At 42.5% G+C, this 144179-nt stretch overlaps 2 long non-coding RNA genes across 4 annotated transcripts, besides 2 other annotated features; both read right to left on the bottom strand.

Annotated features, from left to right (window-relative positions):
* Positions 1-38870: 38870 nt before the first annotated feature.
* Positions 38871-61684, bottom strand: LOC124903006 (uncharacterized). Its single transcript, XR_007063439.1, has 2 exons — positions 56549-61684; positions 38871-40755 (listed from the first exon to the last, which is right to left on the bottom strand). It is a non-coding gene; the product is annotated as an uncharacterized LOC124903006 (long non-coding RNA).
* Positions 55830-56609: an enhancer, noted in NCBI's record as "H3K27ac-H3K4me1 hESC enhancer chr12:105955477-105956256 (GRCh37/hg19 assembly coordinates)". NCBI's record gives its function as "activates a minimal SCP1, AML or CMV promoter by ChIP-STARR-seq in naive H9 embryonic stem cells {active_cell/tissue: H9 hESC(naive)}" and the evidence as "EXISTENCE:reporter gene assay evidence [ECO:0000049][PMID:30033119]".
* A 6588-nt stretch (positions 61685-68272) lies between the features above and the next one.
* Positions 68273-128606, bottom strand: LOC105369958 (uncharacterized). 3 transcript variants are annotated; one of them, XR_001749300.2, is made up of 7 exons: positions 125879-128606; positions 108431-108539; positions 106726-106820; positions 104533-104652; positions 72749-72966; positions 68687-68732; positions 68273-68591 (listed from the first exon to the last, which is right to left on the bottom strand). It is a non-coding gene; the product is annotated as an uncharacterized LOC105369958 (long non-coding RNA). The 3 variants fall into 3 exon arrangements; XR_007063438.1 differs by having other exon boundaries at positions 106726-108539; XR_945305.2 differs by lacking the exons at positions 108431-108539; positions 125879-128606 and having other exon boundaries at positions 72749-72969; positions 106726-107867.
* Positions 113683-113977: an enhancer, noted in NCBI's record as "tiled region #9585; HepG2 Activating non-DNase unmatched - State 13:Ctcf". NCBI's record gives its function as "activates a minimal TATA promoter and a strong SV40 promoter by Sharpr-MPRA in HepG2 cells {active_cell/tissue: HepG2}" and the evidence as "EXISTENCE:reporter gene assay evidence [ECO:0000049][PMID:27701403]".
* Positions 128607-144179: the final 15573 nt, after the last annotated feature.

Raw genomic sequence — 144179 nt, 5'->3', positions numbered from 1 at the left:
TAATTTAAAGACATTGCTTATGTATAGTGACCTTTTGTCATTTCCTATTTCTCATTCAATGGTTATCAAAACTCCAGCAACTACTTAAATTAGGCTTGAAAGATATGCAGGAATCAACCAATCAAAGAGGAGAGAAAATCATATTCTGGCGTATCTCAGGGAAGGTCTTTGGGTAACAGCTAGAGGCAACGAGAAGAAAGGAAAGTTGAAAGAGCTGAAAAGAGCTCTATAAGGCTAGCATGGAGTGTGCTATGGAGGGAGAGGGCAACAGAAGAAGTTGGAGATGTGGACAGCAGTCCAATAAGGTGAAGCTATATGTGTGTGTGTGTGTGTGTGTGTGTGTGTGTGTGTGTGTGTGTGTGTATTAGACAGAGTTTTCTTCTTGTTGCCCAAGCTGGAGTGCAATGGAGTGGTCTCGGCCCACTGCAACCTCCACCTCCTGGGTTCAAGCAATTCTCCTGCCTCAGCCTCCCGAGTAGCTGGGATTACAGGCACCCACCACCACACCTGGCTAATTTTTTTTTGGTATTTTTAGTAGAGACAGGGTTTCCCCATGTTGGCCAGGCTGGTCTCGAACTCCTGACCTCAGGTGATCCGCCCACCTCAGCCTCCCAAAGTGCTGGGATTCCAGGCGTAAGCCACCGCACCTGGCCAGGAGGGGCTTTAAAAAGCCATGTTAAATTCAGGAAAACTGAGGTCGAAGGCGTACCAAGAAACTTGCTCATGGTTACAGAGCAAACTAGGCAGAGAGCTAGCCTGGGCTCCCACCTTTCCAAGTTTTAAACCAAAACCTGCCACTTGACTTCTTGAAGATAGGAGTAAGCGCAGCAATTTCCGCAAATGAGAATGACAGGCCAGGGACCTGTGCCCAAGCCCGTGTCATTGACTAAGCACAAACAGTAGGCAAGAACGTGATGGTCCTTATTACCCATCTGGGACTGTCTGAGCTAATTAATCATAGTGACAGCTCCTTGGTGTGAGTCAGAAGGATTCTTTCTTTTTGCGAATGCTGCTAGTTTAACCTGCTTCAGGCAAGACTTTGCTTTACAGCAGCAGGATGAAGCCTTGTTGAAAATGATGAATGTCTTTTGGAGAAAAATAACATTTTGATAAAGACCCTTCCCGTCAGCCTCATCAGGTTAGAGGAGAATGGTTTTCCTTGTGTGTTTTCACAGTCATCTTACAAGAAAGCCAGGTTTATCTCTGGGCTCCAAATCAACTAAGCTACAGAGGCCTTTTATGATTACAAATCAAATAAATAACCTGTCTTTGTCTCTGGCTTTTCATGAGAAATTATGGCTGAAGCTGCCACTTAGATTTCAGCTTTCTTCGAAGGCCTGTGTGTATCTCATTATTCCAGTTGCTGACTCTGACAGCCCCTGAAGATCATGATTTGGGCTTAAGCTACAAGCAGGCCCAAAAAACAGACGTTATAAGAGGTTTGGAGGCTTTTTGCTTCAAGTTATTATTTTATCCTTGCTTTTTGGCATTAGATTTGACCTTTTTTCCAATCATATAATTCTCCATTTTCTTCTTTGGAAAACGCTTCAGCAGGAAGAGGAAGAAGAGGGAAAACAAAGAAAAGAAATGGAAGGAGGGAGAAAGGACAAAAAGTGACTTCTGAAAAGCATTTGAAAACCTATTCATGGGAGGAAGAGAAATTTCTCTTTTGGTTGTGTACTGATGAGGTGCCCTCACCCCAGATTTGTCATGAATTCCCCTAAGTGGAGGCAGGGTGGGAAGAGTGGCCAGGAAGAAAGCCCAGTGGGGCATGTCCTATAAGAGCCAAAGTCGGCAGAGAGCAAGCCTCACCTCCAGCTGAGAGGGACCTCAACTCCAGGGGATCTCATGGCTTTGTAATTCCACTGGCCATTGCTGGAAATGCAGATTCCATGGTGAGGGGAAAAAAAAACAGATGTCAGAAGCCAGGGTATGGGTTAGGGTTCTGCAAGTCAGCCAGGAAAATAAGGATAAAATGGTAGACTGAAACTAAGAAAGGAACTGACTTAGAAGCAGGGACTGCTAGCTTTTGTTTGCCTGCACGAGAGACTTAGCAGGACATATGTATACTCACAAGCATATACGTAGGCACACACATGCCTGCATGCTACAAACACACGTGCACATACACACACAGTAATACACATAGTGCCTAAAACCAGCAGCAAACCAATCAATACCATGATTAAAGATTGGATTGAGCCTGCCTTTAACTGTATCAGCCTGCTTTCCTGCTTCTGTTTACTAATAATTCATTTATATTGTAGAATATCACTATTAGTTACTATTGTGGCACCCAGATGCATGGTAGCAAAAAAAGAAATAGGGTCTTATGAAAGTGCACATTCTTTATTCCAGGAATTCCACTTTCAATAATTTGTACTAAGAATGTAACTGAATGTATCCACAGATATATCTATGAGTGTTAATTGCAAAGTGATTTATAATAGAAATATCCTAAATAGCCAACAATACAGGATTGTCTAAATCATCTTACATCATAAAAATCAAATCTTATGGGGCTACTACAGATTACATTATTGGAGAGCATTCATTTCAGCAGTCAAGAAATACTTATTTGGCACCAACAATGTACAAAATATGATAAAGCAAAGTGGGGGGCAATTGATAAAATTATGGCCATAATATGCTTGCTTTTTTCTTTTCTTTCCTTTTCTTTTTTTTTCTGAGGTGGAGTCTCGCTCTGTTGCCCAGGCTGGAGTGCAGTGGTGTGATCTCGGCTCACCACAACCTCTGCCTCCCAGGTTCAAGCAATTCTCCTGCCTCAGCCTCCCTAGTAGCTGGGACTACAGGCGTACACCACCATATCCAGCTAATTTTTGTGTTTTTAGTAGAGATGGGGTTTCACTGTGTTGACCAGGCTATTCTCAAACTCCTGACCTCGTGATCTGCCCACCTCGGCCTCCCAAAGTGCTGGGATTACAGGCGTGAGCCACTGAGCCCAGCCGCATTTTTCTTTAAAATTTATAAATACACACAAAATGTCTAAAAGACAGACACTAAAATGTTAGCCAACATTAGATTGGTGGGCTTATAGATCATTTTGATATTTTATTTTTGTTTATAATGAACATATATAAACTATGTAAATGGAAAAAAGTAATACAATTTTTTAATGCAAAGCCAATTTGTTTTTACCCATACACAATAGAATTGATTTTGACATGTGAAATACCCCTAACATTACCATTAACTTTTAGTTAAATAATAAGGTTTTGCATTTAGAAGTTTTCGCTAACCCAAATAACAGCTAACAACAAATATTTTAGCCATTAATAGATATTGATCAACTGATGAATTTTATTCTGAATGTCACATAAACACCAGGTCTTCCCCAAAACTGTATCAGTAAGGCAAACCAAGCTCCAGTCAAGCTCAAATTCAAGTTTAGGGAGCCCTTCCTTTTCACTAGACAACATCCCAACATTGTCACAGCCTGGACTTAGGGGTTCTGCAGGGACAGCCTGCTATGTGTATTGCTAAATTCCTAGAAGGTTCTTCCCCATAGGACTCATGTCGATAGTTTCCAAGGCAGAATCTCTGCCAGGTGTGGAAAGTACCAGGTAATAAGCTTAGCTAATCCTAGGGATATTTTGATCTCTCTGCAATTGGGATCACATCTAAGTTATCCAGGGGAAGGTCAAAGAACTCATAACCTATAGGTCCCATGGTCTTTTTCCTTAAATAGGTCCTCTGAGGAAAGATGGGAAGATGGGGATCACTTCTCCCAGGGAAAAGAGGAGAGAGGGAAGGTTTAATAACACTGCGTGGCCCACATGCTATTAAGGCATAAAGGGATTAGTCAGCATCAGTTTTGAGTTTCCACCTTCCTTAGTTACTCCTTCAACATTATATGCATTTCAAACTCTCCCCTAGCTTTGAAGGTGGGAAGGAGGATAACTGTTTGACTCTCCTGCAAAACTCCTCAAAATGCTATGAAAAAGTGTTAATGATATAATACATGATCCAATCACCTCCTTCTGAGTGCCTCCCTGGACACATGGGGATTATGGGGATTATAATTCAAGATGAGATTTGGGTGGGGACACAGCCAAATCATATCAATAAGGAATCAAGTAGTCAAATTCTCAGAGGCAGAAAGTGGAATGGTAGTTTCCTGGAGCTGGAGAGCGAGCAAGCAATGGGGTGTTATTGTTTAATCAGTACAGACTTTCGGTTTTAAACAATGAAAAGTTCTCCAGATGGATAGTGGTGATGGTTGCACAACAAGGGGAATGTAGTTAAAGCCACTGAACTGTACATTAAAAAATGGTTAAGATGGTAAATTTTGTGATGTATATTTTACCACAATTTTCAAAAATAAAAATTAGTTAATTAATCGATTTTTTAAAAAGGAAAAATATAAGCAGAGTCACCAAATTTGATTGGAAAGGGGCTCAAGGGAGGTCTATTTGAAGAGGTGACATTTAAGCTGAGGCTTGAGAGTCTGCAGGATCTCCCAGATGAAGAGTATGAGGGAGGCTTTTCCGAGCAGAAGGAACAGCACACCCAAGGGCCCTGGGGCAGAAGGGATCCTGGGGAACCTAGTGAGTGAGGGGAGCATGACACAGGGTGAGGTCATGCAGGGCTTCATGGACCCTGGAAAGGAGCCTGGGATTTATTTTAAAAGCTTCGGGAAGCCACAGATGGATATTGAGCAGGACTGTGACACGATTTGGCAAGATTTGCTTTATTTTTAAAATCTCCACACACCCGCCCTGGGATAGTGGTGTGGAGAGGGCAAGTTAGAAGGCAATCACCCCAGTGTGAATGTAGATGATGTCATGTTTGAGCTGAGGAAACTAAGGTTCAGAGAGGTTGAGTACTTCACCTGGGGTCACACAGCACACAGCTCTCAGAATTCAGAACCAAGGTCTGTGCTTCCAAAGCCCGTGTTCCTTACAATTTGTAAATTAAAAAAAAATAATAAAGAAAGAAAGAAAAGAAATTAGAATACACTGATATATTAGTTAATTTTTGCACTGCTATAAAGAAATATCCCAGACTGGGAAATTTATAAAGGAAAGAGCTTTAATTGACTCACAGTTCCACGTGGCTGGGGAGGCCTCAGGAAACTTATAATCATGGCCAAATGGGAAGCAGGCACCTTTATCACAAGGCAGCAGGAGAGAGAGGAAGGCATGGGAAACTGCCATTTATAAAACGATTACATCTCGTGAGAACTCACTATCATGAGAACAGCATAAGGGGAACTTCCCCCATGATCCAATCATCTCCCTCCCTCCACAGGCAGGGATTACAGGTCCCTCCCTCAATACATGGGGATTATAATTTGAGATGAGATTTGAGTGGGGACACACAGCCAAACCACATCAACAGGAAAGAAGTTACCTCATAGTTCAGATCCTTTTAAGAGAGAGATGCACCATACCATTGTTCTGCTCTTCTGGATGTGACACCAAACAATTTGACGATAAAAGGGGTAGAGAAGGGAGATTGACACACAGAGATGAGACAGCAGAAAACAAGAGAATTAGAAGGGGAAAAGGAGACAAAGGAGCATTCCCAGGGATCCTGAAACACTCCTGTGGCCTGGATGTTTCCTAAGCCAGATATCAACACCCTTTCTTCCCCAACCTGAGGTGTGATCAGCCAGTGAAGAGTTGAGGGTCAGAAGGCCAGAGGGTGACCAAGTAGCAATTTGAGGCTATGAATGTGATGAAGCAAACTTAGTAGGAGTTCTGGGGCCCATTGCAGCTTCTCTGAGGAGGACAGCAAGCACCAGGGCAAGCTTCTCAAACTCATGGGGCCCTCAGGGTGATGAGGCCTTGCTAGTTTTTGGAAGATGAGAATGGGAATAACAAAAAGGATTAATGAGCATGTTTCTTAACAAAGAAAATCCCTGGCAGTGTTGAGTCCCCTTCTCCTGGGATTAGGCCCCATTTTTATATTAACTGGTACCAACAAACACAGAGCAAAACCTCTACCAGCTCAAACCTACCAGTCAAAAACCCTCAGTCACTGATCTTGGGTGCAATCCTCTACATGGAGGAGAAAAGGCAAATCTCAATCCTTAAAAAAAAAAAAAAAAAAAGTTTCTCTTAGGGATTTATCTCAAACAAACTTTGTGTGGTGATTCTACATGGAGGAGAAAAGACAAATCCCAATCCTTTTTAAAAAAAAAAAGTTTCTGTTAGGGATTTATCTCAAACAAGCTTTGTGTGGTGGTTCAGGCCTATAATCCTAGCATTTCCGGAGGCTGAAGCAGGAGGATCTTTTGAGGCCAGGAGTTTGAGACCAACCAGGACAACAAAGCAAGACCCTGGATCAAAAAGAAATAAAAAGAATTTACCCAAAATAACTTTCAGGATTTCAAAGACTCTAGCTAAAGCTACAACACAGAATCAGAGAAGGTTACAGTTGAAAGGGACTCTTAAAATGCTTCTTGTACAACCCCATCATTTTAGAGGCAAGGAGTTGCAGTGTTGGGATAGGACCTGACTTGCCCAAGGTCACATGATTTCTTACTGGCCAAACTAAGAATAGAATCCAAGCTTCTTTACTCACAGTCCAGTGCTCCTTCTAAATATACTTTCTATCCTGTTCCATTCCACATCTGCATTTGACCCATAGTCCTGCAAAACAGCAAAAACATCCCAGCTCCACACTGCACAAAATATTATCTCTGCTGCTTTTCTCAGCTCTCCTGAGAGGTAGGGGGCCAATAATACAGGGTTTTGTCCTCATTTGTCTTGGTAAGTGTTCTACACGCAGTGCCTAACACGTACTGGGCCACAGGGGATGGAGGTTGAGTTAATAAAAATAGCTGCCCTTTGTACACTGCTGACTCCATGCCAAACTCTGGAAACTGAGGGCTTGACGTGTGCTATTTTATTATTACTACTAATTGTAAAGCTTTGAGGTGGGCCCTGATATCATCCTTACTTCACAAATGGAGAAACTGAGGCTGAGAGGCATTTGGTGACCTACTGGGGTCATAGATCTCTTCTCCCAAGTCCGAGGATTTGAGTTCACAAAATCAGACTCCAGAATCTACTTTCTTCACGCTATACAATTCTCTCTCTCTCTCTCTCTTTCTTTCCCTCTCTCTCTCTTTCCATCTCTCTTCCTTTTGTTTGGGCAAATGAACAAATGTCCATTTGACAAATGAAAACCAGAGAACTGAAGGCACTTGCCCAAGGTCACACAGCAAGGAAGCCATGTCAGTGAGGCCCCTGAGCCAGTCCTTCTGCTCCAGGTCTAGTGTCCCTCCTTCCATCCCCAGAAATCTGCTTAATCTTAGCTTCTCCACGAAGAACTTGGTTGCATTATGTGTCATATAGTTGTTAAAGGAGGAACACAGAATGATCTAACTTAGAAAGGAAGGTGATGATTGCAATGCCATGAGCTCCGGCTCTGCAGTAAGGTGTGCCTGGCTGAACCCTGGATGCTTCAAATTCAGTTCAGTGACTTTGAGGTTTTTAACCTTCCTGTGCTTCAGTCATTTCATCAATAAAATGAGAAAAGTATTACCTCTCTCAAAGAACTTCAGTACGATCTGGAATTTGCTGGCTGTGATTTATTAGTGTACTTAATACCTGCCCCACCCCCTGTAGACACCCCATTATCTGAGAGTCAGTAAATAACATGGTGTGGATAGTCAGTCATATAACATGATGTTTATCAGCACAAACGTGACATTGCCACGTCCACGCTGAATAATTTACATGTTTCTACCTTAGGTTTCTGTGATGGTTCATACTGAGTGTCAACCTGATTGAATGATGCAAAGTATTGATCCTGGGTGTGTCTGTGAGGGTGTTGCTAAAGGAGATTAACATTTGAGTGAATAGGCTGGGACGGTACACCCACCCTTAATCTGGGTGGGCACAATCTAATCAGCTGCCAGCACAGCCATAATAAAAAGCAGGCAGAAGAATGTAAAAAGACTAGGCTGGCTTAGCCTCCCAGCCTACATTTTTCTCCCATGCTGGATGCTTCCTGCCCTTGAACATGGGACTCCAAGTTCTTTAGCTCTGGGACTCAGACTGGGTTCCTTGCTCCTTAGCTTGCAGATGGCCTATTGTGGGATCTTGTGATCGTGTGAATTAATACTACTTAATAAACACCCATATATGTTGTGTGTGTGTGTATGTGTGTGTGTGTGTGTGTGTGTGTGTGTGATGGTTAATACTGAGTGTCAACTTGATTGGATTGAAGGGTACAAAGTATTGATCCTGGGTGTGTCTGTGAGGGTGTTGCCAAAGGAAATTAACATTTGAATCAGTGGGCTGGGAAAGGCAGACCCACCCTTAATTTGGTGGGTCTGCCTAATAAGCTGCCAGCGCAACTAGAATGTAAGTAGGCAGAAATATGTGAAAAGGCGAGACTGGCCTAGCCTCCCAGTCTACCTCTTTCTCCCATGCTGGTTGCTTCCTGCCCTCAAACATTGGACTCTAAGTTCTTCAGTTTTGAGACTTGGACTGGCTATCCTTGCTCCTCAAGCTTGCAGACAGACTATTGTGGGACATTGTGATTGTGTAAGTTAGTACTTAATAAACTCCCCTTTGGCCGGGCGCGGTGGCTCACGCCGTAATCCCAGCACTTTGGGAGGCTGAGGCAGGCGGATCACGAGGTCAGGAGATTGAGACCATCCTGGCTAACATGGTGAAATCCCGTCTCTACTAAAAATACAAAAAATTAGCCGGACATGGTGGCAGGCGCCTGTAGTCCCAGCTACTAGGGAGGCTGAGGCAGGAGAATGGCGTGAACCTGGGAGGCGGAACTTGCAGTGAGCCGAGATCGCACCACTGCACTCCAGCCTGGGCGACAGAGCAAGACTCCATAAAAAAACAAAAAAAACAACTTTCCCTTTATATCTATCTATCCTATTAGTTCTGTCCCCCTAGGGAAAGCTGATTGAAACACATTTTGGTACCAGGAATGGTTCTAGAGGAATAGAATATTAAAGGTGGAGTTCTTTCATTGGTTTTGGGGTTTCTGGAGTTGGCTGCTTAAAATGATTAGAACCAAAAATGCTAAGACTCTACTTCTAATAGTACGGAGAACACTAATAGTCCTTGGCATGAACTGTTTAGAGAGTTATGCAAAATAAATGCATTTGACACTTCTGATTCATCGCTTGTGAGAGGCAAGGAGCTTAGTGACTCTATACATAATACCTTTGACCATATGTAGAGAACCAAGGAACATAATGAAGCTGATAGGTTGCTCCTAAGTTCAGTGGACAAAGTGACGAAAGAAAATGATGAACTCAGGGATTCCATCTACTGGCTTCAGAAGCAGATACTGAGCCTCAAATCTGCTAAGATTGCCCTAAGTGAGCATCTTATCTCCTGTAGAAAAACAGCTGAAATTGTGGAAAAACAGACACAAGCTCTTATCACGTGAGTGGCTGACCTGCAATGAAAGGTGCATGCACAGCCTCACCAGGTGTCTACTGTTAAAGTGAGGGCATTGATTGGAAAAGAATGAGACCCTGCAACATGAATGGGGACGTGTGGAAGGACCCTGATGAAGCTGAGGACACTGAGTTTGTTAACTCTGATGAATCTTTTTTGCCAGAAGAAACAGCTTCCCCATCCCCAGTAGTGGCAACATCCCCTCCCGGAACTGTACTGCCATTAGCCTTTCCACATTTATCATAGGAGATAAACCCTGAGCTGCCAGAGGCAACAGTGATGGCCTCCCCTGAGGCAGTTGCCAGGGAAGATATAGTTGATTCTCCTCAGGAGCCACCCCCAACACCCCTGTTTGCTTCTAGACCTATAATTAGGCTAAAGTCACTGCGGACCCCTAGAGGTGAGGATGAGAGTGTGACCCATGAGGAGGTGCCCTACATTCAAAAAGAACTGCTTGAGTTTTCTAATTTATATACACAGAAATTTGGAGAACAGGTGTGGGAATGTATACTAAGGGTGTGGGATAATGGTGGAAGGAACATAGAGTTGGATCAGGCTGAATTTGTTGATTTGGGCCCACTAAGTAGGGACTCTGCATTTAATGTTGCAGCTCAGGGAGTTAAAAAAGGTTCTAATCATTTATTTGCTTGGTTAGTTGAAATATGGATTACAAGATGACCCACTGTGAGCGAGCTGGAAATGCCTGATCTTTCTTGGTTTAATGTAGAGGAAGGGATCCAAAGGCTTAGGGAGATTGGGATGGTGGAGTGGATTAGTCACTTTAGACTTACTCATCCCAGCTGGGAGGGTCCAGAACATATGCCCTTGATCAATGCCTTGTGAAACAGATTGGTGAGGGCGGCACCTGCATCTTTGAAGAGCCCTGTAATTGCTCTTCTCTGTATGTCAGATCTAACAGTGGGAACGGCAGTTACTCAACTACAGAATTTAAATACAATGGGAATAATTAGATCCCGAGGTGGCAGGAGCCAAGTGGTGGCACTCAACTGTCAAAGGCAAGGTGGGTGTAGCTACCGTAATGGACAGCAGAATCAAAGTGGCAATCAGAATAGTCTAACTCGTGTAGAGCTCTGGCATTTGGCTAATTAATCATGGTGTTCCTAGAAGTGAAATTGATAGGAAGCCTACTGCATTCCTACTTAATTTATACAGGCAGAAAACTTCTAGGCTGAATGAACTAAAGACTAATTTTAATTATAAAAATAGAGAATCGCAGCCCCTCAATCAATTTCCAGACTTGAGCCAGTTTACAGACCCAGAACTTCTTGAATGAAGGGGAGGCTGGGTCCCCTTGAGGAAGGACCTCACTACATTACTGACAATTTATGCAGTAAATCTTTCTCCCATCCTTCCCCAACGAGACCCCCAGCCTTTTACCAGGGTAACTGGGCACTGGGGAAAGGGAAATGATCCGACATTTTGGGATCTACTGGATACTGCCTCTGAGCTGACGTTCCAGGGGACACAAAACATCATTGTGGTCATTCAATTAAAAAAGGGGGCTTATGGAGGCCAGGTAATTAATGGAGTTTTAGCTCAGGTCTGATATACAGTGGGTCCTCAGACTCATCCCATGGTCATTTCCCCAGTGCCAGAATGCATAACTGGCATAGACATACTTAGCAGTTGGCATAACCCCCACATTGGCTCCCTGACTGGTAGGGTGAGGCCTATCATGGTGGAAAAGGCCAAATGGAAGCCATTAGAGCTGACTCTACCTAGAAAAATAGTAAATCAAAAACAATATCACATCCCTGGAGGGATTGCGGAGATTAGTGCCACCACCAAGGACTTGAAGGATGTAGGGGTGGCGATTCCCACCACATCCCCATTCAACTCTCCCATTTGGCCTGTGCAAAAGACAGATGGATCTTGAAGAATGACAGTGGATTATTGTAAGCTTAACCAAGTGGTGACTCCAGTTGCAGCTGCTGTACCAGATGTGGTTTCATTGCTTGAGCAAAATAACACATCTCCTGGTACCTGGTATGTAGCCACTGACTTGGCAAATGCCCTTTTCTTCATTCCTGCCCATAAGGCCTACCAGAAGCAATTTGCCTTCAGCTGGCAAGGCCAGCAATATACCTTTACTGTCCTACCTCAGGGGTATATCAACTTCCTGGCTTTGTGTCATAATCTTATTTGGAAAGAACTTGATTGCATTTCTCTTCCACAAGATATCACACTGGTCCATTACATTGACGACATTATGCTGATTGGATTCAATGAGCAAGAAGTAGCAAACCAATGGACTTATTGGTGAGACATTTGTATGCCAGATGATGGAAAATAAATCCAACTAAAAGTCAGGGACCTTCTACCTCAGTAAAATTTCTAGGGGTCCAATGGTGTGGGGCCAGTTGAGATATTCCTTCTAAGGTGAAGGATAAGCTGCTGCATTTGGCCCCTCCTACAACCAAGAAAGAGACACAACACCTAGTGGGTCTGTCGGAATTTTGGAGGCAATACATTCTTCATTTGGATGTGTTACTCTGGCCCATTTATCGAGTGACCCAAAAGGCTGCCAGTTTTGAGTGGGGTCCAGAATAGGAGAAGGCTCTGCAACAGGTTCAGGCTGCTGTGCAAGCTGCTCTGCCACTTGGGCCACATGACCCAGCAGATCCAATGGTGCTTGAGGTGTCAGTGGCAGATAGGGATGCTGTTTGGAGCCTTGGGCAGGCTCCCATAGGTGAATCACAGCAGAGGCCTATAAGATTTTGGAGCAAGGCCCTGCCATCTTCTGCAGATAACTACTCTCTTTTTGAGAGACAGCTCTTGGCCTGTTACTGGGCTTTGGTGGAAATTGGACATTTGACAATGGGTCATCAAGTCACCACGTGACCTGAACTGCCTGTCACGAACTGGGTGCTTTCTGACTCATCTAGCCATAAAGTGGGTTGTGCACAGCAGCATTTCATCATCAAGTGGAACTGGCATATACGAGATCGGGTTCAAGCAGGCCCTGAAGGTACAAGTAAGTTACATGAGGAAGTGGCTCAAATGCCCATGTCTCCACTCCTGCCACCCTGCCTTCTCTCCCCAAGCCTGCACCAAAGGCCTCATGAGGAGTTTCCTATAATCAGTTGACAGAGGAAGAGAAGACTAGGGCCTGGTTCACAGATGGTTCTGCACAATATGCTGTCACCACCGGAAGGTGGACAGCTGCAGCACTATAGCCCCTTTCCAGAACATTCCTGAAGGACAGCAGTGACGGGAAATCTACCCAGTGGCAGAACTTCCAGCAGTGCACCTGGTTGTACACTTTGCATGGAAGGAGAAATGGCCAGATGTGCAATTATACACGGATTCATGGGCTGTAGCCAATGGTTTGTCTGGATGATCAGGGACTTGGAGAAGCATGATTGGAAAATTGGTGACAAAGAAACTTGGGGAAAAGGTATGTGGGTGGACTTTTCTGAGTGGTCAAAAACTGTGAAGACATTTGTATCCCATGTGAGTGCTCACCAATTGGTGACCTCATCAGAGGAGGATTTTAATAATCAAGTGGATAGGATAACCCGTTCTGTGGACACCACTCAGCCTCTTTCCCCAGCCTCCCCTGTCATCGCCCAATGGGCCCATGAATAAAGTGGCCATGGTGGCAGGGTTGGAGGTTACACATGGGCTCAGCAACATGGACTTCTACTCACCAAGGCTGAGCTAGCTACGGTTCAGGGACTTGAAGAAACATGATTGGAAAATTGGTGACAAAGAAATTTGGGGAAGTGGTGTGTGGATTGACCTCTCTGAGTAGTCACAAACTGTGACAATATTTGTATCCAATGTGAGTGCTCCCCAATGGGTGACCTCAGCAGAGGAGGATTTTAATAATCAAGTAAATAGGATGATCTGTTTTGTGGACACCACTCAGCCTCTTTTCCCAGCCACCCCTGTCATCACCAGGCCACCCCTGTCATTGGCCAATGGGCCCATGAACAAAGTGGTCATGGTGGCAGAACAGAGGATATGCATGGGGTGAGCAACATTGATTCTCACTCACCAAGGTTGACCTGGCTACAGCCACTGCTGAGTGCCCAATTTGCCAGCAGCAGAGACCAACACTGAGCCCTCGATATGGCACCATTCCTAGGGGTGATCAGCCAGCTACCTGGTGGCAGGTTGATTATATTGGACCTCTTCCATCATGAAAAGGGCAGAGGTTTGTTCTCACTGGAATAGACACTTACTTCGGATATGGGTTTGCCTATCCTGCACACAATGCTTCTGCCAAGACTACTATCCATGGACTCACAGAATGCCTTATCCACCATTATGGTATTCCACACAGCATTGCCTCTGACCAAGGTACTCACTTTACAGCTAAAGAAGTGCAGCAGTGGGCTCATGCTCATGGAATTCACTGGTCTTACCACGTTCCCCATTGTCCTGAAGCAGCTGGATTGACAGAACGGTGGAATGGCCTTTTGAAGTCATGATTACAATGCCAAATAGGTGATAACACTTTGCAGAGCTGGGGCAAAGTTCTCCAAAAGGCCATTTATGCTCTGAATCAGCATCCAATATATGGTACTGTTTCTCCCATAGCCAGGATTCACGGGTCCAGGAATCAAGGAGTGGAAGTGGAAGTGGCACCACTCACCATCATCCCTAATGATCCACTACCAAACTTTTACTTCCTGTTCCCGCGACATTAAGTTCTGCTGGCCTAGAGGTCCTAGTTCCAGAGGGAGGAACGCTGCCGCCAGGAGACACAACAATGATTCCATTAAACTGGAAGTTATGATTGCCACCAGGACACTTTGGGTGCCTCCTACCTTTAAGTCAACAGACTAAGAAGGGAGTTACAGTGTTGGTTGTGGTGATTGACCCAGACTATCAAGATGAAATCAGTCTATGACTCCACAACAAGGGTAAGGAAGAGTATGCATGGAATACAGGAGATTCATTAGGGCATCTCTTAGTATCACCATGCCATGTGGTTAAGGTCAATGGGAAACTACAACAGCCCAATCCAGGCAGGACTACAAATGGCCCAGACCCTTCAGGAATGAAGGTCTCCACCAGGAAAAAAAAAAATCATGACCTGCTGAGGTGCTTGCTGAAGGCAAAGGATATACAGAATGGGTAGTAGAAGAAGGTAGTCATCAATACCAGCTACAACCATGTGATCAGCTGCAGAAATGAGGACTGCAATTGTCGTGAGTATTTTCTCCTTCTTCTGTTAAAAACATGTTTGTGGATGTATACACTTGTACTAAGAAAATGTCTTCATTTTATTTCTTTTCTCCTTTATCATGGGACATAAGATTTTTTGACTTCACATCAGCATTTAAGTATTGTTAACTTTATGTGATAGTATTTGGATTGGGGATTGGTGCTTTTCTGGTTTTGAGAAAGATAGTTGTATTATGTTAGGTGTAATTATGACCTTATTATTGTCTTTATTTGAAGATCATGTATGATCTCAGGAGATGTGTATGGGTTCAAGTTGATAAGGGGTGGACTTGTGATGGTTAATACTGAGTGTCAACTTGACTGGATTGAAGGATACAAAATACTGATCCTGGGTGTGTCCGTGAGGATGTTGCCAAAGGAGATTAACATTTGAGTCAGTGGGCTGGGAAAGGCAGATAGATCCACCTGTAATTTGGGTGGGCACAATCTAATCAGGGGCTAGCAAGGCTAGAATATAAGCAGGCAGAATAATTTGAAAAGCAAGACTGGCCTAGCCTCCCAGCCTACATCTTTCTTTCATGCTGGATGCTTTCTGCCCCCAAACATTGGACTTCTAATTCTTCAGTTCTGAGACTCAGACTGGCTCTCCTTGCTCCTCAAGCTTTCAGACAGCCTGTTGTGGTAGCTTGTGATCATATAAGTTAATACTTAATAAACTCATATATATATTTCCTATTAGTTCTGTCCCTTTAGGGAACCCTGACTAATGCAATATATCTATCCTATTAGTTCTTTCCCTCTAGAGAACCCTAACTATTACAGTTTCCTTGTCTATATGTAGGGATAACAATACCATCTACCTCCTGGGGTTGATGTGAAGACTAAATGAATTTTTACATGAGAGACACTTAGAGCAGTGACTGGCATGTGCTACCTATGTGTTAGCCATCAGTTATACTTCATCCATATAGATGGAAGCCTCAGTTTATGGCTATGAAGATATAAAGTTTTACATTTTAATTTTATATATACCTAGTGTATTAGTTCGTTTTCCTGCTGCTGATAAAGACATACCTGAGACTGAGTAATTTATAAAGAAAAAGAGGTTTAATGAACTCACAGTTTCACGTGGTGGGGAGGCCTCACAATCATGGTGGAAGGTGAATGGCACTTCTTACATTGGCAGCAGGCAAGAGAGAGAATGAGAACCAAGCAAAGGGGTTTCCCCTTAGAAACCACCAGATCTGGTGAGACTAACTCACTACCAAGAGAACAGTGTGGAGGAAACCGCCCCCATGATTCAATTATCTCCCACCGAGTCCCTCCCACAACATGTGGGAATTACGGGAACTACAATTCAAGATGAGATTTGAATGGGGACAAAGCCAAACCATATCACCCAGGAAAGAGAAGCTTGCTGGAAGTAAGGAGGGAGAATGTGATGGAAAAGGAAATGTCAAAGCTAGATGACCTCCTTCACAATTCAGGTCCTTTAGCCTGGTTGGGCACCTAATGGGGAAAAAAGATGGAGTGGAAGCTGATGAGGATTTAGTGAGATGCTGAGCACAAGAAAAGCTGCTTTGGGGGCCCAGCGGCAAAGTGGGATATAGAGTTGTGAGGACTCCTTGACTCTATAAATATGACCCAGCTCTCTCCTGGGAGCAGCTGGAAGTGGGCCTGACACAAACAATGGTGGTATTAGCAGTACGAGAGGAAGGAGAATTTTCCTAATACCTAAGCAGGCACTGGCCAAAGGAAAGGCGAGCTGAAGCAGAAGCCAAGTCGCAGAGTGATGCTTTCTGGTGACTGCGGCCACTGGGCTGGCTTGGGAGCTACCAGAGATACTGCAGAACTCAGGGAAGGAGCATTGAGCTTCAGCCCTGCTGTTAGGCAGGGGAAGGTTGTGGGGATGGTAGACATTTGGGCTGCAATTGTGGATGTGGAGATATGACACACAAAAGTACACTGATGTCAGAGTCCCTGACACAACATAGATGCCCTGAAAAAAACAGGAAGGCCAGGAAAATTTTACACAAGGAGGTGAGAAAGTATTTCTGATTAGTCCTGAATCATAAAAGACAAAATTGATCACGATCACGTACTCTGGGTCACTGAGGTTGTGCTGTCTATATAGGAGAGAGAGATTCATTCATTTGGGGTTGGGGGAAACCAAGGAAGATATACTATTTTGTTTCTGTAATCCAAGTTGACACACTGAACATTTTCAAGCTTTTCAAGAAAAGTTGGAATTCAGCAAGGGCATTTTGACAGCACTGAAATTTATGTCTGGCTGGAATGAGATAGTACTCCACATTTTTAAACAGTTTTGGTCAGAGGAGAAAAATGTAAAATTGGTCCCTAGCTAATGAGGCCCTGATCTTCCTTTTATGGCTCTCTAGTATGCAATTAAGGTTAGCTTCATGTAAACTGCCAGTGCGCTCAGACTTTTAACAGCCTTATGTATGTCAGGAAGGAAAATAAATAGTCCCCTGTTTGTGCTTTATGTGGGGAAATTATTGAGATAAACAGCTTGGGCCTGGCAGGTGTGACTTCTTTCAGCTTAACGTGATGGATTTGCCAGTGGAAGCTAGGCTGATAGCACCAAACTGTTGATAGAGGAAAAACATGGTAAAGATTCTGACAGTTATATAAGCACCAGAGCTAGGCATGGTCTGACTTGTAGCTGTGAGATTCTCAGATTTTCAGTGTCTGAGTATGGAAGAAACTAGAATGCTGAGATAGAGGAGACTCATTCTGCAGGAATAGGTCAAATCCTAGAGCTCTGGAGGAATTTAGAGATAAGGAAGTGAGTCCTAGAAAGGGCTAAAGGCTACCCAGCTATTCAGAATTGGACCCAAGGTCTCCAGAACCCATGCTGTTCCCACTATTCTAAACAGCTTCCAAGCACCTTGACAAATCATGCATTGATGAATTCAGTCTTGGAGACCTGGGTTTGGCCCCTGGTTTGGCCACCATCCCCTTGCTCTGGTCACCCCTTCTATTACCTCCACTATAATCCATATTCTTCACCACCTCTAGCATTTCCTAAAATGCAGTTCTGAGCATGCCTCACACCCTGTCCCCTATTTAAAACCCTTTGATGACCCTCTCTGCTATCAGAATAAAATTTTTAGTATTGCTTAAAAGGACCTTCCAAAGCCTGGTCTGTGCTTACTTATCCATCTCCATTCATAATCTCCAATTCCCTCTCACCTAAACTCTATGCTCTGGTCATTCTGAACTATTTGCTCTTTCCCTAAATGTAGAATAGCCACATAAAACACAGGATCCAGCTTAACTGTATGGACTGTTTGGGTCATATTCATCCTAAAGCATTATTTGGGATTAAAATTAAATAAATTTAAATTAGTCAAATTTAAATTTATTTAATTTTAATCCCAAATAATATTTTAGAATGAATAAATTAATCCTAAAATATTAATAAATAAACAAAATTTAAATGTGACTATATATATATAGAGAGAGAGAGAGAGAGAGAGAGATGGGTCTTGCCCTGTCACCCAGGCTGGAGTGCAGCGGGACGATCCTGACTCACTGCAACCTCTGCCTCCCAGGCTCAAGTAATTCTCATGCCTCAGCCTCCCGAGTAGCTGGGATTACAGGTACGTGCCACCATGCCAGGCTAATATTTTTTTTTTTTTTTGTATTTTCCGTAGAGATAGGGTTTCGCCATGTTGGCCAAGCTGGTCTCAAACTTGACCTCGAGCAATCTGCCTGCCTCAGCCTCCCAAAGTGCTGCGATTACAGGCATGAGCCACTGCACCCAACTATTTTTATTGGTTAAATGTGGCGTAAATCTGGCAACGTTCAAATTGGGCCTGGCTTTTCCTCACCTCTGGGACTTTTTTAAAATGTGCCATCCTTTAGCTGGAACACCAAGCCTCTCTCTCATTGCTTAGCTAACTCATTGAGTCAGAGACTCTAAAGCTTCATTTTCACCTTCCACAGAATGCAGTTATTGCTGGCATGTGACTACCAAGTCAGCAACTATATTTCCAAGCCTTTTGCATCCAGGTGGGCCATGTGACTAGATGTCCCCAGTAGAATGTGAGTGTAAATATGCAGCCACTCATGGGCATAGTGGTTAAGAGGCAGGTGTGCCTACTCTGCCCTATTTTTCCATCCACCAACTGGAAGTAAAGGACTTCCAGGTCCTAGGAGATGATGGAGCTACAAGATGGATGGAGCCTGGGTCCCCAAATCATTGTGAGGAAGGCCACCCACCAAACACATTGGCAGTCCCATGAATGAGAAGTAAACTTCAGTCATGTCAGTGAAATGCGGGGATGTGGGGATTTGTTTGTTACAGCAGCTAGCATTACCTTAGCTAATATACCCATTCTTTGGGTCTGAGTTTTGATATCCCTTCCTCATAGAGGGCACCCCAAACTGGGTTAGTAGCTCCTCTTATGTGCTCTCAACCCTCCCATTCTTATTCCTCCAGTAACACCCACCATGCTGTATTGTGATCAGCTCTTTGCTTGTCTATTTACTTTTTCTGCAGGACAAAAATGTTCCTTGGAGTTTGGTATTATGATTGTGTTGGCTATGGCTATATCTGCAAAGCATAGTACTAATGAACGAATGAATGAATGAATGAGTGGAGCCTTTCCAATTCTTTGAGTCTGTATCCTTATCTTTAAAATTGAGAGGACAGACAAAATGATCTCTAAGATCTCTCCCAAATCTATGATTCAGGAGTCTATAAATATAACTGAAATGGATACCTATTGTTCTGTGTTCCCAGAAACCCCTTTTCCTTGGGAGAAATCTTATTCCATTCCATGTGGTTCTGATGGACTGGGAATCACTGCAATTCATGCACCCCACACTGTCCCATCTTTTATCACCGCAAAGGTGGGCAGGTCACCCAGGCTGGACTATAAAGTTTTACCTTCCTTCAACAGCGATTGGTCAGGGACAGGACCCAATCCAAATTTTTCTCTGAATTTGTATATATATATATGTATTTTCCCTGAAAACACACACACACACACACACACACACACATATATGTAAGTGTGTGTGCATATATATATATATAAAATCTGGGAAAAAAATTTGGATTGGGTCCTGTCTCTGACCAATCACTGTTAAAGGAAGGTGGAACCCTACATACATACATAAATTAAATATATGTCTAATTTATACACACATACATAAATTTATATATGTATATATATGAATATGTATGTATATACATACATATACAAAACAGACTTCAATTTTGTCCACTGGGGTTCCTATAGGCCTCTCAGTGGCAATCTGCCCCATTATTAGAAAAAGAGTATCTACAAAGTGAAGCTAACACATAAGAGAAATCAGAGCCAAGAGACAATGATAAAAATCCATCCTCAATAATATTTTCTAAGTTTCTGGATCTAGCTGTTCCTGAAGCCAGACACCTCCGGACTTCTTCATTATGTGAGTCAGTAAACTCTAATTGAGGCTTGAGCCAAATCTTAGATTCTGCCCCTTACATCAAAAAAATTGCTGACTAATGTTTAAACGTTGTGTTTAAAATAAAATATTCCAGGGACTACACACTGTTTTGCACATAGTAGGTTTAAAACAAAATTTACTGAACTGATAATGAGAAAACAGTAGATAAAATGGGTACGTTAATATTTAATACAAAACATAAAACATGTGCCTACCTCATTGGCGATGAAAGTGAATGAACTTAGGAATATTTTTCAAATTCGGTTTTGTGCTGCAAGGGCAAGCCTAGAGAACAGTTACATCATATAATTTTTAAAATTTGGAGAGCCCTTGTCAGAGGTCACTTGTCCTTTTCTCATTTTCACACAGTACGGAAGGAAGATACGGGTTTGTTTTTTTTTTTAAGTTTTGTTTCAGGTTCAGGGGGTCCATGTGCAGGTTTGTTATATAGGTAAACTTGTGTCACATGTCACAGGGGTTTGGTGTACAGATTATTTCATCACTCAGGAACTAAGCATAGTACCTAAAAGTTATTTTTCCTGATCCTCTCCCTCCTCCTCCGCTCCTCCCTCAAGGAGACCCCCGTGTCTGTTGTTCCCCTCTTTGTACCCACTGGTTCTCATATTTAGCTCCCACTTATAAGTGAGAACATGAGGTATTTGGTTTTCTGCATTAGTTTGCTAAGGATAATGACCTCCAGCTCCATCCATGTTCCTTCAAAGGACATCATCTCATTCTTTTTTATGGCTGCATAATATTGAATGGTATATATGTACCACATTTTCTTTATCCATTCTTCTGTTGATGGGCATTTAGGTTGATTCCATATCTTTGCTATTGTGAATAGTGCTGCCATAAACATATGTGTGCATATTTCTTTACGGTAGAATGATTTGTTTCTTTGTGTATATACCCAGTAATGAGATTGCTGGATCAAATGGTAGCCCTGGTTTTAGTTCTTTGAGGAATCACCACACTGCTTTCCACAATAGCTGAACTAATTTTCACTCCCACCAGCAGTGTACAAGGGTTCCCTTTTCTCTGCAACTTCACCAGCGTCTGTTATTCTTTGATATTTTAGTAACAGCCATTCAGACCTGTGTGACATGGTATCTCATTGCGGTTTTCATTTGCATTTCTCTAATGATTAATGACATTGAGTAGTTTTTCATATGCTTGTTGGCTGCATGTATGTCTTCTTTTGAAAAGTGTCTGTTGATGTCCCAGAAGAAGTATAGATTTTTAACAAAATTTGACTGATGATTACAGAAACCAAGTTGGGGCAGCTGCCAGTTGCACAACAACATCCACCTCCTGTCCTGCATAGCCATCTAATTAGGGAGTGGAAATACCCTACCCAAGCTTGAGCAATCAGATCCTATCTACCTGGAACTTGAAGCTTAAATGGAGAGACACAGACTGAAAGTTGGGAGCACTGGGTCACATTAAGAGCCTGTTCCAGCAAGAAGGACGTTGAACTTCTGCTTCTCCATTTCAGGGACTGTTCCCGCCTTTCTGATTCTTATTGTCTATTTATCCTTCCAATCCTATGGGCTTCCCTGCATATTTTTCCAGAATGTTTTTCTTCAGTTAGGCAGCACTGGGTTTTGTTGTTGACAATTAAAGAAACTTCACTGATTCCGATGGGGTACAGGGAGACGACAGTGTGAAGTGGAGATTAGATATTGTTGCCCTGGGGTTCATCAGCCACGCCCATCCCCCAGCATTTCCCCTCCTCTGTGCTCTGCCATGTTGAGGACCAGCCCACCTCCACCATCAGCAGTGCCTACAATTGAAGCCCCCAACTCCCCTCTGACACATAATACTTCCCAGAGTTGCCACTATTTTGCATTGTTATGTAGAATAGTTTAGCTAGTCTGTTGAGCTTCTCTCTGTCTCAAACTTCCCACTCCAGAACAGGATTTTGACTTGACCTCTGCATACTCTGACATTTTGTGTTTTTCTCAAAACAAAAGACCAACATTCCTCCAGGGATGAGTTCTGCTTTTACTCTGACAGAAAAACTGTTGGCAGCTTTAAAATATCAGTTAGTTTCTGCTTCTAGCCCTGAAGATTTCAGACATATTGGAAGTCAGACCCCCAGTCCCTTGTCATAGAAATACCCACGTGCCTTGCTTGTTTAAAACACCATATTGCACCAAGAGAGGTGCACCTGGGCTTCCTGCTTCCTCATTTTCTTACAAACTTGTTTCCCTCCCTTGAGAATTGGGTACCTCCTTTGATGCTTCTGGCTTCTCCTACAGGTTACATGACTTAGTACATAATCATGTCCTTTTGTTTCTCTCCAAGCTCTTTCAGCAATTCAGACCCAGGGAGAGAATCCAGAGTAGAAAGGCTTCTCTCTCTCTCCAGACTCCCCCCAGGCATCTGGCGTTCCTCACACAGCTGAGGTGGACTGGTGGCATGGTGACAGGCAAGTGGGAAACAGGCCACCATTCAGGTGGTCTGCTGCTCGTGATCCACTGTGGGCTGAGGAGTGAAGCATCAAGCAATCCCGGCTGTCCAGCAAGAAGGCTGACACGTCTCCAGGAGAGAAAGGAGAGGCAGTCCTCCCCAGAGGGCAGGCAGTGAGCCTCACCCTCTTCCCATGGCATCACACAGCTCAACTGCTGCCAAGGAGGAGCGACTGTCTTTCTGCACCAAGTAGGTCACATTGAGTTGCCCAACAAAATGCCAGAAGGCTGTGTCTATGCCTGCTGGACAGTCATCGTGGCAGAGGGGCCAATCATCTGCAAATGAGGAGTCTCACTTTGGCATTCTGGGGGGTGGAAAAGAAAAGGAGCCAATGATGGCTTATTGGCTGCCAGACTGTGCCATAAAGCAATAGTGCAGAAGAGGTCCAAGATGGCAGCTCATCTGCCGACCAAATGCTTGGAAATTATTTCATAGTTTGGAAGAAGATCTTGAGCTCCAGGTGAGCTCAAGATTTTATTTCAGTGGCCCAAACAGTTGCACTTTCCTGACTGTTAATGGAGATGGGTGGACTGGATCTTGGAATCATAGAATATTAGAGAATGAATGAGCCACTGAAGTAGCTCCCTCATACCATGGATGGGCAAACAGAGGCTGATTCATGTAGTCAACATGTGTTTATTGAGACTTGCTATGTACCAGGTGAAGTGGTAGGTGCTAGGCATAAAATGGTGAGCAAAAGCATCCACAGCCCCTCACCTCAAGGAGCTTACAGTGCAGTGGAACAAAGAAGGAGATATTTATTGGATAATAACATGTATAAATATTTAACGCAAACAAATGACTTCTGTAAAGAGGGACACTGTGTACTAAGGACGTATTTAAGACACGCCTGACATGGTCATGGCATCCCTATAAGGAAGTCCTCTCAGATCTAAGACTTCAAGACGGAATAGGACTTACCTAGATGAAGGGGTGCTTGAAGACAGGGAGAGGCAGAGAGAGAGAGAGCATGTGCAAAGGGCCTGAGTCAAGAGAGGGCAGGGGATGTTCAGGAAAGTACAAGCACCCAGGGGGGTAAGGGACTGGACTAGAGAGAGGTAAGCAGGGGGTAAAGCTAGATGGGACCAGAGAGGGAGGCAAGAGGCCTGTGCAGACAGAGTTTTGAAAGGTTAGTGTGGTCCACAGAATTCTAAGGTGAGACACAAGATTCCTACACCCTGCAATCTCCTCTCTTTGAGTATGAGCAGGTGGGACCTGGGAATATCATGGAAAATCAATCCTGAAGTTGTGATATACTAAATGGCAAAAGAGTTTCTGAAGGTAGTTGTCATTGATTTAATCAGAATAAAGATTTTGCTTTAATCTTTTTTAAGGTATCAGGTAGGACTGACCTGATCAGGTGAGCCCTTAAAAAAGACGAGAAGCAGCAGCAGACACTCTCTGCTGGCCTGGAAGAAAGGAAATGACCATGGCGTGGACTGCCTATGGAGAGGACCATGCAGCTGAGTCCTGAGGGCAGCCTATAGGAGCTGAAATTGACCCCTAGGCAGGAGCCAACAAGTAAACAGGGACCTCTGCCTTACAACCACCACAAATGAATTCTGCCAAATGCCTCAATAAGTTTGGAAGAAGATCCTGAGCTCCAGGTGAGACCCCTACAGCCCCAGCCAACGTGTTGATTTCAGCCTTGTGAGGTCCCAAGCACCCTAAGCAGAGAACCCAACTACCCCAAGCCCAGACATTTAACCCAGAAGAAACTCGAGATAACTAATAGATGTTGTTTTAAGTCCCTAAGTTTGCAGTAATTTGTTGTGCAGTGATAAAAACTAATACAGCCATTTAAATATTTTGGTATTTATTTTTAGAGGATTAGGAAGTCCCTGGAGAATTTTAAGGAGGATCCAGGAGGGAGTAACATAATCACATTGGATTTCTGAAATCCTGAGGCTGTCATATGTAGGATGAATAGGAAAGGTGCACAGGAGGAAGGCAGAGTCCAGTAAGGAGGTCAGAGTTGATGGTGCTTCTGACAGTAGGGATGGAGTTGGTCAAGAGAGTGGTAGACAGAAAAAATGTTCAGGCAGTAACCAAAGAAAACTCTCAGATCCTTACCTTTTGGAGATATATTTGGAAATGTTTGCTTCAAGATAATCCAGACAGTGGGTAAGAGTATAGATGGAACAAAATTTGTCATGCTTTAATAATCGCTCAGGCTGAGCAGCAAGTATACCATGTTTATTATACTTTTATCTCTATTTTGTGGGTATACAAATATATTGATTTTTAGGTAAAATGTATACACAGTGAAATACACAGATTTTAAGAATTCATTATGACAAATTTTGACAAAAACATATACTTACATGACCCACACTCTCTGATATGGTTTGGCTCTGTGTCCCAACCCAAATCTCATCACAAACTGTAATCCCCATATGTCAAGGGAGGAACCTGGTGGGAGGTGATTGGATCATGGAGGCGGTTTCCTCCCATGCTGTTCTCGTGATAGTGAGTGAATTCTCATGAGATCTGATGGTTTTATAAGTGGCAGTTTCCCCTGCTCTTCTCTCACCTGCCAACATGTTTGACGTGCCTGCTTTCCTTTCCACCTTGATTGTAAGTTTCCTGAGGCCTCCCCAGCCATGCAGAACTGTGAGTCAATTAAACCTCTTTCCTTTATAAATTACCCAGTCTCATGTATTTCTTTACAACAGTGTGAAAATGGACTAATACACCCTCTGTCAAGATAGAGCAGTTCCATCACCCAAGAAAGTTTCCTCCACCCCTTACCAGCCAATCTCAGGCCCCCATCCAGGGTCAACTACTGTTGTTCTGATTTCTGTTGTTGTAGATTAGTGTTTGCCTATTCTAGAACTTCATATAAATGGAATCACACATGTTCTTTCTTGTGTCCCGCTTCTTTCACTCAGTGTAATGCTTTCATGATTTATCTATGCTGTTGTATCTATTAGTAGTTAATTCCTTATTATTGCTAAGTAGTATTCCATTGTATGGCTATCTTAGGTCGTTTAAATATTATCCTATTGATGGAAAGACATATGGATCATTTCCCTATTTTAACAATTATGAATAAATCTGCTATGAAATATGCTTGCGTGAGTCTTTTTGAGTACATATGTTTTAATGTCTCTAGGATGGACTTTCTGGGTAATAAGTAAAGGCATGTTTAATTTTATAAGAAACTTCCATACAGGTTTCCAAAGTGGTGGTACCTTTTTAAACTTTCACCAACAATTTATAAGAGTTCTAGTTGTTCCACATCTCATTTGTATTCAGTGCTGTTGACCCTTTGTGTGCAGGGAAGGGAGGCTGGCTTGTTGATGCCAGCTGTCCATTTGCCTGGAAGTTAATAATGTTGAACTTTCTTTTCTATGTCTATTGGTGATATGAACGTCTTTTTTAGAAAGTACCTATTCAATTCTTTTGCTATTTTTAATGAGGTTCACTGTCCAATGGAGTTGTAACAGTCCTTTAAATATGGGCACAAGATATGGGCATATCTCCTTGTCAGAGATATGTATGGAGAATATTTTATTACAGTCTGAACTTTACCTATTCAATTTTTATAATGATGTCTTTTAATAAGCAGGCTTTAAAAAATAATAAAATTCAATTCAATTGTTTATTTTTGCTTTAGAGTTATTTTTTTCTGTGTCCGCAAGGAGGCCAAGATATTCTCCTATATTTTCTTATAGCGTCATAGTTTTAGCCTTTATTTTTAAGGTTTGTGTATGGTGTAAAGTAAGAGTTGAGTTTCCCTTTTTTATATACATTTATGCAGCTGTGATACATCAGGTGCTACAGTGGTAACCAGAGGGGCCGTTGGGCCAAAGAAAAATATTTTGTTTTGTTTTTGTTTTTATGGTGGTTGTTCAAATGATAGAGATCTCGGTATATTTAAATGACAGTGGGAAGGATTCAGTAGAGGCAGAGAAGGTGAACCCATAGGAGATCAACACATATGGCTCCTGAGGATGGAGGAAGGGCCAGGACACAGAATGTAGGAAGGAAGCATGGCCTGAGATGAGAGGGATCACCTCCTCATGCAAGTGTGAAGAGAGAGCTGAAGGTTTGCAACAGTCACTGTAAAAAATGGAAGGATCCCTATGCAGTTGTTAAGTATGAATTCACAATGATGTTCCTCTGCCTTATTGCATCACTGTTTTTTGTTTTGTTTTGTTTTGTTTTGTTTTGTTTCCTAGCAGTACACACAGTCACTTGAATTTGAAATCAAATGTTTGGATTCATCCAGGGTCTAGGTGAGATGAAAAGTAGAGGGGCAAAGAGTTATGGAAATCATGCACTGAGGTGCGTACACTGGCTCGAGTTGTCTATCAGTGAGGAATGACCATTGGGTGTATGTAAAAGAAGCCAGAAGTAAAAGGGGGCTAAACAACTATGAAAAATGTAAAACCATCAATGTCCTTCTTTACCTTGGTTTCTGTCTTACATGAAAGAAGCTGGAAGTAGACAATGCAAGATGAGTTTGTCACCAAGAACCCAGGTTCATCTTTCTCTTTCACTGTTCCTTGTGTACAGTTTCCAGTCATAAAGTCAATTTGCCACCCAAGATGGCTGCTGGAACTCCAGCCAGCACATCCACGTTGCAGGCAAGAAGTAGTAAAAACAGGAGAAAGGCTGTAAAGGGCACATGCCTGCTGTCTGACAAACTTTTAAAGGGCTGATCTCCTGCAAACCCTACCCAACAACTTCCTGTTACATTTTTGGCTACCCCTACATACAAAGAGGCTGGGGAGTTTAGCTTTTTAACTAAGCACGTTGCCTCCCAGAATAAAATCTGGAGTTTATAATCACAGGAAGAGGGCAATCATAAATGTTGGGTAGGCAAATTACAATTTCTGCAACTGGAGAGAAATTTAAAAATGGTGGAGGTGAATTGGGAGAACATAAAGGATTCAGTGGACTGTAAATATCAATGAAGACCAGGAACATGAAGGATAGGAAGGGAGTTGTTGTGTAATAAAGTTAGAAGGATAGGAGGCTGCTGTAAGAGAGAAGGACTATGAATCATTAGCCCATAAATTAGAGAAGATTCAAGCAATAACTAGATCATGACTGTGAACCCGGGATTTCACAGCACAGGTGGAGTGGAAAAGAAAGTCAGTGGAAGTTAGATGATCAAAGAACTGAAATAATTCCAGGCAAGTCAGGACTTGAGAAGGAAAGAGCAGTAAACAAGGTGTCAATGTGTTTAGGGAATGTCCAAGAGACCAGTAGCTGGCAAAAATGAAGAGGAAGCTGATTTACTTAGGAGGAATGTAACTTAAAGGGTCAAGATTTTTACCAGCCCACCTCCAGACCTGGCAGTATGTGAGAGATTTAAGAATAAAGAAACTTCACTTAAGAGGGCTACAAAGAAGCACGTCTTCCGGGGCAGGAAGTGGATGGTTGTGGAGCTCAAAATAGTAATTGAATATAAAGGGAAGTCAGATTTTGTAGATGTTCCTAGAGGGCAGGGTTCAAGGGACTGGGAGGTATAGAGGCAGAGGACTGCTGCAGATGCAAAGAAATACAAGGCACCCTGTGATTAAACTATGGAGGAGCTCACCGACAGAAGGTGGAGAGAGGCTGAAACTTTGGGAACCAACTGAAAACAAGGATGAAAGTTCAAGTTAAATTTGGTCTCTTTTAGCAGGGTAGGCCCTTGGTTAAATGGCCAGATAACTTGGCTGACTCTGCCAAGAGAGGTTGTGAGCTGCCCCAGGTCTCAAAGTCATATGTGGCAAATTGGAGGCTGTCCCCCGGTCTCCTGATTCTCAGCTCTAAAACACGATCCCACAGTCACAACCTAAGAAAAAGGGAAACGCTCCTCTCATGGGTCTTCTTTCATTCATGTATGTGTTCCAGGGGCCACCACTGTCATTGTGTCCTAGTTGGAGGACATGCCATAAAGTTATGCCCCAGGACAGTGATGGGTCCGTCATTTCCTCCTTCATATGTAGAGCACTTTGCAGAATAGCAAACTAGCAGGAGGCAGGCTTGTCTTCTCTTAACATAGACTTCTTCAGGAAGATTCTTTCTAGGAATTAGGGTCAGGAAAAAAAAATCCTTCCATCTTTGCTTTCATTAAACTATGAAAAATGTAAAACCATCAATGTCCTTCTTTTCCTTGGTTTCCAGGAAATGTAGACTTAAAACTAAAAACCTAATTGTCGCAGGTTCTTGAAATGAAGAACTTAGGTATATCTCTCTTAAGTAATTTCGAACATCTCTTTGTTAAAATGATCCTGTTTTATGAGCTTTAATACTATCAACCACACTTCAAATTCTCTTTCAATAACAAATAAGACATACATTTTATTGCTCAGAATTCAAGAAATTGTTAAATAAGATTACAAAGGCTGGGCGCAGTGGCTCATGCCTGTAATCCCGGCACTTTGGGAGGCCGAGGTGGGCGGATCACCTGAGGTCAGGAGTTCGAGATCAGCCTGACCAACATGTTGGAACCCGATCTCTACGAAAAATACAAAAATTAACCAGGCATGGTGGCAGGCACCGGTAATCCTAGCTACTCAGGCAGGAGAATCGCTTGTACGCAGAGGCAGAGGTTACAGTGAGCTGAGATCATGCCACTGCACTCCAGCCTGGGCAACAAGAGCAAAACTCCCTCTCAAAAAAAAAAAATGAGTAAATAAATAAGATTACATAAAGAGCTCTCAGAAATCAATAGGAAAAATTGAGCATAGTAACAGAAAAAGTATGACAAAGATAAAAATAGGCAATTCAAAGAGGAAAAACAAATGGCAAATAAACATAAAGATATTCAAATGAACAATAAAAAAGAGATACAGATTTTAAAAAATAATAGGTGGTTGCACATACCCATCAGACTATGAAAGATTAGCAAGACTGACAAAACTTAATTTTGGACAAGGTGTTGGGAAAGGGGTAGTCTCATGAGCTCTGGAAAGAGCATGCATCAGTAAGCACTTTCTGAAGGGCAGATATTAAGTGTCAAAACTTTTAATGTATTTTTTGACACTGAAATTCCCCATTTCAGAATGTATTCTATGAAAATCATTACACGAACACATAAGAACATATGTTCGTCACACAGTGTTTTAGACCAGGGAAAGTTATAAACAATCTAAGTGTCCATCTCACTGGTAAAAAAGAATACTATGTAGTCATCCAAGTGCTTATGAAGTTCTACATTAACACAGGAAAATGTTCACAGAAAATTATTGAGTGAAGCAGCAATTACAGAGCATAATGTATACCATGTTCTCACTTATGTAAATGTATATATCTTTAAATAGGACTATTTGCATATTCACCAGATTCCTGAAGTTCTGGGTGATAGAATTTGTGATTTCTTCTTTATAATTTTTCACGATTTCTGTATTTTTCTTAATAATGGCCAGGAATATATTTTGTAATCAAATGGAAAAAAAAAAACAATTTTATTTTGGAGTGAGGGCACATACGTGCCAGTGAGCGAGAGGAATGACCCACACAGGGAGCGTGGCTGGAATGTCATTCTCAGCAAGGGAAGCCCTTTCAGTTAATGGTGCATGGACCTTGCCATGCATGCTAATGGGAGATTGGCCAGATCCTGAACCTGCCTCCTCTCCAGCTTCACTCACCTCTGCCCTGGTGAGTCTGAGCCTGAGACTCATCATTTTGTGAAACAGGATTTTAGCAACTTGCCTCAAATCATGGAAGTAAAAGGTGAAGAACACCTGAATTTGAATGCAGGTAGCTGAGTCCGGAGGCTCTGCATAACTGCTCCTCTAAACAACATTGACTTTGCCCAGGAGAGCTGAGCCGCAAGCCTTAGTTTTCTCCCTCAACGTCTTATTACAAATTTGTATCCCAGCTCCTGAAGACTTTGCTGCAGCCCTTTCTTTATTACCAGACATTTGCTTTAGATCGGTGCCATCCAATACAGTAGCCACTAACCCCATGTGGCTGTTTAAATTGAAATTAACCAAAATTAAATTTTAAAACTCAATGTTTCAGCTGCAATAGCCACTTTTCAAGCACTCAATACCACACAGAGCTAGTGGCTTCTATAAGAGGCAACACAAACATAAAATATTTCCATCATCACAGAAAGTTCTGAGCTCTGGGAGGTCAGGAATGGTGTCTAGCTCACCACTCTGTTCTCAGCAGCTGGTTGAGTGTCTGATACCCAACAGACCCTCACTGAAAGAGTAAGAAATTAATGATTCCATCCATCAACTCCAAGCACGTTGATGCTAGGTGGGAAAGGCATTTAGCAGGAGCTAACTTTTAAGCCAAGTCCCAAAGGTAATTATATAAATGGGTGGGTAAAGAGAAGGGTAGAGCATTCCGGATGGGGAAAAGACATTGATTTAGTGAGAAATGTGAAGGGACTTGGCACCGCCGAGCTATTGTTCTCAAGCTCTTTTCTTGCTGCCAATTAGAAATCATCCTAGGCGGTGTTTTCTTATCAGGCTTCCTCCAGTGTGCACACAACCTGATTTGGTATTGTAAGGTCTGCTCTGACTAACTGGGCTCTTGGCAGTTCAACAGTCAGGCAGTTTTAGATTTTTTAAAATTTTGTTTTGTTTCATTATTAAGTTTTGATTGGAGCTGAAAGCATATACCCCAAAGAACTACAAGAAGTTTTCCAAGAGACCTTTAATCCAAATGCCCATTAGTTCAAATGTTCATATAATCATTATCAAAATGGGTGTCCCTTAAATGGCCCTGGGGTGTAGAGGAGGCAGCTGAATTCTGTACAGGAGCTTTGTTCAATCCCCTGGCACGAGATTCCAAGCCAGTTACTTCAGGAGGCATAAAAGCAGAGTTGGTCACAAACTAGTTCTAAGAATCATCCTTTTTTCTTCCCCCAAGTTTAATATTGACCTAGACTACATGCGGTTGAAACCCAGCTTTGCCACCTATTAGCTGTGTAACATCTCTAAGCCTTTATTTCCTTTTCTGTAAAATGAAAATAATAGACATGTTAGAAGTATTAAGTAAGCTAATGCTTATAAAGTGCTGTGATGGTTAATTTTATATGTCAACTTGACTGGGCCCCAGGGTGCCCAGATATTTGCTTAGACATTGTTCTGGGTATATCTGTGAGGGGGCTCCTGGATGAGATGAACATTTGAATTGGCAGACTGAGTAAAGCAGACTGTCCCCTGCAACGTGGATGGGTCTCATCCAATCCATTGAAGGCCTGAATAGAGCAAAAAGGCGAAAAAGGGAGAATTCTCTCTCTCTGCCTATCTTCAAGCTGGGACATCAGCCTTTTCCTGCCTTGAGATTCAGACTCAGCCTAACACTTAGACCATTAGCTCTTTGGATGCTTGGACTTAAACTCAGACTGGAACTCACACCATCAATTGAACCTGGTTCTCAGGTCTTTGGCCTCAGACTGGAACTATACCGTAGGCTCTCCAGGGTCTCCAGCTGGCTGACTGCAGATCTTGGGACTTAGTCTTCATAACCACATGAGCCAATTCATCTATCTATCTATCTATCTATCTAATCTCTATCTATCTCCTCTTAGGTCTGTTTCTCTGGGGAACTCTGACTGATAACAAGTTCTTAGTACAATGCCAAGTACATAGTAAGCACTATATAGGAATTTATTGAATACATAATACATAACAAAAATGTATATGTTTTTGCCATATTTTCAAATACATTTCTGCAATTGACAAGTGTTATTAAGGATGAAAGTCATAATTATAATTATTACATTAACTATTTTTTATTAAGCTCCTAATAAACACTAATCTTTACAACAATCCAGAAATGCCTCTCTATTACTCCATCCTCTACCTCACTTCTATCTTGATCCAAACCACCATCACTCCATGCCTGCACTAGTTCAGTAGCCACTTATCTGATCCCCTGGTGTCCACTCTGACCTCCCATAGGGTATCAGGGGTGTCTTTTAAAATAGTAAATCAGAGCTCATCATCTCCATATCCAAAACCTGCCAGTGACTACCCATCTAATAGAGTGGCCGAGCTGGATTCAATTTTGTCATAAGTAAGAATTTAAGATGATCACTATATCCAAAACACTATGTGTCTTATGCTATTATTTTCCCTTTACCAGAGTGAGTAAATTGAGGTTCAGGGAGAATACGTTGCTTATCAAAGGCTGCTCAGTAAGTTAGTGACGGGGCAAGGATTTGAGCTCTGTCTGTCTAAATCCATAATTGTTGTTCTCAATCACAGTGATGAATGGATGGCATGTAATTAAAGAGTGCAAGGACCCCACACCACAGGTGTTCTCCACCCATTTCCAGGCCGGGAAGTTTGGGAAGGGTCAATGTTAACCTCTTGATCACCTTTCCCCTGTCACAGACAGGAGAAAGGATATGGGGTGTTCTCTCTGGTCACAGGCTCCAGCTCCTTGGATGGCAATGAGACTCAGTCCCCACAGAGCTTTCCTGTAGGCTTCCCTGTGCACCTCCTGCCTGCCTCCTTCCATGGCTCAGCTTAACTTTCCCATTGCCCTGTCTTTGTACTCCTTCCCCAGAATGTTCCTAGCCTTGACACAAAAGAAATGCCTAAGCCACAGCAAACATCCATCTGAAATATCTGACATTCCGTGTCCAGTAACATAGCAGGAGGAACTCTGATACACAGACACCCTACTGATTCTGTGTTTATGTTGTCCTTTGAGACAGACTAGCTGGGTAATAAAATGATCCCAACCTCCAGTGTATGATTTCTACCATTTGGATGCCCGTTTCACGTTAATCAGTAATCAACTTTTCAGTCTAATATTATGTATTCTTCATTCCTGATTATTACGAATAACTTAATTCAACTATTTTCATGGTTCATGTATGTATTTTATTTTATATTTAAATATTTTTAGATTCATATATAGTCTTATGTATTGTATATATCATATGATTACATGTCTATGACTGCAACTTAGTTACTAGCTAAATGCTGACAACTCCCAAATTTATACCTCCATTCCAGACATTGCTCCTAAGTTCCAGACCCATATATCCAGCAAGCCACTCAACATCCCACTTTCATGTCTCCCAGACATAAAAGTTCAGCAAGTCCAAAACTAACTCATGATCTCCCTTCCAGAGCCTGTTTGTCTTCCCATGCTCAGTAAATGTCAGCCACCCTCCCACCAGGTGTTCAAGCTAAAAACCGAGATGCCATCCTTGGCACCACCTTAGCATGCATTCCCAAATCCTGACTACCTTGCCTCTTAAACTCATTCAATTATCAGTCTACTCATTTAACAATTATTTATTTTGCAGCGTTGTATTAAAAATGAATGATATAATGGTAAACAAGATAGACATGTCCTTGTCTCTCAGAGCTCATAGTCATAAATCACAACAGCACATTTTGGTGAATGAATGAAGAGAGTTTTACACAGGATTGAGACTTCATATAGTTTCATTAATGGGCAATCACATATTCTGTGTTAGATCTCATCATGGACCATCTATAAAGAGGTAAAGTATAGTGTCTAAAGGCATGAACTTTAAAATCAGAATTATCTGATCAATAAGTTGATATGCTTTTATTACACACCTATTACATGCTAAGCACTTCGTAGGCATTAGGAATTCGGCTAACAATAAGCAAAGTCTTTGCACCCCCAGCATCTTGGAACACTTTCCTGGGTTTGAGAAACTCCCCATCTTGATGGACTGACAAATTTATTCCCTCTAAGGAAGACATAAGCTTACTTCCTCAAAGTCCCTTGCAGCTAAGTTGCAGGCATGTAATCTGGGCTCAGCCTATCAGAAGCCTCCATAAACTATTTGACGCAAGGAAAGTGGTATCAGGAACAATTTGTTTAAACAAGTGTGGTAACAGCTACATCCATCTCTCAGAGGCAGTAGTAGGAGATGTTTTAGCATAAGTGACCTAGTGGTTACCTTAGGAGTATAAGGTGTTGAACTAATTCAGTGATTCAGCCGGTGACTTGGTGAGCATTTCATGTTTGGTTCACCAGGGTCACTCAATATCTTTTATAAAATTTCTTATTTGTTTCCACTAACCAATATTGGGTTCTGTTGTTTGTAACTAAGAATCCAAGGTGATACACCTAGGTTGAATCTCAGGCCTTCAATATATTAGCTGGATGTTTCTGGGTAAATTATTTAACTTCTTTCACCCTCAGTTTCCTCATCTGCAAAATGAAAAATATTCAGTGCAATAACTCATGGGCTTGTTGGGAAGGTTGGTGGGGGTTTTCATTAGAATTTTCCAGCCTTGATGTCTCAATATGCTCTTCTTAAATAACTGTCATTCTAAGAATTCAAGGAATGGATTTTTGTTTCTCTCCCTTCTTTGGTTCCTTCTACCTTTTCCTGGGCAGAATCTTCTGGAGCTTCCAGTCAATTCATGCAACTTTGAGAATTAGAACCAGGCCTCCTGTAAAGAAGGTAGGATTCAGAGGAGTCAGGCAGACCTGGGTGTAATCCTTGATCTGCCACCTCCCAGCTGTATAAGCTCAGGTGAATCGCTCAGCATTGCATTGCACATTTTAATTGCAGAATGTGATTTTCCATGTCCCTGCACACATCACCAAATTCCGGAAAATGAACCCCTTGTAATGTAAGTGCTATTGTTTGCCAGTGGTTTATCGGATAGCAGGGGAAAATAGCCATGCTGTCATACCATCAGCTCCTTTGACTCAGCATTTAACAGTTTGCCGTGTTTCTATATCATTTGATATTCACAACAACCTGGACTGAGCTGTGCAGAATCGCTGTCCTAATTGCCACTTCACAGAAGAAATTGACAGTCAGAGAAGTTGAGTCCAAGTCAGTACTTTTTCTGCTATACCCAAGTTTTAGGGGTGAACAGGACATTTCAATTATATATTTTGTCTTCTGGACTCAAAATGATATTTAAAAGACAATCAATTGGCCAAGTCTGGTAGCTCATCCCTATAATCCTAGCACTTTCGGAGGCCAAGGTGAGGAATTATTTGAGCCCAGGAGTTTGAGACAAGCCTAGGCAACATGGGAAACCCCCTCTCTACCAAAAAAGATACAAAAATTAGTCAGATGTGGTGGTGCGCACCTGTAGTCCCAGCTACTGGGAAGCTGAGGTGGGAGGATCGCTTCAGCCATCGGGGTGAGCTGAGATTATGCCACTGCACTCCTGGGCGACAAAGCAAGACTTCATCTCAAAAATAAATAAATAAATAAAATAAAACTAACCAATGTTAAAAATAAATAAAGGAATAAAATACAATACACTAAAGCTGCTAGTTTTCTAGTATATTCGATGTTAATCTTTTGAACACCTTCCTGCTTTTGGAGGAACTCCCTATTAGGTGATCTGACTATGAAAACCAAAGAGGACTCTCCCTGCTCCCTGGTTGCTGAACATGGGCACACAATCTAAGAACAGTCAACAGGGTATTCCAACTCAAGTCTGTGGCGATTAAGCAAGCAATCCAATGACACAGAGGAAATTAGGACTTTAACTCAAATGGCAGCAAGTTCACTCCTAGAAGCCTGAGGGTCCAGTGGTGGCAGCAGTGGTGACATAGTGGCAGCCTGCTAGCAAGCACCTTCTGCTGGGGGTCTTCAGCTGTGGCCTAACTCCCTGGGATACATGCATTTCCTGAGCTGGTTCTCTGGTCTTCCATCAATTTTGGAAGCTACTCAGTATCTTTTCAATACGTGCATTTTCTTGTTACAGTATGTTCCTTGCATGCCATAACCCTAAGTGGTACCCCCAGGGAAGCAACCACATGACCTACTGAGATGTTCTCTCTAATGCATCTGGCCTCAGAGTAGGATTTATGGGAAGACTGGTCTGACTTGAGCTCCCTCCAACCTCCAAAGTCTGGAAGACTTTTTTTGTTTTGCTTTGTTTTTTGAGATGGAGCCTTACTCTGTCACCCAGGCTGGAGTGCAGTAGCACAATCTCGGCTCACTGCAACCAGGCTCACTTCCCGGGCTCAAGCAATTCTTCTGCTCAGCCTCTCGAGTAGCTGGGAATACAGGTGCCCACTACCACACCCTGCTAATTTTTGTATTTTTAGTAGAGATGGGCTTTTGCCATGTTGGCCAGGCTGTTCTCGAACTCCCAACCTCAAGTGATCCACCCACCTTGGCCTCCCAAAGTGCTGGGATTACAGGAGTAAGCCACCGTGCCCGGCCTGTAAGACTGAGTCGCAAAGGTGCTTTGAGTCACCTACAGGATAGACCCACATACCAAGGATCACAAAGACAATGGGCCAGCCAGCCTCCTGTGTCCTGCGGACCTATGTCCTGTGTTTACACTGTCAATTCTACCACCACATACAGACAATCTCAATACACATACAATTCATGACAAACCAGAGCCAGTCTAGTAAAAGAATGCCTGAAAGAGCACCGTGAGAGAGCATTTTCAAAATGTTTGTAGTGAGCAGCTACCACTAAGAAGGAAGTGGGCATGGGCTCAGAGCAAAAGAAAGACAAATTCATTAGAAAGCCCGGTGTAGGCTGTTTAAGAGCTTCCTCGTGCAGAGCAGACACTTTGTGATGTCTATAATTTCAGAGTGTTCAGATAAGTCCTGTTATTTATCAAAAGGAAGAGGCCCATAAAACTGCAATTAGGCTATGACGGAATCTTCCCAAACTATTAAAGCCTACCTCCCGTGGGTCTCGCAAGCACACTTCACACATTGAATGGCTTTCAAAGCAGTTTCATAAGCTCACTATTATCATCTTTGTGTTTATTTTATAGATGAGGAAACTGAAACTCAAAGAGGTTAAGTGACTTGCCCAGGGTCACACAGGTATTAAGTGGCAGAACTGGGAATTGAGCCCAGGTCCGCCTGGCTCCAAAAGCCACATTCTTTCCACTAACCCACGGTGCTGTTTTCCTTCCCAAGGCAATTGTCAAGGCAATTGTCAAGATCCTTTGCCAAGAAGTGCTAACAACTCATGTCTGACAGTGGATGAACAGGAAGTCTCTCAGTGGCCTAGTGACATGTGGGAGTGGCAGACCATGAGATGTGAGTGTGTAGGGATGGGCCAGGCTGTCAGAGAGGCCAGGTGATTTCTGGCTTGGTTGTTTTTCTCTGGAAAAAGTCTTGGTGGGGTCATTAATTCAGGAAGTGTGAGGAAGAGAGAGAGGAGCATGGGGTAAGGCTAGGAAGAAGGCAAGGGGAGAGAGAGAGGTTTTGCCCTCATACATAACCTCCTTCCTCTCCTGAATGGAGGTTGCAGGCTCCAAATCTGAAAGAGCAGCTCCCCTCTGGAAAAGCCCCTTCAAAAGCCCCTCACAGCCCCAGCTTTCCCCGACCTCTGAGGCTCTCCTGCAGTGCCTGTCCTGGCAGACACCCTTCCTCATGCCTGTTCCTTGGCTGGACCAGAACCTCTTTGGGGTTGTATTAGGCAACATAGCTAGACATCACTTGGGCTAAGAGGTAGGAAATGGAATAACTTTGAGCCTTGAACAGGGTGTCCTTGGAGATGATTTTATTAACGTGTGACTTGCTTCAATTCAGAGCCCTCTGAGGGCACAGTCTACCCTGCCTGCCAGCAGCCCAGACAGAATGCCTGAAGGAACAGAGGTTTCAATGAAAAGTGCAGCCTCTTGAAGCAAGGACAGAGCTGTCCTTACAAAGGACTGATCTCCCCTGAAGGGACGGCCACATCCCACACTGATTATGAGTTGACTATGATGAAAACACGGGGAACATTCGAGGGACAAGTTTGCCCCACTCTAGATAGTCATTGTGATGAGGGAGCAATAACACACCGGGCCACTTGTCCAACCTCTTAGCACTCCCTGAGGAGACAGAGTGAGCCACCTGGCTGGTAAACAAGAGCCAGTCGTCTATCTTTCTTTAATGGGTGGTGCTGACCCATCAAAGATCTCGAGGAGGGAGACTTGGCCTCTCTTCCTCCATCCTTCCCTACCTGGAGAAGTGTGTGGCTTTGCAGATTCCAATTTGCCCTCAGGTTGGTTGCTCCAAGGTCCAGTCTCAGTGCTGGAAGTCAATAAGCCCCTGTGGGTTCTCACTCCAAGTCCTTGCTCCAGTCATACAGATGAGGATTGGGCCCCATTTTCCTCACTCCTTTGTCTTGGTTCAGAATCAGAAGGGAAAGAGGCAATATTGATTTGTGTCTTCTCAAAATCCCAGTTATAAAAAGTGGTAGCTCTTATTGTTAGTATCATCATCATCATGCTTCTGAGGCAAATCGATGAACAACGAAAACTTAGGATTTTCATCTCTGTTGGTTTAGTCAGAGATGTTCCAATGGGTTTGGGCCATAATCCTGAAAGAATTCCTAATGCCACGATCCCAAATGTTGAAATCCCAAAAGACCAAAATCCCTAAAGTCTAAAATCTTGAAAATTATAATCCTGAAAGATAAAAATCTTGAAAATACAATTCTGGAAAAAATAATTTAAAAAAAAACTCTTTAGAATACATTTATTTACATTTTTAAAAGAGGATTTATTTGAGAAACATACAAGAACATGACAGAATACTTTATAATTTACTTTATGCAATTAAAATAGCCAATAATAGAATACATATTTTTGGAGCACAAACACTTAAGTGTGCTTAGGACAGTCACAAGGGTATAATAGTTACAAGCAGACAAGCCAGATTTATAGGGAAACAGGTCAAAAAGTGAATTGTATAAACACATATCACTATCGTTGGTAATTGTGTGCACCCAGCTTTATAATTGCAGTCACTGAAATATCATGATGGACAACCTAAGTCATTTGACAAGATAGTTAAAAAACCTCAGTGGGTCATCACCACAGCACAGGCAAGTTACCCAAAGAGCTGAGTTCTAGAATTTTACCTTTCACAAGTGCAAATGTACAAAAAGGACATCTCTCATTTATTGAGGAAGTTTCCACATTTTTACGTACACATATAATGCTTACGCACAAAGCCAACATTGTGATAATGCACCTTCATGGAGTCAAATCTTCAAAAAAAAATACATAAAATGAATTAGAACTCTTTAAAAAGCCTTTACACAATCTATACCTCCAGTATTGAAAATGATGCAAAGATGAAATATATAACATAGCAAATTGTAAAAGATAACACTGATAATTTTAAGTAGTGGTGGAAAAAAACTTTAAAAAAGAAAGAAAAGAAAAAACTAAAACAAAACAAAAAAGAAGCTTTGACATGAAAAAGTGTATTACAAGGACAGATTATGGGCAATTGCACGGAGACAGTCCATAAGAGCTGCCCAACTTTTACAATCATTAACTATGTTTTGAAGTCTTGCATCGAGATGAATAGCTACTTTTTTTTCTTTTAGGGCACGGCTCCCCATGGAGAATATGTTCACTTTCATTTTCTACATGGCACTGCTGTTTTTGAAATTCTTCTGTGATTTAATAGACCCCAACACGACGAGCATTCCCTATTCGATTTTTCCATCTTCTGTGCCGTGTTTCTATGTCACTTTGGGCACCCAGGTACCTATTTGGAATGCACTCATCTACAGGCCACATATTTGGCAGAAACAATACTGGTGATCAAACAGCACCATTGTTGCATAAGTGTCTTCTTATCCTATCATATACACAATTATTTTTGAGCCAGTCAGTAATGGCTGGCTTCTTCAGGTAAATGTAGCATTCATTCATTCAAAGCTCCTGGAATTTCATTAGATGGAAAGGATGCTAACGCAGACAAATGATGCATCTTTAAACCGAAGATTTTATCATTGCCATACTTCATGGCCAATCCATTATCAAGGTACAATAACCTTGGTAATTGTGTCAAGACAATAATAAGGTAATAGTTCCAGCTAACTTGATGGAACTAACATGATACAACTATCCTGTGTACAACCAAAAATGCATTAATCCCTCCTCCAGAATTTGGCTTTCAAATTTTCAATATTAGGGATTTTAATCTTTTGGGATTGTGATTTTCTGGATTTTAGATGTTAGGGCATTTAGACTCTAGAAATTGTGATCTTTAGCAATTATGCCTTTTGGGATTATAATTGGCATGAGTCCCAACACCACTGCAAATGGCCTCAAGATCAGCACCTGCTTCCCCTCCCCAACTCCTCACCATCCCTCACCCCTAAACACTCCATCCATCACTCCACACCACATATCTTCCGGGCTTCTTAGCGTATAAACTCTTCCTTCAGAAGCGGGGTACTGAGGTCACTTACAATACAGCAACAGGCTGTCATAAACAATGTTGAAATCTTCATTGTCCCACTGTCTGGGGCCAGGTCCTTGTTAGGTCGGTTTTGCAAAAGTCTGCCAAGTATCCAAGTGTCTAGCAGGAGGAAGGGGCTTACTCACTCTCTTGCAGACATTTCTACCTATCAAAGCCAGAGAACAATATGGCTATAGAGTCGTCACAAGGTATACGAGACTGTGTCTGTGTGAATATAGAAAAGTGAATATGTGTCTGCACAAGCCCAAATGTCTGCATCTGTCATGCCCATCTCTTTGACAACCCCCATGTGTCTCAGTTTCCAACTAAGGATCAACTGCTGGGTTTTTGTGAATTAGCAAGGAACCAGAGGGAAGAAATGATTGCCACAGAATGCCTATTAGCAAGGGACTTGGAGGGACAATCTGGTGAAGGGGGTTAGGGGGCTTGAGAATGTGTTTGCCTAATACTTCAGAAATCATTAAGGAAGAGGGCCAGGCACAGTGGCTCATGCCTGTAATCCCAGCACTTTGGGAGGCTGAGGCAGGTAGATCACTTGAGGCCAGGAGTTCAAGACCAGCCTGGCCAACATGGGGAAACCCTGTCTCTAGTAAAAATACGAAAGTTAAAATTAGCCAGGCATCATGGCAGGCACCTGTAGTCCCAGCTACTTGGGAGGCTGAGTCAGGAGAATGGCATGAACCCAGAAGGTGGAGCTTGCAGTGAGTGGAGATCACGCCACTGCACTCCAGCCTGGGCAACACAGCAAGACTCCATCTCAAAAAAAAAAAAAAAAACTACAAAAGTTAGCTGGGCATGGGGGTGCACACCTATAGTCCAGTTACACAGAAGGCTGAGGCACAAGAATTGCTTGAACCCGGGAGGCAGAGGTTGCAGTGAGCTGAGATCATGCCACTGCATTCCAGCCTGGGAGACAGAGCGAGAATTTGGGATTCTAGAGATTTTGGGGCAATCTAAAGCTTCCTAATGCCACATTGGCCCTTGGCACTGCCATGGCCTGGGAGACACTTTCGAGGGTCATTGCACACTGTCACTCCTAAAGTTTGCCTGTGTAAATGTGACGCACCATCCTCACTTGCTCCTTATAATTGGGTGCATCTCTGTGCTTTTTGCCATCTCTCAACTCCTAACATTTTCTTCATGCCATTCCTATAGATCTTAGATATGGGTGAGACTTTCAAGAGCAGGGATGGGTCTTGAGTCACCTCCGTAACCCAGCACCCAGCAGAGCCTGGCACAGGGTAGAAGCTCAGGAAATGCTGGGTATGGAAGAGATACATTTGGCTGTCTAGAGTGTACAGATTCTCTCCTAATTAACAACAACACACCATTTTAGACCCTCCCCAGAGGCTCTACAGTGAATCATCTGATAGTTCCTGTTGAAAGCTTGGCTAAACTATTAATGCTCCACAGAGGGGGAAAAAACAAACAAATATCTTATCAGGGTTTCTCAAGCATTTCCACCCTAAGAGGAGAGGAGGTGAAATCGTGTTCAATACAGGAGTTTCCAGACATAGCCTAAAGCATTCCCTACCCCACTACCCCACAGAATCACCACTTAAAGAGCTGACATCTCATTTCACCCTTGACTTTGTTGAGAGACGATAAAACAACCAGTAATACATGGAATGTTTGGATATTAAAAGAAATCACTGGTATTGTGGACATCATCCATTATGATGTCCAGTGCCCCCTTTTCTTTTGCTATAGGCAAACTCATAAAGAGATTAAGTGAATCCACATGGTCTGGAATGGAAGGAAGACCCTACATGCTTAGCCCAGCAGAAGTCAAGGAGGCCCCTGTTGTTCTCAAAGCCAGGGAGCATGGCCAGAAAACAGACAAGGGCAATACATGATCTGTGCAGCTGCAGAAACAGGTAAGAAGACCACCAACCCAGAGAAAGGAAAGAGGGCTTCCTGGAGAAAGTGACAACTAAGCTGAGAACATGAAGATTATATAGGAGTTCACTGAAGCAGGAAGCGGGGAGTATTAAAAAGTCTCGCACAGAGGAAATAGCATGGGAAAAGGCGAGAATGAGCATTACCTGTTTGGAAAAGAGGAAAGTAGTTCATTAGGTCTGAAACACAGAATATAAGGGGGGAGGGATGAAGGATGAGGAACGTTGAAAAAGTTTTTAGCCAAAAGCAACAAGATGACATTGAAGGGCTTCAATAGGGGAAATACTTAGCTAGATAGACATTTTCAAGATACTTCTCTGGCAACAATGTGGATAACAGATGGTGGGTGGGGCAGAGGGGATTTGGAGAGACCTAGGAAGACACTGTTCCTGTACTGGAGATGAGGTTGTAGTGGCTATGATGGTAGAGAGGGGATAAAGAGACGCAGATGGATCTGAAAGATATTTTAGAGGTAGAATGAGTAGGACTTGGTTGGGTGTGGGATTGAGAGGAAGGAGTCAAGGCCAGCTCCCAGCTTGTGATATTGGCAACAATACATTCACTGGGCCATGATTTACTATGGGCTGGGTCCCCATGCACTCTCTCAAGGACAGGACTTACACAGGGCTCTTCCTACACAGTGGGCCAAGCCTAATCTATCTCATCAGCTCTGTTTCAGTTCTCACATATCTGCCACTGGATGGATAAACAAATGGGCTTCTTTTGCAGATCTCTATTGGCTTTGTGGGAGGAGGTGATAGAAACCTGCTTAGGCTCCCAGGTCTGTCTTATACCCCAGGACAGCTAGCCAGAAAACCCTGCAAATGGTGGCAGAAATGGGGGCCAGTATGGAGAAGAAGGGGATGTGAGGTGCTTGTCCAACTATCACTAGAGTAGCATTTTGTTTCCATTCAGTGCTTAACCCTGGGGAATCAGGATCTCTCCATGGGGAATCCAAGAGGCACGAAGGAGTGAATGATGAAGACCAGGTTCCTAAGCCTTATTCTAAGCTCTTGTCTTTGTAACTCTAACATTGGCACATGGTAAACTCTAACATGAGCACATTGCCGGAATAAGCAATGAAGAAGGAAAGGTAAATACCCTTAAGCCACAGCAGAAAGATCTTCCCCAGTTTTCCCACTCAATCCTAAGAAGGGTTCCTACCCAGGGCCATTTTGAGCAGAATCCCTCTTGCAGCCTCCCAGAGAAAGTTCTAATTACACGGCTCCCTGGCTTCTATCTCTACAGAAGAATTCCTGATGAAGCCCTCAGGACTACATTCCTTGGATCCAATCCAAGCTCTTAGGAAAACTGGCACTTGGGGCAACCACTTAAAACTAGGAAGGCTGAGGGAGAAGTAGGTGGAAAGAAGGAGCACTGATTTGGAAGCCGACTACTGTGCCACACAACCCCAGCAGGCACTGTCTACACTGTATCTGTGTGAGAATAGCCCTTGGGTGTTGTGCGGTAGCCCAGGTGGAGAGTCAAGCAACCTGGTCCCACCTCTGAATGTTTAACCTGACTGCATCATTCCCCACACACACCACAAAACCTCAAGCCTTGCATTTATGACTCCAGCATACTTGATTCCTTTCACAGATTCCATATACCACCAATGTCCCATGCCTAAAACAATACACTGCTTCCCGGGCTTGAATTCACAACACGTATGTGATGTGTAATGAGAGGAAAAGTCCATAAGGAAAAAACAAATGTCAAAACTAAAGAGCCCAGGTAGTTTAATACCTAGGTGATGGGTTGACAGGGGCAGCAAACCACCATGGCACACATTTACCTATGTAACAAACTTGCACATCCTGCACATGTGCCCCAGAACTTAAAAAATAAATAAATAAAAATAAAATAAAATAAAATAAAAAAACTAAAGAACCCAGGCTTGACAAAGAAGCCAGAGAAAACCAGTGCAATGGCTGAGGGGATTTCCTGAAATACAAATGCACTCTGCTCTCCACCACATAGTCATAAACTCTGCCAGACCCAGGGCTTGGATGGCTCATCCCATCCCTCCCATAGTTAATGACTGTGTCCTCTGCTGAGTCTGCCAGGCCCCTACATGGCTCCTCCACTCCCCCGACCAGCGCTCCTTAATGACAAGCCCAGGCATCCTGGGCCCCTTTCCAGCCAGAGGGCTGCATTGTTGACATTTATCTTTGGACCACTCAATGACACGATTATAGCAGAAACAAAGAAAGCATACTTGTAGTAAACTTTGAACCAAAAAGGAGAAATTATTAAAAAGTTGGGTTTCTCTCCAGTGGCCTTAGCAGAAAGAAGCAAAAAGAAGGCGATATTTACGCATGGGCTTCAGTATATTTAATTCCCTCCCTGCCATCTCGCGGCTATGGACTTAATGGTGTCTCCCACAAAATTCATACATTGAATCCCTAACCTCCAATGCATTGGTATCTGAAGATGGGGACTTTGGGAGGTGATTAGGTCATGATGGTTGAGCATAAGAGACTTGAGAGAGATTATTTCTCTCTCAACACTGCATGAGGACGTAAGAGGAAGGCAGCATCTTTAAGCCAGGAAGCAAGCCCTCAACAGACACCAAATTTACCAGCACCTTGATCTTGGACTTCCCAACCTCCAGAACTGTGAGAAATAAATGTTTGGTTTTTTTTAAGCCATGCAGTCTATGGTATTTTGTTAAAGCAGCCCAAACTAACTATGACTCCCAACTCAGCCTGCTGGCCATGGACATGATGACTCTCCCCATCCCCCAGACTCCCAGGAGTTCCCTCATGCAGCCCCTATCTGAAGGACTCTAAGGCAAGAGAATTTTGAGACAAGTGGTAGGGGAATTAAATAAAAAGATAATCCAAGAAGAAAGGCTGGAGTGAAGCTGTTGCATAGCTTGTAGGTGCTGGTTAACAAGATTGGGCACCAATAGGTGTTATCTCCCCAGCAGAATGTTCACTCTGAGAAAAAAAGAACCATTCACTGTCTCATTCTCTGTAAAAACCCCAGTGCCCTGGTCAGTGTCTGGCACTATTTGTCAAATGAATAAATAAACGAGTGAATGAATCTCTTTCGGTCTCTATTGCAACCTTATAGAGGGTTGTTATACAGACTTGACAGATGAGAACACTGAGATTCTAGACGTCAGATAAATCCCAGGCAGAAAGTTGCAGACCTTGGACACAGATCTGACTCTATAGACACATAGGGAAGATGCAGATCATTGTCAATGTAATTCCATGAACTAGATCCATCAAAAAGAAAGCTCTTTTTCTTCAAAATGCTCAGGACACTTTGAGCTTGCTTTGTTTAGATTTTACTTCAAATATCTACTGTATTATATTTATAGCAATGTGAATCTCTTACTCTCTTTTTTGTCCCGTCATTTTACATGAGGTGTAGCACACTGATAGTATTTATTACACTTTACTGCAATAATTTTCTAACGCCTCATTAGACCATGAATTTTTATCTCAACATCTCCAGCACCTAGTAAAGTCCACTGCATGGATGGATGGATGGATGGATGAATACGTAAAACATCTTGCATTTTAAAATACTTTCATTTTCATTATCTCATGTAATCTTCATGTTATTTGAATTACTATTATTATTAACATTAAGTACACAAAATCCACTTAGAGGAAGAACAGTCTTTTGCAGGAAAATGCTTTGAGGTACTTGAGATAGTTGAGAATCACAAGAGCAGGAATGTTGATGCAGACGGCTTTAGGAAGGGGAAACTTTGCTACCTTGGGCAAGAGGCAAGGGGATGAATTTTCTGAGATCGGTGAAGAGTAGAGAAAATAGAGGATAAAGTAAGAGGATGCACAGATAGAGAAGGACTTAGACTTGATAAGGTGAGGAGACAGTGAGACTCTTCACGGTGGAGTGGAAAAAGGATATTTTATAGATGGTCTAATACCTTCTATCCTTCTGAAGCTGATCAAATGTCTGCCTTGTAAACCTCTCATCTCTCTTTCTCTTGACAAAACCAAGTGCCAAAAAAAGGCACTTTTGTCAATTCTACTAACCTTACCCTTGCTTCTTTACAAGTAGAACTCTCAAAAGGAACTGGGCTTCATGTGGGTTGACATGGTACAGAGCAGAGACTGCATTTGGAAACTGGAGAAGATTCATATATTTGGAGTATGTTTATGGGCTTTGGAAGGAGAGGGGATAGGTCTGAACTTCTTTTCCCACTATCTCACTGAAATGGAGGCCCTATTATCCATCTATTGTATACTCTGTGAAGAAACTGAGGCCTGGAGAGATTAAGTGCCTCGCCCAAGGTCACACAATTGGCAGTTGACAGAAATAGAACATAATTAAATTCAGGATACTTGACTTTAAATTCCTTGCTTCACTTGCATCTTGAGGCAATTTCACAAAGATTACTGTCACCATCAAAGGGGTGGGACATGAAGCTGGAATTATATTCAGGGAGCTTGTATTTTAGACAACATGAGCCAAGATTCAGCTCCCTGTTCTCCCTCATCACAGCAGACCCAGTTGCAGCTTTCCTGACTTCTATCTATAGACCCTGGAGAAAAGCAGTAAAATTCTGAGCCCACAGTCCCCTCAGTACAAGGGGAATGTGTCCCCAGAGCCCTCTAATGCCAGCTCTAACCTCAAAGAAATGCGAAGAAGGGGATGCCGGAAGGCTTGTTTGTGGCTTTGCAGACTATTCCCCAAGCGGGCCCAGAGTATGGCCAGTTGAGCAAACTTGGCAAACAGAGGCCTTCATTACATGTGTCAGAGGCACTCACACACATAGGCTTTATTAGGGACAGGCCCTGGGTGAGAGCAGGCCGGGATAGCATAGGAGAGTGTTTACCCACCTGTCTACCCATCCTCTCCACACCTGGGGCTCACACTAGCCAGGGCACAGGCCATGCTCAAGGAAGTGGCCAAGCAACTGCAGACATCCAGACTGCCTTCTGTCTAGCCCAGTCGTTACCATGTAAGAACTGGCTGGCTAGGCCTCAGGAGATGAGCTGCTAAAATTCTGCCCAGACTCCGCCAGGGCCTTCCCAATGCTCCTCCAGCTCCAACAGCACGCATAGTAGGTGTAGTGCTCAGCAAGTTCTTTGAAAGACTGATGAATGAATGAATCTATTTGGCTCCAACATGGAGTGATTTAGGAATTCTCATTCCTCCCATCCTATCCTCTTTCTCCAGCAGGTGTCTGAAATGAAGTGACTCCTCATTAAGATTTAAATATCTCTTAACTGGGGAAACACTAAAAAAAAATTTTTAAAAGAAGTAACTTACAACTGGAATGTCATTTAATCTTTATTAAGGACCTACTGTATGCCAAGTTATATATACCATCTCTAATTCTCACTGTAGCCCTACAAAATGGTTTTCGTAAATGTAGTCAAAAAGAATCAGATTAAAGTTAACTTGGGAGGAAAGTATTTAAACCTATGGGCTCAAAACCCATGCTTGGTCCACTATATTGTGTAGTATTTAAGGGAAGATTTGATGTGGGCCAAGAAAAGGAGAATCTTTGTTTGCTACAGGCTTACAAGGTGACAGGGACCCCACCTAGAAGGGGAAAAGATGAAGAGCTAGACTCCAAGGCACTCTTCACTTTCGAAGTATTTGTTGAGAGTTCAGGGAGCCCTTGAACTTACGGAAAACTGCATCTTTATTTCTACTAACTCTAACTGAAGAGTAGTCAATTATGATGTGGACCACAAACCACAATAGCATAAGCAGTTCCTGTGATGTTGCATGAATAGAAACCATAGATTTTTTTTTTATCACTTTACAGTTGGCAGAGCATCTCAAAATATCATTTGGACTCATTGCAACATTGAAAGTGTAGTAGTTATTAGCCAGGCGCAGTGGCACATGCCTGTAATCCTAGCACTTTGGGAGGCCATGGCAAGCAGCTTATTTGTGCCCAGGAGTTTGAGACCATCTTGGGCAACATGATGAAATCTCACCTCTACAAAAAATACAAAAATTAGCCAGGCATGGTGGCATGTGTGTACAGTTCCAGCTACTCAGGAGGTTGAGGCAGGAGGATCACTTGAGCCTGGAAAGCAGGGGCTGCAGTGAGCTGAGATAGCACCACTATACCCTAGCCTGGGCAACAGAGCAAGACCCTGTCTCAAAAAAAAAAGAAAAGAAAAAAAGAAAGTATAGTAGTTATTAGACCAACTGCTAATTCTTGTTATGTTAATATAAGAAACACCTATAGTACTGTATCCAAAAGTTGGAGTTTTTAATGTTCTTATTGCTGTGTTTCTATATAATGAATTTTTCTTTGTAATCCTATGTATTTTTTAGGATTTGTATTCTATTCTAAGAAGGGTCTCTGGGCTGCAACAAACTGCCAAAGTACCCATGCATGAAAAAGCTAAGAACCTTTGGTTTAGAAGTCAAAGGTAATGGCTTGTCTATTTTACAATTTTACCTAACCCCCTACAATCTATGTTTTATTAAATGAAGTCTTTGGCCATTGATTAATTACCTGGGAGGCTTGTTCAAATACAGTTGTCCAGGTCCCACATCCAAATTACAAAAGTAGAATCTTGGGATTGGAACCTGGGAATCTTTCTTCATCTGGCTCCCAGTAAAGGTGTCCCATATGGTGCCCCTGAGTGGAAGTAGCCTCCTGGGCAGCGTGGCTTGGAGTGGACTGGACCCCCTTGGCCAGGTGGAACAACCTGCACAGCTTCACCTGGGGACTCTGATCCTTCAGGCGATTTCCAATGCTCTCTAAAGCTTCTCAATGAAGGAGAAGAGGATTAAAATTAAGGTAGAAACTGGCAGGACTTATTTTCTGGTCATAACCCTGTGGACCAAAACAGGATTTGGTCCAGACAGGTTAAAGTGAAAAAAAAAAAAAAAAAAAAAAAAACGGTACAAATCAGCAGATGGTGATGAAAGTGATCCCTAGCTCCCCTCATTGCTCATTAACATAAGACACTCCCACAGTTTACAAATGCCATAGCAATGACCCAGAAGTTATTGCCCCTTTCAGAGAAAGTTCTAAATAGTTTCCCTTAACTTGCATATAATTAAAAGTGGGTTTAAGTGAGTATAAATACAGTTGCCAAGAGCCCATTTGTCTTTTATTGTTGTTGTTTGTTTGTTTGTTTGTTTTTGAGATGGAGTCTCACTCTGTCACCCAGGCTGGAGTGCAGTGGCAGGATCTTGCCTCACTGCAACCTCCACCTCCTGAGTTCAAGCTATTCTCCTGCCTCAGCCTCCCAAGTAGCTAGGATTATAGGTGCCCGTCACCACACCTGGCTAATTTTTTGTATTTTTAGTAGAGACAGGGTTTCACCATGTTGGTCAGGTTGGTCTCAAACTCCTGACCTCAAGTGATCCTCCTGCCTCAACCTCCCAAATTGCTGGGATTACAGGTATGGGCCACCACACCTGGCCCCTCAAGACCCCATTTGTTGCCAACTCTGGGTGCACTGCCTATGAGTTAGCCCTGGTCTGTAGGGAGGAGTACTGTTTAATCAAAAGAACCCTCTCAGACAAAGTCCCAATTTTGGAGCTCACCTGCCCTGTATCGTCATCACTGATTTGGGTTTTTGAGTTCTAGTTACTTATAACTGTGGTAACAAATTATCACAAACTAAGATGGCTTAAAACAATAGGAATTTTCCCCTCACAGTTCTGGAGACCAGAAGTCCAAAATCAAAATGTCAGCAGTATTGGATCCTTCCAGTGGCTCTAAGGAGAGCTTCCATGCTTCTCTCCTATCTTCTAGAGGTCACTGGCAATCCTTGGGATGCCTTAGCTAGCAAATGCATCCCTACAATCTCTGTGTGCATCTTCACACGATGTTCTTCCCTATGTGGCTCTATGTGTGTCCAAATTTCCCTCTTTTTATAAGGACACCCATCATAACGGATTTGGGACCCACATTAATCCAGTATGACCTCAACTTCACCTGGTTACATCTGCAAAGACTCTATTTCCAAATAAAGTCACTTTCATAGGTTCCAGGTGCACACAAATTTTGGGTAAACACTATTCAACCCAGAATAGTATGCATCGCTGACCTCCATCCCATCCCCAGGAAAGAACTATTAGAGAAGTAAAGCATTGGTTCTCAAAATGTGGTGCCTGCAGCAGCCTCACCTGGGAACTTGTTAGAAATGCTAATGATCAGGAATCTAGTATCAGAATTTTGGAGGTGGAGCCCAGTGATATGCATTTTAACAAGTCCTCCAGAAAATTCTCATGCCTATTCAAATTTGAGAACCTTGAAAATATGGGCGATCTTCCCTTCCAGTCGAATCGTCCATTCATTCAACAAACGTAGAGGAGAGTGCATCAGCTGCTGGGAATGCAGCCAGGTTCAAGTCACAGTCTTTACCTACTCAGAACTTAAACTCCAGTGGAAAGATCAGAGCACAAGGATTCATATGTCCCTGGCAGTAATCCTTTGTGACCCACAAAAATGGCAATTTCACATGGCTTGCCCTAAACAAAGCACAAGGTTTCCAGGTGCACCACGGAAGTCTCCCAGAGAATGTGCTCACATGTCCTGAGATTGAAGAATGACTCAGGAAAGGCTCAATGAACAACTGAGGGAGGGAAATCCAGAAGAGGAAACCACACATGCAAACACTAGGATGTGTGGGAACCAGAGCCCAGGCTTCCACAGGCTCTGTAAATCCAGGCTGACCTTACCCTGGCTTCTGCCTTTGCCATGACTACTTCATAGTCACCTTAGTCTCATCTAGGGGAAGTTGCATCTAGACACCAAGATAGTGAAGCCCCCAAGCAGGTTCTGCCATAGTTATGATGTATCCTCTTAGTCCATGAGCACTGAGCTGACCTCTCCATCAGGCAGGTGGGCACAGTGCGTAGGGGCTCCCTTTCAGGGGCGCATGAAAATGTTCTCATTTCCTTAAAATCCAAAGGAAAGACAAATGAACTGATGAAGTTGAATAAAATGTTTTAATTTTATTTTTCAGAAAAAAAATGAAATGTTTAAGGCCCCCCAAAATCCATTAAATTATTTTCATATGCTTTTATGGAGGAAGGCGCCCATGAAGACAAATGCACCTCAAACTTACGGAAGTCATGATGTGGCTGTGAACAAGAAAGCTTCTGAACAGTTTGGGTGAGAGGCCAGGGTCCCTTGGGTCAGCTTCTGGGACTTCATGAATACTCAGCACAAAGGGTGGGGGGCCCCAAGAGATCCCTTCGTCCCAAGGCTTCCAAGGGTCTCCACCAACTAGATGTTCCAGCCCAATCTCTCCCATGCTCCCATGGGTCTCCTGGATACTTCTTTCCCACTGGAAATGGAGGAGGCAGCCATCAAAGAAGAAAGGTAGAGACAGGAGCAGAAAGAAGGGGTTCTGAAACCCTGAGGGTGGGGGGTTTCTGAGAAAGAGTCAGTCACCAGCAGCTTGAGAAGTGGGAAGGGAGCCTTGAAAAGTCCCCTAAACCTGAACAGAGTCCAAGCTCTGCCTCATGGGCACTGTGTCACCTGAGCAAGGTACTCCACTGCCCCAAAGCTCAGTCTTCTGTAAAATGCTGTGACTTCTCTGTTATCACCAAACACTTCTCATTAGGTATTAAATAAACTTCACCCAACTATTTATTGTGAGAATTCCGTGAGATATCACTAGTGCACATAGCTCAGGTCAAGTGCATAGTAGGTACACAGAAAGTAGGTACACAGAAAGAGTTCATTTCCTCTTCCATTGTCAATCTATATCAAGAGAATGTCACTTGGTTGCCTTCACCTTTTTATTTCAGAGGTATAGGAAGGCCCCTGAGCCTAAAGATTATCTTACTTTTTACTAAGCAGCACTTTGCCTGATATCAGCTATGTTTCTCCACTTATCATGATTAATATGGAATAGGCTCTCAGTAAAGACTGTCTCCCTTCTCCCTGCCACCACTGCAAGGTAGCAAAGTAAGGTGACCTCAAGCTATCCTTCAAGCTGACAAAAATTTCTGCCTCCAGTTTTATGAGGCCTCTGGAACAAATGGTTTTTGGCCTGTGAGCTCTGTGATTCAGGAACTTCATGTAGTTTCATAACTTGACATTGCAAATCAGACCATATCTCTGTCCCCCTCACCCCTGCCCAAGTTTTAAACTCACCAAACTTCTCATTCGCCCTAAAAAAGAATTTGAAATGTTGCCAGTCTAGGACACTCAACTGTCTTTCCTCGTCATCCCCCATCCCTACTGCTTGCTCCCACCACTGTAGCCACATCAGCCACTGATTGTTCAAGCTTGTCTTGGGCTTTTGCATGCCTGCATGGAATGCTCTTTTCCCTACTGTCCTCTGCCTCCCTGATTCAAGCCACTTGAGTCTTTTCTCAACTGTTGTTTCCTTAAACAGATCTTCTCTGACCTTCTCCCACCCATCCCCTCAACACACAAGGGTCATTCTCTATATCCTCACCACCATCACCTCCCATTTCACATACATGATGAAATAAGGGTATACTTGATGATGTGATTGCAAATCAAATCAGAGTATCCTAAATATGAGAGCGCAGCGACTTCTCTGTGCATCATTCACCAGTACTTAATATGCATCATAAATAGAGATCGCTCTCTTTTAATAGCAGGTCAGCTGAGTTCTTCCTGCAAATTCTTCGGTCCTTTTCATAAAGTTCCAGGTGGAAGAATTCCTTCAGGTATCAGGATATAGGCCTATACATACCACAAGGATATACTGGGTGCTGTTCTTTTTCTCATTTTCACTTCATACACTTTCCCTGGTCAATTTGAGCATCTCTAGCCTTGAGAAGAGATGGGACTGAGAAAACAAAAACCAGGCGATGTGTAACTTTTTTTATTTCCAAAATAGTTTCTTGAGATTCAAAAAGGAAGGTGTTAGGGCAGAAAAGTGCAGAGTTTAAGCTATAGCCATAAAAAACTGGAAAGAGCATGGGAGGAAAGACAAGCTCATTCCTGTGTCACCTGGCCTGACAGGGGAACAACTAGACCAGAGGTATGACGTTACAGGAGATGGGAATTGGGTGAGGAGCACTGGAATGAAGAGGGCCAAAGCTGGCTTAAATAGGGAGAGTGGGGAAGCCATAGGAATCTGCTGGTCAGTGCCTGGAAGGCTTCCAACCATATAAATGCAGGTTATAGTCTACCCCATATAAATGAGCACTCCAAGTCAACTGGGTAAAGAAGCCAGCTTAGCTATATATATCTATATATCACCTGCGACTTGCTCATAGATCATACAGAAGAAAGTCATCTGCTGTGACTTGAGATTTATCTAAGCCCCATCAAACTCTTCTTGTAGCATACCCCCATTTTCTCAGTGACCTGAGACACTTATAAACCTCACAGAAACCAAGGGTAGGATGGGAGAGAAAGCCCCCGAAATGGGCCCTAATAAAGGCTGGGCAATGGGGAAATACACTCTTGTTAAAACGTAGAAAATGTTCAAGTCACCCTATCTATTATAGTCAAGATTTTGGTATCCAGAGTGAGCAATACCAAATCTGCAGTCCTCCTGGTTACATCTTGACACCACTGAGTCACACACTGCACATGCCCAAGATGCATGCATGGGTCTACTATGGACATGCAACGTGAAGGCCAGTTGGCCTGGGCTGGTAAAGGAAGCTTGGTCTTCTCAGCCTCTCTGAAATCTCCGCCTTTTACAACTATCCAGTTAACCAAGTATTTTTGGATGCCTACTGGGTGCCCAGTTGCTGAGGATACAGAGATAAGCAAACTACAGCCCCTGTCCTCAAGGGTGGAGAAGCTATAGGCAACTTCACAGAGCTCACAGTCCTCCACAAATAGCCATGTTTTGAGAGCCAACTCCAGGTCGGGCTCCATGCTAAGTGCCTGACATGGGACATATCACTTAATCCTTAAAATATTCCAGTGAGAAACTGAGCCTCAGAGTGTGTCAGTAATTTGCTCAAGGTCACGCAGCTGGAGTGATGATAAGCTTATGGAGAAGTGGTTCGACCTCTTCTTGCCAGAGGAGATATAAAGAATTAAAAAGTCATTTTCTCCTTTTCTGAACCAATAGCCAAGGAAAACATTTAATATAACTTCTGTTTTTGTTTGATTGATTTGGTTTGGTGCTTTTCTTTCTTTTCTTGTCTTTGTTTCTTTTTCTTTCTCTCAGGAGAGGGGAGGTGGCTCTCACCTGTAAGGTGAAGTGTGGTGAGGTGCAGTGTCTCACCTGTAATCCCAGGACTTTGGGAGGCTGAGGTGGGAGGACCACTGGAGGCCAGGAGTTTGAGACAAGCCTGGGCAACAGAGTGAGACCCCATCTCTTAAAAAAAAATAAATTAGCCAGGCGTGGTGGCACGTGCCTATAGTCCCAGCTACCCAGGAGGCTGAGGTGAGCGGATCGCTTGAGCCCAGGAGGTTGAGGCTGCAGTGAACCAAGAATGCACCACTGCATTCCAGCGTGGGCAACAGAGCAAGACCCTGTCCTCAAATAAAAAATAAATAATACATAATTTAAAAAAAGAAAGACAGAGGAGAGGTGACTCAAACTGAGATGTTATGTGTTTTCCTTGAGATTGGGGAAGAAACCGTGGTTTAAAAGTCTCTGATAGTGGAGACCTACGGCACCAGATAGTGGATAATGAAGCTTGGGCCTAGGGATAACACAAGGTCACAAGCTGTGGGAGCCTCTTCCCAGACCCCCTGGCCCAGGGTTGGGATAGAGGAAGATGAGGAGCCCCTTCAAAATGGTACTTTGCAGGCAATGAGCAATTATTTCTTCATAGTGGACCCAAGGCCAGGAAGGTGCCTTTAGATCTTGCTGAATTACCTAATTCCCAGGGCTTCCTTATGCCCCCAAAAAAGAAAGAAAGAACCCCTCACTGCCCCCCCTGCCCCATCAAAAAAGACATAACTAAGAATGGGTTGCCTGCCAGCCCTGGCAGGTGGAGAACGAAGCCAGATTTATTTGCTTTAGAAAAATAAAGAAAACGTGACGCTGCTCACACCCAAGTGTCTCAGAGCAAATCCGCACAGGTTCCAGCTGGTGCTGGGAATTTCATGCACCCAACCTCCCTCAAAAGAACACAGGGCTTCGTGGGCCTCTGCCCCATTAAAGAACGACTCTTTCCCCACTAAAACCATCACTTCTGGCTCGGCATTGATGAAGGCACAACGCAGCTGGCGAAAGTACAATAATTAACTCGAGCGCTCCTGAAAGACGATCACAATAATTTATATTTCTCCACCGCCCTCCATCCCCCTACGAGCTTTCCAGATTTTATGGCCATGACTCACCTCCGCTACCGCTGTGGGGCAGCTCCAAGGGAGCGGGCTCACTCACACCACACCGCAGTTTAGGCAGAATATTAAAAAAAAAAAAAAAAAAAACCAGCTAATTACAAGTGAAATGCTCCCTGTCACAAGCAGGCCAGCTGACTTCATGCCTGGGCGGCAGAACGCAGAACTGCGATAAAACTCCCAAGTTGGTCCTTATATTTTTTAAAAGTCAGATTGCTCAGCCATGATCTCACAGCCCTGCACCCCAGCCAGTGGCCCTGAGCCAGTCTTTGAAATATGACCTCAGACAAGGCTGGTGACGGAGTGGCCCTTTCTGGCAGGGTTCATCTTAAGTCAGTTTTCCTATAAGGCCTCGTCCTTCTTGGGCTGCCTGAGAAGGCCCGTGTGCCCCCTCCATACTCCCCAGCACCAAATACTTGCTTGACCCAATGGCGAGGCCACCTACAGTCTGATGGCAGTGCCACACTTTCTCCCGGCAATCCACCCTTCTCTCTACTCCTGCACATTTCTGTCTGTACTAGACACTTGGCTCTTATCCACACTCACTCCTGTAGTGTGATTCAACTCCATTCAATCAGCAAATGTCTACTTGCAGGCATGATAGCATCGTGGCTGAGAACACAGCATTTGAATTAAGAAATAATATGGCTTTGTATTCCACATCTCTCCATTACTAGCTGCATGAACGTGGGCAAGTAATTTAATCTGAGCCTCATTTTCTCATTTGTAAAGAGAAGGAAAATGACATGTACCCCACGTGGCTCTTGATGTAGGAATCAATGCATGACACAATGGTGAAGGCCACAAATTGTAGATTACACCCTACCAGCAACAATGACGGTCTTCTGGGTGGAGTGGACATTCATGCAGGAATCCTTTACATTTCAAAGCAGTGCTCTGGTTCAGTGATCCAGATGACTAATGTTTTCTGATGCTTCCAGGCTTTAGGGTCCTGAAATTCCTTTGGAAGACATTCTGGGGACTCTTTCGTATCTGTACATGACCAAAATGTTCCATGAAGATAATGTAAGAAAGAAGAGAGAGTCCTAGCATCAGCTCATACTCTCAAATTATATCATTTTCCTTTGGGAGTTAATAGAGAGGGCACTGCAATCCAGCTTCCCAGATTCTCCCAGTTCAGCCTTACTTGATGTATAAGAACTCAGGAGTCTGCCTGGTATGGAAGACTGACCAAGCACTAGATTTGCAGCCAGGAACTCTGGATTTAAGTCCCAGCTCTGCCACTTTCTAACTGTGCGATCTTCAGGAAGTCATTCACCCTCTGTGAGTCCCATTTTCTTTCTCTGTATACAAAGTCTCTCATCCATGCTCACTGTGAGGATCATATATAAAAATGGGAGAAAGAGCACGTTATGTAATACTAAGTAGGAGAAACAAACTGTCTGGTAGCACGTACTCCCCTGCAAAGAAATCACCACCTGCCTCAGTATCTCTATTTAAATCAACAATTGCTGTGCTAGGCATCGAACCAGAGGAACTAAAAGGAAGGATTTTAGCATTCTTCCCCAAGAATCTCTCAGACAGGATGAGAAATCTATCCCAGATGCCATCTGGGTTCCCCCAAGCCACTCTGCAAAAGAAATGGCATTGAACTCATCAGAAACTACACTCGTCACCTTTCATGGGAACCAAGGCATCTCCACAGTCCCTGCAGGCAGCTGACAGGTGGGCTCTTCATGTTTCTTTGGCCCACCCACTCCTAGGTCACCTGGGATGCCACCGACCCATGAGTCAATGTTTTCTCTGGTTCTACAGAAATTCTTCTTGCTTCAAGAATTTTATCTTTACTGAAGATTTGGAGAATCCCAGGAAGAAGGAACATTAAGCGGGACACATCATATTTTGCCATCTCCCTGGTTGCTCCTCCATCCCCTGCCACTCAAGTGCAACCACAGACACCCACTTGGGTTGTGTCAGGTGTCCTCATCTCAGCTCTACCGGACTCAGCATCTGCTGCTGGAGAGAACTCACATTCTCGACAAACATGGCTGACATTCTCATGTCAGGGTCTAAAAAAGTAAAGCTCCCTCAGTAATATCACAAAAAAAATCAAGAACTCCTAGAGTATCAATCTGAATGTAAGTATCATGCAAAAGGTGTAAGATCAGGGGTACAAATTGCAGAGGTGATATCGAGTTCCCAGCTGATTGTGGCATCAGGGACTACCTCTTAACTGGGTGTTGAAGAGCAGGGCAAATCCAGCATCCTCAACAGCAGGAACAGCATGAGCAAAAGCTCAGAGGCAGGGAGACACCAGATACGTTCAGGGAGCAGTGAGTGGACAAGCTGGCTGCTGCCTGGCAGATGGAAGCTACGAAGGTAGAGAGGGCCAGTAGCAGAGAGCTCAAAATGCCAGCAAAAGGGGTCCGCACTATTTTCTCCTAGAGTCCTTCTATTTTTCAGCTGGATCTCTGAGTATGCCAGATGGAGTGTGAAGAGGAGAAGCAGGAGTCAGAGATACCGATGAGGAAGTTACACCAACCACCCCAAAATGCAAAGTAAGGACCTAGAACTGGAAGCGGGGCAGGAGTAAAGGAAAGAAAATGATGGGAGTTGGAGAAAACAAAACACAGGACCTGGGAGACCTGGCTTCTGAGTAGAGGAATAGGATAAGAAAAAGGAAAAGCAAAGGCAAACCTGGGGTTTCAAGCCTAAGTAGGGAGAGAAATGCGGACATTGGGAAGGTATCAGTTTGAGGAGAGAAAAGATGAATCCTGATATGTGGCAGTAGGAAGGCTGGAGAGAACCTTTCTCCCACATCCTCTGCTGACTCCTAAAGGCCTATGCTCAGGACCTTGATCAAGACCAAAACCAGTGGCCAAGACTCCCTTGAAGCTGACCAGGTGGCCAGGGCCATGGGTCCAATGCGCCTTGTGGATCCCCTGAGGCTGATCCTGGCTTTCTCACTAATCAGTACTTAGTCCATCACCCTCTTGTCATAGAAGATGGATCATCCCATTCTGTCCTCCACAACCCTTTGGAGTGGGCATTCTCACCTTCCTTGCCTTTCCCGGAAGGGAGGTGAGACTATGAAAGTCGAGACTCAGCGTAGGTCACACACCAGCAAGCAGCAGCCAGCTCAAACGCAGGCCCTGGGAGACCGCATTCACACCACTGCACACAAAGCACACAATGGGTGAAGTCCAAGGGCAAAAGGAGTGAAACCTGAGGCTGGTCCAGAGTTGAAAATCCTGAGTGTAATTGCTGTCCAGAAATCATGAAGTTTGTGTTGATTTCTTATGATGCTTAGATAAGGCTCTGGACCAGGCTCCTTGGAAGAAGCAAAGAAGTATTAGTGGAGATCTCTGCCCACGAAGCACTTGCAACTTCACAGGGCAGATGAGACTCACAGAAACAAACACTAGCATGATAAGTACATGATTCTCTTGTTTTATTTTCTTCATATCACCTATCACTAGCCTAATGTGCCCAATTTAGCTGTTTGTATGTTTATTGTGTCTTTCCCCATTGGGAACAAATGGCAGCTATTTGCTAATAAATCCCCAATGTCCGGAAAAGTACCCAACCCCTAAAAATCATGCATACCCAAATCCTTGTCTCAGGCTCTGCATCCAGGCAACCAGATCTAAACCAGACTCCAATGCCAAGTCAGCCAAGGGATCTGCCCCATCAATGTCCAGACCTCAATCTCAGGTCGTGCCAATTCAGGGTGAGAAAAAAAGTCCCACGTGCTGAGAGAAGCAGGAGAGACCAGTGGGCATTTAGGAAATATTTGTTGAATGAATGACAAGGAGTTGGGTCAGGCAGGAAAGTGGAAGAGAAGCTGATAGAAGCAAAAGACAACTGTGGGCTAAGACTTCCCAGAGAGGAGGGGTAGGAAGAATTTGATAGCCAAGAAGTGAGAGGTAGAGTAAAGGTGGCCTCTGGGAGGAGAGCACCACTTCACTTCTCCTTTTCTCTATCCATTCCCTACCAAGACTGCACTCAATCCCTTCTCATCCACCCTATTCCACCCACAAAGGGGAGAAACGCTTATGATAGATGAGATGGAGCATTCACTGGGCATGTCTAAAAGGCCAGGAATAAATAATGCATGTCTCTTCAACTCTCTTGCTTCCATAGTTGCTGGGGCCTAAAGACATGCTCTCCTGCATCTCTGGGCTATTGGTTTTCTTATGAACCTGGAGCCCAGCTCCATCAGAGAAGGTCATCTTTCTTTCTGTTTGACACTCTCCATCCCATTTTGATATACTTTTTTTCTTGAGCCTGCCAAGAGGCACAAGCCTGTGACTCTCTCCACCAGAGGAGCTCCAGCAAATCTGGATCAAGTAGTATAGAACAGCACTGTGGCAAGCGTCTGCTGCTGTAGTCTCTCCTGCTTCTCTCAGTGCATGGGATCTTTCCTCACCCTGCAGTGGCAAGACCTGAGACTGAGGTCTGGACATTGATGGGCAGATCCCTTGGCTGACTTGGCATTGGAGTCCGGTTTAGATCTGGTTCCCTGAATGCAGAGCCTGAGACAAGGATGTGGGTATGCATGATTTATTGTGGAAGTGAGGAAAGCAGGACAGGAAAGGGAGGAACTAGGCCAAAATGTGGTCCCAGCTGGGATCCAGCTTAAGCCTTATCCCACAGGGAGCTCCGGGGCATGGCTTGTATGGTCTGGTTTGCATGGCTTATATGACATGGCAAAGTTGGTCTGACTTTGAAACAAGGGGTGTCCTCTCATATCTCCTATTGGTTAGTCATTGGATGCAGGCTGCAGGGGACAGTTGTGAGGGGCATGTATGTTTCCAGTGAAGTGTCTCCTATTGCTGAAGAAGTCCTGTGGGTGAAATCTCTAGAGAAGGCAGGAGCTGTGAGTTTTTAGTAGGCCCCACTCAGAGCAGCAGGAGTGTGGGGGCACCGGCCCAGTAACAGGGTCTGGGTGGGGATGTCACCAGCATCCTCCCCAGACTCCTTCAGGGCCACTTAGCTTAAGAAAAGGAAATCTCCGTGAGATAGAGCCTGGATGTGCTGTAGTTTGCAGGACGGTTTGGAGTTAGGTCTCAGCTAATAATTCAAGGTTGCTTTGTCTTGTTTTGTTCCATAGACATTTATGTCCATAGAGACCTCTCCTGGATGCACTCAAATACACGTGGACCCTTGAACTGACGCGCTTAGTCTCATCCCCACCTTTGGCATCATTAGAAGCACCTCCTTTTGACATCACTTCTCTGAGAGATAATCCTGAAGAAGATAAAAGGACAAATATGTTCTCTACTGTTTATGAAATCCATTTTCATAAGACTGGAGTAGAAGTTGAATGGACTAGACAGGTTTTTCTCTGGGAGCCTTTTCCAGAATAGATCCTAAGCATAGGCGCATGTGGAGACCTCAATTACAATGAAAGAAAAGATGTACCAAATATTTTCCTTTGGGGAGGTTGATTTTTAAGTGAAAACTCCTTAACCTTTCAGCTAAACTCCATAAATTGATTGCAAATGCCCCATTCAAAAAAACACAAAAACCTATGGAGGGAACTGGCACATATTTCTATCCCCAGTATGCCGTTTCAGCCACCCTGTCAGGTCATGTTGGTCCAAATAAGGAGGAAAAAAAATGCAGCATCTTTGAAAAGAAAGCTGAGAAGGCGAAGGTGGCCTGGGAAAAAAAGGCTGAGGTAGAGGAAGGAAATGGGGGATAATTACAAATGACAGGAGTTTCCAAAGAAAGAGATTAAGATAGCAGAATTCTGTACAGGAGTGGGTGGGACACAGGGGCAAGGGAGAGGTGGGGAAGCCGAGGTGGCATGTGGGGAGTAGGAAGCGGGTACCTGGAGAAGGGAAGGGGTCCTGACCTGGAGGGAGGGAAGTCTGATAAAGATTATGCTGCCACTCCAGGGGTTCAAACGTAAATTGCAGGTTGGTGTAGAGAGCAAATGAGGCCACGTGGTGGCTCATGCCTGTAATCCCGGCATTTTGGGAGGCCGAGGTGTGCAGATCACTTGAGGTCAGGAGTTCGAGACCAACCTGGGCAATACGGTGAAACTCCATCTCTACTAAAAATACAAAAATTAGCCAGGCATGGTGGTGGGCACCCATAATCCCAGCTACTTGGGAGGCTGAGGCATGAGAATTGCTTGAACCCGGGAGGTGGAGGTTGTGGTGAGCCAAGATCATGCTACTGCACTCCAGCCTGGGTGACAGAGTGAGACCCTGTCTCAAAAAAAAAAAAAAAAAAAGAGCAAGTAAGGGAAAAGGGCATCTCAGAGGCTCTGATTTTTGTGTAATGCCTGGTGGTGAGAGAGATGCCTGGAAATATGGTGGCCAGATGCACGGGAGATGGGGACATTCCCACAGGGAGACGGGGAGCTGAAGACAGCTTCAGTCGCTGCGCTCTTCCCTGACCCCTAATCTGTGAGTCAGATTTCTAGCTCAGGCAGAGACGGGTTGATCCCTCTCCCATGGAGTGGGTTGTCTAAGTGCTCCCCTGGCCACCTGTGTTTAGGCCAGTGGCCATCTGGGAAGCATTCAGAGCCTTGAGGCCACTGAGAAATCTAGAATGCAAATCAGAGACCAAGCAAAGGGGATGGTTGTGGACAAGCAGCCCCCTGGCTCTTGCCCCCAGCAAGCCCTGACGCTGGGCTCCTGGGAGAGCAAGACTAGCTCCAAGGTCCACCTGCTGGAGCACTGCTTGGCCTGGCCCAGCCGGGCAGGGCAGAACATTCTAGGGAAAAATCCTCAGGGTCAGCCTCTGAACTGAGGGAAAGATGGGCCGGCTGCCAAACCTAGCAATCCTGCACACAGATTTCCCCCATGCGGCCAGACTTCTAGACACATTATCCTCTAGTTCACCTCATTCATTTATTCATTTATTCATTTACTTCATTATTCATTCAACAAATAGAGCAGAGTCTGCTGCACAACTCAGGCTCTGGAGTCAGGCAAAGCTGTGTTTGCACTGTAGCTGTACCACTTCCTAGCTGTGTGTCCTTGGACAATTACGCAACCTCTGTGTCTCAGTTTTCTCACCTGTTGCAGAGACACAATCATAAAATTATCTCAATGTGTTGTTGTGAAGATTAAATGAGGTAGGGGATTCTGCTCAGAACCTGAGCAAGTAAATACTTTGTAAATGATCACTTTTGTTCTTATTATTGTCATTACTGTTATTATTAGTAATATTATCATTAATTTTCAAAAGTGTGAAGGTAGAGGATGCTTCTTCCCCACTCATGACGATTTCTTCTATGTGGGAGAGGTCCCACTTCACTCCTGGTTTCTCTCTGTCCCCTGACTTACTCCCCCCAGGGAAGAAGTGGTTTTCTTATTCTGATAAATCTGGAAGGAGAAACTGGGTATGTGCAGCCCAGCCGCGTCTTTTCTCTTTCCCTTGGGAGTGAGGCTGCTATCAAGGAGTACGTTCTGCTGCCCCTCCATACACGTCCCACAAAGGCCTGTCCAGAGCTGCTGTGATTGGGAGGTAATATTTTTAGGTTGGGTATTCGATATCAAGAAATCTACCAATGCACAGATATAAGCTCCATTTTCCAGCACCCACTTTATCAGTAACAAAACGGATGCTCCATTTCCGTCTCCATCTGCCAAGTCTTTTGTTTTACTTTACGAACAGTTCAGAATTCTAGTGAAAAAAAATAGGTGCTATTTATTGGGTACCCTCTCAAATCCCAACAATTGTAAATAATGACATGCATACAAACAGCAGAGATTTGACCACCTGGGTTCAATGAGACAGTTCAAAGGAAGAATTGAATTCAAATCCACAGATTTTTTTTTCTTCTCTTGAATCCCACCAGGATCCTCATAAACATTCCAAATGCTTGATGATCCTGTGATTTCTAACAGAAATTTATAGTTTCATTATGTAAAAGACAAAAAAAGGGCTCCTTGCCCACTTACTCTTCTTGACCTGTGCCCCTCCCTGGAGCCAAGGTTAGCAGTTTTCATGAGTACTGCTTACTTTTTGTTTAGGTCATCCTTTCCTATTGAATTCCAGATCCTTATCCAGGCCCTCATGCAGGAAAGGGCTTCTTTTATGTGGGTTTTTGTTTTTTTTAATGGGCTTCAAGGGCTGAGCTACCTTTGGTAAACTACGTCTTTGGCTCCCTGGTGATCACGAAAAGTTTCATTCGTGTAGGCTGACTCTTGTTTGGAAATGGTGATTGCATGAAGCAGAGAGATTCTGAGATTAGGGGGGCTAGAGCATTCCAGCTCAATAAATCAATCCCTTTTTAATTGTGTCCCTGTCAGCCAACATTCTTCCAGAGACAAGAGGGAAGGGAGCTTGTTAGCAGAGTGATTCCTCACTCCCCTTTGTATGCTGATCTCATTGTAAATTAGATGGAGCAGCAGCAAGGAGAGCTGTGTTGCACCTCCCAGGTCTGTCCCAGTCACAAGAAAGAAGCCACTGGATCGTCAATATGCTTGACACAAACTCGGAACTTTTGAGAAATTTCAACCTGAGTGTCCATCTTTGCATAGAAAACTAAGTTCTAACCCCATTTGGTGAAACTGACCGCCTCACCCTGCATATTTCTAATCGCTTTAAGTTAAAGATCATTAAATCATCGGTTACATTTTCCAAGTTTCCTCCAAAAGTTGTTAAACAATTCAGTTTCTATTAGGCGTCTAAACTTACCTTTCCTCATTGATGTTCATAGCTCTGTTGTTCTAGAAACGGGCTGGGCTGACAGTAGATTTACCCTCACAAGATGAATGAAATCCCATGTTATTCACAAAACCCAGACATCTGGGCAGTGTTTGTCTTTAAATGTGAATGATCTAGAACCTTCATCTGCTCCTCAAATTTTAACATATATGGAAATCCCTGGGAATCCTGTGACCACGTAGATTCTAATTCAAGATTTCTTAGTGAGGGGCCCAACAGTCCGCATTCCTCACAAGCCCTCAGGTGATGCCAGTGCTGCCAGTCCATGGACGAGACTTTGAGTAGTAAGGATCTAGAATCCACTTATACTTTCACCTGAATAATGTTCAAAATCTGTAACACTGTCTCCTTTGTCTGGGCTCTGTAGTCTCACAGATCTGGACAAGTTACTTAAACCCCATAAGCCTACTTTCTTCATCTGTATCTCATGAGACAATGCATGAAAGTACTTATAATAGTGCCTCGCACAGAGTAGGCACTTAGCAAATGGTACTGTTTAACAGCATCAGAATCAGTATCACCTAGATCAGGGGAAGCTGCAGCCTGCAGCCACATCTGTCCTGCCACCTGTCTTTAGAAATCATTTTATCAGAACACGGCCATGCTCACTGATTTCCACATTGTCTCTGGCCATTTTTGCACTACAACGGCAGAGTTGAGAAGCTGCAACAGGGACCTCATGGAGCCCACAGCCTAACATACTTGCTACCTGGCCTCTTACAGAAAAAGTTTGCCAACCTTTGATCTATATCACTTATTCAACATGAAAATAACTATGGAGCACCTATTGTGTACTGGGCCCTGGAGATAATAAAAAATTCCTTCCCCTGAAAGATCTCAGCATCTAATAAATATTTAATTAATCCATGTGATATCCCCAACACACTCTTGCCTCCAGGCACCCATCTTTAAAATGAAGATCATTACAACACCCATTTCAGAGTGTTGCCACGTGGGCTTATTGAGTTAATGAATGTTAAATTCTTAGGATATTACCTAGAACATATTAACTGTTCAATATTAGCCTTTATTATCATTATCCTTATAGGTGTTTTCATGCAAATTTTATACCCACAAAAGAGGTTTATTACTGCTCTTAATAGATGTAGAAATTGTTAGCAGGCAGAATCTTGTTCTTATTAATCTGAAGCTGCCCCATGTAGTCAGACTACAGATACCTCCCCAGATACCTCCCCAGATACCTCAGTCCTCTCTGACAGTCTGGCTCAGGACAGTCCTTAAGTTCAATACAGTAATAATAAAAAAAGATCACCAGTAACTAATGCTTTCTGAGAGGCAGGTACAGGCACATGTGGAATATATTATTACAATAAATCGCAAGCTATGAGGTAGGCAACTGCTGTTTTCTGCACACACAGATACGGAAACAAAGCCTTCTATAGTCCTTGTAACACAGCTGATGAGTGATAGAGCCAGGATTTGAACCTAGTTGTATGTTAAGAATGGTCTTACTTCAAGACCCACAACACAACCCTTGTACTCTGCTGCAAACATCAGAAAGTGAGTGGGCTGGCAATAAACATCTAAGGTATCCTTGCAAATGGCAGGTATTATTCCAATGCTGAGCAACAAATTTCACACCCACATGAATTGGCAAAAACCTTCCCAGGCCTTTGGTTTGTTGGCAGCAGATAAGGCAGTCACACAATTGCATTGGCATCTGCTGCCAGGAGTGCAAACCAGAAACCAAAGGCAAAGAATGGTCAAAGCTATTCAACAGATGGAGTGGCCTGAGGTAAGAAGCACAGGCTTTGGGGTTTTAATCCTGGTTTGATGAACATACCTTTACCTAAAGCCTTAGTATTGGGCCTGGCCCTGGCCCTGTAAACCCACAGTGAGTGGTAGCTGTGCACATTTTATATAAGGTTATATGATGGGGAGCTTTGAAATCAGAGACCAGGGTTCAAACCCCAGCTCCAGTCATTACTAGCTGTGGTTCCTTGAAGCAAGTTCTTACAAAAGGGGACTCAATTCCTTTTCTGGACAATGTGGCCCATGACAGTGCCAACTTTGTAGAATCATTGTGAAGATCAGTTGACATAAGGAATGTCACATGTGTAGCAGGTACAGTACCACCAAGTAAGCCAACAATAAGTATCATTTGTTTTTGTGTTTATGACCCCACCCCAGTCCCAGGGTCTGGTAGGTCTCTACTAAATGTTACTTCCTTTCCCTTCTGTTTTTCCTGATATAAACCTGACTGCAGACATATCCAACAAGTCCTCCCAACCTTAAATCAACCCTTCACATATTTTTAATGAATTGCTTCCTCAAGCTCAAATTTATGGAAAGAGAAAGTAGATTTCTTCTAAGAGTAAGTAGATTTAAAATATGTCATTGCATGTAACATAAGTGCTTGGATCATCTTTTCTCCATTGACTTCCATATTCATTCAGACATGCTCTACTTTCATTGCTGATTGATCTGTATCCAGCCAGCAAATCTTTTTTGAGCACCTACTATGTGCCCAGTACTGTTGTCAGTGCCAAGATACAGAATCAAATAAGGCAGATAGCAGGCCACTCCCATGAAAGTGATGTTCTAATGGGAAGAGACAGACAAAAAGCACGTGAAGAAGGAGATCATGTAACTTCTTACTTTGCTCTAAAGCAAATAAAGCAGGATTGTGTGAAAGCACTGTGGGTAAGAGGGGAATCAGCTTCAGATTGTGTGGTCATGGAGACACTGAATAATGGGAGAGACAAGGCAGGCAAAGGTGGGAAAGAATATTCCAGGTAAGCAGAATGGCCAGTGCAAAGAGTGCAGAGTGGAGAAGAACCTGGCCTTTCCAGAAACATACAGACATCCAGGTGGCCAGAGCAGAGGAGGAGATTCGGCTGGGCGGGCTGAAAAGTGAGGGGCAGAAGCCTGGTCAAAGAAATTCACATGAGCTACGAGAAGGAGCATGAATCTCTTCCAGGAGTAATGAGAAGCCACTTGAAGGTTTAAAGTAGGGAAGGAATGTGATCTGATTTTACTTTTAGGGCAATCACTTTGGTTGTATGTGGAGAATCAGCTGGAAGAGGCTGAACAGAAGCAGAGAGACCAGTTAGAAGGCCACTAACTGGTCTCACTGCAGGCAAGAGGAGATGGTGACATGGACAATGGCAACAGATAGAAGCAGGCAGATTCTGGATATATGTTCCAAGTTGAGCTGACTTGCCTAGTTGAATGAGATTAAAGAGAGAAAGATAATCTTTCACTGGCAGTAGGCCTTAATGTTTCTACCAATCAGCCATTTGATCAAGACTTTGATCTGGCCCATGACAGCATCTGTTAACTCTGATCTTGACCTGAGTTAAGGGCCTTAGTAAAACCAGTTTTAAGTGCTCAGTGGTCACTTTAGCAGGAGTGGCATAAAGGGTAACTACTTATATCTGGAGATATTTATGGACACCAGTGCATCTAAATGCCACTCGACAGGTGCCAGTCAAGACTCCTGGTTGCTTCTTCATACTGAGAAGCCTGTCCCGCCGAGGGCAGCTCTTTCTGCCACTGATACAACAGAAAGAGCAAAAAGTTGGAGCCCAGAGGGTCCTGAGTTTTCACCTGAGGACTCCTCACCTGGCAGCTACAGGATTGTCGTCCAGGTGCTTAATTTCACTGAGCCCCAGGTTCCGATCTATAAAGCAGGGACCTCCAGAGGTAATGAACGGATCCCACCCAGCACATCATTATTGCTGTGTAAACTCTCACAACATCTCACATCTTTGCTCTTAGTAACCAGTGGTTTGGTTTGCTTTCCTGCATTTTCTCAGAGCTGCCACTCCCTGAGGCAGGTTTTGCTCAGTACGATAAGTGTCCTAGCCACCACATCCCTCCCACTTGACTTGCTGTGTTAGTCTGGGTCCTCCAACAAGCAGTCATTAAGGCAGGATTAAATGTGTGATGATTTTATTAGGGAAAATCCCTGTGAGAGAAAATTGGAAGAGAACCTTGTAAGGCTGGGAGTTGTCAGATCACATTGCAGGTCTGGCCTTGAGTGAATGGGAGAAGGAAGAAGGGTGAGTAGAAATGTTCTAGAGTTCCAAGCTATCTAAGAAGATTCTGGCAAGGTCATCTGAGTTCTCAAGGCAAAGTCGACCATCAGAGGAGGCTCGTGTCTTATGACTACTCTGCATTCTCTCCACCAGCCCTTCCTCTCTTCATGTCCTTCCTGTCCAACACAGACCCTGTATTAGTCCATTCTCACACTGCTATAAGGACAAACCAGAGATTGGGTAATTTATAAAGGAAAGAGATTGAATTGACTTACAGTTGCACATGGCTGGGGAGGCCTTAGGAAACTTACAATCGTGGCAGAAGTGGAAGCAAACATGTCCTTCTTCACATGGCAGCTGGGAAAAGAAGAATGAATATCCAGTGAATGGGGAAGCCCCTTGTAAAAACATCAGATCTCATGAGAACCAACTCACTATCACGAGAACAGGATGGGGGAAACCACCCCCATGATTCAATTATCTCCACCTGGTCCCTCCAACAACACGTGGGGATTCTGGGAACTACAATTCAAGATGAGATTTGGATGGGGACATAGCCAAACCATATCAGACCCCATGGTCCATCACTGGACTCAGGCACTGGCTGGAAGCTGTTTTTGTGAGGCACAACTTTGGCACAAAAACTATGACGAATTTCAGAGCCCAGCAGCAGAGCCCTCAGTCAATGACACACTATGCAATCAGGGATCTGTGAGGAGCATTCTCATTGATGTCATGCTTGCTGCATCCAAAACTGAGGACTTTACTGGTTCAAAAAAAATTGAAGAAATCATCCCGTAGATAACAGTGTTAGGGAGCTGTAAAATGCCAGACATCGCACCATGTTCCCATCCTCTAAGACCCTTCTCTTGAGGGCCCAACTCCCTCTCTACAGTGGCTTCTCTCCTACACTTTCAGAGTTTACAAGGAGCTTTTGTTCTTCTCTCACAGCTTGGTCCATAAAGTGGGAACTGCCTCAAACACTGTGGGTCACTCAGACAGCCATTCTCTTCACCTCCTCTCTTGTGCCTCCTCAGGGCAGGAGTGGTGACCTAATGCCATGGTGATCCGGGCAGAGCCTTTCATCCACTGAGCTGCATTAACCAGGGGTGGATCTCCGCATGAAGAGGCAGGCCTGGAGGCCACCACTCCCCTGCAATGGATGAGGCGTGGGGCAGGGCAGTTTCCTCCAGGATGCTGCTGATGGGGCAAGACTGGCTTTGCAGATTTAACTCACCTCATAAGGGATGAATCTAGGCACTAGATTTGGAGGAGCAGAAGTAGAAAGTCCAATTTGAGCTTCTGTTTTAAGCCCTATTCTCCAGTCCAACTCTGGGTAATAAATGTGGAATCTGAACCCTTATTTATCACTCATTTCTATTTCTCAGATTGATTAGACTCAATTGGAAGAAAGAAGTATGATCAACTGGCACCTGTGGCACCTCAAATCTCAATGATGTCACACCTGAGATACTTGGATTATTGACCAAGGATAGTTTCTGTTGACACCACTGTTTGTGTGGTGGGATGCATCAACACTTCTTGAGCCTCTTCTCTAGTCTCAACTCCAAGTGGCTTTCCAAGTGGGCCTTTTTCATCTATGGTCATGATTACGCTCTGTCAGCCTTTTGCACCACTTGCAGTCACTTGCTTGCCCCTCCCCTGCAAGCTTACAGCCTTAGAAATGCTGGGAAGAAAAAGGTTCCAGCAGATCCCGCTTTCTTCTTCTCAGCCACATACAGGCTCCTCCCACAGTACGGTTAGGCATTCACACACAAGAACCGTAGTTATTAGTTTGTAAAGTTTCCACCCTATCAGGGAGATCATCCTACAGCCCTCTGGTTCATGGAAGATTTGGCACATGGTGCTGAGTCCTTCCTCCCCTAAGTGTTGCCACCATCCTAGGTGACTATTACATGCACGAGGATAAACCACTACACCTTTTGACCTTGGTCTTTACCTCCATGCATTCCTGTCCCAATCATGCATTCCTGTGGCCACTCCTGGACCTGACTTCAGGAAGCACATCTCCACCTCTGAAGTCTTAAAATCAGACATCTTACTTTTTCCCCAAAGCCTCACATTTCAGAAGGTATTCATAAGTGGGGCAGAGACCCCTTGAATGATAACTTCCTGGGGTGTTCCTTAAATATGCCTATCCTAGACCCCACCTCAGACTTACTGAGTTAGACTCACTAAAGAGATACTCAGAAATATGCCTTGTTAGCAAGCCCCTAGATGATGCTTATGCCTGGTTGAGTTTGAGAACTACCATCTGTCAGTTCAGCCAGGTGGGGTGTTACCCTCACCACGCCTGTCCCTCAAATGCACAGAACCCTCACGTCCTTGACTCCTCTGCTTCCTCTCTACCAGCTCCTCCTCGCTTCACTTTCTTCCTGTCCAACAAAGACACCATGGTCCATCACTTTATCCCTCTTAGCAATTTCAATTTCCTGGCCTAACTGGGCTAGCTTTATCCAGCAAAACCCCAGGCCTTGGACAATCCAACTACTCACCTTTTCCATCAGGGCTCATTGACTCACTTATCCTTTCAGTAAAATTTTGCTCAATGCCCAAAGTATTCCAGTCATTATATAAAGTAATAGAGCAGTTTTGTTTTGTTCTTTAACTCATGATCATTTACCATTGAGGAGTTCATGGTTGAGTTGGGGAGAGCCACAAAATGATCATTTTGATATATTGTGCTAAGTTCAGGAATAGAAGTAAGTCCAGGGCACTGGGTTGGAGAGGTGCAGCAAGATCAGGAAAGCCCTCTTGGAGATGTCTCAGAAGAGTCTTAAAGAAATGATGGAAAGGAGGTAGACAGACAAAGAGGAGGGGGTGCATTCCAGTAACAGGTCAGTGTGGGCAAAGGCAGGATGTAAGAACAGCATAGCAGGTATGAGACATGAAAAGCAAGTCAGTACTGCTGAAGCGTGAAGTTCATGGCATGGAGAGGGGAGAATATTTTCCAAACAAAAACTCAGGATATATGACCCCAATGAGGTGAAATGTTCCAAATTAGGAATGTCTCAGAAAATACCAGAGATGATGTCACCAATATACTGGGTAGTTAGGGCTCAATCTGCCACCTCCTCTACATAATCCTGCCACTACAGACCCTCAACTCCCTACTAGAATACACCAAACAATAAAACCCACTGTGCAAGATTCTGGGAGACCCTTTTCATGTCAATCCCAGTGTTGTTATAACAGTGAAAGATAAAAATATCAACAGGGGATTGGTTAAATTTACTGCGGTATGTTCAATTACATCATGTGTCATCATATTAGACTTCATTTGCTAACAATAACATGAGAAAATCCTCACTTAAAATTATTTTAAATAAAGCAAGTATTTTCATATGTTAGGAGTGAACTCTACTTAAAAAAATAAATCTATGTATATCAGATAATATAATATCATCGTAGAACATATAAATGGAAATAATTGTTAGGTTCCCATTTTTTTCTAGTTCCACTCTATTCTCCATGCCACAGTCAGATTGATATTTCTAAAACACAATCTTAACCTGCCCAAAACCCCTCAAAATCCAAACTCCTTTATCATGGAGCCTGAAGCTCAATATCATCTGGCCCCTTTCCCACCCTCACCTTTGCTTGCCATCTGTCTCACTTCCAGGCCTTCACACATGCTGTTCCTTCTCCTGAAATGCCCTTCCTCATTCCCCTCACCCACTTGCCTGCTTGACCAGCTCTGCTCACCATTCAAGATGCAACTGGCCAGGTGCGGTGGCTCACACCTGTAATCCCACCACTTTGGGAGGCTGAGGCGGGTGGATCACTTGAGGTCAGGAGTTCGAGACCAGCTTAGCAAACATGCTGAAACCCTGTCTCTAATAAAAAATACAAAAATTAGCCAGGTGTGGTAGCGTATGCCTCTAATCTCAGCTACTCAGGAGGCTAAGGCAGGAGAATTGCCTGAACCCAGGCGGCAGAGGTTGCAGTGAGCAGAGATTGTGCCACTGCACTCCAGCCTGGGTGACAGAGCAAGACTTTGTCTAAAAAAAAAAGATGCACCTTAGATGTAACTGAGTACAGGAAGCCTCCTCTGACCATCACCTCTTTCGAGTTATACCCAGAGCCCCTTCTATGTTCTCCCATGGCACCCTGTGCTTTCCCATAGCACTTTCCACACTGTATTGGTATTGTCAGCTGACTCCTTCCTATGCTCCACTAGAATTTAATCTCCATGATTGCAGAAGCCATATTCATCTTGTACACACACACACACACACACACACACACACACACACACACACACACACACAATCTGTATTAGTTATCTATTGCTGCATAACAAATTATCCCAAAACTTAGTGGCTTAAACCAGCAAACATGTATTATCTCACCCAGTTTCTGAGAATCAGAAAACTAGGAACATCTTCATGGTGTGATTCTTGCTCAGGGTCTCTCAGGAAGTTGCAGTCAAGATGTTGGCCAAAGCTGCAGTCATCTGAAGGCTTGACTGGGGCTGGAGGATCCACTTCCAAGATGGCTCGCTCACATGGCTGTTGGCTGGAAGTCTCGGTTTTTCACCACATGCATGTGTTCCTGACAGGGCAGCTAGCTTCTCCAAAGGGAGAGCGAACCAAGAAAAAAAGCAAGGACATAACAGAGATTCAGTATCTATTTTAGTCCCATTTCATACACAAGGAAACACAGAGAAGAGAGGAACACAGGTAATGTGCTCAGGATCACACAGCTAGTTAGCATCAGAGGCAAGGTTTGAACCAGGCAGCCTGTCTCTAGAGCTATTGCTCTTAACCATCCTGTGATACTGCCTCTCTAAGCAAATCAGTATATATTTGCTAGATAATAGAAACTTCCATTTGTTAGGAGCCATGTGTTAATATATGTTTCCATAAATGAGCTTGTTTTTAGTTCATTCATACTATACGCCAAGCACTATGCTAGACACTTGAGATATCATTTCAGTTATACACACATCTATAATCCACATTGCACTGAAGGAAACTTACAATGTTCCAGAGCATCCATGGCTTGGAAAGGGAACGGCAGCCGATGGCAACCCTTGGCCTTGGAAAGCTGGCCTCAAGATCCAGCTCCTTGGGAAGGGCCAGGTCTCTCTGGGGAGGCTACCTGAGCTAAGCTCCCTCAGGCCAGCAGGCCCAGCATCACTGTGTCTAAGGCAGCCAGCTTGCCCCAAGCACCTCCTGCTGGGAGATTAGGATGGGGCCTGGGTGTGCAGGGTGAGGCTGGCAGCCATGATTTGGGCCAGATGATTTCACTGGAGAACCATTCTACAGCTGCCTTGCCCAGGCTATGAGAACGCTTGGAGGGAGACAGCCCAGCAGTGATATCACCACTGAGGTACCAGGCACAATGGCACCCTTGTAAGATGTAGCTTGTGATTTCATGGGTTCAAAATACTGAGCCATGATCCCTGCCCCAGCCCAACCCCACCTAGACATAGCACAGTGTAGCTTGCAATGCCCATGAGCTGGGATTAATCCTCTTCCCCAAACCTAGACTTGGGAATCCAGAAGAAGAAACCAGCAATATTTGCCATGGGCAAATTTTTCAACTCTCTTCTCATGCTTAAAATCATAAGAGAAGAACTTAAAGGTCCTTCCACTGAATTACTATTTGTTCTAGTTTAAGTATAGGTGTTGTTCACATTCCAATGCACCACACGTACTAAAGGACCATACTTTATTCTTTTATCAAACATTTTCCCCACCTTATTTAGAGAGGATTTAAGATTTAGATACACACAAAGCAGGAAGATCACATGAATTATGTTGGAGAGAAAGAAGAGAAATCAGTACTGGAACATTAAATGGAGTGATATGATTTGGCTGTGTCCTCACCCAAATCTCATCTTGAATTGTAGCTCCCATAATTCCTTTCTATTGTGGGAGGGACCTGGTGGGAGATAATTGAATCATGGGGATAGGTTTTTCCCATGCTTATCTTGTGATAGTGAATAAGTCTCACAAGATCTGATGGTTTTAAAAAGGGGAGTTTCCCTGCACAAGCTCTCTTCTCTTGTCTGCTTGCCATGTGATACATGCCTTTCACCTTCTACCATGATTGTAAGGCCTCCCCAGCCACGTGGAGCTGTAAGTCCATTAAGCCTCTTTCTTTTGTCAATTGCCCAGTCTTGGGTATGCCTTTATCAGCAGTGTGAAAACTGACTAATACATGGAGCCAAGAACAAGGCAAATACTGGAAATATATACCATGGAGTCCTTCACACTTAGTATGGATGGCTCTACTTTGGCAGCCCTGAGCTCCCCAGCAGACAAAGTGAAGACAGAAACCCAATCAAATTCAAAAATCAGTGTTCAGCATCTTTTTTGTTTGTTTTTTTTAACTTGTATATATTGAAATATATTTTTCTTCGATAAATTTATTTTTTAAATATTATAATGTTCATGAGATTAAAACCAGCCAGCTGCTCAAGAAAAACACAGCTACCAGAAAAAAAAATTCCAAGATTTAGCATAAAGAGTATGTAAAGTGAGATCATAAGTAACATCCTTATAAAAATCTCTTGGTGCAGGCTAAGAGATTGAATTGGATTATGTTATACAGCAAAGATGATTGAATATCACTGCCTTGATTATGCTATTTTGTGTGGGACTCTGTCTTAGCAGACTGAAGAGAGAGACTCTTCTGATAGCCTTGAAAAAGCAAGCTGTTATTATGTGAACTCCCAATAGGGAGGGCCACAGGGCAGGGAACTGTGGGTGGCCTCTAGGAACTGAAGACCTCAATTCTACAGTCTCAAGGAGCTTAATTCTGCCAACAACCATATGAACTTGGATAGGACTTCTTCCCAACTCAAGCCTCCAGATAAGAATGCAGCCCAGCCACCCACTTGATAGCAACTTTATGAGACTCTGACCAGGGTACCCAGCTAAGTCATGTCTACTCCCTGGTCAACTGAAACCAATAAATGGATGTTGTTTCAAGCTGCTGGCCCTTTACAGAAAAAGTTTGCTAACTTCTGCACTAAAGCACAATTCATAAAATGATTCTATGAGGAGTATATTGGCTTTTGAAAGCACACACAGAGAGAAGTAATAAGAATGTTTCAAGGCCCTACTCTGGGCCAGCACCGAAAGAGCCACTAACATTGACATAAGAGAGTATATGACACAGCTAAGCAGGGCCCATGAAGGCAACTGAACCAGCTAGATTTCTTCGGTAGCAAACAACAGAAGTTGATTCTGACTAGTTTACCCAGGAAAGAAATATATCTGAAGCTTATCAGATAATTTGTGGAATCAAAGAAAAGACCAGTGACTTATTCTCAGGACAGGACAGAGACAAAGAGAGTTCTGGGGGTGTAAATAGCAGAAGTGACTAAGAGCTGCAGCAGGACTCTGTCACTGGAATGACTGCACCTTAATTCTGGGTTATATTTTTTGCATCACTGGGTTCAAAATTCAAAGTCCCAAGAAAGAGAGGATCTGACGTTCTGAGGCTAAGGAGAAGCAGGCACTTGTATTTAACCAATCATGACTGCACAAAAGAGGGAAGAGATTCTTTCCCTAAAGGAAATCAGGATATTAGAGCTGCAAAATGGGGGGAAGGTGCTGAGCAGCCATCAGTGGTCACCACTGCAGCCTGGCCTCCATCCCTGCATCCTCACATGCCTGCATCCCCGCATTCCCCTGTTCCCTGGAACTCATCCAGTCCAGCAGCCTTCCAGATGTCTCTCTGCAAGTTTTTGCCATGTTTGTTTTTACACAGTGATGTCCACCTGTCTGAAACATAAGCTTCAGGAGGACAGAAATGATGTTCACCTTCTTCACAGGCTTAACACCTGCCCAGTAGATAGAAAGTGCTCAAGAAATCTATGTCACATCAAATGAAAAGGCTTCTCCACAGCAAAGAAAACAATCAACAAAATGAATGAGTGACCTACGGGTTGGGAGAAAATATTTGCAAACCACATATCTGACAAGAGGTTAACATCCCAAGTATATAGAGCACTCACACAACTTAATAGAAAAAAACACATAACTCTATTGAAAAATGAGCAAAGGACTTGAGTAGCCATTTTTACAAAGAAGACATACAAATGGCCAACAGGTATATGAAAAAGAAATGCTTAAATCACTATCATCAGGGAAATGGAAATCAAAATCACAAGGAGCTATCACTTCACATCAATTAGGATGGCCATTATCAAAAAGACAAAAGATAACAAGTGTTGGAGAGGTGTGAAAAAAAGGGAACCCTTGTATACTATTGATAGGAATGTAAATTGGTACAACCACTGTGGAAAACAGTATGGAGATACCTCCAAAAATTAAACCTAGAGCTAGTGTAAGATCCAGCAATCCAATCCCACTTCTGGGTATATATCCAAAGGAAATGAAACCAGTATCTCGAACTGATACCTGCACTTCCATGTTCATTGCAGTATTATTCACAATAGCGGAGATAAGGAAACAACCTAAGTGTCCACTCACAGATGAATGGATAAAGAAATTGTGAGAAATATATATTTTATATATATATATATATACACATATACAAATACATGTGATGGAATATTATTCAGCTTTGAAAAAGAAAATTCTGCCACTTGTGATAACATAGATGAACCCAGAGGACATTTTGCCAAGTGAAATGAGCCAGACACATAAAGAAAATCCTGCAGCATCTTACTTATATGTGGAATCTAAAAAAATCAAACTCATGGAAGCAGAGAGTAGAATGGTGGGGAATATAGAAGGAGATGTTGGCCAAAAGGTACAAAGTCACAGCTATGTAAGATGAATAAATCTAGAGCTCCAATGCACAGCATGAGGACTTTAAGTAATAACTCTGTATGAGTTCATTTCACACTGCTATAAAGAAATACCCGAGATTGGGTAATTTATAAAGGAAAGAGGTTTAATTGGCTCACAGTTCCACATGGCTGGGGAGGCCTCTGGAAACACAATCATGGCCAAAGGGGAAGCAGGCACATATTACATGGTGACAGAAGAGAGAAAGAGTGTGAGTAGGAGGAACTGTCAAACACTTATAAAACCATTAGATCTTGTGAGAACTCACTATAACACGAACAACATGAGGGAAACTGCCCCCATGATCCAATCACCTCCCACCAGGTCCCGCCAAGACGCATGAGGATTATGAGGATTACAATTCAAAATAAGATTTGGGTGGGGACACAGAGCCAAACCATATCAAATACTATACTGTACACTAGAAATGTGCTAAAAGAATAGACTTCAGATGCTGTCACTACAAAAAAGAAACAAAATTTAACTATGTGAAGAAAAGGATATGTTAATTTACTTGACGATAATAATCATTGCACTAAGTATACATATATCAAAACATCATGTTGTATACCTTAAATGTACACGATTTTTATTTTAAAAAGTCATTAAAAGTAAACCGTGTTAAGTGGATGAATGGAGAAATGAGTGTTCAGACAAACTAATTTCTGAACCATTCCACCAAATCCCATGTGGACAAACCTATAGTATTTTTTCCTTCTACAAAAATAAAGTAGTGCCTTGCTTCTCTCTCTTCTTTATGTTCCTCTTGGCTTTCCCACCCTTTCCACCAGCTGTAGAGGAGTCCAGCAGACAGGTTATTTTCACAACCAACACCGGATAAGTGGCATTAGGAAAATAAATATCCATCGTACCAATTTTGCTGTGTTGCTCTCCTCCCGTGAAATGATTTGTGAAATGCTATAAACATATAGCAATGGTTCTTGCTGCCTCAAACAAGCGATGGTTTAAAGCTGGGGATGGAAGGGTGAAAGAAGAGAAGAGGAGCTGTTTCAAAGGGGCTCTTTGGGACACTGGGCGCTTCTTGAGTCTCCAGAAAGTCAGAGCCTTGCACAGCCATTAGTGAATGCAGACAGCCTTGCTCAGTGAGAAACCAAGGTTTATTATGCTCACATGTCTGCAGGTTGGCTGGGCAGCCCTGCTGCTCTTAGCTGGGCATAGTCATGTGTCTGTGGTCGCTGCGAGTAGAAAAAGCAGCTCTGTTATTCCAAGCTGGACTCTCTCATCTGTTTTGGAATCAGCTAACTGTCAACTGATCTTACATGGTTTCAAGTTGAACAAATGAGCTCTTCTCCACAGGCTCTCACATTCTCTGGCTCACTAGTCCAAGCCTATTTACCCAACAGAAGCAAAGTTCTAGGAAAGAGAAGATATGCACCCAATCTCCTGAGGCCTAGGTTCACAATTGGTACTGTCCCACTTCCTCACCTTCTACTGGCCAAATCAAGTCACAGTTGAGCCCAGATTCAAGGACAGGCAAACAGGCTCCACCTCTCGATGGAAGGAGCTGCAAAGTCTTTGTGTAAAGGGCATATTAATTACAACTGTGGAAGCAATCAATCAGTCACAACCACTTTGGAGCCCATCGGAGAGCCTCCTACAGGGCCTTGCTCTGGGCAGATGCTCACCTCCACCAGACCATCAGCTCTTGAGGGCAGAGACCTTACCTGGCTGGTTTACCTCTGGCTTTCTATCATCTTGCACATAGTAGGGGCTCAATAATTAAACATATTCATCAATTAAAGCAAACAGCTATGGGAAAGAAAGCATGTTCTTATCTCCTCTGGTGCATAATTCCACAAAAACACAACCTGCCGAGTCATTCTCCTCAGACCAAATCTCCATGAGTACTATGTGCAGAAAGGGGTTGTTAGCAGATGCTTCTCCCTGATGATGGTTTGAAAAATTCCTCAAACTTAATACCATCAAGGACTCCAGGATTTAAAAGAATCTCTCCACCGTCCAAGAGAACAAATAGTCTCTAGCCACGGTGCCCTCCGTTTTGTTGCCAGAGTGGTAACGTTTGGAGAGAGCAGAGCAGAGCAGATGGAGCACTTCACCTTTCTTTCCATGACATAGAGCGTCTAAGAATGTGCGGTTGCTCCAGCTGGGGGTGACGGCGCGTGAGCATGCAGCTGGGATGTCAGCCCCCAGCACATGCTGCTCTGCTCAGCTCCAGCACGGGCTTGTTGATGAAGCAGCACTGGGGGCTCCAGTGCACAAAGGGAAGAGGCTCCTTCATTGCACTGGAGCCCCCTGGTTGGCCTTGCCCCAACCAGGCTTGGCTGGCCTTGCCCCAACCAGGCTTGGCTGGCCTTGCCCCAAGCTTCCCTACCCAGCTGAGAATATGGGTCAGCTGGGATGTCTTGAGATGACCCAGTGTCTTGCCATGGTCTCTGAATACACAGGCACACACACGCATGCATGCACACTGACACACATGTATACATGTGCACACACACTCATACACACACACACTTATACACACATGCACACATACATACACACACATACACATATGCACACATGCATCCTCACACCCATGCATACACACACAGACACAACCTGAAACCAGCAAGTCTTTAGTGCCACCCAGACCACCCCCTTTTGCCCACTCTTCCTTGATCCCAGCCCATATTCCTTATGAGAGTTCTGACACTTTTAAGACTATTGAGGACATAGTCCAAAGAACCAAAGGACTCCATGTGGGATGCTGAGTTGCTGCCTCTTGGTTTCTGGTTTTGCTCCTCCTTTCAACCCCCAGTCCACATCCAGCTGCAGTTTCCCCCCTGGGGTTGATGCTTCCCCCCAGTTTCCCCACCAGACCCAGGTCTCAATCCCCTGACACTTCATCCAGAACCTTGTCCCTGGGGCTAAGTTGGATTCAGCACAAGCCACTCCATCTTCAGTTCACACAGCCTTAATTCCTCCCATCTAGAGGAAACAAAGACCTATCCTCAGCCATCCATTCCAGACTGACTAATGTGGCCTCCTTAGGGGGCATTTGCACTGTAAAAGATCCCCTCTTGGGACTGGTGGGAGGCACTGGCTGTGCTAAGGCCCCAGGGCACTTTTTAGAGAGATGGAAATGTTCTGTATCTCAGTTATGGTGGTGGTTACACAATTGTATACACTTCTCATAATTCATTGCACTGTAGGTCCAAAAAAAAAAGATGAATTTCATGATGTATAAAACATTCCTCAATAAATCTGACTTAAAAAATAATTTTTTTTTTAGAAAAAGAAGTTTCCATTTGTTCCGTGACTTTTCTGCCCACTCCAACCAACCCTTAACTGTGGTGGTGAGGAATATTTTAGAAAAACCATGCATCAAAGTGGTGCTTTAGGGGCACCATTCTGTCTTCCCCAAAGCTCCACCAGTCTTTATCTTGTGGTTGCCCTTCTCAGAAGTAGATGAGACTCTCCAGCAATGATACTTATCAACATGAGGGGTAGGGGAGAAGCAGGAGGACACTGGAAATATTACTTCCAGCCTGAGATGTACAAGATAAAGACAGGAACCCAGGAGAAGGTGGAGGGAATATGGAGGGAAGAGTAAAACTGAAGGAGAAAGGACTCCAGAAATCCAGGAAAGAGAGATTCAGCATTGTGTGAAAAATCTTCTGAGAAGGAAAGGAAACACTTGCAGTTTCCTCTGGACTCTGAGTGTGTTCTGAGCAGTTAAGATCCATGTGCTCTGGAATGGAGGTGTCTTTACATCTGGGGTTAAATGAGATGTCAAGGCTTCTACTGGAAAGGATCCTGATTAGCCAAAGAGAAGTCATCGTGGAGTTTGTCACTGTCACACCAAAGGGGGAGTGAGCTTCAGTGGAGAGCTCTTTCTGCCACTACCCAAATGCTACATCAGCCCAGGCTTAGCTCCTAGCCCCCAGTCGTAGGTAACAAATAGCCCCTTGCAAATGGGTTGATCACTTGCTGACCTTACTGATTCAAGTGCAGTAGGGGCCTGTGGGGAACTTTTAGTTCCAGGAAGCAAATGATTGATATGTTTGTAAACTCATCCCTGAAACCCATTCGTCTGGAAGTAAGAAATTATGAAAAAGTGCAAAGCCAAGAAGGAGGAAGAAAGGGAGTGGACAGGTAGAACAAGCCTAACTGGATCCCAGCCTGGAAGACTCTCCAGGGCTGAGATCAGAACATCTCAGCAGGCACCACAAAAGAGACCTCACACCTCCAGATACCCCTGTCCCTATAAATTCTTTCCATGTATTATGACAGCCAATTTGATTCCACCTATTTTTGAGAATCTTCATGGCCCATAAACACTTTGTGAAAAAAAGACTAAGATGAAGTCCAGAACTCTGAGGAACTCCTCATCCAAAATGGAGGGAAAGGTTCCCCCATACTACATGAAATTTTGCATTTTTTCTAATTTGGCAACTATGTATTTGACAAAACATATGATGCAGCTTTGCAGCAATTGCGGTCCTGGTTATAAACCCAGGAGAAATCAGTGTGTATGACATGCAAAAGAATGTTCATAGAAACAATATATGTTATAACTCAAAACTGAAAATAACCCAGCTTTCTATCAATAGTACAAAGATAAATAAATTGTGGTACATTCAGACAATAGACTGCAATATAGCAATGAAAACAAAACTATCAGGACATGCACAAAATGGATAGATCTCACACATAATGTTGAGCAAAAAGAAGCTAGACAGGAGAGTACGTGTCTACAATTTCATTTATAGAAAGCTCCAGAACAACCAAAATTAATCTCAGATGGGAAAAATCCAAACAATTTTTGCCTTTTGGGAATGACTAGAACAAGAGAGGCTTCTGAGTGTTCTTATCTCTTTCTTGATTTGGGTGTTTGTAACATGGAAATTTTCATCTCTAAAAAAGTTATCCAGCTAAATATTTTGTGTGTGATATGGTTTGGCTCTGTGTCCCCCCCAAATCTCATCTTGAATTGTACCCCCATGTGTCAAGGGAGGGACCTGTAATCCCCACGTGTCAAGGGAGAGAAGTGACTGGATTATGGGGGCGGTTTCCCACATGCTGTTCTTGTAATAGTGAGTGAGTTCTTACAAGATCTCATGGTTTTATAAATGGTAGTTTTTCATGTGCTCTCACACACGCTCTATCTCACCTGCCACCATGTAAAACGTGCCTGCTTCCCCTTCCACCATGATTGTAAGTTTCCTGAGGACTCCCTGGCCATGCAGAACTGTGAGTCAATTAAACCTCTTTCCTTTATAAATTACTCAGTTTGGGGTAGTATCTTTATAGCAGTGTGAGAACTAATACAGTATATTGGTACTGCAGAGAGTAGGGTACTGCTATAAAGATACCTGAAAACTGAAAGTGACCTTGGAACTGGGTAATAGGCAGAGGTTGGAACTGTTTGGAGGGCTCAGGAGAAGACAGGACAATGTAGGAAAGTTTGAAACTTCCTAGAGACTTGTTGAATGGGTTAAACCAAAATGCTGATAGGGATATGGGCAATGAAGTTCCAGCTGTGGTGGTCTCAGATGGAGGTGAGGAACTTCTTGGGAACTGGAGTAAAGGTGACTCTTGCTATGCTTTAGCAAAGAGACTGGCAGCATTTTGTCCCTGCTCTAGAGATCTGTGGAACTTTGAACTTGAGAGAAATTATCTGAAATTGGAACTTATGTTTAAAAGAAAAGCAGACCATTCAAGTTTGGAAAATTTGCAGCCTGATGATGCAATAGAAAAGAAAAATCCATTTTCTGGGGAGAAATTCAAGCCTTCTGCAGAAATTTGCATAAATAACAAGGAGCCACATGTTAATCACCAAGACAATGGGGAAAATGTTTCCAGGGTATGTCAGAGATTTTGGCAGCAGCTGCTCCCACAGGCCCAGAGGCCTAGGAGTCAAAAATGGTTTCACGGGCCAGCTGGCTCCTGTGTGCAGTCTTAGGACTTAGTACCCTGTGTCCAGCTATGGCTAAAAGTGGCCAAGGTACAGCTCGGGCCGTTGCTTCAGAGGGTGCAAGCCCCAAGCCTTGGTGGCTTCCATGTGGTATTGGGCCTGTGAGTACACAGAAGTCAAGAACTGAGGTTTGGGAACCTCCACCCAGATTTCAGAGGATGTAAGGAAATGCCTGAATGTACAGGCAGAAGTTTGCTGCTTGGGTGGAGCCCTCATGGAGAACCTCTGCTAAGGCAATGCAGATGGGAAATGTGGAGCTGGAGCCCCCACACAGAGTCCCTACTAGGATACTGCCTAGTAGAACTGTGAGAAGAGGGCCACTGTCCTCTAGACCCCAGAATGAGAGCCAATGATAGCTTGCATTGTGTGCCTGGAACAAAGCCACAGACACTCAAGGCCAGCCAGTGAAAGTAGCCAGGAGGGGAGCTGTACCCTACAAAGCCACAGGAGTAGAGCTGCCCAAGACTGTGGGAGCCCACCTCTTGCATCAGTGAGACCTGAATGTGAGATATGGAGTCAAAGGAGATTATTTTGGAGCTTTAAGACTTAATAACTGCCCTGCTGGGTTTTGGACTTGCATGGGGCCTTTATCCCCTTTGTTTTGGCCAATTTCTCCCATTTGGAATGGGAGCATTTACGCAATGCCTGCATCTCCATTATATCTTGGAAGTAACTAACTTGCTTTTGGTTTTGCAGGCTCTTAGGCAGAAGGGACTTCACTTGTCTCAGAAGAGACTTTGGACTTGGGCTTTTAAGTTAATGCTGAAATGAGTTAGGACTTTGGGAATTTGTTGGGAAGGCATGATTGGTTTTGAGATGTATAAAAGACATGAGATTTGGGAAGGGCCGGGGCGAAATAATATGGTTAGGCTCTGTGTCCCCACCCAAATCTCATCTTGAATTTCAATCCACGTGTGTCAAGGGAGGAATCTGTAATCTCCATGTGTTGAGGGAGGGAAGTGATTGGATTATGGGCGTGGTTCCCACATTCTGTTCTCATGGTAGTGAGTGAATTCTCACAGGATCTGATGGTTTTATAAATGGTAGTTGTTCCTGCAGTCACACACATTCTCTCTCACCTGCTGCCATGTAAGATGTGCCTGCTTCCCTTTCTGCCATGATTGTAAGTTTCCTGAGGCCTCCCAATCCATGAGAAACTGTGAATCAATTAAACCTCTTTCCTTTATAAATTACCCAGTTTCAGGTAGTATCTTTATAGCAGTTTCAGAACAGACTAATATAGTGTGCTTTACATATATTGTATTTTAATAAGATATACATATATATAGTATATCCATTTTTCTACCTATGTGTATCTATATATGTGTGTGTATGCATGTCTTTATAATTGTGTGAGCCAACTCATATATATATATATATATATATATATATATATAGAGAGAGAGAGAGAGAGAGAGAGGATATATGTGTATGCCAAGCACTAGGAATTTAACACCTTAAAAATGCACAATTCATGCCCTCATGGAACTTATGAGCTAGTGGAGGGAATAACATTAAGTAAACAGTCACCCAAAAGAATAAAGAATAACAAACCATGGAATGTGCTGTAAGAAGAAAGTGGGAAAGCTAGTAATATGAGTTTGATTTTGACCTAACATCAGAAAAGGCTTTCTTTGAGGAATGACATTTCCTCAGAGTGGGCAGGAGTTAGTTGATGTGATGGTTAATTTTAGGTGTCAGCTTGACTGGGTTAAGGGCTGCCCAGATAGCTGATATAGTGTTATATCTGGGTGTGTTTGTGAGAGTGTTTCTGGAAGAGATTGGCTTTTGAATCAGTGGACTGAATAAGGAACATTTGCCCTCACTAGTGTAGGTGGACATCATCCAATCTGTTGAGAAACTGGATAGAACAAAAAGGCAAAGGAAAGGCAAATTTTAACTCTCCTCTGGATCTGGGACATCTATCTTCTTCTGCCCTTGGACATCAGAGCTTCAGGTTCTCAGGCCTTCAGCCTCAAGGACTTATACCAGCAGTCTCCCCAGTTCTCTGACCTTTGCTCTTAAATGGAGAGTTAGAGCACCAGCTTCCTCTTTTTTTTTTTTTTTTTTTTGAGACAGAGTCTCGCTCTGTCACCCAGGCTGGAGTGTAGTGGTGCGATCTCGGCTCACTGCAAGCTCTGCCTCCTGGGTTCACACCATTCTCCTGCCTCAGCCTCTCAAGTAGCTGGGACCACAGGCGCCTGCCACCATGCCCAGCTAATTTTTTTTGTATTTTTAGTAGAGATGGGGTTTCACCGTGTTAGCCAGGATGGTCTCAATCTCCTGACCTCGTGATCTGCCCGCCTCAGCCTCCCAAAGTGCTGGGATTACAGGCATGAGCCACTGCACCAGGAGCACCAGCTTCTTTAATGCTATAGCCTGCACACAGAAGATCATGGGACTTCTCAGTGTGAGTCCATTTCCATAATAAATCCCCTCTTAAATATCTGTACATCTCTTGGTTCTGTTTTTCTGGAGAACACTGACTCATACAGTCAGTGAACCTTCAGACAGAGAAAGGCAAAGAGCAAAGGTCCTGAGAAGAATGGGCTTGGCCTCAAGAGGGACTGACAGACAGAATGAGGGACAATGGTACACCATGAGGCCAGAAAGGAGGCACAACAGGGAAGAGTCAGACAATGTTATGTATTTGGGGTCTTATTCTGAGGACAGTGGGGAACTTTTAGAGTCTTTTCAGCAGAGAGCAACATAATTCAATCTGCATCTGTTAAAGATATCTGTCACTTGTGTATGGCTACAATTGCAAAAAAGCAAAGCAATACATGCGGAAACCAGCTATGAGTCAACTGCAGTAGCCCAGGCAATGGACTGCAGGGCTGCTGATGGAAAAGGCTTTACAGAGTTCAGTTATTAAAAATGTAATTTAACACCAGTTCTGGTGAGAAAAAAAACCCCACTGCATTAAATGTCAGTAGAAAACAGTAGCAACAAATAAAAACTTCATTGGCTAACAATAGCACTCATTTATTCATATGCTTAAATACACCTTGTTTCATCAATACCGTGTTTAACATTAACCCCTAAAGCATCTTTAAATTCAGAATGTAAAATTATTTTAATCACTTTTGGCCATGGACAGTGATATAGTTTGGATACTGTCCTTACCCAAATCTCATGTTGAAATGTAATTCCCAATGTTGGCAGTGGGGCCTGGTGGGAGGTGACTAGATCATAGGAGCAGGTTTCTCATGAATGGTTTAGTACCATCCCATTGGTACTATCCTCACAATAGTGAGTAAGTTTTCATGAGATCTGGTCATTTAAAAGTGTGTGGCATCTCTCTCTCTCTCTTGCTCATACTCTGGCCATGTGATATGCCTGCTCCCCCTTCACCTTCCACCATGATTGTAAGTTTCCTGAGGCCTCCCCAGAAGCTGAGCAGATGCCAGCACCATGCTTCCTATACAGCCTGCAGAACCAGGAGCCAATTAAACCTTTCTTTATAAATTACTCAGGCTCAGGGATTTATTTATAGCAATATGAGAATGAACTAATATAGACCATCAGACAAAACATTAGGCGTAATATCGAAAGCACTGTGCTGCTTGTCCTGATATCTAACCTTTATTGAGCACTCATCCTTTGCCAAGTATTTCTTAGTGTTTACCTGTACTGACTCATTTAATCCTCATGAAACCTCCATTAGGTAGATGCTATTATTATCCCCATGTACACATGAGGACGTTAAGGTAGAGAGGGGTGCCCAAGATTCCCAAGCAATTGAGCATCAAAGCAAAGGTTTAAACCCACGCAGCATGGTGCTAAATCTGCATTTGAACAAATAGGCTATAGTTCTTCTCAGGATCAAATAATTGATTTTGACTCTTTTGGAACCTTTTGCCTAACAGCGTTATTTCCAGGCATGTCAAAGAACGCTGGAGTTCATTTGAATTTTCGACTTGGTTAAATTCATTGTTCTGTTTTCCCTTTATTGAAATATACATTCCTGGAAGTTAAATAGCTTCTCTTAAAAGTCAGCCAGAAGCTTTTGACATTTAGATGTTGGGTGCTTGATGTCCTTCATGATACAGGAATCGGTCACATCAGCTACTGTTGGCTTCAAAAAGTCTATGCTGTATTCCAAAATAAATTGACAATTTCAACTGCATTGATGGTATTTCCTTCAGGATGGAAAACCAATGAATTCAAGTTCTTATTTCAGTGCTAAATCCTAGTGTAACTTTTTTAAAGAAGTGTTATGTAGGGGCAGCAATAAGTTATAATCAACCCTGTAAGGTGCTACCAAATCAAATAAATCAACTGAAATGGCCATCAGATGCAGAGAGGAAGGTCGCACATGTGCTGGCCATGACAACTTTGCTGCAGTTGACTCTGGTGCTAGGCAGCTGATGAGTTTCTTTTGACATCTATTGTAAGATGCAGCCCTTTTTTAAAAACACAAAAGTAAGAAAACTGACTTCCAGATTTGGAATGTATGATATTTATGAACTATAAATAACATATCTCTTCTATTTAGGCAAGAGGTCAATCTCCTGCATGGCGGGAGTCTACCCCTTCACTCGACTAGTCTGGCTGTCCTGCATCCCATACTAAATCTCCAAAGAGTTTCCCCTGCCAACAGTTTTAGCCCTCCTTGTTCTTCTAGCCCAATGACATCAACTACAATGATAAATGTAGTCTAAATACCTTTTGAATATTGTGTGTGTGGCCTCTGGTATCAGGCAGCTTTGTCTCATATTTTATTATGGTCATCAATTAGCTCTGTGAATATGAGCAGGTTACTATGAATTCAGTTTCTCATCTAAAGAATGAAGATAGTAGTACCTACCTCCTGGGTTCTTAGAAGGATAAATGAAACAATACATATAAATAATTTAACAGAGAATCTGGTACCTCATGACTTATCAATGGATGTTTAGCTGCTACTTACTATTAATATGATCATCATGGTAGCAGATGTCTTATCTCTTGTCAACCAAGACTCTTAGTCAATGGGTTAATTCAAAAATTCAGTTCAAGTGAGAAGTTAATAAAAAAGATATATTCAGATATCTACTACCTATATTGAGTAACTTACAGCAGACCAATGTTTATGCCAAGAAAAAAGCAGAAAAGCCGACTAAAATACAAAAATATGTCTATTTGAAGGCATCAGAGAGTTGCTAAAGCATCCAATACTTGAGAAGTCAAGATCCTGGAGAGAAGAGAACCACAGAGGTGAGCCATTTTCCTCTAGTGGCATTTTCAAAGAATCCAGACAGAGGACAACTGTTAAGAGCCAAGATGTCAGCAAAAACTGCAATGATCTTGGAGAGTTGGGGACATAAAAATTATAGTTCAGAGCTTTCAGGGCAGCCAGGAATTGAGGGACCAAGATTCTTGAGAGAAGAGAGGCATAGAGGACTGAGCCCAACCCTCTTTTTCCCTCAGAGCAGAAGGATAAGAGACCAAGCAGAAATGTGCTGAAAACTCTCACCTTGGAATTCCTTGTCTAGTGACTGTTTAGGGTTCCAATGCTGCAGCTGAATAAACAAGTTTTTTTGTTTGATTGTTTGTTTGTTTGTTTGCATTTAAAATTTATCTTTAAAAAGACTAAAGAGTAGAAAAGTGCCAGAGTTCACATTTTTAACCACTGGGCCAGAGAGGACCTGGACACTATGCTTTGATCTTGACTTCTTTACCACCTTTTGGCTTAACCATGTATTTTTAGGAACATCAAAGAATCCTAGAGTTTTTCCTGAAAATTTAGAAGAAATGGAGAAATTCCTTTAAAAAAGAAAAGAAAAGGAGAAAAGAGAAGAAGCAAAACTTTGAAAAACTGGCACAGGATTTTTAAAAAAAGAAAAAGTCCTCTAATTTAAAAATTGAATTTGTAATTAAATGCCTCCACAAAGAAATCTTCAGGTCCAGATGGCTTCCCAGGTGAAATCCTCTAAATATTTAAAGATGAAATAGCACTAAGCTTAAACAATTTCCTCTAAATAAAAGTAAAAAAAATACTGCAAACTTCCCAATTTATCTATAATGTCCAGCATTGCTTTGAAAACAAAGCCTGATGAGAACATAAGAATTGAAAATTATTAGTCATGTCTCTCATAAACCTATATGAAAACATTATAACCAAATATTATCTAACCATATATAAAAAGAATAATATATGACAACCAAGTTGGGTTTTTTCCAATAATGCAGAATTGCATTTTACATTCAAAATTAATCAATCAATATAATTCACCTCATTAATACAATATGGGAGCAAAATCATAAGATCAGTTCAGTAAGTTCAAAAGCATTTATAAAGCCAACATCCATTCATGATTTTTAAAAATAATAGCAAAGTAGGCCTAGAATAGAAGTTTTAAAATCTGTAAGAGTATATATATATATTTAAAAACTATAGAAAACATTAATATTTAATAATGGAATCTTGATAGCTTTTCATCTGAGATCAGAAATGAGACAAAAGTATCTACTAACAGTACTTTAGTCAAAATTGCACTGGTCATAACCAGTGTAATAAGAAAAGAAAAAATAAAAAGGTAGATAGATTGAAAAAGAGGAAAAAAAGAACATAGAAAAGCCAAAAGATTCTACAGACAAATAATTAAATTAAGAAGGGAAGCTGCCAGGCACGGTGGCTCACGCCTGTAATCTCAGCACTTTGGGAGGCTGAGGCGGGCAGATCACAAGGTCAGGAGTTCGAGACCAGCGTGTCCAAAACGGTGAAACCCCGTCTCTACTAAAAATACACAAATTAGCCGTGCGTAGTGGCTGCACCTGTAATCCCAGCTACTCAGGAGGCTGAGGCAGGAGAATCGCTTGAACCCAGGAAGTGGAGATTTCAGTGAGCTGAGATCACACAACTGCACTCCAGCCTGGGTGACAAAAAAAAAAAAAAAAAAAAAAAAGAAGGGAAGCTAACATCAATATATTTTTAAATAATATTTTAAATACACTGTCAATAAACAATTACAAGTGAAAAATGTAAAGCTACCTCAAAAAATAACATTAAAATGTCAATACTTAAAATGAAAACAAAATATAAATAAGACTTTTATCCTAAAAACTGAAAAGCATTCTTCGGATAAATTTTAAAACGCCTGAATAAGTGGAGGAATTTGCTATATTTTCATGGAGAAGAAGACTTGATCATTTAAAGGTGTCAGTTCTCCCAAAATTGATCTATAAATTCAACGAAATCTCAATAAAATTCCTAGTAGGTAGGGTGTGTGTATGTGTGTGTGTGTGCCAGAGAAAATTCACCTGTTTTAACATTTATATAAAAATGAGAAGTGCCAAGGATGCCCAAAATAATATTGAAGAACTTTAAAAACTGAGAATTTATACTACCAGATATTAAAACTTTTATAAAACTACAGTAATTAAAATAGTGTAGTATTGGTGAAAGGATAGACAAATAGACCTACAGAACTGAACAGAGTTCAGAAACAAAGATGAAAACGCCTGCAGTGAAGATGGGATGGTCTTTTCAATAAACGGGAGCAGTCAGTTGGATATGGAAAAAAAAACCTCATCTTAACCCCTCCCTACACTACACACAATAATCAATTCCAGGTGTATTTTATTATCTAAACATAAAACAATACAACTTTTAGAAGATAACATAGGAAAACATTCTAATAATTATTAACAGAATCATAAAAGGAAAAAGTGACTAATTGTACCGTGATAATATGAAGAATGTCCTTTTCAAAGACACTAGTATTAGAATGAAAAGACAAGCCACAGGGTGGAAGAAGATATTTATAATGCATATATTTAATGAAGGAACTAAAATCCAGAATACATAAAAAAGGAAATAATGTCTGAATTAATAAGTAAACAATATAGACATTCCAGTAAAAAAAATAGGCAAATGACTTGAATAAACACCTTGCTAAAAGAAATATAAAAATGCCCAATAAACATTTGGAAAGGTGACACTCTTCATGGAAAATGCAAATGAAAGCCACAATGAGACACCACGCACTGAGATCTTGATTTCTAAATCCTATTCTCCAATAAAAGAAATCAGGGCTTCTTAAAGAAATGGGTGAGGCTGGGGCAGGGAAAATGTAATATAAACCTGGAGTATCTTGTAGTACCAGAAAGTAAGAAAGTACTTTAAAAGCAAAAGGATTGTGGGGATGGCACATTAAAGGAACATAGGAGTCACCCTGAAAGAGCTCCCAATTGCCAGAGATGAAAAAATGTGAGCAACAAATAAATAATGTAGTATTAGATTACAACCCAAAGATTATAATTAACTCATGTTAATTAACATTAATTAACATGAGTTCTTACGGATATGAACGAATGAGATTAAACAAATCTTCCTTGCAGAAAAAATCTAAATAATATACCTAGATATTCCACCTTCCAAAAGGTAGAACTTAAGTCTCCCTCTCCTCCCAACTTGAGGTGGGCTAGGCATAGTGATTCACTGCCAAAATATAGGATTGAGAAAAGGAGAAATAGTGACTTCACAGTGGAGAAATCTGGGGAGAACATTACCTTCATCAAGTGATGAGAGTTAACATCATCAATGATCCCATGTGGCTGTCATGTACTCTTTAATTTTGGTGTAATGAGAAAAACACTTTACCTCTGTAACATTATTTCCAAAAACTCTTACTTCCATTCTGGCCATAAGAAAAACATCAAACAGACCCAGAATGGGGGACTTGCTATAGGAGGGCTTGCCAGTATCACTCAAGACTATCAAGGTCATAAAAAACAAAGGAAAGACTGAGATACTATCACAGACCAGAAGACACTAGGGAGGCATGACAACCGAATGCAATGTGGTACCCTGGAAGAAGGGTTGCTATAACAGAAAGAGGATAAAACTGGAAAAAACTGATGAAATCTAAATAAAATCTGGAGTTTACTTAATAGCAACCTACCAATATCAGTTTCTTCACTTTGACAAAGATGCTACAGTAATGGAAGATGTTCACAAATGGGGAAAATTGAGTGAGGGCTATACAGGAACTCTTCGCATTGTCTTTGCAACTTTCCTGTAAATCTAAAATTATCCTATAATAAAAGATTTATTAAAAGCAAACAAAAATATTAGATATCACTTTACCCCCACAAGAACAGCTATAATTAGAAACAATAACATAGACAATATCAAGTGTTGGCAAGAATGCGGAAGCCATTAGAACTTTCTTACTCCACAAACAGAAGCAGAATGGACACAACCACTTTGAAAAACTCTTCCTCAGTATCTATTAAACCTGAATATATGTACAACTTAGGACCTGGCAATTTTTCTCTTAGATATATACTCAAAAGAAATGCCTGCGTGTGTTCATCAAAAGATCTGTATAAAAGTGTCTATAGTAGCACTATTCATAATAGCTAGTCACTAGGAACAACATATATATTCTTCAGGGTAGACTGAATAGATAAACTGGGGGTATTCAACACTTCCAGAGCACCATTCAAATTCAGATGGTGGACAGCTGTCCAGGTGTTGTCTTACTAAAGGTCACTCACATCTCTATTTGACTATCATTTACTGAGTGCTTACTGTGTACCAACACATAGCTCAAAGAATACTATACAACGAGGTTGAGCAAATTATTTCAACACTAAACAACATGGAGGGCTTTTACAAACATAATGCCAAGCAAAACAAGTTAAGCTCCAAGCAAAAAAAAAAAAAAAAATTCTGATTTATTTAATAGGTGAATAGGTGAAATTCATTAATGCTGATAAAAGTCAGAGTAGTGGCTACATTTGAGATGGGAGTGTGTAATGCTTGGAATAAGGCATGAGGAAAGATTTGGGGGTGCTGGCAAAGTTCTGGTCCTTGATCTGGTTGCTGGTTATGCTGGGTGTTCACTTTACAAAAACATATCCCACTATAATCTTAGATCTGTGAGCTTTTTTCAATGTATGTTATACTTCAATAAAAACTTTACTTAAAGCTAAAAAATGATACGTACATACTCCAAACCTGTTTAATTTTAACTTAAAACATATAAATGCACATTCATTCACCACTCTTTTGATGTGGAGCCAAGGCTTTTCTTTGAGAATGGGTCTGCTGACTGCAGCTCCTTGTCATCTTTCTTACATACACCACACCCTTTAATGCATCATCTACAATTTCCAGCATCAGTTTCTTTGAAGTTGAGAGAGACCTTAAAGACCCTTGTAAAGCAATCTGAGTAAAGAATCTTGCTAGAATTTTATGATTTTCCCGATCCTTTCATTGTCTCATCCACACCCAATTCCATAGTAAGTTTTAGCAGTTCTTAGTCTGCCTTTACAAAGCTTTCAACTCAGCATTGATAGAAACAGTTCCCTTTTTTTGGCACAATTTATTTTATTTTGGGGTTAATACTGGATTAAGTAATTAATAACTAAGAATGACATAAATGGGCTTGGAACCAAACACAAATGCTCCTTAATGGACATGCAATTCTGCTGACAGGACCAGACATATATAGGTTTGCTAGATACTAACCCTCATTTGCAGATACTCCCCATAATGCGAGCATGCATTCATCAATGAGCTTTGCAGAGGAAATAAGCTTCACTTCATCCCCTATGTGTGTCAAGTGGACATCTCATGTATGTCTCTAAACTCCCAGCTGCTATCACTGGTCATTCCTGGATCATCTTTTACCTGGGCCACCATGGAGGCCCCTTAATGACTTTCCACATAGGAATTTTTTTTTCTAAAGTAAAACTCATGCACCTGTTTCCTGCTTAAAATTATTTACATGTAGAATGCCTGGCATACTGTGAGTGCTCAATAAATATACACTAAATGAGCAAGTGGCTAAACGATTGGACAGAGGAGTCTTCAGTTCCTCCAGGACAAAGTTCCAGCTCTTAGGTCTGTCCCACGAGGCTCTTTACCATCAGGTCCTGCTCGCCTTTCCAGTCATCTCATCTCCTATCCCCTCAGTGTATCCTGTGCTGCAGCTCCACTAAGCCCATTGCACCTGCCGGCCCACAGACCATCGCCCATGCTGCTTCTCTGCTTGAAGTGCCCTTTTTCCATCGCCTTCCCTACATAACACCCAACTATTCCCTCCTCTTTGATTGCTGGCCCTGCCACATTCCAGTGGAGCTTATCCATAGTTCTGATCTCCTGCTTTACAAACCCCGTTATTATAATTCCTTGTCATATGCCTGTCGCTCCCATAGACAGTTCAACAGAGAGACTTAAGGGCTAAGATTCAGCCCCTTTATTTGGCTTCACAATCTCGATGTCTAACTCGACCTTGGCATACAGTTGGTGCTCAACACAGGCGTGAAGGCAGAAGCCTGCTGGCCAGAGTTCAAATCCTGGCTCGGCCACTTGATAGCTGTGAAGCCTTAGGCAGATTCTTTCTCCAACACTCAGTTTCCTGTAAAACAGGAGCAATGCTGCTCACTTCACAGTGCTACTGTGAAGACTAAGTGAGATCCCTGATGTAAAGAGCCTGGCACACAAAAAGCACTCAATCAACAGAATCTAAAAGCACGTGGGAGTGTTCACTCTCAGGGTCTAGACAACTGTTCACCTGTGTCCACCCAGTTCAAATGGAAGTCTGGGTGTGATGAGAACCCCAGTATCTGCACATAGCAGATACTTAATATGTATTTGCGAATGAATGGGTGATGTTCCCTGTCCTCCCTGTCCTTTGTCTCACTCTCCTCTCTGCCCTTAGCACCATATTCTCCATATCCAGCCCCATCTCTGTGGGTAATTTGAAATTAAAATCCCAAAGTTATTTTTCATAAGCGAGAACAATCACTCTTGAGTCTGCTGGCACAGCATCCTGACAGGGGGCTGGCAATGGCCGGTTCACAGTGAGCCCTGCCAGGGGACTGCGCACATGCTTCTAAGAATAACTCAGTGTCCAAGAATTCCGCCTGTTCTATCGCAAGCTGGGGCCGGCCGGCAGCTGGTTTGCATTAGCGTGGAGGGCGATGGCATTCCACTTTACTACAGTGAGGCTGCTGCCCCTCCCTCCCTCCCTCCCTCCCTCTGTTCCCACTTGGGGCTGTCATTGAGCAGGCAGAATCTTCATTTCGCAGCCTTGAAAGCACCAGGAAAGGGTCTGGTTAGAGGTAAACTGAAGAGCAGATGATGTTTGCCTTCTGGGTCCTTTGTCTCACATCTGGGTCATCACACTTCTATTTGGGCATTGTCCTAAGTCCCCAGTGATCTAAGTAATCCAAGGCCACAGGAATATCCCATCTAAACCTGCCTTTACAAAAGCAGTCTGTGCCTGCAATTAGTCCTGACCATTCATCCATTCATTCATTTCTACACAGAATTATTGACAACTAAACCTAAAGGGGGTTTAGGAAATCACTCAAGGAGGCAATTTGATCTATAGTGGTATTATTCCTCTAGGGAAATTTGGAAATGTCTGAGAGTATTTACTTTGGGGGTGTCAAGAAGAGAAAGAGCACTCCTGGCATTTACTGGGCAAAAACTAAGGATACAAAATATCCTGTCATGCACAGAACATTCCCACATGATAAAAAAAATTGTCCAGGAGAAGTATGTCAATAGTATCTCCCTTGAGAAGCGCAACTGGAGTGGAATGTGTCATCCTGTGTCCACCCATTCCTTTCTTACTCCATACCATATTGGGTATGAGCACTGGCTTCCTCATTCCTGGCTTCTACATATCTTATCATCAAATATTTGAAATAGATTTGTTTTGTGGTAAAGTGAGAAAAAAAGACCACGGCCATGGAGTCAAAAAGACCAGGGCAAATATTACGTTTCTGCAAATCTAGCTATGGAAACTTGACAGAGTTAATGCTTCTTGGAAGCCCACACTCCTCACCTGTACAATAGTACTCATGATATCTGTGTTACATGATGGTTATGAACATGGGCGCCATATTGCACAACTCCTGAAATTGAGTAACATGGTCCAGCAGTAAGAATTAAATAAGAACTTGCATAGCATGCTGGATGCATAGTGGGCATTAAGTATACTGTAGATGTTACATGTAAAGTGCCTTGTACTCTGCCTGGCATGCAACAGAGGCTCTATAAATTTCAATCCCATCCCCTTCTCCATTCTATCTCCTCCCTCCTCCCAAGATGTCATGTAACTCACTAAAGGTCCTCTATAATTCATTGATTAAGGGCTATATGGTTGGTTCCACGCTGGATTGTTGTGAGGGGACAGAAAGGGTACTTATGAAAAAGCCATGGTCCCTACTGTCATAGAACTTAAAAATTGAGGGTTCTAATAAGACCTATATGTATACATGTGTTTGTACAGATGAGTGTAAGATGGATACAAAAATATATTAAACTATAAAGATTTGCAGTCTACCTCCTCTGCATTCTACCTCCCGTTATTCCAAAAGGAAGTATCTCTTGATCATTTGGTTCATTACCAGGTCTTTATCGTGCTTACAGAGAAGGAAGATAAAAGGATGAGAGAAGCCAAATTGCTGTAAATAAGACAGGATAAAACAAGAGCGGGAAAGGAATAGGGAGGAGACATCATAGAAAGTGAGAAAGAATGAAGAAGAAAGAACAAAGAAAGAATGAGAAGTAGCTTTCTGGAGGAGTGGGACCTTGGGACTATAATCAGAGAAGCCCCATTGTGAGCCCCTGAGATATGGTTACAATCAACTAGAACTCCTCAAAGATTCTTCCCAAAGATTTCGCCAAAGTCTGGGTGCAGTCATTATGTCCAGCCTCTTGCTTTTCTTCGCCCATGCTTTCATATTCACACTCTGTCAACCCAGCTATAAAACCCAGCTCATTCTTCAATTCCCTGCAAAAAACCTGCCAGCTCAAGGCTCTTGTGAGAGTGTCAGACTTTCCTTGAGGTGTGGGGGAAGCAGAGAAAAGGAATGACATCAACAAAGCACAAGACAACTTCACAATGAATATCAGACACTCCCCCTTGTAAAGGCCCTTCGCCATGGGGAACTTGCTCTTCAGCTCTCAGAAGCCCCACCTCAGCTGATCTCACTGGTTCTTCCTTCTCCTCCCCACAACTCCTCCTCATCACCTCTCTTCTTTTCTCTTCTCCCCACTACTCCCCCACCAGAGGCAGATAACCAATGATTCTTTTTTCCCTCAGTCGGAGCAACTGAACCATCTCCCTTTGTTCCTCTGAGCCCACCAAAACCCATGCCTTTTGAGTTTTCTTGTACCCTCAATGGACAAATCAAGGTGTGTTTAGTCAAAGCTGTTCCCTCTTTTAAAATAATGAAGTTAGATAATAGACCTTTCACCTCATTTTTCCTATCTGCAACTTAAATAAGTCCAAATTGTTGAGAGAAATAAAACATGATGGAAATTCAGCGTGCTAGTTGGGGAGGATTTCCTAGACAAGGTTGACTTTAGGCCCTTGAAGGATAGATGGGATTTGGACAGAATTTGAGAGGGAACCCAGTGGTATCACAACATAAATAAAAGTGTGGAGGCTGAATTGGCACAGAACCTACAAGGGAGAGTGAAGGTCTTGTTCTAGCTGAAGCCAATGACACACTGGCTAGTAGTAGAGGATAAAAATATGAGAGTTAAGGTAGGATTGTGCATGGAAGATTCTTGAGTGTGCCAGCTAGGAACCTGACCAAAACCTGATCTCACCTTTGGGATAAGCCAAACCATTTTTCAGGTTTTCTTTCTTTCCTTCTTTCTTTCTTCAAGAAAACCATATCAATGATTTTTTAGCTACATGTAAAAGTTAATTTTATGTGTCAACCTGACTGGGTCATGAGGTGCCCCTATAAACATTATTTAAACATTATTATTTAATACTAAATTTTAACATTATTAGTTAAGCGTTATTTCTATGTGCCTGTGACGGTGTTTCAGGAAGAGGTTCATATTTGGATTGGCATATTTGGATTGGCAGAATATACAGTTCATATTTGGATTGGTAAAGCAGATCTGCCCTCCCCAGTGTGGCCGGGCATCATCCAATCTGTAGAAGGCCTGAATAGGACAAAGAGATCAGGGATGAGCAAATTCTCTCTCTCCTTTAACAGGGACATCTATCTTCTCCTGCTTTCTCACACCAAGCTCTTTGGCCTTCAGAGTCCAGGACTTATATCAACACACCCTCCTACCCTCTAAGTTCTCAGGCCTTCAAACTTGGATTGAATTACCCCACTAGTTTTCCTGGATCTCCAGCTTGCAAATATCATACGGTGGAACTTCTCAGCCTTCATAACCATGTGAACCAATTCCCATAATTAATAAAATCAATCAGGTGGAGCCAAGATGGCCGAATAGGAACAGCTCCAGTCTACAGCTCCCAGCATGAGCGACGCAGAAGATGAAAGATTTCTGCATTTCCAACTGAGGTACCGGGTTCATCTCACTGGAGATTGTCAGACAGTGGGTGCAGGACAGTGGATGCAGTGCACCAAGCGTGAGCCAAAGCAGGGCAAGGCATCGCCTCACCCAGGAAGCACAAGGGGTCAGGGAATTCCCTTTCCTAGCCAAGGAAAGGAGTGACAGACATCACCTGGAAAATCAGGCCACTCCCACCCTAACACTGTGCTTTTCTGATGGTCTTAGCAAATGGCACACCAGGAGATTGTATCCTGCACCTGCCTCAGAGCGTCCTGTGCCCACGGAGCCTCGCTCATTGCTAGCACAGCAGTCTGCGATCAAACTGCAAGGCGGCAGTGAGGCTGGGGGAGGGGCGCCCGCCATTGCCGAGGCTTGAGTAGGTAAACAAAGTGGCTGGGAAGCCCAAACTGGGTGGAGCCCACCGCAGCTCAAGGAGGCCTGCCTGCCTCTGTAGACTTCACCTCTGGGGACAGGTCATAGCCAAACAAAAGGCAGCAGAAACCTCTGCAGACTTAAATGTCCCTGTCTGACAGCTTGGAAGACAGTAGTGGTTCTCCAAGCATGCAGCTGGAGATCTGAGAATGGACAGACTGCCTCCTCAAGTGGGTCCCTGACCCCGGAGTAGCCTAACTGGGAGGCACCCCCTAGTAGGGGCAGACTGACACCTCACATGGCCGGGTACTCCTCTGAGACAAAACCTCCAGAGAAACGATCAGGCAGCAACATCTGCTGTTCACCAATATCTGCTGTTCTGCAGCCTCCACTGCTGATACCCAGGCAAACAGGGTCTGGAGTGGACCTCCAGCAAACCCCAACAGACCTGCAGCTGAGGATCCTGACTGTTAGAAGGAAAACTAACAAACAGAAAGGACATCCACACCAAAAACCCATCTGTACGTCACCATCATCAAAGACCAAAGGTAGATAAAACCACAAAGATGGGGAAAAAACATAGCAGAAAAACTGAAAATTCTCAAAATCAGAGCACCTCTCCTCCTCCAAAGGAACGCAGCTCCTCACCAGCAACAGAACAAAGCTGGACGGAGAATGACTTTGACGAGTTGAGAGAAGAAAGCTTCAGATGATCAAACTACTCCGAGCTAAAGGAGGAAGTTCGAACCCATGGCAAAGAAGTTAAAAACCTTGAAAAAAGATGAGACGAATGGATAACGAGAATAACCAATGCAGAGAAGTCCTCAAAGGACCTGATGGAGCTGAAAACCAAGGCACGAGAACTACGTGAAGAATGCAGAAGCCTCAGCAGCCAATTCGACCAACTAGAAGAAAGGGTATCAGTGATGGAAGATCAACTAAATGAAATGAAACGAGGAGAGAAGTTTGGAGAAAAAAGAATAAAAAGAAATGAACAAAGCCTCCAAGAAATATGGGACTATGTGAAAAGACCAAATCTACATCTGACTGGTGTACCTGAAAGTGACGGGGAGAATGGAACCAAGCTGGAAAACACTCTGCAGGATATTATCCAGGAGAACTTCCCCAATCTAGCAAGGCAGGCCAACGTTCAGATTCAGGAAATACAGAGAACACCACAAAGATACTTCTCAAGAAGAGCAACTCTAAGACACATAATTGTCAGATTTACCAAAGTTGAAATGAAGGAAAAACTGTTAAGGGAAGCCAGAGAGAAAGGTTGGGTTACCCACAAAGGGAAGCTCATCAGACTAACAGATGATCTCTTGGCAGAAACTCTACAAGCCAGAAGACAGTGGGGGCCAATATTCAACACTGTTAAAGCAAAGAATTTTCAATCCAGAACTTCATATCCAGCCAAACTAAGCTTCATAAGTGAAGGAGAAATATAATACTTTACAGACAAGCAAATGCTGAGAGATTTTGTCACCACCAGGCCTGCCCTAAAAGAGCTCCTGAAGGAAGTGCTAAACATAGAAAGGAACAACTGGTACCAGCCACTGCAAAAACATGCCAAATTGTAAAGACCATCGAGGCTAGGAAGAAACTGCATCAACTAACGAGCAAAATAACCAGCTAACATCATAATGACAGGATCAAATTCACACATAACAATATTAACCTTAAATGTAAATGGGCTAAATGCTCCAAATAAAAGACACAGACTGGCAAACTGGATAAAAAGTCAAGACCCATCAGTGTGCTGTATTCAAGAAACCCATCTCACATGCAGAGACACACATAGGCTCAAAATAAAGGGATGGAGGAAGATCTACCACGCAAATGGAAAACAGAAAAAGGCAGGGGTTGCAATCCTAGTCTCTGATAAAACAGACTTTAAACCAACAAAGATCAAAAGAGACAAAGAAGGCCATTACATAATGGTAAAGGGATCAATTCAACAAGAAGAGCTAACTATCCTAAATATATAGGCACCCAATACAGGAGCACCCAGATTCATAAAACAAGTCCTTAGAGACCTAGAAAGAGACTTAGACTCCCACACAATAATAATGGGAGACTTTAACACCCCACTGTCAACATTAGACAGATTGAGACAGAAAGTTAACAAGGATATCCAGGAATTGAACTCAGCTCTGCACCAAGCAGACCTAATAGACATCTGCAGAACTCTCCACCCCAAATCAACAGAATATACATTCTTTTCAGCACCACACCACACCTATTCCAAAACTGACCACATAGTTGGAAGTAAAGCACTCCTCAGCAAATGTAAAAGAACAGAAATTATAATAAACTGTCTCTCAGACCACAGTGCAATCAAACTAGAACTCAGGATTAACAGTGCAATCAAACTAGAACTCACTCAAAACCGCTCAACTACATGGAAACTGAACAACCTGCTCCTCAATGACTACTGGGTACATAACGAAATGAAGACAGAAATAAAGATGTTCTTTGAAACCAATGAGAACAAAGACACAACATACCAGAATCTCTGGGACACATTCAAAGCAGTGTGTAGAGGGAAATTTATAGCACCAAATGCCCACAAGAGAAAGCAGGAAAGATCTAAAATTGACACCCTAACATCACAATTAAAAGAACTAGAGAAGCAAGACCAAACACATTCAAAAGCTAGCAGAAGGCAAGAAATACCTAAGATCAGAGCAGAACTGAAGGAAATAGAGACACAAAACACCCTTCAAAAAATCAATGAATCCAGGAGCTGGTTTTTTGAAAAGATCAGCACAATTGATAGACCGCTAGCAAGACTAATAAAGAAGAAAAGAGAGAAGAATCAACTAGATGCAATAAAAAATCATAAAGGGGTATCACCACTGATCCCCCAGAAATACAAACTACCATCAGAGAATACTATAAACACCTCTACGCAAATAAACTAGAAAATCTGGAGGAAATGGATAAATTCCTCAACACATACACCCTCCCAAGACTAAACCAGGAAGAAGTTGAATCTCTGAATAGACCAATAACAGCCTCTGAAATTGAGGCAATAATCAATAGCTTACCAACCAAAAAAAGTCCAGGACCAGATGGATTCACAGCCGAATTCTACCAGAGGTACAAGGAGGAGCTGGTACCATTCCTTCTGAAACTATTCCAATCAATAGAAAAAGAGAGAATCCTCCCTAACTCATTTGATGAGGCCAGCATCATCCTGATACCAAAGCCAGGCAGAGACACAACCAAAAAAGAGAATTTTAGACCAATATCCTTGATGAACATTGATGCAAAAATTCTCAATAAAATACTGGCAAACCGAATCCAGCAGCACACTAAAAGCATGTCCACCATGATCAAGTGGGCTTCATCCCTGGGATGCAAGGCTGGTTCAACATTCACAAATCAATAAATGTAATCCAGCATGTAAACAGAACCAAAGACAAAAACCACATGATTATCTCAATAGATGCAGAAAAGGCCTTTGACAAAATTCAACAACGCCTCATGCTAAAAACTCTCAATAAATTAGGTATTGATGGGACATATCTCAAAATAATAAGAGCTATCTATGACAAACCCACAGCCAATATCATACTGAATGGGCAAAAACTGGAAGCATTCCCTTTGAAAACTGGCACAAGACAGGGATGCCCTCTCTCACCACTCCTATTCAACATAGTGTTGGAAGTTCTGGCCAGGGCAATCAGGCAGGAGAAAGAAATAAAGGGTATTCAATTAGGAAAAGAGGAAGTCAAATTGTCCCTGTTTGCAGATGAAATGATTGTATATCTAGAAAATCCCATCGTCTCAGCCCAAAATCTCCTTAAGCTGATAAGCAACTTCAGAAAAGTCTCAGGACACAAAATCAATGTGCAAAAATCACAGGCATTCTTATACACCAATAACAGACAAAATCATGAGTGAACTCCCATTCACAATTGCTTCAAAGAGAGTAACATACCTAGGAATCCAACTTACTAGGGATGTGAAGGACCTCTTCAAGGAGAACTACAAACCACTGCTCAACGAAATAAAAGAGGATACAAACAAACGGAAGAATATTCCATGCTCATGGGTAGGAAGAATCAATATCGTGAAAATGGCCATACTGCCCAAGGTAATTTATAGATTCAATGCCATCCCCATCAAGCTACCAATGACTTTCTTCACAGAATTGGAAAAAACTACTTTAAAGTTCATATGGAACCAAAAAAGAGCCCGCATCGCCAAGTCAATCCTAAGCCAAAAGAACAAAGCTGGAGGCATCATGCTACCTGACTTCAAACTATACTACAAGGCTACAGTAACCAAAATAGCATGGTACTGGCACCAAAACAGAGATATAGAACAATGGAACAGAACAGAGCCCTCAGAAATAATGCCACAGATCTACAATTATCTGATCTTTGACAAACCTGACAAAAACAAGAAATGGGGAAAGGATTCCCTATTAATAAATGGTGCTGGGAAAACTGGCTAGCCATATGCAGAAAGCTGAAACTGGATCCCTTCCTTACACCTTATACAAAAATTAATTCAAGATGGATTAAAGACTTAAATCTTAGACCTAAAACCATAAAAACCCTAGAAGAACACCTAGGCAATCCCATTCAGGACATAGGCATGGGCAAGGACTTCATGTCTAAAACACCAAAAGCAATGGCAACAAAAGCCAAAATACACAAATGGGATCTAATTAAACTAAAGAGCTTCTGCACAGCAAAAGAAACTACCATCAGAGTGAACAGGCAACCTACAGAATGGGAGAAAATTTTTGCAATCTACTCATCTGACAAAGGGCTAACAGCCAGAATCTGCAATGAACCCAAACAAATTTACAAGAAAAAAACAAACAACCCCATCAAAAAGTGGGCGAAGGATATGAACAGACACTTCTCAAAAGAAGACATTTATGCAGCCAAAAGACACATGAAAAAATGCTCATCATCACTGGCCATCAGAGAAATGCAAATCAAAACCACAATGAGATACCATCTCACACCAGTTAGAGTGGCAATCATTAAAAAGTCAGGAAACAACAGGTGCTGGAGAGGATGTGGAGAAATAGGAACACTTTTACACTGTTGGTAGGACTGTAAACTAGTTCAACCATTGTGGAAGTCAGTGTGGTGATTCCTCAGGAATCTAGAACTAGAAATACCATTTGACCCAGCCATCCCATTACTGGGTATATACCCAAAGGATTATAAATCATGCTGCTATAAAGACACATGCACACATACGTTTATTGCAGCACTATTCACAATAGCAAAGACTTGGAACCAACCCAAATGTCCAACAATGATAGACTGGATTAAGAAAATGTGGCACGTATAAACCATGGAATACTAGGCAGCCATAAAAATGATGAGTTCATGTCCTTTGTAGGGACATGGATGAAACTGGAAACCATCATTCTCAGCAAACTATCACAAGGACAAAAAAACCAAACACTGCCTGTTCTCATTCATGGGTGGGAATTGAACAATGAAAACACATGGACACAGGAAGGAGAACATCACCCAGGCCTGTTGTGGGGTGGGGGGAGGGGGGAGGGATAGCATTAGGAGATATACCTAATGTTAAATGACGAGTTAATGGGTGCAGCACACGAACATGGCACATGTATACTTACGTAACAAACCTGCAAGTTGTGCACATGTACCCTAAAACTTAAAGTATAAGAATAAAAAAAAGAATTACCCATAGTATAATTAGTTTATAAAATTCTTACCAGAATTTTTTCCTCAGTGAAATTACAAGTTAATTAATTTACAAATGTCTTACCAGAGATGGATTCATGAATTCTTCTAAATACACCCGACACAGTTTGCAATCCCCGTCATCTGTGATGTGGCCTCCATACATGATCTCATCAAAGAGATAACGGACATCTTCCCACGGGACCTGTGGAGAAAACCACACAAATATTCACTGCTGGGTGCAGAGTCTGCCTCAGAGTAGCCAACCAGTGGCACGTGCCCCTCTAACACAATGCCCTCCAAGCCTCCGTCAATAGGAGGATTTAAAGGTGGTTCAGAAATTGTCTAAGTTTCTGCAGAGAATTTCTTGGCAGAATTATTTTCAGTGTCTTCTAATATAGTCAGTGAAAATTCACTAACATTGAGCTGTTTATGAAGTTTTTTTCTTTAAGAGATGAGGTCTGGCTTTGTTGCCTAAGCTGGAGTGCAGTAGCACAATTACAGCTCACTGAAACCTTGAACTCTGGGGCCCCAGCAATCCTCTCGCCTCCGCCTCTCAAGCAACTAGAACTACAGGCACAGAGCACTACATCTGGCAAATTTTTAAAAAATTTTGTAGAGACGGGGGTCTCACTATGGTGTCCAGGTTGGTCTCGAATTCCTGGCCTCAAGCCATCCTTCCTCCTTGGCCTCTCAAAGTACTGGGATTTACAGGCTTGAGCTGCCACGCCCAGCCTTACACAGATTTTAAAAGAAACTGAGTCATCCCTAGAACATGTTTGCAGGGAAAGTTTATACATTCAAAATCTCATCTAAAAATTGTGAAAGGATGTTGGTTCACAAGGCCTTTGAAGTATGACGTTTTTATTATCTGCTTTATATCAACTTGTATTATCTGATTCAGGAAAAGAAAGCAACACCCACACAATTTGAATTTGGGGTGTAATTAGAATCCTAGTATTTTCCAAAAGTCCAGGCAAACAAATCCCCTTGCCACAGATGGAGCTGAGGGCTTGACTTATGGCATGACTGGCCTAATGACTGTTCTAAGGGTTGTAACTAATGACTATACCATGCTTTATTCAAGAAAAAAATAAAATAAAATCAATCAATAAGTAAATCTATTGATTCTGTTTCTCTGGAGAACACTAACTAGTACAATATGCAAAAGTAAAGCAAGAACATCTGGAGAAAGTCAGGAATCCGATAGATTAAATACATCTAATTTAGACAAACAAGCTCAATACCTGTTTGGTTATGCTCAGAGCCTCCTAAAGCTATGTCTCTGTGAACACTATTGCCTTTGGGGGTAAAAAAGTTTCTTTTCTGTGAGGATTTCATCGACTACCATAGCTAAACATTTTTTTATTCTTTCAGAGTTGGGTATGTTCCATTTCAAAAGATAGTTTGCAGGAGGATCAGAAATCAAATAGACAGGTGCTTGGAAGGAAATGTTAAAGGTCCCCATCTGTTCCCCTCACAGAGGACGAGACAAGGAAGAGAAGCAGGACTGCGTTTGGTGCATCTCAGCATGGACCTGTTGCTGCTATACCACTGTGCTGTTATTTAAGACTGAAAAACACACATTTTGGGAAATGGATTGCTATATGGACTTATATATTATGTATTAGTGACTTTGTGACTTACGTATTAGTGACCTTGATCTACTGAAGGCTAAAGAGTAAAGTTGTGTGTAGCGACAAGAAGCAGGTCTTCCCTGAAGGGAATGAATATTCGTATTTTTAACTATGCTGGGACGAAGTAGGTGCTGAGATAGGAAATTAAAGCCTTAGCCCGGGATGAGTGAGGCATGACTTACTCCTTCATGTCTCTGAGCCCTGCGCTCACTGGGACCTGGACATAGAGACACAGACACACTAGAGGACGCTTCTGTTGGAGCAGATGAGATGGACAAGAGTAAGAGAGAACCCTTCAGAGAGCCCCAGGAAAGGAACCTCTGAGCCCAATTCTATCTGGTAGTAAGTGTAGGTTTCTCTCATCCTTGTAGTTCTCTCCCAAAATATCCAGTAGAACCCTGTCAAAAAACTCAGCCCAATCTTTGCCATTACTATAGGAAACAGGACGGTCCTGGATTCTATACAGGAAGGAATGGCAGCAGCTTCAAAAAGAGCTTTCCTGTGTCAGCTGAAAGTCAACCAGGGGCAAGCAGCAGCACATGGAAAGAAGACAGCAGCAGTCCTGGAGCCAGCAGAGGCAGGCAGCAACTAGATGGGTGTGTGGAATGGGCAAGGATTCCCACAGGGATGCCCAGACTCACCTGGGGAGGGAAACCTGCAGGAGCTGCAGTCATCGTGGCAGGTATTTCAAAGGAAGGATGACCTCAGACATGGGTGCATTCTGACATTTGGGCTCCTCAGAGAAAAGGAGATGACTGTCATTCACCACCTCAATTTGCAATTTTGAGGTTCATCAAAAAAAGCTTTATTGTTCCCACAGCCTGGCTTCACAGTGCTTAATGTAATATAGCATTGAACTTGAAAAACACATTATTCCTAAAAAATACTGCTAGTATTCCTTTATTTTAATATTTGAAGGCTCCTCATAAAAAGTGTGTGGCTGCTGGAACATGGAAAGCAGTCAATGTATTTTGTCTGAATGGTTTAACAATGAACTGATGAAATGGCTCAGCAGTAGAAATGGGACATAAATTGGTCCAATAAGAGATAATCCTAGAAGTACTGCTGGTGTGATCAAGAAAGAGTCATTCATTTGTGAGAACATAAACCTAGAGCTGCCAGTGACCACCTCAACAGTAAACCCCCACACATCCTAAAAATGAATTCAATGCCAAGGAAGGCAGAGGCAGAGAGAGAAGCAACTTCCTGATAAAATCATGTTAAACACCTGGATCCAGCCATGACTAAAGTCAGTAACCCTGAACTTTTTACCATTAGATGTGTATCATTAGGACTCTTAATTATCAGAACACAGGCGTGCTTGTTGACCTAGGAAAAAATGGTGGTGGCTGTGTTGTACTCTTCTCAAACACTTTTCCTTAAAAGAAAGCAAGAAGAAACATTAGCACAACAATGATTTTCTGAAAGTCTGAGGGAACAACTCAAACCTTGTGGAACAAGTGCAGATTCAACAGGGCTATGGCCCTGTGCCCACAATCTGTCTCACTTCCATCACTGTGTTTTTTCAAAGAATGTGCAGAACTTCAGGATTTCTCCTCATGGCCGAGCATGGCATAAGAAGAAAGAGCACTGAACTCACTGCCAAAGGATCTGGGTCATAGGTCCTACTCTGTCATGGATGAGGACCATGGAACCGTTCATGTGTAGGGCCAGCATCTACCACCCACAGGCCATGTACAGATTCTGTGATGACTGGGTTCTTTTTGGGTTTTTTGTTGTTGTTGTTGTTGTTGTTCTGTTTTGTTTCGTTTTTGAAATGGAGTCTCGCTGTGTCACCAGGCTGGAGTGCAGTGGTGTGATCTCGGCTCACTGCAACCTTCACCTCCCAGGTTCAAACGATTCTCCTGCCTCAGCCTCCTGAGTAGCTGGGACTACAGGTGCATGCCACCACGTCCAGCTAATTTTTGTATTTTTAGTAGACACAGGGTTTCACCATGTTGACCAGGAAGGTCTCAATCTCTTGACCTCGTGATCCACCTGCCTTGGCCTCCCAAAGTGCTGGGATTACAGGCGTGAGCCACCACACCTGGCCTGACTGGGTTCTTGTAACTCATCTTGCTGAAAGTGACCAAAACATAGATGAACTAATTTAAGCCAAAGGGAGGACAAGGACATTTATGGACTCTGTGAATCTTCAGAAGTTTCCAGAAAGTCCAAGTTGCATGTAGCAAATGAGTGGATTTAGTAAGGGAAATGCTTCAGTAATTTCTTAAAAATCTAGAGAGCTTTAGAGAATGAAAGTTCTCTAAGCTATGGTCTTAAACATCAAGAGATGAACAACTCTTCACAAAACAGCATGTCTCATCCACACACACTTTCACTCACCTCTCCCTCCTGTACCCTGGGCTCCATGGTCTCTGCAGCCTGGACTGGGAAGGAGGAGTATAGAGGCCTCTTTGAGCAAAACATAGCCCAGGAGATATGGTCCAACCTCCTTTTGGATAGAAGTTTGAAATACAATGTTGGAGTCAGATTGTCAAGGAAGTTTGCTTTCATCTTACTTGAAATGAGGAATCATTAAGGGCAGACAATATTCATTCAACAATATGTGTTAAGTGCATAGCATGTACAAGGCCCTGTACTAAAGAAAAAAATAATAAATAATGTACAGCCCCTGATCTCAAGAGACAGGCAGTTGAAAAACAAATCTAGAAGCATCTAGAGAATCACTATCCAACAGAAATATAATGTGAACCACAAATGTAACTTTAAATTTTCTAGTAGCCACATTACAAAAAATAAAAAGAGATAGGTGAATTTCACTGAAGAATATATTTTATTTAACCCAATACAGTACATTGAAAATATTATTTTAACATGCAATTACTATAAGAAAAGTATTAATGAGGTATTTTACATCCCTTTTTTCATAATAAGTCTTCAAAATTCAATGTGTATTTGGACTCAATTTGGAGTAGTCCCATTTCAGCTGCTCCATACCCACATTATCATTAGTGGCTATCTGCTGGGCAACATAAACCTCAAAGATGTTTGTGGGAGAATCATTACATGGAGAAGAAGTAAAGTATCTGTCTTTCTGGGCACCCAGTGTCCATTTCAGCTCTTTTTCCTTAAATGTTATCCTGATTTTCCTCTCCTGTGTCATCTGTCCTCCGCTTAACTCATATGCATTTTGGAGGGAGTCGACACCATTTCAGATCCATAGGTCATTATATAGCTATAGACATGGTGAGACAGACAATATAACAGTGGTTGCCTCACCTCCAAGGGGAGAAAGGGAGAATGGAGAAATTGCCAATAGGTATATGGGTATAGGGTTTCTATTTGGGTTAATGAAAATTATCTGGATTTAGATAGTGGTGATGGATGCACACCTCTAAGAATATTCTAAAAACCACTGAAATGTACACTTTTAAAGGCTGAACTTTATAGTATGTGATTTATATCTTAATCAAACGGTTTCTTAAAAAACTCTTGACCTCAGTTCAAGGTCAGGGTTCAAGGCAGAGTTCCTCAAAAAGGTACTCTAAAATCCATCTTAGTAGGGAAAAAATTTTATAATAAACCAATGTACATTTGATTAAAAAAATTCCATGTAAGCTTACAAAGCATTAAAGTTAAAGTATTATAGAAATCCAAAAAATTAGTATATATGCACTCTGGAAGCTTACACCCTAGTTGGGAACACACTGGCAGGAAATAATATAGGTTACTTAGAATTTGCTACGTTTCTACCATATCAAGCCTTTTACCTATATATTATTGTATTTTAAATCTCACAACATCCTCATTTTTGAAAACTAAAAATTTGAAACTCAGAAAGGTTGGTTGAATTTCCAAAGACCATCTTGCTACTAGATAAAACATCTGGAGTTTGAACCAAGGTCTGCCACACCATGTAACCAAATAAACGGTATCAGGTATCATGAGTCTTGGGTGATTCATTTTATGATTTCTCTTACCTGGTTTTGGCCTGCAGCTTCACTGAGCCTTTCCCTGGGATATCTGGGAGACCATAGCAGAGCCCAAACTGTCCTAGTGGGTTGTGTGGTGAGCTTCAGGAAAAACGGCCCAATCCATTCCAGAACATAACGTATCAAACCCTTTCTCCCTGACACATGGGTATACTTGGTCCCCTCTTGTATAAATGGCTTATTTCTTCTTCAATATAATTGTGTGTTCTTGTATACCTACAACCTTTGTGTTTCCAGCAGAGGAATTATGCCTTCAGATTCCGATCCCGTTTCAGATGTGAGTCAAGGGATCCCGGCTGGTGTTCAGCACACTAAACAGTAACCAACATAAATATCCTGGAAGCCAGAATCCTAAGGTTGTCTCCCACTCAGGAGGTTGTGAGGTTTCCGTTGTCAGTGTATGCTTCGCTTTCAAGACAAGGCAAGCTATGTGTGTGCTAAATAGGAATGTTACATGATCCACCACCCCCACTGGTGCTAAAAGGAAAATATGGGTTGAATGTAAGAGGAAAAAAACGGCGCCAGAAAGAAAGAAGAGCCAAACTAAATTTGGCATTTCACCTTTCATTTCCCCCCAAATGCTGCCTATCCACAACCCCAACTCAGTGTCAGATGTTTCAAATGTTTTCATTGTTCCTCCCCCTAACCCCGCTCCAAATCCCAGAAAGAAAGGAGGAGGGGGAAATCAATGCCATACAGATGTGTTTATCCCCTCTTGCCTGGATAAAAGGCTTCTTTCAAGTATTGTGCATATCTTCCAGGCTGAGGCTCTGCGCACTTAGGAATGCCACATGGCAGTTAGGTCAAGGCTGCTTCTCTGCTGTCCTTTTCATGTCAAACCCAAGCTTTTGTTCTCCAATGCTAAGGTTGACAGATGTGTTTTCAGGCAGCCATACGCTGAAAACACATGGCAGACTGAAGCCCCTGGGCTCCTGGACCAAAGCATGGCAATGACACTGGGGAGACAATTCTACAATTTCCCAAGAGAATCCAGAGGCTCCAGGATACCACTGGGGTGGAAATAGGTGAGATAAGGATGATGTAGGCTGGGACCACACTCAGGAGAGAGGGAAGGGAGTAGGAACTTCAGTAAGACCTCATCTCTTCCTAGAATCTGGTCTGTTTGGAGATCCTGGGTCATGATATTAAGTTGTAGCAGAGGCTTGCCACACCTTGTGTTACTCATCTGTGTTTCTCATGCACACATGCAGGTAAACACACCTCTCCCTCCCTTTCTTCTTTCTTCCTTCCATTATTTCTCCATTCTCTTCTTCCTTCTTTTTCCCTCTTTCTTCTTCCCGTTTTCCTTTTATTCTTTCCTTCCTTTCCTTCTCCCTTCCTTTCTCCCTCTTTCTCTATTTTTCTGCCTTTCTTTCTTTTCTACTTTCTCTCAAATGCTTTTTTCTTTCATCTTTCATTCTCTCCTCTTTTATAATAACTTTCCCATCTTCATCTCTAATCTCTCTCATGTCTCTCTCTTCCCACCTCTCTCTCTCTCTGTCTCTCCCTCTCTCTCTCTGTCTCTCCCTCTCTCTCTCTCTGATTTCCTCATCATGTATAGTAGAGATCTGTTGTTTTCACCTGCCCAGTATCTACTCCACTTTCTTTTAGTAACAGCATACTGATTTTCCTTGGGAAACCAATCTCCTCCTTTCTTAATCCATCTGGTTTGGCTGGTCCTGACATCCCCCTATCCTGGTCAGGACACTCAAAGTTGGCCAATCTGTGTCAATGAAATCCAAGTCCAAAACTTTGGTTGTAACTATTAGAAAAAGGAAAAACGAAAAGCACCTGTCCTTCAGGGATCCTGAGAAAATAGGAATACGTCTGGAGTTGCTGGCAGCCTTTTTGCTGCTTCTATTCTTTCTGTTAATTTTTTTTTCTTAAACCAGTTTTAGTTGCTTACTGTCACTTGCAATTGAAAGCAGCCTGATTATACCATATCTCTCTCCTATTTCTTCTTTTTTTTTCTCCTCTTCTATCTTTCCTTACTATGTCTCCCCTCCCGCTCCCTTCACCCCACCCCTGCCACTGTCTGTCTCTCCTTGTCTCTCCTCTGTCTTTCCTCTTTTTCTCTCTCTCTCTCTCTCTCTCTCCTCTCTTTCTCCTTTTCTCTCTCACACCCACCTCTCTGTCATGTGTTCTTACCAAGTCTCAGAGCCTGAAACACACTGAAGTCTCCGTATCCCTCTGCTTTATTAATTCTGGGTTCAGGCCCTCTTCCGATGGCTTTGCCCAGAGTTCTGGGGCACTGTTTTAGGGGACTAGGACTGCTTTGGCTGCCTGCTGAAGCTTGAGCTACTCACCCATCTTAGCAGCACATCACCTTACATCCCAGGTTAGGTGGAATTTTTACAAGTATCTGAGTTTTCCCAGAAGCTCTCGTTCTTTTCTCTTAGCACAGCTCAATCTCATTTCTCCCTGTTGCCTCAGTGGTGGACAGTATGGTTTCTCTGCCCTCCAAGGATCGACACAGTCTTCCTTAACATAAGGGGCCCAGTCTGACAGAGGCATCAGTGTGGCCTGGGTGCTCTCCCCACTGTATTCCCGCAAGCTCTCTGCCTGTGCTCCAGCCAACTTGCCTGGGTCGGGAACTTGCCAGGTGCCATCTTTGTGATCAGAATTTTCAAGAAATTTTATTAAGAACCTAAGGGAAATTTAATCTAGACTTGCAATGCAGTTGGACTCAGTGGCATGCACCTGTAGTCGCAGCTACTTGGGAGACTGAGGGAGGAGGAATGCTTGAGGCCAGGAGTTCAAGGCCAACCTGGGCAACATAGTGAAACCCTGTCTCTAAAAAAACAAAAAATGAATAAAAGTAGCTGGGCACAGTAGCGCACCTGTAGTCCCAGTACTCAGGAGGTTGAAGTAGGAGGATTGCTTGAGCCCAGGAGTTGGAGAGCAACTTGGCGATATATAACAGGACTTCATCTTAAAAAACATTTTTTTAATTTTTAAAAAAACCTTGCGAATGCTATAGAAAGAACACAGATTGAGGGGGTAAAGCAGTTGTGTCACCTGTGTGGCAGAGCCTTTTGATGGTCTCCTTAGATGCATTTTCCCTTCATTCCTCCATAATAGAACCTCCAAATCTTGATTGGGCACATAGCCACCAGAATAAATACTACATTCCCTGAGTTCCCTCGCTGTTAACTATGGATGTATATAACAAAGTTCTAACCAATAGAATATAAAAGGATATGACTTGTGTCATCCTTAGGTGTGTAAATCCTTATGTACTTATGATATGGCTTGTGTAACTTTCATGATGTATTCTTAAATGCAATGCTTCTTCCAATTTCTTTTCTTTTTCTCTTTCCTGTGAGCTGGACTGAAGTTATGATGGCTGGAGCTAGAGCCGCCACCCTGGACCACAAAGTAGAACTCTTGGATTAAGGAGGACAGGGCAACAAAATGGATAGAGCCTTCGTTCATTGCTGATCATGGGTCCATCATTTCAGCCCTAGGCTACCAATGTTTATATGAAAAAATAAACTTGTACCTTATTTAAACCACTGGTTTTGGCAGGGAAGCAGGGATGTTCTCTCACTCATTTTCCACCAACTCCAAATGGAGGAGATCAGAATCTACGATCACTAAGTCCATTTCTGGTCCGAAACACCAGTGGTTCTAGTTAAAGTCATAGATATGTTTACAGAGTGCAGATTTCTGAGTTTAGCTTCAAATTCAGCAGCATAGGCCGGAATAACTGGCACAGCCGAAGGAAGTGTAGGGCTCTGATTCCTTTTCTCCCCATCACTCTGTGTTTAGTGGCCAGGGGGCGCTAAGGACAGGCAGAGTGGAGCCAAAACAAAAGTAAAACTGGTATCACTTATGGAGTCCTTGCCTTGTGCTGAACTTCATTTAATCTTCACAACAGCCCAGGGAAGCAAGTGCTATTACTATCTCCTTTCATGGTCGAGGAAACCGAGGCTCATAGAGGCATGTCAGGAATTGCCAGGATCCAACCATGGTGTGTCTGACTTCAGAGCCGGCTGTCTCCCAAAACGACATCTCAACATGGGAAATCCAGAGATAAAAACCCACCTAGGTAAGCCAGTGTGTACATGCCTATGTGGAAGGGGGAATGGGTAGAAGCAAGGAGGCCAAAGAAGAAAAACTAGCCCATCACAAATCCTTCTTCCATGCCCAAAGCCAGAGACACCATATGCCCATACACCTTTGCTTGAGTATTATCCAGCTGGTGTAGTGGAAAATGACAGTTCCCTGGAACTGCATGGGAGATCTCAGGACAGGACAAAAACCTGGCCAGTGGGAGATACTGGGGCTGGGAAATGAGTCCCTGCCCCCTGGCACATTGAACAAAGGAGAGACACGCCTGGTTTGTCTATAGAGAGCAACTTGCTTTTTATTCCCTCTTAAAATCAATTCAACTCAACCCCATGCCTGCCAGAAATACATAAGGCATGACCCCACCCTCAAGGAGAACACAATACAATGAATATAGCTGAGATATTCATGCATCCTCAGTAGGGAAGGTTTTATTGTCCTCATCTTACCAACCAGGAAGCTAAAGATCAGAGAGATTGAGTGACTTGCAGAAAACATATGGTGGAGCCAGGATTTGAACTCTGTTCCAAAGGCCCCAAAACCTGTACAACTCCATGCTGAAAATTAGCCTCCTAAATGAGATTAGAGTCCTAATCTCAAAGCCAATGCCTCCTTCTAAGAGCAAAGTCCATTTAAAAAAAAAAAAAAGATCATCATTTCTTCCAGCTCTTGTTTGTAGACATCAGCGTAGAATCACCAACCCTCTTGTCTAGATGGTACCTTGGAGAATATCTAGACCAACAATCAACTTACAGTTGAAAAATATGAGTCCTGGAGTGATCACAACCTTACCAATGATCCCACAGCTCTCTTTGGCAGAGCCACCATCAAACAGAAGGTGCTGACTCCTGTACTGCACCAACCTGCTGCTTCTATACTGGAATGAGCCTACATAAACCCGTGGGTCAGCCTGTGAGTTCCAGAATCAGACAATCTTGGGTTCAAATCTTGGCCTTGCCACATTTGTACCATGTGACATTAGCCTCCCTATATCTCACTTTTCCTTAGGCACACTTGGGCATAATCATAGTAACTGTGATGAGAAGCAAAGAAGGCGATGCACAAAAATGATGTGCTTGGTGCCTGGCACACAGTAATTCCCTGGCAAACGCCACTGCGCAGGCCACTCCCCTCTCAACCAGCACATCCCAAACAAGGGCATCAGAGAAGGATACAATTAAATCAGCACATAAAACATGAGCATTTTCCCTCATCTCAAGCTGACAGATGAATACAGCCTGGAGATTATATATCATGTCTCAGAGAAATAATTCTAAACAAGGAGACACTGAGCCAGAGCACTGGAGCCTCCCACCCCCTTGGTTCACCTTCTTATCTGCTAAGGCATCATTCAGCCTGTGCCTTCACACCTCACCCAGGTGTAACAATCAGGTTCCAGTCTTCTCTCCTAAGTGAGTGTTAGGATTTCCAGAGATGAGTGTGAAAGGCATCTAAGCATCTAAATCCCTGGGAATGGAGAGAGAGTGAAGTCCCTTTCTTTCGCTCCCATTTCCTGCCACTCCCACGGCCTCACCCTCTGCACTCTCCCCCAGCCCTGAGCCTTCTCCAGCAACGAGCTTTTGGGAAGGGGGCGCTGTATGAGGAGGGAGAGACTGTTAAGCCACAAATCAGAAAGCAGCAGGGATGGTGCCTGCATATCTCTTACTCAAGCTTGAGAACAAATCCTAAGCACCCCAACCTCTTACAGATTTGGGAATGCTTGCAATACATATGTCAGCTGGCTAGGAGCTTCTGTTTAAAAAACAGTAAAAACCTGCCCCCATTTTGCCTTTGTCTATAGAACCTGCTGCACTTCCAGAGTGGAAGAACAGGAACATGAAGCAGTGATAGGGTGAAAAGCACAGGTGCTGAAGACAGAGAGGCTTTGGTTCGGCTCCCCCACCACTGGGAAGGTGGCCTTTAGGTAACCTACAGGAATTTTTTTTAAAGACAGCTTTGGTAAGATATAATTCACATACTATACAATTCACCCATTAAAAGTGTACAATCCAATGGTTTTTAGGATATTTGCAGAGTTTCGCAAACATCAATTTTAGAGCATTTTCATCACCTGAGAAAGACACTCCATAACCATTAGCAGTCACTCCCAATTTCTCTCCCTGCCTTAGCTATCCTCTCCCTCCCTCTCCCAGCCCCAGGCAATCACTGACTAACTTTCTGTCTCTATATATTGTCTATTCTGAATATTTTTTCCTCCTGTCTAACTATAAATGTCTCCCTATAAATATATCCCTTGACCAATATCTCCCCATCCACATGGATGGGGAACCTTCCCATACCAGAGGCTTGGATGGTTAGGGAGGGGGTCCCACTCACCACCCAAATACTTGTCCTTCTATGAGAACAGCATTTTTAGATTCCACATATAGTCATGTTGTAGTGTCTTTCTATGCCTGGCTTATTACACTTAACATAATATTCTCCAGGTTCATCCATGTTGTCCCAAATGACAGAATTTTGTTCTTTTTTGTGGCTGAATTGTATTCTATTGTGTATATGTAACACATTTTATTTATCCATTCACCCATTGATGGACATACAGGTTGGTTTGGTCCTGACATCCCCCCATGGTTCCGTGTCTTGGCTATTGTGAATATTGCTGTAATAAACATGGAAGTGCAGATATCACTTCTGCATACTAATTTTATTTCTTTTGGATATATACCCAAATTCACTGGGATCGCTGAATTCATATGGAAGCTCTATTTTTCATTTTTTGAGGAACATCCATACTGTTTTCCATAATGGCTGTACTAATTTACATTCCGACCAACAGTGTGTAAAAGTTCCCTTTCTCCACACCTTCACCAACATATACCTCTTTTTATTATATCTATTCTAACAGTAGTAGGATAAGATTGAGACGTGAAGCCAGCTGGGCTTCTGGGTCAGGTTGGGACTTGGAGAACTTTTCTGTCTAGCTAAAGGATTGTAAACACACAAATCAGCACTCTGTGTCTAGCTAAAGGTTTGTAAACGCACCAGTCAGCACTCTGTAAAAATGGACCAATCAGCACTCTGTAAAATGGACCAATCAGCGCTCTGTAAAATGGACCAATCAGCAGGACGTGGCGGGGCCAAATAAGGGAATAAAAGCTGGCCACCAAAGCCAGCAGTGGCAACACCCTCTGGTCCCCTTCCACCCTGTGGAAGCTTTGTTCTTTCGCTCTTCACAATAAATCTTGCTGCTGCTCACTCTTTGGGCCCGCACTACCTTTATGAGCTGCGAAGGTCTGCAGCTTCACTCCTGAAGTCAGCAAGACCACGAACCCACCCAGAGGAACAAACAACTCCAGATGCGCCACCCTTAAGAGCTGTAACACTCACTGCAAAGGTCTGCGGCTTCATTCCTGAAGTCAAGCGAGACCACAAACCCACGGGAAGGAAGAAACTCCGGACACATCTGAGTATCTGAAGGAACAAACTCCAGACACACCATCTTTAAGAACTGTAATACTCACCACGAGGGTCCGCGGCTTCATTCTTGAAGTCAGCAGGACCAAGAACCTACCAGAAAGAACCAATTCCGGACACAAGATCTCATTGTGGTTTTGATTTGTATTTCCCTGATGATTAGTGATGTTGACCATTTTTTCATATACGGCCATGTATTGCTTAATGGTGGGGATACATTCTGAGAAATCCGTCCTTAGGTAATTTCATCATTATGTGAACATCACAGAGTGTACTTATACAAACCTAGATGGGATAGCCTATCACACACCTAGTAGTCTTGCATGTCTTCTTTTGGAAAATGTCTATTCAAGAATCATTACCTAGGCTATATGGTAGAGCCTACCGTTCTTAGGCTACAAACCTGTACAGCATGTTACTGTACTGAACACTGTAGGCAACTGTAGCACAGTGTTAAGTATTTGTACATCTAAACATACAAAAGATACAGTAAAAATACAGTATAAAAGATTCAAAAATGGTACACCTGTATAGGGCACTTACCATGAATGGAGCTTGCAGAACTGGATGTTGCTCTGGGTGAGTGGGTGAGTGAGTGGTGAGTGAATGTGAAGGCCTAGGACATTACTGAACACTACTGTAGACTTTAAAAGCACTGCACACTTAGGCTATACTAGATTTATTTAAAAATATTTTCTTCCTTCAGTAATAAATTAACGTCAGTTTATTGTAACAGTTTTATTTTATAAACTTTTTAAATTTTTTAACTTTTTGACTCTTGTAATAACACTTTTTTTAACACTTAACTTTAAAGCACACATTGTCCAGCTGTATTAAAATATTTTCTGTATATCTATATGCTTTTATCTTTATTCTATACACTTTTTTCTATTTTTAAAATTTTTTACTTTTCTTAACTTTTTAAACTTTTTTGTTAAACCTAAGACACAAGCACATACATTAGCCTAGGCCTTACAGTGTTGAGATCATCAATATCACTGTCTTTCACCTCCACATCTTGCCTCACTGGAAGGTATTCAGGTCAATAACACCCATGGAGCTGTCATCTCCTGTAATAGCAATGCCTTCTTCTAGAATACCCCCTGAAGGACCTGCCTGGGGCTACTTTACAGTGAACTTTTTTTTAATAAGTAGAGGAAGTACCTGCTAAAATAATGATAAGAAAGTGTAGTACAATAAATACATAAACCAGTGAAAAACTCATTTATATCGAGTATTATGTACTGTGTATAACTGTATTTGCTATGCTTATATGATTAGCAGTGCAGTAGGTTTGTTTACACCAGTATCATCACAAACACATGAGTAATGCATTGCACTATGATGTTACCACAGCTACTGCACTCACTAGGCGATAGGAATTTTTCAGCTCTACAATAACCTTATGGGACCACCATCATATATGGAGTACTGTCACTAACTGAAACACTGTTCTGCAGTGCATGACTACACCTGTTGGCCATTTGTATATCTTGTTATGGGAAATGTTTATTCAAGTCTTTTGTCCCTTAATGGGGTAATGTATTTTCTTGCTATTGAGTTGTTTTAGTTCTTTATATATTAATATTTACTGTTGGTTGATATAGTTTGAAAATATTTTCTCCCATTCTATAGCTTGTCTCTCTGGAAAATGTTTATTCAAGTCTTGTCCATTCTTTAATGGGGTAATATATTTTCTTGCTATTGAGTTGTTTTAGTTTCTTATATATTGATATTAACGTTTGCTGAATGTATAGTTTGAAAATATTTTCTGCCATGCTATAGTATGTCTTTTCACTCTGTTAATTGTTTCCTTTGCTGTGCAGAAGCTTTTTCATGTGATGTTTTTGCTTTTGTTGCCTTTGCTTTTGAGGTTATATCGAAAGAATCATTGCCAAGATCAATGTCATGGAGAGTTTCCCCCATGTTTCTTCTAGTAGTTTCATAGTTTGGAGTCTTACATTTAAGTTTTTAATGCATTTTGAGTTGACTTTTGCATATGGTGCAAGACAAGAGTAACTTCATTCTTCTGGGGCTGGGCACAGTGGTTCACACTTGAAATGAGGAGACCATGAGTTTGATACCAGACTGAGCAACATATAGAAACCTCATCTCTACAAAAAAAAAAAAGTTGTCTTTAGCCAAGTGTGATGGTGTGCACCTGTAGTCTCAGCTACTCCAGAAGCTGAGGTGGGAGGATTGCTTGAGCCCAAGATTTCAAGGTCACAGTGAGCTGTGATTGTACCACTACCCTCCAGCCTGGGCAATAGAGTGAAACTCTGTGTCTAAAAACAAATTATATTTAAAAGAAAATGTTATTCTTCTGCATGTGGATATCTAGTTTTCTCAACACCATTTATTGAAGAAATTGTTCTTTCACCAGGTGTTCTTGGAATCTTTGTCAAAAATCAGTTGACTGTAAGTGTGTAGATTTATTTCTGAGCTCTCTGTTCTGTTTCATTGGTCTATGTGTCTGTTTTTATACCAGTACCATGCTGTTTCGGTTACTATAGTTTTGTAATATATTTTGAAGTTTGGTAGTATGACACCTCCCAGCTTTGCCCATTTTTGTTCAAGATTGCTTTGATAATTGAGGGTCTTTTGTGGATTTCATGCCAATTTTAGGGCTTTTTTTCTATTTCTATGAAGAATACTATTAGCATTTTGATACAGATTTCATTAAATCCATAGTTCGCTTTGGGTAGTATGGACGTTGATCTACCAAACAACAAGCAGGCTTTTTTCTTAAGGAAGATGACTTGTGTAACTGACAGTTTCCTTTTCAAAATGGCTGCTAGAAATTCAAGGGCCCAGTTTGGGGCCCTGGAAATAGGATGTCATTAGCCTGGACTTTTCAGTCTTTTTGCTGGCTCCACATTAATCTATATTCTTGTTTTGTTTTGTTTTTCCATAGTACCATTTTATGTATTTTAGATATACTCCTAAGCTTGTAAATCCTTTCTGAATTGAGGCAATAAAAGTAAATAATACAAAACAATGCCTGCAGAATCGTTTTCCGAATTACCAGTAATGTAGGTGAACTTCTCAATATTATCATTGAGTAATACTAAACAAATAGTAGATGTTATTATTTCTGTGGGTTTTCACAAGCATTATCTGGTTTGTTCTGAGGGAGTTGAGGCCAGATTTAACATGAAGAAACAGAAACTCAGATATGTAAAATAAGGAAGCTGATCCCCAAGCAAATCATCCCAAAGTGACGACTTTCCGATAATTTTTCAATTAAATTTGTGGACAGCATTGACTGTAGTTAAAGGTATAGCTAGTAACAACAAATTACTCTGTTGTTGAGAGTGCTGGTTTTTAAGTGACACAGTGTGAAAACAAAACCATGAACTACATTGTGGAAGTAGGTAAGGTCGGAGTTTATTGCCCCACTAAGTTTATTACTAATCAATGATGCAAATGAACCACCCCACTACCAACAACCTCACTCATTATGAAAATCACCACCACCACCTCCACTAAATCCTTCACCTCTACCACCATCACCATCACCACCACCACCTCACCATCACCGCCACCATCACAACCACTGCCACCATTACAACCACCACCACAACCACCATCACCACTGCCATTGCCACCACTGCCACCATTACAACCACCACCACAACCACCATCACCACTGCCGTCGCCACCACTGCCATCACCACCACAATCATTATCACCACCACCACCACCATCGCCACCACCATGACCACCACCATCACCACCACCACCTCCACCATCACCATTGCCACCACTACCACTACTACCACCTCTATCACTGCCATCATTACCACCCACACTACCACCTCTATCACTGCCACTGCCATCACCACCACAGCATCACCATCACCACCATTACCTGCACTGCCACCTCTACCACTACCATCATTACCGTCACTGTCACCATCACTCTGACCTCACTCACCAACTTATGCTCATGATATTAAAGCTCAGTTATGCTTTTTAAATACAAGCAAAACAGAAAGATGACTTTTGGTAAAGCAGACGAAGAGCCAGGAACTCTTTTAGCATAACATCAGTGTAAGTGATAGAAATACCTGGTAAACGCTCTATGAAAATCTAAAGGCAGGGAAAAGAGGAGAGAAGGTTAAAGAAAAAGACATTTTCATCATCAAAGTCGCCATGAGAAAGGACACCACTAGGGCAAGTGAAAGAAAGGGATCTATACCCATGGGAAGTTGGAGGATGAGCTAAAAAGAGAGGCAGAGTCACTCCCAAATCCCTCAATGCTACATGGACTCTGTGAGTGCTGAAAGATGGGACTCAAATGTTTAAAAAAGGGATCTTTTGTGCATTATTCTGAATTATCTGAGTGTGCTTTGCTGGTTAACAGTGGGTGAATTTAATAATAAACTCTGCCAGATCTACCCTCCATCAATAGGATTGTAGAAATAGGATTATGTTTTGGGGGTCTGTCTAGAGGAAAGAGTTCTTTCGATCTTTTAAGTGAAGCATTTTTCAGAAAAGCAGATTTTTCACACTGCCAAGATGGGATTCCTCTTCCTTGATTGGTTGGGATTGAGTTCCATTATCAAAGAATCCCTTTTCATATTCTTGTTTCTGAAGGGGCAGTGGGAAAAAAAAAAGTAAAACAAAAAACTAAAAAAAAAAAAAAGAAAGAAAAATGAAGGGGCAGTGAAGAAGGGGAAAACCCCCATCATATTGATAGGCCCTCAACTAGCTCCAGCTTCCAACTTCACAGATGCCATACCAGAGGGGCTCAGAAGAGAACAGGGCATTTTTCACTTCAAGGCAAGCTGGGTCGTGGATGAACTATATTATCTTAAATGAGTCACTCAATCTCACTCATATTCTTGAGCATGTATAAAAAGAGGGAGTCAGCCTAAATCATTGGGAAAGCCCTCTCCAGCTTTATTCTTCTTACTGAATGCGTCCTACCTTACACTTTCTATTGACCTGTCTTGCTGTCAGGTTACTTGGGCAAGTCATTTTACCACTCTTGGCTTAGTTTTCTCATTGCAGGTCAGAAGCACATACTGGGTTCCTATCACATGTCAAGTACTAGAGATACAAAGGTTAATGTGGTAGACTGCATTCTTGGTCCCAGTTTGCCCTTTGCCATGTGACTTTACACTTCTTTCCACTTAAGGGGCAGGGTACATTTTCCTGCTCCTTGAACTTGGGTTTGGCCATGCAACTTGCTTTGGCCAGTGGAATACAAGAAAAGTGAGGGAATGCTAGTTCCAAGCCTGGGCCTTTTAGGCCTGTGTGTTTTTCTGTTTTCCCTATAGCAGCTCTGCCATCATTGCAAGAAGAGCATCCCAAGCAAGGTTAGGCTGTTGGTCCAAGGAGAAAGGTCAGAGAAACATGGAGCAGAGCAGGGTCTTCCCACTGAGCCCAGGCTCCATCAGCAGCCCTTGGCCAACACCCAGCTGTTTGAGCTAAAAAGTGCTAACCATTGTATACCTCTGCGGTTGTATGCTTATTTGTTATGCAGCATGATTGTGGCAATAACTAACTGATACAGTGAGTTGTGAAGGAATGATTCATGAATGAAGAAACCAAAGGGCATTTAAACTGAGTCTCAAAAGGCATATAGAAATAAGCCAGATTTGGCAAGGAGAGATTCCAGGCATGGAGAGAACAAAGGCATGGAGATTCAAGAGAGCAAGGCAAGGCTGGGGAGTAACAAGGTGACCCCAAGAAGATCCAAGAATGCCTGTGGAGAAGACAGAACTTGAATGACCTAGTTATTTGAGAGAATTGTAATAGGCCCTTCCAGCTATACAATTCTACTTTCTATGATTCTGCTGGCTTCACTCAGTATGTCAGAACTTGACATGGAGCTTCCTACACTTTCATCATCAAAAGCCTTTAATTCTGTTTAGTTTATCAGAGCAAGATCAAAGCGAGGGGCTGCTGCTTCTCCAAGAGGTCCTACTGACAATCTTTCCAGGTTTTTGCACAGGCATTCCCTGGTCTGTCTCATTTGTCTTTTAGAGTACATCTTCCCCCAGCTTGCAGGTCTCTACCAGTGTTCTTAGCACCTTATCTTTTCCTCATTGTGGCATTTATCTCCCTGTTTTGTAATTGCCAGTTTACTTATTTTCCCCCACTAACGTTCAGCCTCTTAACCATAGGGACTAGTGTCTCATCCACTCTTGTAATGGAAGCCCCTTACACACACAGTGCCTGCACTGGAGCAAGAACTCCATACACATTTGTTGAAATGGTCTGGGTGGGCCTGAAGCTCCCACCGAGAGCAGCCTCTGATGTCGACCTGGGTTCATAGCATTATCTAGCCTGCTCCTTTTTTTTTTTTTTTTTTTGTGATGGAGTCTCGTTCTGTCACCTATGCTGGCATGCAGTGGCATGATCTCGGCTCACTGCAACCTCCACCTCGCAGATTCAAGCGATTCTCCTGCCTCAGCCTCCTGAGTAGCTGGGACTACAGGTGCACGCCACCACACCCAGCTAATTTTTGTATTTTTAGTGGAGATGGGGTTCCACCATGTTGGCCAGGATGGTCTCAATCTCTTGACCTCCTGATCCACCTGCCTCGGCCTCCCAAAGTGCTGGAATTACAGGCGTGAGCCACCGCACCCAGCCTAGCCTGCTCTTTAAATAGACCAAATATTTATTGCCCTTCTTAAATAGTTTTAAAACAATACAACTCAAAATAAAGTTTGACGGTGGTGGCTTCCCATAGGAAAGAAAACAATATTTTTCTAGAGAAATCCACAGATTATTAGTAGCATGAGCCAGGAGTTCATGTAATCTCCGCAAGGACCCTCTGAGATGTTGCTTGCCATTTTGACAGCCAAAAAACAGAGCCTCAGAAGAATCTGAGTAATCACCCAAGTCTCACTGCTAGTAAGTGGCAAAGCTGGGGTGCAACCAAGGCCCAAATCAGAAGCTTCCCATTTATTACTCTTAATGGCAAAACCATAATTACTTTTGCACCAACCTAGTATATGCCTCTGTCTTGGGGCTAATGGCCATGCTCACAGGATACCCTTGCCTGGAGAAGGAAGGCCTCAGTGAGAAAACTTCCTACTTATCTGGCCCTTAAAAACAATTTCGAGACCATCTCCCTCAATAGTTTCATTAAAGAAGGGGAGGAAAGCACATAGCAAATTGAAGAGTGGCAGGGTCTCTAAAAGTCAAATTTCTGCCATTCTTGCTTTGGGGGTTGTGAAATCCCTGGTGACCTATAGCAGATCCCTGCATTCCAGCAAGTGCGTAATGAAAACAGCCTGGTCTCTCTATGTGGGTCTACAAGAGTGCAGAGCTCTCCCCAAAGTCAAGAGTTATGTTATTTCTCAGCCACTCACAGAAAGTCAAATCAGGCTGCCTCCGGAAAAAGTGAGGGGCCACCATGGAGGACGTCCTTCCTTTGAGCCAGATTCCCATCCCGTGAAACTCCATGTGAGATGCCCTTGGGAATCATTCATTGTTTGGAATTTAAACATCTCATACTTTTCCTAGACGTGGAGAAAGTATTTTTTAGGTATGCCAAGAATTAACCAGCAAGGGCATCCATTTAATTGTATTTGAAACAGAAGCTAATGTTGTTAGCGCACCAGCCACGTTTGCCGATAGCATGAGGCAAAGAAGGACAGTCGGGGGAAATTATAAAAATATTTGAGAGGAGAACCTACTTTAAGCAGAAGTACCTGGGGACAAAAGTGCTAAAATGGTCATTGTTATACTGCATTCATCTTTTTGTTAGCAGGCAAGAAACCTCACTTTCTGTCTACATTCACTGTATTGTTGCGACACCTTTGATCTCCCAAATCAGCAAGAATCCCAAAGGGAAGCTAGCAGTGGTTTTGATTATTATCTTTAAAGTCTAAAATTCCTTAGGTGAAATTCAGTATGAAACGCATCCATGCAATGGGGAAGGTGAGTGGCTGTGTCAACATCTGGGTCTTATTAAGGAGCAGCTATTTTCACTAGGCAGTGAACTGGAGAAACCAAATTCCTTGATAAAGCTAGAAATTTCCAGGAACTGCTTGTAAAAGGCATTTCTTCTGTCTGGTTATTTTGTATAACACACAGCACTGTGAGTTCCTGCCCAGCCAAGCCTTGGGGATAAAAGGCATTATCTATTTGTCGAGTTGTCTCTAAAGCTTTAATGCTCTGGTTCACTGTTTGGTTTTGACCTTTGTAGAACACTATGCAATTTACAACACCTTTCCACATACCTCCTGCCTTTTGATCTCCATAGCAGCCCTGAGAAGGGGCAGAGGCAGATGCTGTCCTCATTTTACAGTTGGAGAAACTGAGGCCGAGAGAGATTCTGTGATTTGGGCAAAGCTGGTGAGACAGTGCTTACCTTCAGTGAGCAGGTGAATCATCTGGAGATCTAAGTAAGATGAAGATTCTGATCCAGTCAGTCTGGGGTGGAGCTCAGATCCTGTATTTCTAACAGCTCCCAAGTGAGGCTAAGGCTGTTGGTCCGTGGACCACACTTTAAGTAGCAAAAAGATGAGAGGCAGATTCAGGGCTCAAAATGGAGTCTTGAGTTTCCAAGCTATTATACTAAATCATGTTGCTTATGTAAATATTGAGGTGTAAGTTCTACAGAGCCTAACTCTCTGGGTTTAAAACCTACCACTGGCACCTGTTAGCCTTACGCAGTTGTCCTAATCTCTCTATGCATCCTTTTATCATCTGCAAAAAGGAGGTGGGGACAGGGAAATGGTAACAACATTCCACAGGATTGTTACTGAGAATTAAAGGCAATAATGCATTAAAACAGAACAGCATCTGGCACGTAGTACGAGCTTAGTAAACGTTACCTTTTTTTTATTACTTATTAACCAGGTTATAGTCAAGCCCTAATTGCAGAGTCTCTCTCAGAGCCTCAGTTTGCTAATCTGCAAAATAAGAAAAATAAAAGATAATTCCTAGGTTCCTCAGAAAACCAAGCAATCCCACTTTGGGGTGTATAATCCAAAAGAAAGGAACTTAATATGATAAAGAAATATCTACACTCCCACATTTATTTGGCTATTCACAATAGTCAAAATATGGAAGCAACCTACATGTCCATTATCAATGAATGGATTAAAAAAAAGTAATATGCTGACACAATTGAATTCTATGCAGCCTTTTAAAAGGAGGAAATTCTGTCATTTGTGAAAACACAGATGAACCTGGGGAACATCAGGCTAAGTGAAATAAACCAGACATAGAAAAATGAATACTGCATGATGTCCATCACTTACGTGTAGCATTTTAAAAAGTCAAATTCATAGAAGTATACAGAAGAATGGTGGTTACCAGGAGCTGGGGGACGAGGGCGAATGGAGAAAGGGGATATGTTGGTCAAAAGACACAGAATTTCAGTTAGACAGGAGGAATAAGCTTTCAGGATCTTTTGCACAGAATGGTGATTATAATAAATAATAATGTACTGTATATTTCAAAATTACTAAAATAGTAGATTTTAGATGTTTTCACCAAAAAAAGATATGTGAGGTGATGAAATTGTTAATTAGCTTGATTTAGTCATTTCATAATATAAACATATATCAAAACATCACATCATATCCCATAAATATATAGTACTTATAATTATTTGTCAATTAAAAATAAAATTTACAGGCTGGGCACAGTGGCTCACACCTATAATCCTTTGGGAGGCCAAGGTGGGAGGGTCACTTGAGGTCAGGAGTTTGAGACCAGCCTGGTCAACATGGCAAAACTCCATCTCTACTAAAAATAGAAAAATTAGCAGGGCATGGTGGCAGGTTCCTATAATCCCAGCTACTTGGGAGGCTGAGGCAGGAGAATCACTTGAACCCAGGAGGTGGAGGTTGCACTGAGCTGAGATCACACCACTGCACTCCAGCCTGGGCATCAGAGCAAGACTCCATCTCAAAAAAATAATAATAAAGTAAAATTTATAAAAGTCAGCTCCTAGGAGGTGTTGTGAAGAACAAAAAATATAATGAATATAAAGTTGTTTGTAATGATTCATGCCACATGCACACAAAAATTGTTGTTGTTGAATCTGCTCAGGCTCTTGTAGCCCAGAGTATCTAAGATGCCACTCACAGGGCAGGTTTGTGAGGTCACTGAACTTGCTAATAACTGTACAAAACCTGTTACCCTTTCCCCCACCCAAAGAGCTTCAGTTCCTTGAAGAGTCTTATGCCTCTTTGCAACCATGGTGTTTAGCATAAAACCTGGGGCAGAGGAGGTGCTCACTCAAAGCGTTTTGGTAATAGATTTGAAATAGCTGCCCACTTCCCCAAATCTACACCTGGGACCAAGGGAGGAAGGAGCTTTCATTTGGCCTATCCTGTTGGTGACAAAAATGGCTTTAAATACTTTTAGAGCTAAAGTCCTTTGTATTCTTTCATACCAAGGCTACAGAAACTCCCAATCTAATCTCAGATCCTCCAGACAAAATATGGAAAGGGGACTTTTCCATTGTCCTTTATAGATTCACTCTCCCTCTTTTCCTTCATCAGCGCTTTGAATTAACTCAAGGGAGAAAAAGAATCTGCTGACTTTCTGTTTTCTCCAAATGGAAATCTCAAAAAAAAAAAAAAAAAGAAGGGTAGGAAGAAAGATTGTCAACCAAGTGGAAACACAGTCACCATCAAAATTCTGTAACAAGAAATGCCTCAGCAGATGAGCTCTTTGTAAAATGAAGAGGCCTTCTACACCAAGATATGGATGTTTGAGATCTAGCTTCATATGCATTGCAAATCTGACACTCCTACATATATTTAGGCACAAAACAAGAGATTCCATTATATATAATCCAGTGTTAATCATTTGCCATATCAGAAAGGTAAAGGACAATTCATTCACGCATCCATTCATTTAACAATTATTAATTGAGCACTGTGCTAGCTGAACAATTCAGATTTGTTGCATGAACTCCCAGAAATTATAGTCTGTGGGAGATGTGAACTTATAATTAGGTAATTACAATAGACTGTGTAAGTACAATGATAGAGAAGTGCAGACTGCTACAAAGTTTAACCATTTTAATATAACAATACTAAACATGCACATATTTACTAAAATAATCTCAAATTATATAGATCAAAAATTAATAGAACTATGGGGAGAAAATCAGCAAAACCATCATCTCAATGATTGATTGATCAAGCAAATGAAAAAACAAAAAATGCAGAAAATCCTAACAATCCATTGACAAGCTTGATTTAAAGACATATTTAGAATCCTACTTCCAATAATTAGAAGATGTGTGTCTCAAACACACATAAAACATAAAACATTTACTTTAAAATTGCCATGCAGTACTTAAAGTCTCAATGAATTTTTAAAAATGAGTATCCTATAGTAGATATTTTTTAATTACAATGCAATTAAGTTAGACATCAATAAAAAATTTAAACACACTTGGAATTATAAAAATAAACTTATAAATCACTCATGGGGAAAAGAGAAGCCAAAACGGAAATTCAAAAGTACATAGAACTCAATTGTAACAATAATACTATATATTAATACTCACAGGGTGCAATGAAAATAATACTTCAAAACAGGTTTATACCCTGAAATGTTTATATTAGGAAAGAAGAAAGGCTTAAAATTAATGAGCTGAGCAACCAACTAAAAAAGTTATTAAAAGAATAGAATAATAATACCAACATAATATAAAACAAAAACATAGGGAAAAAGGTCAACAAAGCTGGAAGTTTGTTCTCTGAGAAGACTAAAGACACTGATAAACCAGTAGTGAGCCTGATCAAAAGCAAACAAACAAACATATAAGTAAGAAATATTAGGAATAAAAGAGGAATATAACTATCATACAGACTGAAAATAAGTGAATATTTAATATTAATACATTTAAATTTAATGTTAATAAATTTGACGTATAGATTAAAATATATAAATTCCTAGGAAAGCTAAATAACCAAAACTGACTCAAGGAGAAATCAAAACCCTGTATAATCTTATAACTGTTGAGGGAATTTAATCAGCAATATAAATCCTTCTGAAAAATAGCCAGCCCAAACTATTTCATAGAATACATTTCACAAACTTTCAAGGAACAAACCATTCAAATATTCAAATTCAAATATCTTTTCCAGGTAATTGAAAAGAAAGAACATTCTACAACTTATTTTGTGAGGCTAATATAATACTGACACCAAAAACAGACAAAGAAGGTTTAAAAAAGAAAAATTATACATCAGTCTTACTCATGAACACAGATGTGAAATTTCCAAACCAAATAGTATAATAAAAAAATTTTTTTAACTATAACTTTGTGACCAGGCTGAACTATCCAAGGAAATGCATGGGTAATTTAACATCAGAAACTTTATAAATGTAATTCAACACATAAATAGACTAAAAGAGAAAAAAAATTATATTCTGAATTCCCCAGAAACAAAGGATAAAGTGTGAGTACTTTTCTGAGGCATGAAAGCCAGAGAGCAAGAGTGAGCGGTAAGAAGAAAGGAGAGTCAGAGAGGAAAGAAAACTAACACCAAGACAAATTATCAAGCCGCTGCTGCATGAGTGACGCAAGCCCATGGGACTGCATGAATGGCCACGTAAAATGCATTTCAGCACTGTCTATACAGATAAATGACAAATCCTTTTTCTCAATGAATAAATTTTGGTGAGTGCCAAATGGTTCTCATACTGTTTCCCACTGCGCATCAACAGAGACAGGAAGAGGCATGCAGTGAGACCCAAAGGTTAATTGCTGTCAGGGTGCACCTGTGTGAAACTGATAAGTGCTCACACAAAATTGGTCACTGCATCAGTGGCTGAAATAAGAAAAAAATTAAGGCTGCGCAACTCTGAAGTCATACATGGGAAGTGCCCAAAGCACCATATAATCTTTTCAGTACAAACAGAAAAAGCCTTTGATAAAATTCAACAAATATTCATAATTAAACAACAATCAAAAAAATCTCTTAGCAAACCAGGATAACAACAGAACAAAGTTTCATAACCTCATATAGGATACCTATTAAACCTGTAATAAGCATTATTTTAATATTTGATATTTGTAAAATGTTAGAATTATTACAATTAGAATCAGGAAAAAGACAGATACCATTCTCACTACCTCTTTTTCACACTAAACTGGAAGACATCGTATAATCCTCCAGGAAAAATAAATAAAAGGCATAAGTATTAAAAAGAAAGAAACAAAACTCTGTTAGCTGATGATATGATTGTCTATGTAGAAGACCCCATTGAATCTGCAGACAAATCAGTATAAATGATGAGAGATTTACAAGGTTACTAGATCTTATGTCAATTTTCAAAAACCATTTTCATGTCTACACACTAGCAACAAAGTTAGAAAATTTAAATTTAAAGATATAGTTTACATTTACAGATGAAATAATATCATGTTTGGGATTTTCTTAATCATAATCTTGGGAAGGGTAGGAAGAGAACAGCTGTCTTCTCACATCATGCCACCACCACCACCTCCACATGGTCATCACTACCATCTTTACTAGCATCCTCAGGGCAAATCACTGCCACTTCTACCTGCTCTCACCATGATCACTGCCATTACACCATTACTGCTATCCTATCACAGTCATTGCTACCACTGCCACCATCACACTGTCACCATCATCTGTACCATCTCTAGTACCATCCTTTCTCAAAACATTAATACCACCATTGCCACCCTCACCATCACCATCACCACTGTATTGTTTACTACCATCTTGACTACAATCCTGTTACTGACATCTTGATTACCATTGTATGGCCACCATCACCACTATCAGCAGCAATGCCATCTTCACTACCATCCTCATGGTAAACCATCACCACTGTCACCACCATCATGGCCACCACTATCACCAATCTAAATGTCTCTGTCATCATTATGACATCATGCTGGAATCATTACTACCACAACCATCACCACCATCTCATAGTCCCCATCATTACTACCATCCTTACAAGCAAACCATTACCAGCATGACCAACATCCTCATCATCACCATCATTATTACTTCCATCGTGGTACACTTGGGCTATCACTACCACAACCACCATCAACTAGAGCTAGGTGTCCCTCCACTGTGCTCCCAAAGCCTGTTGCATGCATTGTTCACACTGCTTCATAAAACCTGTGTACATGTTGTCTCTCTCATTGAGTGGTGACCTCTTCAAGAGCAGGGACAAGAACTCATTTTATTACATAGTTCCTACACCAAACACAACACCTGGCACATAGAAAGTACCAAATCAGTATCAGTTGAGTAAAGGAATGAATGAATAAATGAAAGCTACTATAAATAATAATAACTAACAATCACGTAAGGCCTTCACGTAAAGCTCACAATAATCCTATGAAGTGGGTAGTACCACCCTTGTTTTTTTTTCAGACAGGGTCTCACTCTGTCACCCAGGCTGAAGTATAGTGGCTCAATCATAGTTCATAGCAGTCTCAAACTCCCAGGCTCAAGCAATCCTCCTGACTCAGACCCCTAAGTAGCTGGGACCACAGGTGCACACCATCACACACCCAGCTGATTTTAAAAAAATTTTTTATAGAGACGGGGTCTCATTATGTTGCCCAGGCTGGTCTCTAACTTCTGTGCTCAAGCAATCCACCCACCTCAGGATCCCAAAGTGCTGAGATTACAGACGTGAGTCACCCTCCCGGCCTACCCCTATTTAAGGATGAGGAATTTGAAGGTCAGTGACTTGCCCAAGGTCACATAATTAGTAAATGGCTAAGCCAGAACATGAGCCCATTTCATCTGGCTCCAGGGCCATTGTCACTACCTGCTGTATTATAGTTTGCCCCAGCTTTTCCTTATATTTCTAGCTGCAAGGTATAATCATGGAGGGAAAGCATTCATCTCATGGGAACCTCAAAATCCTTGGAATGTGGATTACCTAGAGCCTACTTGTCAGCTTAGCTACCGTGAGTTGGGCTGTGCCTCTGAATATGACTCCCTTGAAAAATATCCCCAATTCTCAGGGAACATTTTCAACTCTGGGTTGAAAGTTGATAGTTTGTGCTTGTTTCTAATGAGCTTCCTGTCTTAGAAGGGGAAAACAAAGGCTATCTAATAAACACAGCTGATTAGCAAGCCTTGAAATATCCCAAACTCCTAAGAGAGGAAAGCCAATTGTGTGTGAGGGTGTGCAAACTCACGCGGGGCAGTATAATTGAAGGAAGCTCTCAAGGAGTTGGTGTATTTCAGAGGAATGTATCATCCGCTGCCACAAAGCTGGGCTCCCTGACCCTGGCCTTGGTTTAGCTCCTGGAAACGCACTGCAACAGGACGGCATGTAACTATCAGTGGTGACACATTCAAAACATCCTCTGCACATTCCAGCACTGCTGGGGGTGGGGAGTGTCTACAAGAAACACCTGATTTATTAAGAAATCCCTACTCCTTTAAGCCAAGATATGCTAGCGAGGCTCCACAATGACTTGGCAGCACCACAACGACCTTGCACACTCACCCAGCTTTGCTTTCTGAGCGGGACTCCCAGAAGAACATGTTCCATGGTGCCCTCCTTGCTCAGAGACTCTACTTCGGCTCAGCTACAGTATGCAAGCCACAGCCAGCAGCATCGTGCTTACTTATTTGCTATTGGGTTAATTGGGTATCATGCATGGTACTATTTTTCTGCATTGTCTTAGCTGATATGACAACCCAATCAACCAGGTTGCCTTTGGATCGTTATTTTATAGACAAGGTAACCAAGTGTATTAGTCTGTTTTCACACTGCTGATAAAGACGTACCCCAGACTGGGAAGAAAAACAGGTTTAATGGACTTACAGGTCCACATGGCTGGGGAGGCCTCACAATCATGACAGAAGGCAAGGAGGAGCAAGTCACGTCTTATGTGGATGGCAGCAGGCAAAGAGAGAGAGCCAAGTGAAAGGGGTTTCTGCTTATAAAACCATCAGATTTCATGAGACTTATTCACTACCATGAGAACAGTATGGGAGAAATCGTCCCCATGATTCAATTATCTCCCACTGGGTCGCTCCACAACACAAGGGAATTATGGGAATTATAATTCAAGATGAGATTTGGGTGGGGACACAGCCAAACCATATCACCAAGGATAGAGAACTAAAGACTCCACCAGGGAGTTGTAGGTCGTCAGTGCTGCAGCCCAAATTTCAACCCAGGCCTTCGGACTCCAGAGACTGTGGTTGCAACCACTGTGCTGCACTGCCTCCCCAAAGACTTAATTAGAGGGCCCTTCAAGGGAAAGCTCCAAGTACATGTGAAAAGGGAACTCTTGCAGGCCTCCATTCTTCTGAACATGCACACGTTAAATGGAAGTGCAAACTTTCCAAGTAACTTCTACGCATTTCGTTTAAGGTTGGTGTGTGTGTGGCAGTTCTCCTTGATGGGTTGTAAATGCCCTCAAGGCAGGAACTGTACATGATATCTTTTGTGTCTCCCATACCTAGCCAAGTGCCTGGCATAGAGCAAGTGGTCTGGAAGTGTGTTTTTAAAGAGGGGAATGAAGATGATGATCCTAATGAAATGATGCTGCTCTCTGAGCCCTGTGGTTGTTTTCAGTCTGGCCTCCCACACTGTCCTGCAGGCAGCCTATACTCCAGCCCCATTGATCACCTCCCCTAGTCCCATAGACACACCCACGCTTTCACATCTCTGTGACTTTGCCTACGATGTGGCCTCCACCTGGAATACTGTTCTCTGCTCTCTCACCTTTCTTTAAAAGCCCATCTCAATGCCACTTTCTCAGGAGACTTCTATGGGTCCCTCCTGCAGCTAGAAATAATCCCTCATTCTGAACTCCCACAGTTCCTGTTAGTTCCTTCCTGTTCTTTCCCTACCCCTTTTCATCTCAGAGGGTTATTGTGATGCTGAACTGAGATCATGTTCAAGGAAGCTCTTTGTAAACCAGGAGGCACTGTCCAAACATGAGGGCTTATGAGGGCCCAGATCTCATCAACTAAAGAATGATATGGTCAACAGTGTCCAATTCTATGCTGCTCAATACAGTACTTCACACACTCAAGGAGCATTTGCTGAAAGCCTGGTGTTTCCCAAGCTGGTCTTGAACTTCCAAGCTCAAGCAATCTTCCTACTTCAGCCTCCCAAAGTGTTGGGATTACAGGCATAAGCTACCATGCTCAGCTCAAAAAACAAAACAAAACAAAACAAAACAAAACACACTTCTTGAATGACAGAATTGCACCACGGAAGAGAAGGAACAGAGTTTGGTGAGCAGGTAGCAAGCACCCCCTTCCCTCTGCCTCTCTCTGCACAGCATCCCCCAAGTATCCCCCAAACTTGCACACACCCACATACATAACACCACTCCCACTAAATAGACCCCAGACACCACAGCCTTCCAAAAACTTCTATTTTTTTCTATCCTTGCACATTCTGCTTCCATGTTCTTCAGCCCCTCCCAACAGCCCCCAAGCTTCGTGACTCTTCTAGCTCCACTAAACTATTTCCCTCTCCAAGTACTAAAATGCTAAGTATTTATTTTAGGATGGAAGAAAATTACAGCCTGTAATTAGCACATTTTTTGAACATATTGCCTAAACCACTGCTGTGTGGTGGAGCCAAGAACAAGCAGTAGTAAAATTAACAAGGTTTATTAAACAGAAGAAACCATTCAGAGCTGAGCTAATGCAACAATCACATGGAAGTCCCTCCTCTCTCCTGGGGCAGCTCTCTCGATCATCCCTTAAAGAGGAATGACACTCTCCTCTGAAAGCCAAACTATGCATGTCACAAACAGGGATCAGGGAAGAGAGCTGGATTTATAACTCAGCTCTAAGATCCATGAGCTGTGTGACCATAAGTTAGTCAAACAACCTCTCTGAGTCTGTTTCCCACCTACAAAATAACGAAAACCTGTCTGATATACCTGATAAGTAACAGGACTACTATCTTCACATCCATGCATTCAGGATCTAATACACTAATACATGCTAAAATGTTTTCTAAACTTGAAGGCCTATATCCTTTTAGGTTATTATTCAACATTTTTCTCTTTCTATCTTCTTTCTCTCTCCCCAACAACTCTCACACACTCCTCTCTCCAAGGCCTTGGTGTAGGACTGTGTCAGCTAAATAGGAGGGGTGACTTTCCCTAATTTGAACAAAGATGTCATATGGGTGAGTGGTCCTAATCTGGGATGCATGGAATGGAAAGCAACAGAATCACAGGGGAGTGCTAACAACATCACCTGGGGCAGATGGGAATGGCTTCTGGCAAAACGCACCATTTGAACGAATTACCTTTTGGAGAAGTCATTTGCCAGGGAGAGAAGGTAGGAAAGGGCCTTCCCATAAAAGGAAAACTCATTGAGGAAACACAGAAATATGAAAACCTACGGCCAGTTTGGGAAATGGCAAGTTGGTCCTTCCGGCTGAAGCCGTAGGAAGGTTGAATAATGCTGAATGCTGGGAATTTATTAGATGTCTAGTCATGCATTTCTTAAATATCTCATCTACTGAGTGTCAGGTCCTGGGTGCTAGGCCCTGAAAAGTTTTTAAAGGATTGTTGAGAGATATTATTCAGAAAGAAAGTAAATGTCCTTCTAATTGTGAATTCCAAGAGTCTTATTTCTCAATGCAACATCCAGCCATGCCCACTGGATCTAGGAATGTAGGTTGTGGCATGATGTCAACAATGAGGCTCCCCCAAACAATATGGGTTTCAGATTTTTCTCTGAGACTTCAACCAGTGAAATGTACAGACACTGTGGATTTCTAGGCGGTAACCACACATGGGAATAAGCCAAGAATCTTCTTTAATCCAGATAGATTGGATGTGACCTTAGGAAGGCAGACTGAAAGAGTTTAACATGTGGAAATTTTTGCTAGTGTGTTGTACCCAGTCTGGAGAAAGACTACGTAAAGAGCAGAGGATGATCAGATCAAAATCTACCCTACAGGGGCAAGAAGTTGGGCCATCCAAGTGCCACCCAGTGGAAAAGCGGTTCTATGCCTGCCACTCAGACACCAGTAGCATCAGCTGGGAGCTGGTTAGAAATGTGGAATTTCAGGCCCCTCCTCCCGACCCACCAAATCAGAATCTACTTTTTCATAAGCTTTCTGGAAAATCTGTATGCATATTGCATTTTAAGAATCACGACTCTAGACTTTTTCCTATAAAGCGTCAGAGATGAATATCTTAGGCTTAGCAGGCCTTACGGTCTCTGTCCCAACTACTCAGTGCTGCTGTTGCAGCATGAAAACAGCCACAGGCAAGATGTAAATGAACGAGTCTATTCACTTGAATGGCTCTATTTTAACAAAACTTTATTTATGGACACTGAAATTTGAATTTCTTATGATTTTTACATATTATAAAACAGCATTCTTTACTTTTTTTTCAGCCACTGAAAATGTATAAACCATTCTTAGCTCAGAGGCCATACAGAAACAGGTAGTGGGCCATATTTGCCCCCCAGGTCAGTTTGCCAACTCCTGCTTAGACCACAAACTTGAGTATCTATGCCAACGCAGTGCCCTAGGTAATTTCTCCAGTTCCAAAACTCTTCTAGTTCTCTTTGTATAATACATCCCTTAAATATGATGCTGGTTTGTACATCAGTCTCCTATGCACAGTTAATGTGAGTCAGCCCTGAGAAGCCACTTCTGCTGTACTGATAAATCAGGTATCCGAAGGACAGATAGAAGAATGTGGTAAATACACAAAGATGAAGTCCTCCCTATGAGGCTTGTGGGTGGAAAATTAGCTGCCTTCCCTGTCAGGAGCCCTCCACTGCCAAACACCTTGTATTTAAACCAGCACAAGAATGCCTGGGCTGCCTTACAGATCAACTCCCACCAAAGCAGAATTAGGGATGTTCTTTCATATACAACTAAATTACACAAATTTAAGTAGCCTTCAAATCCAAAATGTATCCTTAAAACAGTAGTTTTATAACTGAGATCTTTGTATATATTGTAGTTCCTTATAAATTACTTGGGGAAAAAAGTGTTCAGCTATCAACATGAAAACACTTTAGAAACCTCTGTTCTAGAATAATCCATCTCATTTCATTTCAGATTATCTCTCTTAGCACTCTGATGATGCCAGCTCAGGTAGAACTGTATTATTATGTGATTGTGACACTTTGAGGTTCAAACAAGCTTGCCATGGGGCCCTTTTCTTCCCTTTTAACCAAGCATAGCACAGAAAGCCTTTCAGCCTTTCACGGTGAAAGGGGCACAATCGGACCTAGGATTTTACAAGCTAATAAATGAGACTGCCACTGCAGAAGACACAAGACCTTTGGGTCAAAGACAAAGGATGTTATTACTCACAGCACAGCAAGCAGCATGAGCAATAGCAAGTTCATATCAGTCTCCCTGGCCCCCAAGTCCCATAGTGACAACATGTTAAGGCCCAGATGGATGCTTCACATACATTGAGTCTGCATCAAAGCTGAGGAACTCTGAGCTTAGGGAATCCCCCCACTTACATAGCAAGCAGTAAGCCGGCCTGCTCTTTATCGCAGAGGGAGTTCATCTCTTAAGGGTGCTCAATGCAAACATCACTCTGAGATTTGGCCTAGTTAAAGAAAGGTCAGGGCCTTGCATTCTTGGCATACCCACATACCCAGCAGACATGGGGAGCTTAATGATTCCTAGATTTATGTAGCCCAAAGAAACAAACAGCATAGAGTTTAGAAAATGCATTAAAGGAAGCTCTTTACATTCAAAACGCAATTTTTCCTGGATTAATTTGGATCTGCCTCCTGATTTGATTTGGATCTGCCTTCCAGAAAATGCAACAATTTACCTCCTTCACAGATTTCAGCCACAGAACTACAGTAGTCAATCTAATTATCCCTTGATAGTGCCCTCTACCCACTACATAGTAGCTCTATGAATACAGGGGCTGTGTCTTAGAATCTACTGTGATTCAGAGCACCTAACACAGTACCTAGGCTATACCAGGTGTGTAGCAATTGTTGAATTACTGACTTAAAGTGTCTTATTTGAGCAGGGATTCCCAAACCTTGGCAAACCCTGCTCCCTCTGTTACAACAACATTTAGCAAACAACCATCCCTGGCATCCCTAAGCATCTCTATAAGGACACCAGAGCAAATTTTGGGGAAACCTGAAGGCTTTTTAACCTTCTCTCAAAAACCACCCTATTAAAACAAGAGCTCGCCAATAGCCAGAGCATTTGCTCCACCGATCTCTGCTGCTTGTGCCAGATTAAAAAGTGCCTGGGAACTGAAAGAGGCATCTTGGGCAGGAAGAAAAACCAGCTACTCTTTGTGGGGAAAAGCAAGAGAGATCAGATTGTTACTGTGTCTGTATAGAAAGAAGTAGACATAGGAGACTCCATTTTGTTCTGTACTAAGAAAAATTCTTCTGCCTTGAGATTCTGTTAATCTATGACCTTACCCCCAACCCCGTGCTCTCTGGAACATGTGCTGTGTCAAACTCAGGGTTAAATGGATTAAGGGCGGTGCAAGATGTGCTTTGTTAAACAAATGCTTGAAGGCAGCATGCTCCTTAAGAGTCATCACCACTCCCTAATCTCAAGTACCCAGGGACACAAAAACTGCGAAGGCCGCAGGGACCTCTGCCTAGGAAAGCCAGGTATTGTCCAAGGTTTCTCCCCATGTGATAGTCTGAAATATGGCCTCGTGGGAAGGGAAAGACCTGACCGTCCCCCAGCCCGGCACCCATAAAGGGTCTGTGCTGAGGAGGATTAGTATAAGAGGAAGGCATGCCTCTTGCAGTTGAGACAAGAGGAAGGCATCTGTCTCCTACCCGTCCCTGGGCAATGGAATGTCTTGGTATAAAACCCGATTGTACGTTCCATCTACTGAGACAGGGGAAAAACCGCCTTAGGGCTGGAGGTGGGACCTGCGGGCAGCAATACTGCTTTGTAAAGCATTGAGATGTTTATGTGTATGCATATCTAAAAGCACAGCACTTGATTCTTTACCTTGTCTATGATGCAAAGACCTTTGTTCACGTGTTTGTCTGCTGACCCTCTCCCCACTATTGTCTTGTGACCCTGACACATCCCCCTCTCGGAGAAACACCCACGAATGATCAATAAATACTAAGGGAACTCAGAGGCTGGCAGGATCCTCCATATGCTCAACGCTGGTTCCCTGGGTCCCCTTATTTCTTTCTCTATACTTTGTCTCTGTGTCTTTTTCTTTTCCAAGTCTCTCGTTCCACCTTACGAGAAACACCCACAGGTGTGGAGGGGCAACCCACCCCTTCACTCTTTATCTCCAACACTGGCTATTCCCAACTGACCTGGGAGTTTTAGGAAAGCCTACCTGGTGTATCTGTTTCTTTATGCCTACAGAGAAAGATCATCTGGTTATTTTTCTAGAAAAAAAAAAGGCATGGTGGGGGGACGGTGGGCTAGAGTAAAGGACCTTATTTCTAGCAGCATTCCCCTCCATATAACTACATAATTTCAGCCTTGAGATTCTATTTTATCAAATGTCCCCAAAGACATATTCCAGAGAAATAGGATTGTTTAAAGTGGGCCCTCCTGGCCTTCCACAATCGGCTATTCTCCCAGGACATTACCCATGGCCCTTTTTCCCTCCCAGCAATATCTGTTCTCCTAATCTCACTAAGAAATCCAGGCCAGCTGGTGATTTCAGGCTCCTTTATCTGCTGCAATAATGAGTATCCCAGAGTGCCCCGGACTCTGCCAGCTCCCAGGCCACAATGCCAAGTTGAATAATAAATAGTTGCCATGAGGGGCTGTCTCGACACCTACAAAAAGGAAGAGCAAACACAATGGCTTAGCAACAATACTTACGTGCTTCAACTTGAGAGTACTCATTCCCAGGCCAGGCTCCAACATACTCACAATTCCCACTGATTTCAACGGAGGTGACGTAGGTGAATGGTCTTTCAGGCCAGGCCCTTAATTGTTTCTTCAATATCACTATTTTATTTTTATAAATCTGATGAATCTAGTGTCAACTCACTGTGATAGAAGGGGGCCCACTGCCACTAACTACAGAATAAAAGCATAAATTTTGAATCACAAGGATATGGTGTTAAATCTCCTTTTTAAAGGAAAAATTAAAATGAAATAATGTCTTTTGCAGCAACTTGGATGAAACTGAAGGCCATTATCCTAAGCGAAATAATTCAGGAACGGAAAACCAAATACCGCATGTTTTCACTTATAAGTGAGAGCTAAGCTATGGGTACACAAAAGCACACAGAGTGGTATAATGGACATTAGAGACTCAGAAAGGGGAAGGGTGGGAGGATGTGAGAAATGAAAAATCACCTTTTGGGTACAATGTACACTATTTGGGTGATGGGTACAGCAAAAGCCTGGACTTTACCACTATACAATCCATCCGCATAACCAAAAACCACTTGTACTCCTAAAGCTATTCAAATAAAAATAATTTTAAGTCCATTAGCATCAAAGAGAAATAAATGATAAATCTCCTTTTCCATTCTTATGAGGCAAGGGACTTTGTCAAAGTGCCTTATTTCTGAGCTTTGGTTTTATCACTCTAAAATGGGATGATAATATATACCGTTGGCCAGTTGTGGGGATTTAAATGGATAACTCATGAAAGGTATTCAATAAAAATTTGTTTCTTTTTCTAATGTTCTATGATTTGATAAGGGTCAGAAGCACCAGTAGACAGTGTTCCAAAACCTGGAAAAGTCACTAGCAGGGCTGAATTAAGAAAATGAAAAGACAACCCACAGAATTGGAGAAAATATTTGCAAATCATGATAAGGAACTTGTATCCAGAGTCTTTAAAGCACTCTTAGAACTCAGCAATAAAAAGACAATCTAATTTAAAAATGGGCAAAGGATATAAAATGACATTTCTCCAAAGAAGATATACAAATGGTCGATAAGAACGTGAAAAGATGTTCAACATCATTACTCATCAGGGAAATGCAAATCAAAACCACCAACCACCACTTTACAGCCACTAAGATAGATAGAATCAGAAAGGCAGATGATAGCAAGTGTTGGTAAGAATATGGAGAAATTGAAACTCTCATATGTGGCTGCTGGCAGTGTATGATAAAAATGGCACAGCTGCTGTGAAAAATAGTTTGGCAGTTCCTCAAAATGACCTAGCAATTTCATTCCTAGGTATACAACCAAGAAAAATGAAACCATAGGTTCATGCAAAAACTTGTTCACAAATGATCAGAGCAGCATTTTTCATAACAGTCAAAAGTAAAAATAACCCAAATGTCCTGTAATTGATAAACGGGTAAATAAAATATAGAATATCTACACAATGGAATAGTATTCAGCCATAAAAAGAAAAGAAGTACTGATACATGGTAAGACATGAATAGATCTTGAAAGCATTATGCTACATGAAAGAAGAGAGTCACCAAAGACCACACACATTGTATGATTCTATTTTTGTGAAATATCCAAAATAGACAAAGTTATAAAAACAAAAGATAGATTGCCTGTGGCTGCAGGGGAAGAGAAGAGAAATGGAGAGTGATTGCCAGTGAGTACAGGATTTCTTTTGGGGGTGATAAAAATGTTCTAAAATTCGGTGATGATGAGGGATGCACAACACTATGAACATACTAAAAATCACGGATACGTTCATTTTAGACAGATGAATTTCATGGTATGTAAATTATATCTCAATAAAGTTGTTTTTAAAAAATAGAACTCACCCAGTGGGACCAAACCTGCTTCTCCAGGGAAACCAGAACCACTGTCCAGAAAAAGATTTGCCATTCCTGAAACCTGGGAAAGTGGGGCGGGCACGGTAGCTCACGCCTGTAATCCCAGCACTGGGAGGCTGAGGCGGGCGGATCACGAGGCCAGGAAATCGAGACCATCTGGCTAACACGGTGAAACCCTGTCTCTACTAAAAAGACAAAAAATTAGCTGGGCGTGGTGGTGGGCGCCTGTAGTCCCAGCTACTCGGGAGGCTGAGGCAGGACAATCACTTGACCCTGGGAGGCGGAGGTTGCAGTGAGCCGAAATCGCGCCACTGCACTCCAGCCTGGGTGACAGAGCGAGACTCCATCTCAAAAGAAAAAAAAAGATACCTAGGAAAGTAACCTTAGTTCCTTTTGATTTGAACTCAAGGAGACAACCAGGTCCTGGACCCAAACTAACTACTGAGAAACAGAGAGGAGGGTTGTCTACAAAGCCGAGATGGTTTGTATGGAGAATGTACTTTGCAGTGTGAGCTCACGTGGGTCCAGCACACCTCCTCATGAGCAGCTCACAGCCAAGGGGAAGGCAGAGACCCCTTATGGGGATTTTCAGTCCCTTCATGGTTACAGGGAAGCACAGTGATACCCTAATAATCATTTTTTATTTTGTCATTATGAAGGTATATTTCTCAAGGCAGAAAGAATGAAGTTATTTTATTCAAAATTTTGTTAGCATAATTAAAATCTTTTTTTTAAGGCAGGCTGGAGTGCAGTGCCACGATCGTAGCTCAGTGCCACCTCAAATCCCTGAGTTCATGCAATTCTCCTGCCTCAACCTCCCAAGTAGCTGGAACTATAGGCACACACCAACGTGACCAGCTTTTTTGCTTTTTTTTTTTTTTTTTTTTTTTGGAAAGATGGGGCCTTGCTACGTTGCTCAGGCTGGTCTCCAAGTCCTTGCCTCAAGTTATCCTCCCACCCTGGCCTCCCAAAGTGCTGGGGATAACAGGTGTGAGTCACCATGCCCAGCCTAAAATCTCTTAAATATTTGGGGACTTCCATGTGCACCCTTGCCTATATGAGGGCAGGCCTATCTACTATGCAAATTGGTGGCTGAGCTGAATCAATAACTCAGAGGATGTGAAGGCCAGGCGAGATCATCTTCCACCCTAATTGCAAGCTTCCACCCTAGATCAAGTTCCCATGATCTGGCACCTAGATAATGACAACATCTTCCAAACTGGTCTTTCTACTTCCTCCTTTTCTGCCCTCGGTCTGTTCTCCACCAGCACCAACAGTGGTCCTTTTAAAACATTAGTCATGTATGACTCCTCTGCCCAAAACCCTGCGATGGCTAAAAGCCAGTGTCCTCATGGTGGTGTCAGAGGCCCTGGAGGCCTGGCTTTCCACAAGCCCTACCTGCTCACCACTCACTCCACACTAGCCTCCCTGACAGTCCTCGAACACCTTGGGCAGGTCCCTTTTTAAAGCCTCCACCCCAACTGTTCCCTTGGCTTTTAATGCACTTCCCCCAGATACCTGCATGGCATGCTTCCTCACTGCTTCCAAGTCTTTGCACAAATATCCCCTCAGGGAGAACTTCCCTAACCATCCTCCTTAGAATCAAAATCACTCCCTACTCTGGGCCCCCCTTCTCCTTGCCCACTTTTCTTTTCATACCACTGATTGCCACCTGTCACACCATATCACCCCCATTTGAATGGAAGTTCCATGAGATCAGGCATCTTGGTCTGGTCTGTTCACTGCTATATCCCCAGCACCTAGATCAGTGCCTGGCACATTGTAGGTGCTCAGTAAGCTTTGTTGAATGAATGAACAAATGAATTCATGATGCTTTGCCTCAGAGGTAGCAACCGCAACATTTGAAGGCTGGGCAGAGATTAAGGAACCAGCCAAACTGAGAAGAAGAGTTTCAGAGGCAAGTGAATGAAGAGATGATATACCAGAAGCCAAGGGGGCAGGAGGAGTGCCCAGCAGCTTCAAATGCCACAG

The sequence above is a fragment of the Homo sapiens genome, chromosome 12 (assembly GCF_000001405.40).
Source record: "Homo sapiens chromosome 12, GRCh38.p14 Primary Assembly".
NCBI classification, from domain to species: Eukaryota; Metazoa; Chordata; class Mammalia; order Primates; family Hominidae; genus Homo; species Homo sapiens.
This window is presented reverse-complemented; position numbering and strand designations above follow the sequence as displayed.